The 144,179-nt window shown below is 39.2% G+C and overlaps 2 protein-coding genes across 9 annotated transcripts; both read left to right on the top strand.

Annotated features, from left to right (window-relative positions):
- The first annotated feature begins 34,981 nt into the window (after window positions 1–34,981).
- Window positions 34,982–103,795, top strand: LOC131366434 (BAH and coiled-coil domain-containing protein 1). 8 transcript variants are annotated; one of them, XM_058410969.1, is made up of 29 exons: window positions 34,983–35,264; window positions 37,763–38,095; window positions 71,881–72,063; window positions 80,657–80,779; window positions 80,977–83,130; window positions 83,433–83,559; window positions 83,670–83,875; window positions 84,091–84,249; window positions 85,459–85,703; window positions 86,298–86,646; window positions 87,447–88,316; window positions 88,894–89,063; window positions 89,148–89,284; window positions 89,379–89,489; window positions 91,614–91,740; window positions 91,851–92,049; window positions 92,129–92,302; window positions 93,273–93,446; window positions 93,525–93,772; window positions 94,783–94,857; window positions 95,061–95,190; window positions 95,693–95,810; window positions 96,115–96,190; window positions 98,209–98,317; window positions 98,655–98,771; window positions 98,970–99,122; window positions 99,220–100,421; window positions 100,547–100,783; window positions 100,905–103,795. In XM_058410969.1, the coding sequence occupies exons 2-29, from the start codon at window positions 37,924–37,926 to the stop codon at window positions 101,112–101,114; spliced, it is 8,355 nt and encodes a 2,784-aa protein (XP_058266952.1). In that variant the 5' UTR covers window positions 34,983–35,264; window positions 37,763–37,923; the 3' UTR covers window positions 101,115–103,795. The 8 variants fall into 8 exon arrangements, with proteins under 8 accessions (XP_058266951.1, XP_058266952.1, XP_058266926.1 ...); XM_058410943.1 differs by having other exon boundaries at window positions 86,292–86,646; XM_058410966.1 differs by having other exon boundaries at window positions 80,654–80,779; window positions 83,460–83,559; window positions 86,292–86,646.
- Window positions 103,796–137,417: 33,622 nt separating this feature from the next.
- Window positions 137,418–142,609, top strand: fscn2a (fascin actin-bundling protein 2a, retinal). Its single transcript, XM_058405833.1, has 5 exons — window positions 137,418–138,533; window positions 140,724–140,880; window positions 141,235–141,356; window positions 141,488–141,655; window positions 141,812–142,609. The coding sequence occupies exons 1-5, from the start codon at window positions 137,711–137,713 to the stop codon at window positions 142,015–142,017; spliced, it is 1,476 nt and encodes a 491-aa protein (XP_058261816.1). The 5' UTR covers window positions 137,418–137,710; the 3' UTR covers window positions 142,018–142,609.
- The last annotated feature ends 1,570 nt before the right edge of the window (window positions 142,610–144,179 follow it).

The raw sequence follows: 144,179 nt of genomic DNA, 5'->3' as shown, positions 1-144,179 counted from the left end.
GAGGAGTCCTGGGGTGAGCACAGGTGAAGTGTTGTCTTCATGATTACAGCAGAAATTCTTAGATGATACAAATCTGTAGTATTCAGGTGAGTTATCTATCCATTCATCCTTCCATTTTCTGTACCGCTTGTCCTACACCGTGAAGCCTGGAGCCTAATACTCGGGGCACAAGGCAGAGGACACCCTGAGCTGGGTGCCAACCCATCACAGGGGACAATTACAATACAAACAATTTAGAGATGACAATCAGCCTAAAATGCATGTCTTTGGACTGAGGGAGAAAACCAGAGTACCCAGTGGAAACCATCAAGCACAGGGAGAACATACTCCACACACACAGGACAGAGTCAAGCCACCAACCTTGGAGGTGTAAGACAAACATACCAACCCCAAAACCTCTTTAATAATACTATAGAAAGCTACAACAGTGAATACAGATACAAGATTTTCTTTTTTTTAAAATGACAGTCAAATGAAGTATGAGCACATGTTTGTTATTTCCAATCTATCTAAAATGTCATTAATTCAATTTCTTTCCACTTTTTCAGCCGAAAAAGTCAGTCTTTTCTACAGATTACAGCTACACTGGGGTGATCCCCCGACATCTCCAATCCATCTGTAAGATATAATCTCTCAGAATCAGCAGCTCCTGGGTCCTACCCTGAGTTCTCCATCCAGTGGAACAGTCCTGATACAGCTCCAGCAGGATTTGACCCGGTGGTATCCTTGTAAGTTACCTGAACCACATCACCTGGTTCCTCTTGATTCGGTGCAGCGGCACCTCTCTCAGACTGTTGAGCACCTCAGAGGTCCATTAATATACAGACGCTTGGTTCAATCTATAACACTGACCATATTACTTGCTACACACTATTATCTGCCTTGATGTACTGAGAGTTCAGTTTTAAACAATGCATGAATGTTTGAAGTTCACTATAGTAGAACAGTATCCGTAGCCACTCAGGCCTGTAACTGCCAAAATAACTTTTTATGAGCTTTATCAAGCATGTCAAAGTTGCTGAGGTGAGAAATTATGTTAATTCAACTTGCACAAATAACCACTTACAAGACATCAAAATCTGAAGGTTGTAACATACAAAATTCCTATTCTGGACAATCTCCTCAACTGAATTCATCAAGTGACGTTAAATCAACATGGCTGCTCAGAGCTTGAACAATAAACAATATAGCACTTACTTTGAAATGAGTTATGCTGTAAGTATTTGTAATCTGCATTCAGACATGTACTTATATGGTCAAAAGTCCTGGGACACAGCTCTTAATTTAGATGTTTCAATCAGACCCATTACCACAGGCATACAAGTACCTAGCCATGCAGTCTGAAGAGCACAATGAATTCAAGCATGGTATTGTGATAGGATGCCTTCTTTGCAGTATCATGAAATTTTTATCCCTGCTAGATATTCCACGTTCAACTGTCAGTGGTATTATTGGAACGTGGAAATGTTTAGGAACAGCAGCTACTTAGCCACAAAACTGAAGACCACGTAAGGTAATAGAGTGGGGTCACTGAGTGCTGAGGTGCATGGTGCGTAAAAGTCGGTAACACTCTGCTGGTTCCACAGCTGAAGAGTTCCAAACTTCCACTGGCATTTATATCAGCATGAACTGTGTTGCGGATACTTCATGGAATGGGTTTCCATGGCCAAGCAGCTGCATGCAAGCCTCGCATCACCAAGCTTCACATCGCCACCACTGGACACTAGAGCAGTGGAAACATGTTCTGTTGAGTGATAAATTATGCTTCTATTGGGCGAGTCTGGGTTTGGCAGATGCCAGGAGAACATTACCTGCCTTGCTGCATTGTGCCAACTATAGTTTGTTGGAAGAGTGATAATGGAGTTTAGGTTTGTTTTTCAGGGGTTGGGCTTGGCCCCTTACTTCCAGTGAAGGGAAATGTTAATGCCTTAGCTCACCCAGACATTTTGGACAGTGCTATGCTTCCAACTTTGAATAGTTTGGGGAAGGCAAGGGCAAGGTCCATAAAGACATGGTTGGATGAATTTGGTGTGAATTAATTTCATTGGCCCGTATAGAACCTTGACCTCAACCCCATCAAACACCTTTGGGATAAACTAGAACAGAGAATGCATGCCAGGCATCAGTACCTACCCTCACAAATGCTGGACAAATATTCCCACAGAAAAACTCCAAAATCTTGTGGAAAGCCTGCCCAGAAGAGTGAAGATTTATACCTGCAAAGGGGGGAACTCAACTTTCTCTGTTGGTATAATGGTCAAGTTCTCTAAATTCTCTGTTGGTGTAATAGTCAAGTGTCCCAATACTTTCGTCCATATAATATATAGCTTGTTAAAGATATAACACTGACTGTACATATACAGTAGTTTTCTGTTTTGAAGATAAATATTAAATATACACTACTCATCACTGTTAGCTGGCAAGCTTGTTGCCAAAAAAAAAAACATTAAAGTTCATGCTGGGAATTTCTACCACTTTGTAGCTCGAATGCATGGAGATTGAAAATGACATTGCTACGAGGTCTGACTTCCAACTTCTGAGGTAACTTGCATGCAGTATAAGCTCCTGCCTCCCCAGGCAAAACCATGACACCGCTGCTAACGCTGACCCGATCTGTGTATCTCATACTTTATTCATCACTCACGAAATAAGATCTACAAAAAGATCTACAACAGGGTTTCTAAGCCAAAACATTGTTTACGTTGCTTATTGTATTCGATTAAAAATTCTATTTTTAGTAAGTGAAATAAAAATTAAAGTAAAACTATTTACTAGTAGGGCTTAGGCTAATGTTGACTCTTGCATCTAACTAGCTAAAAATATGTAAGGACTTGGAAAATCATGTTGGATGTAGGAGAACTACTGTAATACTGTAGATGTGTTAGTTTTACTCAATTAAATCATTTGGAACCGATGTATGCATTCGAATTCATTAAAATAAGTGTTTTTTTTAGTGTAACCTCCTTGATTGGTAGCTGTTGTATTATGGAGAGAGCTGGCTCGTTCATGCTCATTAGGGATAAATGTACATTTAAAATTTTTATATTTCGTTAAAGCTACTTTGAGACAATGTCTATTGTTAAAAGTTGAATTTAATTCAATTCAAAGAAAATTTAATTGGCTGTTCACCAATTTGTGGAGAAAAATTGGAGAAGTTTTATACATTGTTATCAAAAGAAAACTAAAACAGTTCCTCAAAAAACTTGATTTGTACAAATGTCCAGTTACATTTATATTGTTGTTTATCCCAATATTCATCTGACTGGAGAGAACAGATTTTCACACTATATTGAGTTACAAGGTTATATTTAGGGGGTAGGGTTTCCGCAGATTAGGGGGTCAAATGAATTTAGACGAGTTAATATTAATTATTATACAAAACAAATGTATCTCGTGATCCCGAGGTGCTCTGCTACCGTATAGCATGATTAACTGGATCAGGCCTGGTTTTAAATTCATCTAGTCGGTAGATCTTTAGCTCCCATGTTAGAAACCATCTGTGTAGTCTGTGTGTCTACACGTTCCCTAAGGTTTCATAAACTTTTTCTTCTAACGCGGCCTACAACATTTGTCTTTTCAGTCAGCTGCGTGGAATCCTGTATAGCTTACACACGTATGAGTTATGCCGGTTGCTCATGCAGTTGAGCCTCTCTAGGGGAAAATACAAATACATTAAAGGCACTGTTGATACGAGATTTGACATTCATTGGCTGAGACAGCACCCTTAGGATTCTAAATGGTTCTTTCGAGTATACTGTCTTTATGGTATTGCGAACCCCCCCACCTCTTGCTTTGAACCTTGTGCAAATAACTTGCTCCCTCTGTTCAGTTGAAAGATGGAACAATCTGCCAGAAAACCTTCTTTAGATTATAGGGAAAACACTTAAGCAGGGATGGAAAGAGGGGTTACAATAACCTGAAAAATAAAATCAAACAGTTCTTCTTTTGAATAACATGCAATGTCTATGGTTGTTATCCATCAAACACAGGAAGAAGAAACAAGACATGCTAATGTTTTATATCCTAGTAGATGTACTCTTTACCCTCAGGGAGATGAAGAATAGCCTAGACAGGAGTTTTTGCAGCCGGGGACCCCCTTTGACCACACTTTTCATAGACCTCCCTAGCCTAGACCTCCCTATTAATATAATAATAATAATAATAATAATAATAATAATAATAATAATAATAATAATAATAATAATAATTATTATTATTATTATTATTATTATTATTATTATACATTATTTATTTTTGTTTACAAGTTATTGAGGTTTGGATTAAATCCATGTAAACCCATGTAAGTAACCAAGTTAATGACAATGCTATAGAAATCATATCATGGAAGGTTAAAATATTTTGAATAAAGGAACATCCAACTAACATTTTCTATATTTTATTGTATTCAAGCAGATTTAAGATTTCTAAACCTATTTGGAGATATTTTTATTCATTTCAAACATCTAGAAAGGTGAAACATTATTTGACAACTTTAGCTTGAAATGAATATATGTATACACACAGTGGATATAAAAAGTCTACATGGCTCTGTTAAACTGGCAGGTTTTTGTGCTGTAAAAAAATTCAACCAAGATAAATCATGTCAGGACTTTTTCACCCTTAATATGAAATTACAACAATCAGAAAAGAAAATAATAAAATGCTTCCATTAATTTGGGTGCATAAATATGCACTGAGGGTGGAAAAAGTTGTAAATTTAATTTAATTTAATTTAATTTAATTTAATTTAATTTAATTTAATTTAATTTAATTTAATTTAATTTAATTTAATTTAATTTAATTTAATTTAATTCATATTTTTTATAATACAAAAACCTGTCATTATAAACAGGGTTGTGTAGACTTTTTTATACTCCTGTGTGTATGTGTGTGTGTGTTATAATAATAATCCTATAATGAGAAATATTGAAAAAATGCCGTTTACTTTATTCAAGATAAATTTGATTTCTAATATGATTTATTTTTAAGTATAAAGACCTCATTACATACAAAAATGTGTACAGTAGATGTTCTGAGATTTCCTCCTGAGTAACAAAAAATAATAAATTACTGACTACTTGACAGGTTCACAGACCCCTGACATTCCCCAGACTCCACTTTAAGAATCAGCAGCTTAGACAAGCTTCAAGCTACAGCCTTTCTCATAGCTCTGACCTCATTCCACCTAAAGCATCTCAGCACCCACACACCCCAGAGCGTATACTCACCACACCTTACAAGATATCACGTTTCATTGTCATCTATCATATCATACAATCTGCATTCCCAGTGGTTCCTTTTGTCATAACCTCCTTTGCCTCTGTCCAGCCGGTATCTCCTCCTGATTTACCCCACTCACCCTTCTCAAGTAGTCTTCCTCTCTTTAGGCAATTTTCCATAGTTAAAATAACCCTATGTAGTTTTCGTTTTTACATTAGATCTTGTATTTTATTTTCACGTATTTTCTTTTAGCTTTTTAATGTATAATAAAAGCTGTTTTCTTGTATGAAAGCAATGAAACAACAGTGAAATAAATATGGTATAACATTGCTATAATACAAATGAACACAAAATAATTAATTAAAAAATCTTATTAGTGGAGTTTTTTTTACTCAACTTCTTTTCATTGTATTATGAATTTTTATTTTCGTTTTCTTTTTGTATCTAAAATTAAAATGTTTTAAACATACTGAACTAGGATTTAACAGTTTTTTCTACTAAAAAAACATTTGTGAAATTATGCTAAATTTGTGAATGCATTTTAACTTTTTTATATGAAAAAAAAAGCAAATTTTACTTAGAAACATGTACATGTTATGGGCATTTACATGTGCAGTATTTTATTTATTTATTTATTTATTTATAAAATTATTAACATTTTGTGTATTAAAAATACCGGAAAAGTCTATAAAATTAGCAGTAAAAATTCTGTAAAAGTATAGATTTTTTTAGTGTGTAGCTAAATAAAAAGAGTGGCCTAACAGTTTAATTTAAGATATTAATTGGGTTTACTACTTTATCGCATTCATTTCTGAATGTAAGATTCATATCTATCCTATATGATAGCTGCAGGGTCTCCGTTTTAATCCTAAGCTCTGGTTAATGTCTGTGTGAGTTTCTCATGTGCCTGGTTCCCAGTGATGGCCTGGCGTCCCAATCAGTATTTATTACCATCTCGTGCTTTGTATTCCTCTGGAGCCACAGTGACTCTATACAAGTTATGGAGGTGGTTATGGAAAATACCCATCCTTTACCTTTATTAGCAGCTTCAACCGCTGTCATATTCCAACATCTCTGCTCTGACTCTGGCTGCTTACTCCTTCTTCCTGACACCTGACATCTAACATAACTGATGGATGTCATGCACTGACTTTTTCACATCAGAATTGATGCTGATCTATAAAGAGTCATTCATTAGGGCCAGGTGGCATGGAATACACTGTTATAAGCTGCACATTTTCTCAAGACTTTCAAGAACTGTCTTTTGTCATGTGAAATGCTTCTATGCATACGTCATAGACTCATGTTTGATTGTAAGATCTGTTATTTACAGATTTTAGTGAATCTGTATGATCATTCTCATGTCTGGTATAAGTATAGCAAGTGAGACCCGGGTAAAAATAAAAGGTTTTAAAAATATGTTTTCAATAATAGTGATTAAGGTGGTTAAGGTGTTTGACTGTGACTGATTGGGAGGTTGTGAGTTCAAGCCATGACTGATTGGGAGGTTGTGAGTTCAAGCCACCTCTGCTGGGTCCCTGAGCAAGGCCCTTAACCCTCACTTGCTCAGTTGCACAGTATAGCTCAAATGTTATAAATGTGTTGGCATTTCTTGTAAAAATTTTATGAGGAATGTGAATAATTGTACAACAGGAAAGATCAGTAGTTTCTCCATTTGTTTTGTATAACGCTTGCGTAACCACACTATATTGCCAAATGTTTTGGGACACCCCTCCAAATCGTTCAATTCGGGTGTTGTTTTTCAGGGGTTGGGGGAAGTTCCTCCACATCAAACCTCACTCATCCATGTCTTTATGGACCTTGCTTTGTACACTGGTGCGCAGTCATGTTGGAACAGGAAGGGGTCATCCCCAAACTGTTCCCACAAAGTTGGGAGCATGAAATTGTCCAAATTGTCTTGATATGCTGAAGCATTAAGAGTTCCTTTCACTGGAACTAAGGGGTCAAGCCCAACCCCTGAAAAACAACACCTGAATTCAATAATGTTTAGGGGTGTCCCAAAACCTTTGGCAATATAGTGTTATTATCATTTCTTTATGAGTAATATTTTCTAAATGTTTACAGCAGATACTGAATAACATTTGTTACCATTTCCTTTTCTCAGTGCAGAGGAGCACTGTTTGTGTATTGCTTTAATATCCCTTCATGTGCTTTTGTTGTTATTCTACTTTTGTCTCCGCCCCCGTCTGGTTATTGGTGTATTTCCCAATTTTACTCACCTGCTCTCTTTTTAGCTCTTGATTAGTTTTTCTATATATACCCTCCTGTGTGTTTGTCTCGTTGCCTAGTCTCATCACTGTTAATGTGTGCTGCTGAGCTCTAGGGTGCATCTCAATCAGCTCCTTAGCTCCCTTGATGGTGAAACAGTATATCACATACACGAGTTTGGGCAAAGGTAAGGACTCTGTCTCACTACACAATGGGACACCGATGACTCAATTTCCTCATCAGTCACTGTAAAAACCCAAACATATCAAATATTAAAGTTTTAAATGTTGTATTTTTCAAGCAGGATCATAGGCTAGCTAAAAGTCATTAGGCTAAGAATTCGTCTGCCTTTTTTTTTTTTTTTTTGAGCTGAGAGGCTTCAAAAAATATTTCCAGTATGTGAACATAGTCAGCATTAATGCTCCCTGATGTTTGTGGTGCATTGTGGGAATTTTTAGGTCGCTGGTAGGATTTTGCTAATAAAGTGGCCGACTTCCTGATCAGTGCACTGACTACTGAATTAGAGAGCTAATTGAGACGCACCCTTAGCCTCCCATGTTCCTGGTTTTGACCTCTGCTCGATCATTTGATTTATGAGTATGGATTACTGTCTGATTAAGTTGGTTCTCTGACCCCTGTCTGGGATATGGATAATAATTCATAGATGTGCGCAATTAAAAGACACACTGACTTCTTGTCCTGTGCAAAAACCCTTATGCTTGAAAGATCTGTTTCTTTCTTATTATTGGAAAACAATTCCAATAACCCGCAACAATTGTCCATTTTTTTTTTGGATTTCTGAGCATTTGGTCAACATGGCATTTTTTTTTAGGATTATAGGATACAATAAACAGGTTTGTTTCTATACCAATAAATCAGATCATATGAAAAGATGTATGGCCATTGTCATGCTGATTAGTGAAATTAGATTCATTTGTTCATCTTGTCTACATTGCCAGTGCAGCATGATTGTAGCCAGGAACCAACAGTTCATTTATCTTTGTATGTGTGTTTATATGTGTGTGCCTGGCCTCTGTCTAGTGTAAAGACCTTTAGAAAGGAAACAGAACAGGCGCTTGATCTGGGTCTGATCTGCTACCCTGGCATCTCAATATACAGTATGGAGACCTCATATGCTCTTTCTCACATCAGCAAACTCGCAGGTGCAATTTGTTGCATTTAGACTGACCATAACTGTCAGGAAGAGATATGCCCACCCCATACACACGCACTTATATGGCTGCCCATAATCTCCTCCACTCCTCATATTATACTAATTGAACCTGCGAGCTGCCAATGCTATTGATAGCTGAGCTCATTTCCAAATTAATAAAACATAGGCCTTAAATGCATGCCATCATCATGTCTTAATGCCATGTGGACTTTTATAGCAGAGTGCAGTAGAGTGGCTTTGTCTCAACAAGACGTTGAAACCTTAAGAAGGGAATCCATTTGGTGGTAGGAGCCGATTTCTAAACTTCCCCACCCCTTTCCCCCTGATTCTCTTTAAAATGAAGAATTGCTCTAAAGGGGTGCAGCAAATATTACCACCAAGGATAAAAACCTATTTTATGTCCTTGGAGAAGATTTCCAAAGACTAGGCATGTTGGACATTCATGTATCATTAAACATAACCATTAACAGTGTGTGTACTATTTGCCATTTTTGGAGTGTGAGCATCTTTGGCTTTGTGTAGGAGGCCATGAGTGTGTGAGTGAGTGTGTGGGGTGGGCATCATAATAAAAGCATGTATTTAATGAAAACATCTTTTAATGGAGGCAAAAGCAAAGCGGTGTGAAGCCTTTTTTTAATAGAGCTATCATGTCTGTTAATAATTACACAAGGTTTTTAATAAGCAGCCTTTGCTCTTTTGTCTTCGCTTCAGTGAAAAACCAACGATCGTGACACGGTGATGCAGATCCTCCAGCACTCTTTTGTTTTAAGGCATCAAACAGGAGAAACAAAAGCTCTCAACTTTAAAGCAAAGGAGGGGCAGCTTCATTGCATGGATTGCACATGGTAAACCCAGGCAACCTTCCACACCGATAATGCAGCCCAAAATAGACGGATCTTATATTCTTTTTATTCAGGATCCCACTTGTTTTGTGCCTCATGCGCTGTTAAAGGCCAGAAAAGAAAAGGCCAGCAGAGAAAACAGAGAATGCTGTCTATACAGTGCTGAATGTATAGGTACTCAAACAGGCCCCAGCTCCTGAGAATATACAGTCACCATCCACTATATTAACACATCTGCAGGACACAGGCTTACAGAAACTGGGCAGGTCAAAATTGAAAAAAGACCAAGCGATTCCAATCTTCAGCTGTCCACATTCATTGTGTCTGTGCCCACGGTAGCCCCAGCTTCCTGTTCCTGGCTGACAGGAGTCAGATCCTATGTGTTCTTCTGCTACTATCTGTCTCTATATTTAACATGTTGTGCATTCTGCCATTCTTTTCTGCTTGTAAAGATTGGTCATTTGATTTACCTTAACCTTCCTGTCAGCACAAACCAGTCTGGCCATTTCTCCCCTGACTTCTGTGTGTAAAAAAAAATCCCAGGAAATCAGCAATTTCTGAAAACCAGTGCATCTGATACCAATAGCCAAAGCAAGGTTACAGAAATCTCATTTTTTTCTATTCTATAGTTTGACCTGCACATTAACACATCTGTATTTGCATGATTTTAATTGCTGGATAATTGTTTGTCATGCAGCTGTTCCTCTTAAAAATGGAGAGCCATTATTTTTTTTAAATCTAAATCTCAGGGCTCGGTCAATTCGTATAATCTTCGGCACCAGTAGTAGCTATGTGTGTGTATATGCTGTGTAATTCAGTGGAGTTTCATAAAGCTGTGTCTGAAGAGATAAACCAAAAAAATCGACATAATATATAGACAATGCTACGTTCCCTCGCAATCCATTTCGAGTTTTAGGAGGGCAATGTGGTGCAGATTAAAATGAGTCACCCATAAAGCGATGAACTATATTACCAAATTACCAATTACCTTCTTACCAAAATAACTTCCATAAAGGCAGAAGGTCTGAATCTAAAGATCTCAAATGACAGGGATGTGGACTAAAAGTAGCTCCAGGCACAAATCCCTTTAGCTAATGTACTGTGCTTTATTGTGTTTGAAGCTATCATATTCTGAATCATCCCAGTAGCTTATAAATACTGTAGCACTGCTTGGAGAGAGATGTTGTATATCCACAGCCTCTCCCACAATGAGAGCCTTTGGCTTTACTGTTTCTAAACAAGCGTTTCCAAAAGCTGATCCTCAGGGACGTCTATATTCCACATTTGTTCTCTCTCCCACTTCTCAACATGCCTAAACCCAGAAATCAAGAACACTTGTACAGTTATATTGATAGCATGGGGAGAGCAAAAAAAAAAAAATATATATATATATATATATATATATGTGGACCGTCTAAGGCTGTCTTCATTTTCCCACTATTGTAGAAGCTCTTTCACTGTGAATCAACTGATTTCCACTCTCAAATAAATGTAATTTCAAGAGGGAAATAATAATCAAATCCTTTTTTTGTGGCTGACATTGCATTTACACCTCGGTTGTAGCCATCAGTGCAATGCTGACACTTGAGTTATGTTGGAAATTGGGCGGCTTTGTGCACTTACAACCTTGATCTTTCAGTAAAATTCCCTTCCTCTCTTACAGCATGGCGTTAAACCATGCGACCCAGACAGCCGTAAATGGAGAATTTACAACCGCCATATATTAAAGAGGAAGGCCTGCTAAACCCAGCGTAGTCCTTCTAAGCTGTGTTAGTTTCGCTCCGTTGGCTTTCTCTGCAGCTTCACAGTGTCTACAATTCACCTCTCTGCATTTCCATTGCCAGTTAAAGAGTCAGTGCTGCCTGAAATGTTTTCAGTCGATGCACAGCTTTTCAGACAGCGCACAAACAGTGAGCATGAGCTAAACAGATAAAGCATCCCTGAATGTTAGCAGGCCCACAGAGTTTAGACCTGAACTTATCTGAAACCTCGCAGCTCCACGATTAAAGGTACAATTCTGAACTGTGGTTACTGTCTTTCCAGAACTATATGTTCTCCCTGTGTCCACGTGGGTTTATTCTGGGTTTCTGGTTTAGCTTCTAAAATAAATAAAGGTCAGAATGTGTGTGTGTGTGTGTGTGTGTGTGTGCCTTATGGTGCATTGATGTAGATGGATGGATGGATAGATAGATAGATAGATAGATAGATAGATAGATAGATAGATAGATAGATAGATAGATAGATCCCTAAGGAGAAAACTGGGAAAACATAAGTGAATAAAAAATGTAGAGCACATAAGGAAGTGATTCTTGGGATGTCATTATTATGTATTAATACTCAGCGACCCGAAATAGAAGTTTAAATGTTAAATGGGTGAAAACACTAAACTCTACATTTCTGCGAGTCTGTGAGTGGGTGCCTCAGTTGAAGAGGGATGGCTTTCAAGTGTCTACTTTATCCTAAGTGCTTCTCTACACTCTAATCTCAGTGTGAGATACGTTGTTCTCTCATCTTCTTCCTTGTCTGATAATAAAATATAGTGGTAGGATACCGTGCACGATTCTATTTAATTGACTTACATTGATGTATCATAATTGAATCTCAACCCGCTTCCTTGTGTTTGAAATGCCACGATGATACAGTAATGCCAAATTACTCAGACTCTTGCTTTACAATTAGTGATTAATGAATGTGTGATTTATACTATTTTTTTTTGGCTTGCACCTAATTTGTAGCATAAATGATGTTACCTGATTTTAAATTCCTACCTAGAGTGATAGAAAAAAAAAAGCAGTGCTGTATTATTCTACACTTGGATGAACTAAAATAGATTTAAAGACATTCCAATTATAAACAAATCTGATAAAACAATTGTTTTAATGTTTTACTTAAATGTCATTTAAAATTGAACAGTAATGAGGCTAAAACATCCACTATGTTATTCTGAAAGTCCAACGTGTTGCTTTCCTCAATGCAAGTACAATGAATTTAATGAATTTAAACATTAAAAAAACAAGAAAAGCAAGCAAGCTGCAAGACAAGGTCAATTTTATAATATCAGGCTAGCTTGCAAAGGTTAGTTCCCAACAGTTTAAACACTTAGACTATTTCAGCAAAATAAGTATGGCTTTATGGTTTAAAAAAAACAAAAACCTTAGTATGATAAATGCACACATGTATACACACATGCGCATGCATACATGCACAAATGCACACACTAAATAACTGAACAGATGGCTGTGGACACATCTGGCACAGCTGTAGCCAGATCCACATCTGTGCAGTCCCAGGTGTGGCAGGATGCAGAAACCACCTCTGCGGTATTGACCTCTGTGGTAATTCCTGCATTACCACAGAATCACAAGTCCCACATGACCACACACATGACCTTCCCATCACAACAATACAGAAATACAAATATACATAGACAGATAATTGTCTAACTTATCGTCCATATATCTACACTACCGCTCAAAAGTTTGGGATCACTTGCATGTTTCAGCTTGATTTCAGCTACGGAGGAAGACTCCATCAGCCAATCCATCTTGTGGGAGATGCTCCAGGAAGCATGGGGTGAAATCTCATCAGATTATCTTGATAAATTGACAGCTAGAATGCCCAGGCTGTAATTGCTGCAAAAGGTGTTTTTTTGATGAAGGCAAAGCTTGAAGAAAACATTTCCATCAAAATCATTATTTCTAACTGTTCTAACTGTCTATTTCTGTTCTTTTGCTATATTTTCTATTCAGACTAATTTTGTCTGTGTTTCCTTGGAAAACAATAACATTTTTGAGTCATCCCAAACTTTTGAGCGGTAGTGTACATATAGAACATTTAGACGAAAGTGAACAGGAAGCCAGAGAAAAGACAGACAGACAGACAGACAGACAGACAGACAGACAGACAGACAGACAGACAGACAGTTGCACCGTTTCACTCGGCTGAAATAAAAAGATGAATGATAGCCTTCATCCTTTCAAAGTCAAGCACTCCACTCGCTTTGGAATTTCTACCATGTTATTAGGACATGCCTGGAAATTCAACTGAAAACATTTGCCTTTATCCTGCCCAGTGAACATGAAGGAGAGTTGTTATTCTTGGGCTGTTTCCTGGAAGTCTTTAATCTTAACAGCTATGCATTTAACAACCTGAGTAGCTGTAACAGTCCCATACTCCTTCATCTCACCCTCTTTTTCAATTCCGTCACCAGGAACGGCGGGACACAGCACGCTGTTTGGCTCACAATCTCACACAATGTAAACGCCACTTAACTGTATCTTTACTGGAGCTCCACTCATGTCAGAGGTCATGAACTGCCTTTAGTGTGCAGGGCTGTTTTTTTTAACCCAGTCCCGCCCACTCCTGCAGACAGTTTGACCAGTCCCACCTTTTCCTGGAGCTATGTACCTTTGTTTATCCTCAGTAACCAGTCTATACTCTTCAGGGTTGCTTGCAGTGGATCCAGAGTGAGGCAGGAAGACACCGCGAATGAGACACCAGTCTACCATAATATATTGTACATGTATTCACATGTAGAGCTGACTTAACATAAACATAAATAATCCATCCACCAGCATGCTTTTGGGAGGTGGAAGGAAACTGAAGGACCCGGAGGAAACCCAAACAGACAAAAACAGACAGTAAACTGAGCTCAGGATGAAACCTTGCTGTGAGCGTGAGACGTTTTCTGACAAGCTTAGTTGGTCCTACTTATCAAAATATAAACAAATCACTCATTTAAAGTACTGTGACCCTGAACAGGACAAACAGTTACTTGAGATAAATGAATAAATATTATACACTCTCATGTTAATGAACGTGGTTTTTGTTTGCCCCATAAGCTTTATGTCTGACTGCCTGCTCCTGCCTTCATGGAAGTAAAAAATGTGCACTCTTGCAAGTTTTTTCTTCGTCCTGTGTAGCGTCTCTACGTTAAAGTTAGCACATTATAAGGAATGAAAAAAAAAAGTTGTCCTGTAAAGCATGTGATTTCTTAGCCTTGGGTGGAGGGATTTTTTTCCCCTCACAGCACGAGAAGCTTCTTTGACGAAGCGCACCAATTCACCCGGCTGACAGTTAGTGCATTTGGTTTTAATTGAGCCCCATTTTCAGGCTGTACAAATGAAAAGCATATGCAAAAACTCGCCACCTGGTTGTGATCAGCTACCGAGTTTGTAAAGCCACACATTCGTGCCCAGTGCCAGAGAGTGAGCGAAAGATCCTCAGTCATTTTGACAAGCTAAGACCCCTTTTTTTTATTACTAATCATTCAAACAACTTCAACTAATGTGCTGTTTAGATCTTGAAGATTATTTGACGAACATTACAGTTTAATGCCTGAACTCTCTTAAGGGTTGCGTTCTTCCTTTTTTCACTAGAGGGAGCCCTGCACTTTGTCCTCTTCATTCATGTCTCATTTTCGACTGCTAATTCAGTTTTAGGACACTTCTGACATGAGTTATGTATCTCTTAATTGAATTTAATCTGCTCCTAATTGCAGCAAATGCATCTTCCTTTGATTGAAACACAAGGGACCGATGTGCAAAGTAATTAAGAAATATTTAAGTAAGTTCTCTGCTGAGTGCTTATCTGTGGGAGTGTTTAGAAGTGTGTTAGAATAATCCATATTTTATGGATGCATCCTTTGCTCAATAAATCAGCAACGTTCGATCGGTTGCCGCATACAATGGCCATGTCAGGCAGAACAGTTCCGAAGCATGTTTCCAAATCAGTTTCTTTCTTTCTTTCTTTTTCTGTTTTTCCCCTCTTTTACTCCATCATGGGACCATATGAGCTGAGTGGGTTCATATCACGCTGACCTTCAGGGGGTCAGTCTTCTTCAACCACACCAACATGCACACTCCGCATCTGGTTTGACCATCCACACACCCCACCAGTCCCCCCTGCCTAAACCCCATCAATCCTTGTGTCGTCGTTACCACAGTCTCCCTCATTCCCAAAGTGAGTCGTGACACGGAGACGCGAAGATGATGAATGGATTTTTCCGCACAGGAAATGACAGCTGAAGAGACACCCTACCCTCTCTCATCTCCAAGCTCATTTTTCACTCTCCTTCCTCCTGCCATGGTCACCGAGCCTTACCTTGGCCTAACAGCCCGTTCTTGCCAGATCTCGTTCAAGATGTTGGACCTTTTTCTTCTTCTATCTTCTCAGTTTCTGGCTGTGATGGTGGATGGCCTGCTTTACGGATGAGCCGATTACAAGGTTCACATTCCTCCACGGGGAGGATCATCAGGTGGTTGATGCAAATAATAGTGAAATGACCTATACAGTCTGCTCATTTGGCTGTATCTATATTTGAATTGGGAATGGCTAAGCGAGAGATACTCCAGCCAGCTACCCAGACATCATGTTTTAGGATCCAGTGCAACGCCGCTGGAGATAACTATAATGATTGATGTCCACATTTTTTTCAACCCCACAATGCCTCCTATGGTTACACCTCCTTCTCCAAAACAATATCATGTTCTAACTCTCTCCAGAGTTTCCATTCTTCTCTGTGGCTTGGTGAAGCAATGGTGTTCATAACTGAGCCGCCTGCTGAGGGACACCATGTGTGTGTGTGTGTGTGTGTGTGTGAGAGAGAGAGAGAGAGAGAGAGAGAGAGAAAGAAAGAGCGTTTGAGATACAATACATGAAATAATAGCTAGAGAACTGATGTATTTTCCACATGCTGTACAGTGCATGCTGATAATTAGTCTAAAACATTTGTAAGAGCTCATCTCTGAAAATTAATAAAAATTACAATTCAGTATTTGGAGAGGTGACAAATTAGACATTAATTCATTACTAATAAGTAATAGTAAACTGTAAATAATGCAATTATTTGGCAAAATGCTCAGCTTATTAGTGCTTTATTCAGTGTCCTCACAGTACTACCCTGTATTGTGAACTTTCCCTTATTCTCCTTTCTCTTTCATAGTTACTCTTTCTAGATATGTGCAAGCAAATTAATGCTCAAATCAATCAATGACACAAACATCTGAAAAGATAAATAAAAGAGAGTTTTTTAAAGGGCATTAAAGGACACACACACACACACACACACATATATATATATACTAATTAACGTGTGATCAACATAATATCCACTCTTTTCTGTGGTGCTTATCCTACACTGGTTCAGGGGGAACTGGGAGCCGTTCCCTTGGGACTCGTAGCATAAGGCAGGGGACATCCTAGCTAGGGTGCCAATCCATTGCAGAGTCACAGCCACCCACCCACACAAAGAGACACACACACACACACACAAATTAGTGACAATTTCGGGACGCTGATCAGCCTCCAACACACAACTTTGGACTCGTATAGGGAACACCAGAGTGAACCCAAATTCCGGATATGCAGTGTCAAACATGTTAAGCACTAATCCATGCCCCACACGGTTGTTATTATTATTATTTAATAATAATAATAAATAATAATAATAATAATAATAATAATAATAATAACAATAACTTGCTGTTTTATTAAGCAGCATGTCAAAGTACTGCTACAGTGAATTTTATTGGAATACTTTTATTGGAATTTTATTGGCACAGGAATGTGTGATTAAGTCTACAGTCCACTACCTGTATTTTGTATAGCTGTAATAATGACTCCTATAAATAAAGAATAAAAGACATGTGTGTGTGAAGTGTGTAATCAGTTATTAGTGCTGTGATGCTGTGATGTTTCCACCCCGAAGTTGTTTATTTTCTAACAGCATGCCCTGAAGTGTTTTATTGTCCTTATACCCCAGCAATTTGCTAATCGATTACGTTTTAGATATTTATAGTTATGTGTAATGTAGTGGAACATCTATAAACAGTCATTCCCTCACCAGCTTCCCTGTAAAGTGATAATATCAACGTTTATGCATACTAAATACATTTGTTTTAGAGTATAAAGCGTCTACATGTGAAAGAGCTGTTACTGTAAATCCGATAACGTATTAAAACCACACATTAATATAAACCAGTGCTTTGATTTATAGCCGTAATGACAGTCAGAGTTGCTGCTTTAGAAGAAGAATCAACACCTTCTGACCAATCAGATTCAACATTCAGCATTCAACAGCTTTGTCGTACAGTAATATAAACAGAAGACAAACATCATTAATTGTTTAATCAATTTAATATTTACTATCTCATATGAAATGGTTGTGTATAAATGGGTTGAAAAAAAAAATTTTTATTCCCCTGAAGGTTAATATTGGATGTGTCCTTGAGTCGGTTGTGGAGTAGCAAAACAGCAAGATTTCTATGCAAGAGTGAAGCTCTGTGTCTTTCACACTGTGTCCTTGTTCCTCACTTGGAGAATCCAGTAATTCTTGTTCTGGTGAAAGCAAGGCTTTGTTGTGTGTCTATTTTACCTCAAACAATGTATTGTATTGACTTGCTGTGGATTGTTGTGGTTTTCTGGATGGATCCGAATGAGCGGGTGTTTAAGACTATATTCACATGCAACATGTATCAATAATTACATATCTATACCTATATCTAGATCCAGATCAATCTCCCATCCACTTTAATAGGAGCATCATACACCTGCTCATTTTTTACAGTTATCTAGTCAGCCAATCATGTGGCAGCAGACAATGCACAAAATCAGGTGAAGAGCTTCAGTTAATATTCACATCAAACATCAGAATAAGGAAAAAGTGTGATCTGTGTAATTTTGATCATCGCACAAATGTCAGTACTAGAAGGGCTGCTTTGAGTATTTCAGAAATTGCTGATATCCTTGGAATGACAAGATAAAGACAGAGGAGAATGGCCAGACTGGTTTGAGCTGCCAGGAAGGATATAGTAACTCATATAATCACTCTTTACAACCATGGTGAGCTGAAATGCATCTCAGCATGCACTAAATGTCAAACCTTGAGGTGGATGAGCTACAACAGCAGAAGGGCACATCGGCTTCCACTCCTGTCAGCCAAGAACAAGAATCCGAGGCTATCATGGGTACAGAATCACCCAAACTGGACAGTTCAAAGATCACCTGGTCTTCAAAAAAAGAAAAAACAAAAACAAACAAAGCAAATAAATAAATCCATAAACAAACAAACAAACAAACAAATAAATAAGTAAATAAATAAGTCTAATAAATCTGAGCATAAATAACTAAATGTGACAATACTTATTTATTCGTTGATTTATTTACAAACCCAGAAGGTTTAGTAATTGATTGAATATTTAGGACAGTCCTACTTCGTGTGCAGTCTGCAGCCATTGTACAGCGAGCAACTGGGTAGCCAAGGCAAGTCACTAGTCACCGTGGCAACACTCAGAGCGTCTAATCATACAGGCGGATGGGTAGGAAGTGGCTCAGAGAATGTGTAGGAAATCTCAGCTTCATTTTCATTCAGTTCCTTATTTATTAGTGCCAAAATGAAGTAATCTGATCACCTGGTCTTTCAGTTCGATATATACGTGTCTGATTTTGTCTGCATTCCTGTCTCTGGCAGCTACACCTCCTTAATGGGGAAGACCAGGAGACAAGAGAAGGGAAAAATTAATGAGCTGAACATTGCCCTCCCGGGATAGTGAGAGGTCACACTAGTGGGAACACAACTGAGTTATGTGTAAAGCTCTATCATTTTGTTTTGTTTGTTTATAAACATGCTTTCATAAAATTCCAATTTTAAGAACAAAGTAAAGCAAGCAAAAATAAAAAATAAAAAATTCAGACCCAGACACAAATGAACTAAAATGACTCCCTTTGCACCAAAAGCAAGTAACATCTGTTATCAGACTCTTTATTTAAGGAATACAAGGCAACATTTTTGCACTAACCTTGTTCAGTGAGCTAAACTAGCTGCTACTGATGTTGAATTCCTTTCATGTTTAGCCTCTAAGAGCATGTTGCTTTGCAGGAATTGCTTTCGATATGTAATATTGTAATAGTCATTTTCCTCATAGCTTCCCTCTTTCTTGAAACTTCTCCTTTTCTATTAGCAGCTAGTTGGTATTGTTTTACTGAAATTATTGCTTATTGGACTTGGAGAGCAGCACAAATAATCTCCGTGCACTGTCACATTCTTTCCGATTTCTTGTTTTTATTTTCTGCACGATAAATTTATCAAATAATATCATGCTTTCTATTTTGTCCCCAAAGCAGACATCATTTTTTTATGCATTGCCCTACATCTAAAAATACTGTCTATCTGCATCTAGCTGTAGTGCTTCAGTTACTGATCATTTTTGGAGTCAAAAAGAATTACTTATTCATTGCATTTATGTTTGTTAAGGCTGTTGGGAAACATTGTTATGTAATGTAGGTTGAATTGGGGTAACATGTAGCTCTGGTGTTACTATATCCTAGCAGAGGTGTTATGTGATTCATTTCACGTTGTTTTGTGAATGTTCATGGGACAATGAGGGAATATCTTAAACACAAAGCACCCCAGGAAATGCATATGAACTATGTGAAAACAATATTCTTTAATTAATTGTCTTTGGTTAATTATATACAAAGCAATGCAGGTACTTGTTTTTGGGGTTACGTATGTGATATTCATGCAACTAAAAAACATAAAACAATTTAACTATTTAATTATATATTTAATGAAACAATTATGTGTTAAAGTATTTTTACTTCTCCACTTCATCAAAACAACAACAACAACAACAATAATAATGTCTTGTGTAAAATAGCCTAAAGACTGCAACTATAAAGAAGAGTTTAAACTCAAGTCTCAATCACTGAACAGATAATGACTTCAGTTTAATACAAAATACATAAAGTTGCTCACGCTCAAGTTCCTGTTTACACATTTAGCACTTTCTGACCATACACTGCACAGTTATAGATGAGAAATCATTTATAATCGCATTATCCGGTGTCACCCAGATGAGGGTTCCCTTTTGTCTCTGGTTCCTCTCAGTGTTTCTTCCTCATGTCATCATAGGGACTTTTTCGCTTTCCTCCATTGCCTGTGGCTTGCTCATTAGGGATACATTTCAATTTCAATTTATATCCGGATTTCTGTAATGCTGCATTGTGACAATTGACAATATATTAATAAAATCCTATATAAATAAAAAATCTAAATATAAATAAAATATATTTTATTTTTTTGTTTATTTTTCATTTATATAATTAACATTTATTTAATAATAATAATAATAATAATAATCATAATAATAATAATAATAATAATGTACTTGTATTAATCCATAATAAATATTTTAAGACATTTAAAAAACGTATTAAACAAAATTCCTACCAAATAGTCTATGTCTGAATGAGTGTGTGAAAGTGTGTGTGTGCGTGTGTGTGCACAATGTCCTGTCGTGTACTGGCATCCTGTCCCTTGTCTGTTCCTGTGTGATGACCAGTGTTTCAGGGATAGGCTCAGTGCTACCACAACCCTGGGCAGAGGAAGCCTTCATTATTTTTGTCATTATAGCACAGTGAAATTTTTTCTCCACATATCCCAGCTTTGGAGTTTGAGGTCGGAACACAGGGTCAGCCATGGTACAGCCATGATACATGCTCTTCCTAGAGCGGAGAGGGTTAAGGGACTTGCTCAAGGGCCCAACAGTGTCAGCTTTACAGTAAGGTAAGGGCTCACTAAATATTTCTGAAACAGTCTTCAAATGAGAGGCAAAACCCAAAAGTTCCATACATAATCAGTTAGACCTGTCTTGTAACCTAAAACTGATATTTTTATTATTATTTAAAATATCCATCCATCCATTTTCAGTACTTTTTATCCTAAACACGGTTGCAGGGAACCTGGAGCCTATCCCAGTCAACTCAGAGTAACTGGAAACCACCAAAAACACAGGGAAAAAATACAGGATAAAAATATTTTCTGTCTCGCTCTGAAGCAGTGATTCTTACTCTCGGGATGCAATACCCTTTTTATATACCTGTGTGCTTAATCTGTTATACTAGCAGTTTCTGCTAAAAAAAAAAAAAAAAAAAAAAAGACACAATCTGTAATTAATTTACTTAAATACACTGCAGAGCACAATGACACCACGGGGTGACAGAGAAACCAGAGGAAGCAAGTAGCTGAAAAAAAAAACCCCAGAGAATTAATAAGCTAACCAAAGGAGCAGGGAATGGTTTTATGAAACATGTGCAGAATTAATGGTGTGATCGATGACGATGGGGCTTTAACATGCGAGGAATGTATGTGTCTGAGTAGCCGTTAGGACGGTGTGCTGTGCTGTGCAATATTCTCACATCGCATTTGACACTGGATAGTAAGCAAGGATTTTTAGTTGCTAAGGATACATAAGGATAATTAGAAGATAATTGGAGTACTGTATATAATTTTATAATTATTCAGATTCTTAAACAATTCCGAAATGAGATTAGCAATCACAATGCCTTAATGAACACCTATATGTCTATATGTATTTTCAACAAGAAAGGCAGGAGACACAGAAACTGTTGTGGAGATAATGTCCTTCTTTTTTTTTCCAAATAGCTTTCTTCAACAGCATCCTTTTCATCTGCAAGGAATCATTTGTACCAAAACGTCATTGCATATGTGAATTATGTTTAAATAACCAAATCAGATTGATGCTCCAATCAAAACACAGAATGCTTTAGATCCCGCCCTCTAGGCCTTGATGGATGGAAGTGACAGTTTGCTTTCCACATGAGACTTATTTCAGGTCTCATGTGGAACGAAAAAAAGAAGGAAGGAAGATAGGAAAGATAGAAAGAAAGAAAGAAAGAAAGAAAGAAAGAAAGAAAGAAAGAAAGATTTCATTATTTCTAGAAACAGAATTCTTTCTTTCTTTCTTTCTTTCTTTCTTTCTTTCTTTCTTTCTTTCTTTCTTTCTTTCAAAACAGAGATCCACAGATCTAGACAAGATATTTTTTTTAAAACAGCTTTCAGTGTGCCATATGACAAACAGGCAAGCTTCATTCAATATTCATTGTTTGTTCTGGTTCAGATTACATTCTGGTCCCTTAAATCCTTTCATGCTTCACCACAGAAAATCATGTTTTAGCTAAAAATTTAGGTGTTGTATTGTAAGTGTTAAGGCTTTTCACTCATTATGAGTGCTAATTTCAAGATCAGCTTAATGTTTGCTCGATTAATCTAAATATAGTGATTATGATCCATATCACACACCAACCTTGGATCCATTATCTAGACCTTCAACTAATTTTCCCATCTGACTATCTTTTTTTATTGTGCCAATAAAGTGCATTCTTGTCTGTCTGTGCCTGCAGGGGTGAACGAGGGACATTAAGAGACGTAAACCTCCTTTGTTTGAGAGCCAGAGTCTGCGAATAGAATACCCAACACCTCCTTTCTACAGGGAGCTAATAACACAGATCATGTTTCACTGCAAATTGCTTTGCATCGATTTGCCTGTGTGAAATAAGCATCTGACTGATTTTCCGATGATGATACAACTGTAAGTATGTTTTGGAATCAAGATATCAAGACACGGTGTCTCTCTTTCTTACACACACGCGCGCACACACACACACACACACACACACACACACACAGGCATACTGCAGTGTAATGCACTTTGGAATTGTTAATGATTTTAATTAGGAAGGTGCGGCAGGAGAGCGCATCACTGCCATGCTGACACTCCAGGGTCCTAAGAGCCAATTAAAATGTAGAGCTGATCAAACAGCCTGGCCTGGTTCTGCATGGAGCTAGTTCCTGTGCACAAGCGCCGGAGCTGCAGAACAGCTCGACACACAGAACAGGTTTGTGAGGCCACCCAAGCTGCAAGTCCGTTTAGGATTCTCTCCTTTCATTACACTCTTGAAAAAAAAAAAATGGTTTCATACAGAACCTTAAATGGTTCTAACCCTTGCTTCATATATGGAAGCCCAATCTGGTTCTTTGTGTAGAACTATTTTGAATGATTCATTAAAAAAAAAAAAACAGTGAAGTTCTCTGAATCCATGATAATCTGGGTTCTTTTAGGGGAATTTCTTCTTCTTCTTCTTCTTCTTTGTCTTCTTCAAATTTAGACTGGAAAACACAGCAAAGTCAAACACAACACACACACACAAAAACAGTAAGATTGTAATAAAATTGATTGTATAAAAAAAATGTATATAGTATTGATAACAGCAGAACTCTTCCCTCTATCATTTCTATCATATCTATCATTATTTTTCTCTGTGTCTGTACACTTCTGTAAAGCTGCTTTGAGACTTTGAGACTGTCCATTGTTAAAAGTGCTTTACAAATAACATGCATAAAAAAAAAAAAAATTCACAAATTTAATAAACTATTTACTATCTCTAAAAAGATGTCATTCATAAACATGTCATTTCAGAACATCTCACAGCGTTATCTATAGAGAGACAAAATTCCAAAAAGTCATAGAAGGCATCAATTTCTCCTTACACATTCAAAACAGTTTTCATATAAAAGGTTCATTGCTCTCTGTTGTACACAATGCCAGGGTTCTGTAGAGAACCCCAAGGAACTTCTTTTTAAGACTGTAGGCTGGAACAGGAACGATTAGCCATAGGTGCAAGCAGAGAAGACAGGAGAATTAGCTGAAATATTTATTAATCCTTGAATTATGCAAAAAAAAAGTAGTACACACGTGAATACACATGATAGGGCGCTATAGCTAAATCATTAGAGACACTATCACTCAAAAAAAAACCCTGTTCTTCTGAAGCACTCGAAGTGAAATTTTAAATGCTGCATTTGTGTGCAGGTCTGTAAGAAGCTTTCTAATGCTTAAGCACACTGGGATAGATAATCAGGTCAGTTTTAAGTTCTACAGGTCAGTTTTTATTCCCAGCTTGATCACTGCAAAATTTTAAGATTTTCAGTTACATTTTTTTCAGATCCTCTAAAAATATATATAATACGATCTTAACCTGTCTAATTAAAAATGTAAATAACAAACATGTTCAACATTTCTGACTCATGCTGTAGTGTGGTGTCGTGTGGGGGGAGGATGCAGCCTGACTCATGTGAAAACGTGTCAAATCTTGACATCATGGCGTGCGAGACCGAGCTAGGCTGAAATCTCGTCTGCCATATTCGTCTGATTTAAAGAGGCATTCGTTTATGAGAAATTCCGCAAGATCCTAGAATAACCTGATGTTATTATTATTATGTTATGTTATTTTTTCCTTTCCATCAAAAGCATGTATGAAAACACATAAAGCTGTGATTTACCTTGAAATCTCCTCACTTCCTGTATGACATGAAAATTGCAGGAGTTGGACATGCTAACGCCACATGCTGGGGATTTTTTTATTTTGCCTATAGACATTCACTTTAAGTGACTAAAATATATTAAATAGAATTTTTTTTTCACAGAGAACACAGCATTATATTATTATTCTTATTGGCTGATTACATCTCAAATAATTAATGGAATATAATTACACTTAACATTGTTGTGTAGTGCTAGTGGTTCAAATTCTACCAGTTCATTTAGTTTTGTTGGTAGATTTTCCAGAGCAGCACCAGTCATTACTCTGAAATCAGGTATTTTTCATAACATCCAGTGAAAAGCAAAAAATGCTGATGTGTCAGCAGAGATCTCAAACTTCCTGGAGCCAGAGCAGAAACGTATTTAACTGTAAAAACATTTCACAGACCCCCCCTGAACAGATTGATTTTTATGAATATAATCCAAATATTTAAATGTTAGAGTCATTATTCAAAAGTGTACAGCATTATTCTGCTTATTGGCATTCTGCATAGCTTCACTCTTGCACTTTCTAACACAAGAATGCATTCTCAGGCCAGGCATAAGATTGACTGGATCATTTGACTGCCATGAGGTAATCAACTTTTAACAAATACTCTTTAAAAGTTTAAGTTTACCTTTTCTGAAATACTTACACCAGCACTTATATTAAAAAAAAAGTTTTTGTGTGCATTTTTGCTGCATCTCCCAGAGTGTTAGGCTGACTACACACTAGGCAACTTTCAAACCTTCACCGTTTCAACTGATTTTTAACTTTATAATCCTCCGAACACACGCACTAGATGATTCGTCCAGACCGGAAACGATTCGACCACACCTACTGTTTCTAGTAACGATTTCACATTAGGGATTCCACAGACATGAGATTTCACTGAAACATCTGGTATGTAACGTGTCCCAGGCTGCTCGCTCTCACTGGCTGTTGCGGCAGAGTCTCCCGGATCGGGAATTGTAAATATCAAACATATTTGATATTTAAGATTTAAGATCTGGAAGGCTTCAAGTAAAATAATCATACTGACACCACACACTTTAGGATTATTTAGACCAGGGGTGTCCAATCTTATCCGCAAAGGGCCGGTGTGGGTGCTGGTTTTCATTCCAACCAAGCAGAAGCCACACCTGAGTCTACTGAAAGCCAAGATCAGTTGATTAGCCAGTTGGAATCAGGTGTAGCTTCTGCTTGGTTGGAATGAAAGCCTGCACCCACACCGGCCCTTTCTGGATAAGATTGGACACCCCTGATTTAGACAAATAATTGGTTGCGACAAGCCTTGAATCGAGCCACGCCCCCACGATCACCTGAGCGGGCAAATAGGGTCCAGAATCAGGCAGAAAATCGTCTAGTGTGTAGCCAGCCTTAGACTGATTGTGTTCTTGGTCAGTGACCTAGTGAACCAGTATCGATCTGTTCATTGATAGAGACTTCAAAAGCTCTCCTGTAATTCGCTCTGGAGAAGGGTGTCTACCAAATGCAGTAAATGTAAATGTAAACATTGGCAATTATCAAAATGAAATGAAATGTCTATTTATTATCAATAGTCTAATATCTACATCTTGTCAGATTGGCTTGCAAATGACTACGCAATGTTTTGGTAATTTGTTGTTCTGTATTTGGCAATTGGTTGACCAAAGCACTTTTCTAACTTGCCCTAGGATTTTAATCTGAATTTCTTAAAATCAACCTTTAAATATTCTGGAAACTACTATATAAAGAAATATTAAAATAGTGAGTTTTAGAAATGTGTCATTGTGGAACGCTTGTATATCTCAAAAGTTTACAAGTATGAATTGTCAGTTGTCTCTATTGACCTATCTACAACATGACCAGGACAACCACTGACCTGGTATTGTTTGGGTGGTTGACAGGATACAGGCGTGAGACAAATTATGCCTAGCAACAGAGAAACTACGGCCAGTCTAGAGTAAACAACTATATTAGCTAATAAATTAATGCTAATTAATACAGGTTAGGATGTACAAAACAAAATTAATTTGGCAATTTGATGTCATTACCAAAAATCTAAACCTCTGTATGTTTGTGGCCAAATATAATAGAACTGTTCCATCCTCAGTGACCACAGAGTCTGGTGCTTGGACCCCGATAATCGCTGCTTGTGGCTATATTGACCAAAAAGTATTGCATTAATATAACTGCACCAAAACTAGACCTATGCTGTAATATTATTTCCCATTTTCTCAGATGAAAATAATTACATCGTGTAATGTTCAGGTCATTTTGTTCTTTGTAAAGTTTTTGTAAGGTGTATATAGTAAAAAACTGGTCAAAACCCCTTGCTCTTGCACTTCCTCTTGCACTAACATGAGAATCCCCATGTACACAAGGGGAATTTTCTGAAATTGTGTTTAAATTACTAATAGCTGATATGAAAATTAAATACATTTACTAATTTTACCAATGTGTATCTATTGTTGAATAATGAACAAAAAATGAGGATTAAACATACTTCCCTTTGCAGATTTTATCAACTGTTTAAATCGCTCTTGATAATAGTCAGGATTGCTCATGTCCTGGATTTCTTTCTCTCAGTCTCTCTCTCTCTCTCTCTCTCTCTCTCTCTCTCTCTCTCTGTGGAAAGGTTATTTTGGCATTTGAATGCTTTGTTCCCCAAACTGCACATCATTGTGTGGCTGTGTATGCATGAGCAAGAATGTTCCACTAAGATACTTATTGTTTTTCTGTATTTGTCAGCTTTTCTAAAGCTAGTCTTAGGCTTTGAGCCATGATTTTTTAAATGATCATTGTCATATTCCCAGAAGTAGTAAACACACAGATTGTATTGTTTAAAAACAAATTCCACAGAATCCAACCCCTCCAATATTTTGCATCGATTTTTTTTCAAATCCTCCTGCAACACTGTACATTTAATACTGACCCTGACTAGACCTAAAATAGAAAAAAGGAATAAAAACATTTTCTAAACAATTTCCAGCCAATGACATGATTAGAATAATCAAAAATAGGTTTCTCATGAGGAAACATTACTGGCAGGGATGTATTATTCTTGCATCATGTGTGCTATTTCTATAACAGTGATTAGGTGTAGTGAAACATGGGGGTTGAATATGTGACACAAATAGCATTTTTTTTTTTTAATGATTAAAAACTAAGCATTGAATTGTTGTACCACTGAATGCACTGGTTTATTTTAATCCAACTTTTATATCTACCTGATACATTTTTAGGATTTTTATAATACAATTTATAATATATATATATATATATATATATATATATATATATATATATATATATATATATATATATATATATATATATATATATATATATATATATATGTGTGTGGGTGTGTGTGTGTGTGTGTGTGTGTGTGTGTGTTGTTTTTCAATATAAAAAAAATACTCTTGGCTACTTTAATTTCTTGCAAATTGAATGACGAACGTGTAATTTCACTGGATAAAGTTGTGTTATTTAACAATTAATAAAATTGCACTGGTTGGGTGCTTAATAGGGCCGTTTTTTATTAAGGCTTCTTTTTTCTTTCTTTTTTTCAAATTCGCTGAGAGGATTAAAACCTTAAGATGGAGGTAATGAAATTGATTTAAGATGAGATGCTTTCATCATTTTTTGCTTGAACTGAGATTCTGAGAACGACTTTCACTTTTACTGACTAAATTCTCCAATTAAATTACAGGCAGAGGCTTTTAACCCGAGACGAGGACTTGGTACTTTATTTCCATATGCTATTTGATTTTTTTTTTAAGGGGGTGGTGGTGGTGGTGGTGGTAGTTAAATGGAAAATCTATCAAGAACTGAAAAAGAACATGTATGTAAATAAAACACAAATCAAACAATATTCCACTTTTTAAAAGAAAATAGACAAAGGAATAACAGTGGAAGCGTTTTCACTGTGAGAGAGAGGGAAAACATATGGATGTCCATACTGGCTGTCTGTCCTATAGGAGAACCTCGGGCGTTCTCTAGGCATTCCACGTTGTTTTTTCTTCATTTATTTCTCCTTCAATCTGCCTGTCACTGGCGTGCGTTTGGAATGTTTTAAGGGATCCAGAGTTTCTTCAGTGCTGAATGAAGGTTATTGATGAAGAAGTCCAGATGTTTCTACCTGTGACAGTCAGGATATTGTGTTTGCCATAAATGCAGCCTGCACACAGACTTTGCTGGGCTATCATCACTTAAATATATATATATATATATATACATATATATATATATAAAAAAAAGATGATCCATCAAATGACAATTTTTTTTTTTATAAAACCTTGGCATAGTTAAAAACCTTTGGGAATATTCTGATTGATTGAATATCAGTATTGTATTATTTTAAGATCATTTTGGCCAATGCTTATCATCTTCTAGTCCCTTTCCCATAAAAGCAAATAGTATGAAATAAGACATTTAACGCTCATTTATCCAAATAGTGACTCTCACTTTAAACTCTCCCCAACACACACACTACTGTTTGCCAGCTTCACACACACACACACACACAGACTCAGAGTGTTCTACAACAGCACAAAGCATCAGTGTTCCATGAGCATCGTAACACCGACACAACGAATTGCTCCTTCTTTCTCCTTTACACCATCTATCAGAGTATTGTTTGCTCTCCCAGATCCCCCTATATTTCTGTCGCTCCGCTCTCTCTTTCAGTCCCTGGCTGATGAAGGAGGCTAATGAGCATGAGGCTCTGCTGGTTCCTCCGCGTATTGTTCTCTTTCCTCCGGACTGCCTTTGGCTTCGTGTCACATCCTGTGGGTGTTTGACACACACACACACACACACACACACTTATATCATTTGTAACTAGTCTACCCATGGTGCAAAACGTATGACATTTTCTACATTTACCATAAGATAGCATGTTTTTTTTGTTTTTTTAATCCTAGCCACAGGACTTTTTCACTTGGGACATGTTTTCTGCTTCCCTTAATTATTTGAACAAGTCTACTATGATGGACTTATAGGTGGCCTGTTATAGCTACCTGTATAGCTATGAAGATGCACAGATGACATAGCTGTTAGGACTGATTTAGATTTCTATCCCATGTCTAGTTTATAATTTGCCTGTTATGTGAACTCTGTTATTAATCATAATACATTATAGGGCATGATATGGAGGTCGACAGCAGATTTGCCTTCCCTTTATTAACACAGTTTGGATTGTATTGGAATAAAATCATGGAGCATCTGAAGAAGTAGTGTAGTGATGTTGATCAAAAATTTTAATTTCAAGACCATGTGGTTCTGTGATCTTGAGAATATTTCACATAAAATATTTGACCCCTTAAATTTGCCAGCAGATTGGACCCTTAAAATTGTTAATACTTGGTCACAGGGGCTGCAGCTTGTAAATAACTCATTTATTACATGACCTCAGTGTTGATAAAAGTTACACAGAACCTGATAAGGTCTTGATCAAAATGAGAGGCAGGTGAAATTTAAGTAGAGTTTGTGATTATTCATCAATCTTCAGAAAAAAAACTTTATCCTGTTCAGGGTTGTGGTGAAGGAACCTGGACTTCTGGACTCTAGTGTCATTCTATCGCAGTGCACTCTGCTTTCCCAATTTCATGACTGACTTTACTTAATTCCAAGACATATCTCTCTGTTTAAAAATTTGGATCTGTGTACAGCCAGTTAATCTCCATGCAGCTCTGCTGGCAACACATGATCCAAACATCCCTCTGTATTCTGCATGAGGAGGATTTATGAAGGGCATATGTAACCTCCTTGCGAGATTGCTTAAGATGGATTTTGGCCTATGTGTTTAAAAATATTGTGCTGTACTTCCGGTTGCACAAGACACCCTGGCTTCTGCTCACTCTGTGGTCATATACACTACTAAGCATAATATTACAGTCTTATGGCTTTAGTTGTATAATGCATAGAGGATGTCTTTAAACTGCGGCTTATACTTTAAATATAAGATCCTATGTGTTACATGTACTACATAATTATAAAAAATAGACAAATATTTGATGTTAAAAAAAAAACATTTTCTGTGCAGTAATATCAAAATAATGCATAAATATCATATTGATTTATAACTTAGATACACCTGCTACAGTATATGGCATCTAAGCTCCGTATAACTCACGGGTACAGTAGACTGCAGTGGCCTATTATTTGTCCCAGAAACTTCATGCAATTTCAACTACCATAAGTGATAAAGTTTATCTTAGTGAATTTAAAGAGTATGCCTTCTTAAAGAAGTCAGTTCCCCTCCAGCAGAGTAGCAGAAATCACAAGCCACCATTATCCAAAGATATTATTATTATTATTTATTATTGAGTCCTTATCTCCTGTTTGACCCCTTGAACCAAATCCTCAATAACTCAAAAACGTCAGTCCATAAGTCATGTCAACTTGGACCTCGTGCATCCCGTCAGTGGAAAGTTCAGGAATAACAAGCTCTGCGGCTTTAATACGGCAAATATGCAGAATATTACAGTACACGCTGGAATAAAGAGCTTAACAGTTGAGTAGTTGGATTATGTTCATGAATTAAATCTATACTGATGGGGTGTCTGGAATTCATTTTGAAATTAAAGGGGTTCCTGCATGCAACGGGTTGGAGAAACCCAGGCTTAAAGGATGATGAACATCATTTATTAGGATTGGGATATACCAATACACTGTGATTAGAAAATGTGCAGTGGTTGTTGTGTTGTATGAATATAGACAACGGAATGCTTTAGAGCTGAGTATTCTCTAAGAATTGACAAGCCATGAGAGAGAAGATAGAACTGTATATTACAGTGATCCTGCTGTTGGTGGGCATGCAAGACTATCTTTATAAAATAAAACATTTGCACAAAAGAAACCACATAAAGCTATTTTAAAACTACTCGGCAGAGCTAAGCTATATAATCTACTAAAAAAAAACAGCTACATAATTTACTATTCTTTTAACTAAACATTAAGAAGAAACGACCTCAAAAGTTCAGCTAATCTCCTGTCTTTCAGCGTTTTCAATTATGGCAGCTCAAAATGGCTTCCGATCTAAACCTGTCAAGGCACGGTCATTTTAAATTATTCATACAGATTATATGGATTTTTTCCAAAAGGATAATATGAGTCAGCTGAGGTTGAGGCTTGGTTTGCTGTTCTGAGCTTGTAGAGTTATTAGGAAAATTTATGATTAAACAATTAAGTATACACAGTCACGAGTGAGAGCCCAAATTGTAGAGTCGACTTTTTTCCCCCCGTCAACATTTTACACATGTGCAAATACGAATGTTATGAAACGCTTATTTATTCACTAATGATTACAAATATCAGCCATTTATCCATACAAGTGCACAGGTTACATAAATATGCAGGAACTAAACTGTTTATTCTGTAATTGTGTATACCATATATGAACATTTTTTATTTTTCATTTTTATTTCAATGCATTAATCTCAACAAACAAAAAACAAAAAAAACACAGCCTGCACCATTCCTTGTCGTTGAGGTCTTCTTCTCAAGCATACACCTTTCCTACACTTAGCATGTATCTTTTATCTGGAAATGAATTTGCTTATAGTGATATAGTGTACCTTTAAATGTTTACTCTTACAGTACAAATGTGAACATTAAATCCTGTTTTAAAGGTACACAATATTAAATGTACACAAATGAAAGGTAAACGTGAAAGTGTATAGTAGGGAATAGATAGCAACAATCACACAATGGATCTTTGTATCAAATATGAATGAAATTGAAGCAACAATCGTAAATCGATGATGGATGGATTATTTTTGATTGAAAAAAAAAAACAGACGGACAACTGGTCTGTAAATCTATCTATTATAATAAATATATATAATATAATAAATTATATAATTTAATAATATAAGTAAATAAGCATGGTGATTTCCCTGTATCACATATCAAATTGTTCCATATATATATATATATATATATATATATATATATATATATATATATATATATATATATATATATATGAAGCGCATAATAATAATAATAATAATAATAATAATAATAATAATAATAATAATATTTATCTATAGTTATAATACATGATCCACTTTGCCATGACTCTACTGACTGGTCTTTGGAAACAATGATAGAAAAGCAGAAAAAAAATCCAATTTTGGCTGTTGGTTGTGGATGACAGCCGGAAGCATGTGTGTCAATCAGACATGCTTCGCTGGCCAAGGACAAACCCTCATTGTAGGACCTGGTGTGTTTCTAAAGAAACGACCCATCTCTCTGCAGCAGTTATCACTGTGTAGGGAAGAGCACTGAGTTACACAATCACTATGATGGGAAAGGAAAAAAAAACATGGCCTGTGTATATTTACTGTGTGTTTTCTTCCTGTATATATGTATATATGTATATATATATATATATATATATATATATATATATAAAATGATGAAAGTGTTACATGTCGTCTATGTTACGTTACATATATACACTGATGCGCGTGCGCGTTCCCTCACTGATTATTGTACACTTCTGCCAACAAGAACAATGGTGGTGAACTTTACTAAATAAATCTTATGGTAAACATGTCAGTATGTTAACGCAATCCATTATTATCGCATAAAACATTTTTAGCACTGAATGCACGTATTTTTAAATGACTCCTGAACTAAGCACAATCAACTCATTCAGTGCTCCTAAGCGTTAGCGTTTCAGCCACTATATTAATGGTCATGTTTTTTTTTTTTTTTAATTATTATTATTTAAAGATGCTAGTAATTACCATTAAAATAATTAATTAAATTAATAATTACATAAACAAAAAAATTCGCAGCACATAAAAGCTGGAAGAATTGATAAGGATCAGAAATGTACAGTAAACTACAGCGGAATATTGTAAGCACAGCTTTTGTCTTTTTAAGGCACAGACCTTCCTAGTTGATCCAATTCTTCCATATTCTCCCACTTTTTCCCTTAAGCATTAATGCTCGCGTTAATCCGCCTAGTGATTCGTGGAGTTGGCGCCCCACCGTCCTGGTTTTCCCTAGAGTCGGTGACATGCTATTACATTAACGAGAATCCTACCATGTGCAGTTTTTTTTAATAATATAAATAGGACTATTTCTCCCCGCTTGCCGAGGTGCCTTCACTTCACGCCTGACACAAATGACTCCTGGGCCATAAGGGTCCGCCTTTCGGAGCGCCTTGAAACGGTCTCCCTCTTATCTTTCATCATCTAACCCCGGGACGCCTTGAAACCGCAAAGCCAGTTATTGCTTTTTTTTCTTTCAGACAGCCCAATGCGGACTGGACAGCAGCCAATCAGAGCCTTGTTTACACTCTGTGAGTGACAATGCCTTGGCGCCGTGCCAGCCAATCAAATCCTGCTCTGAATGGTGCACATTTTTAAAAACCTGCTCACCTAGCCTAGGGCGAGCTGTCTCCTGATTAAAATCCGACTAAAACCAGACTATTTTACAGTCCAGACTGGAAAATATCCATCCATCCACCCGTCTATCTATCTATCTATCTATCTATCTATCTATCTATCTATCTATCTATCTATCTATCTATCTGTCTGTCTGTCTGTCTGTCTATCTTTCAGTCAGTCTATCTGTCTATCTATCTGCCTGTCTTTTATCTATCTATCTATCTATCTATCTATCTATCTATCTATCTATCTATCTATCTATCTATCTATCTATATTTGAATATGTGTTTATTTATTTAAATGATTTACTTTTATTTTAAAGTACATATAAAATTTTCTTCTGAACAAAAAGACATGTTTGGAGTACGAAAACATTTAGTTTGAAATAAAAAAAAGTGTCCACAGAAACACCCATCTGATTGATTGATTGATTGATTTATTAATTATTTACTATTTACTGATAATATGAAACACTTTCAAAAAGGTTTAAAATGATAATCTATCGTTGATTTGATCATTCAGCCCAGGTTTATAATCTGTATTAGATGTAACTCTAATTCTAATAAATACTTTTAGTCTAAGTAACGTGATGTTAACTAATGGCAAAAGTTGTATAAAAAAAAGGCAAGCAATAGAAGAAAACCAATAATCCATACAGGAGAACGTCAATCCCAAGAAAGTGTTATTCAGTTACTCTGCGTTTATCTGTATGACAGTCACTGTGTTCTTGTGCAAACTTTGAATTAGTGTTTGAGTTAAAAACAGACTATTACTATAAAAGTGTGTGCAACATATCTACTGCTCGGGGTATAACTTGAATTTGCCGCTGCGTCAGTGTACCTTCTACATCCTACTTATCCATTGGAGAAAGATTTCGACCAATCAGCGCTTCAAGTGTGTCTCGGAGAGCTGCACGAGCTCGTTGACACACACGGATCTGACCAATGGGAGAGTGTGTTTACTCTCGGTGGGTTGCGAGGCACGAGCTGCGCTTGGGAAGAGGATCGCCGTTTGGAGACTCGGGTCTGAACTCAGCGGCCTGCACCGGCGCTTTGGCAGATCGAGACGCTACAACACACACTCTCACTCACACACACACACACACACACACGCGTGCGCGCGGAATACGAGGATTATCTTTGAAGTCTGATTTTTTGAAATATGATCAGCAACATTCTTGATCTACGTTTTATTGTCTACTTCTAATTAATTGTATTTATTGTCATGCAAGGATTTAACATACCAGTAAGTAACCGATTTATTCATTTTCATCTAACAGCTGTAATGCAAATGCTTTTTTTTTTAAAGAAAATAAAATAAATACCCTGTGTAGACTAGTATTTGGAAAAATAATAATAATCATTATAATTATAAATAATCTCAGAGTGTAGGTATTAAAAGACTCGGCATATGAAAGAGAATTTAAAATGTGTTAGCGCAAAAAAGGTTAATATTCATGTAACGTCTCATTACAAATAACCTGAATTATTATTATTATTTATTTCTCTAAAGCTCAATTCCTATTTTAATGAACAGAATGTTTGAAATCTTTTAAAATATATTGCAAATCTAGCCTAATATTTTCGAGGCTCTGTCAAGGCTTACATTTAAAAATAAAAAATAAAAAATATTTTACATTGTTTAAATTAGAAAACGATTTGCACATTTTGCACGCTTTGGAGGGGAGAAAAAAACAAAATATATAGAGAATTAAAAAAATTTTCTTGTATTATTTTCGCCGTAATCGATTTATCCTTTACAGATATTCACATAAACCGGGATTAAATTCGGCCTACGTTCATGTGTGACGTCAGTTATTTTCAGATAAAATATTTTTGTCGTTCTTAAACAATAAGAGATGTTTATATCTGTGCTTCTGCTGGGTGTTGTGTTTTTATCTCAAACCTATACTCCTATGGGCGAGGCCGCGCTACAGACCGGAACCTTGTTCGTTCGGTGTCCGGACTGCGCGCGCTTCCACCCGGACGGGGTTTCCACGGACGCTCGGTTCTCTCGCACTGCTTGATTAAACATACACACGGTGTATCATTTTTGTTTTAAACCCGTGTGTCTTAATGCACCCTAAAATCTAGACAATCGCTAATATATATATATTTTTACGCAGGCTTATTCTTCGTTTTTATGTATAAAATATGCTGCATTTCGCACGAGCCATTGTTAGACGAGACAAAACGGCTTCCTTCGTTGCCTTGTCATTATAAAGAAACCGGGTTCGACTTCGGTGCTCATTGTTCCGTCTATAAAATTGATATGGAGTCACTGGATTGTGGTGTGTTTGTTGTAGGGAGTGAAAACGAAGGCTTGTGTGTTTGTTGGGTTATTTGTGTTCGGGGTAGTGAGCGGTAATGTTAATGGCTGACAGACTGCAGCGAGACAAAGGCAGCTCCTTCCCAAGCCCCTCAGCCTGGGATATACATGCTCCTGAAATTATATCCAGCACGCGCACAAATGCATCTCTTTTCCAACATTGTATTCTCCAAAGATTGATTTAAATTTCGCCGAAAACTGCATGTTGGGATTATGGCAATAAAAATGGATAAAAAAAATCTTGAATTCTGTCTTGTCTTGACTGGTATGTTGTCTCTCCTCGTGTAGGTTGGACATCTGTCTATTTAGTTAAAGCAAATAGAAATAACTCTTAAAAACCCACGAGCTTGATCTATCACTGTAGATTATTTGTACACGTAAGATTTCAGGAATAAGGACAGAAAAAAATTTCAGATCTCTCTTCCCCTCTCTCCCTCTCTTACTCACTCACTCAAACACACACACACACACTTTCCTGCCTAGTTCACAGGCCTTGTAGACTGTCGCGTGGCGATTGAGGCAGTTTTGCATGCATCGATCACGGCGATTTCGGTAAATCCTTTCAGTGTGCTGATGGTCTATTTAATTTGAGACCAATTATAGCCCAATTAATCATAATTTTATGTCCGAGTAGACAGAGTTTTATGAGAAGCTCAACATTGATTTATGACAAATGACACGTTTTTTTTTGTCATTTAAACAATACGAACATGGACAAAAACCCAAATCCCGTCATGCACCACGTTAAGGTTCGGGCTCTGGCTGCGACTCCTCATCCCATGCAAATGCCACAAATGTGTGTGTGTGTGTGTGTGTGTGTGTGTTGAGTGGACTGTGGAATTAATTGTATTGCTATGAAAAGTTCTAACGCGTCATTTTTTGGTGTATTTTAAATAACAATGGACATTCAAATACAGTGTTCACAGTACAGACAGAATGCGTTAAACTGCCTTTGCATATTGCCCTGTGTATTGTATGTTTGCAAAATCATCATTGCTTTATGTCTTGTCCCATTTTGCACCCAATAATTCCTGCGTTGTTATTGGGGCCCTTTGTATTGCAGATCAACATCTGCCCTAGGCCATTTTATCATATATATATATATATAGTATGTATATATATGTGTGTGTGTGTGTGTACAACATACAACACACAACACAGAGGACAAAAAGCAGTTCTGTATTGTGAGCTCTGTATTTCAATGTCTATTGTTTCATCAGCTCTATTGTACTAGTTTTCTACGTATATATATGTATGCATAAGAAATATCTCCATACAATATGAATGCATTCGTCTTGCCCAGTACATCAGGTCATTCCCAGTGAATATTGCTGCACGTGTGTCAATTTCTCCTTTATTTGTTTATTTATTTATTTATTTATTTATTTGTTTGTTTGTTTGTTTGTTTATTGCAGAAAACATGATCGGGAGCCGCGCCGCCAAACGGAGAGGCGAGACTTCCTCTGAAAGCGACACCGACGCCCAGAGAGAGGGATTATAAATATATGGCTTTGGTTTGATCGCTGTGGTCTACACCGCCGGAATATTTGGGATTATAACGCGCTACGCAGCGGTTATGGAGAGCCGGGATTTCGGCGCTCCGGCGCACCTCCTGTCCGAGCGGGGCGCTTTGGTTCACCGCGCCGCCTCGCGAATCACGTCGAGCGGCCACGGCTCCGTGCAGCACGCCGCTGCCTTCCCGCCTGGGAAATATTACCCTTCTCATCTGCCCATGGCCACACACTCAGGTCTGTTCTCCTTTCTGCTCGTCAACCTACAGCATGCATTACAAACATGAGCTGTTTCCAGTCACGAGCCTGGTGCTTTCACCGGTTCATGCGAGCACGAGCAAAATCGATGTATTATAATCCAGGAGCTGGGGGCATCATTTATACACTTTTTTGTTGTTGTTGTACAAGTGTGTACAAGTGTTTACAAGCTGGAAAGTCACGCCAGGTCAGGAAAATGCTTTTTGTTTAGTATTGTACTAGCCAATACGAATCAGATAAAAAAAAAATAATAATAATAATTAAAGGGTAGACAATTCAGAGAGCAAGTAATAAAATACTACAAAATAATTCAATTAAATGTTAATGTAAACGTTTATGAATTATTTTTATTCATTAAATTGATCTATTAAATCAAATAGATGTGTCCTTAAATAAATTGCGTTAAAACTTTTAATAATTATGAAAGATAGATAGATAGATAGATAGATAGATAGATAGATAGATAGACAATTTGATGATATAATTTATATAATATTTATAGGTCGTACTAGATATCTTCAGATTGATTATTATTGAAATTATTTACATTTATTTTTATTATTATTATTATTATTTATTTATTTATTATTTATTTATTTTTTAATTTTCAGTTGGCACAGTACCTGACAGGCCAAGACATAAAATCCATAGTGCACACTAGTGTCATATCATTTTGCATCGGCATTTTTTGTGTTAGTCATTGAGAAAGGTGCGCATGTCCAGAAGGAAAGCATCAGGGTCATCACTTGAGGCCTTCCATAACCGACAAGCTCTTTTGCATGTTGCATATTGTATTGAAGGACTTATAAAATTACTAATGTGTAGGCATGTTGGAAAAAATGTTTTGACGCTGCTGTGGAGTCCATGAGATGTTCAGTCTTGGCTCATGCTTCAAGTACAATTTGCAATCATCTGACACTCAAGGAGGAATTATTGCTTCAGAGTAAAGTAGGGTAAACTGATTATTAGCTGCTTGTCCTTTAGTCAGGAATATAGCAGGCCACTGAAATTTAGCATTCTAAATATTTAACAGCTTATGCCAGGGCGAATTTAAAGAGAACTGTTTTTATATTGCAATACAAATGCGGCTCATGAGTTGTGTTAACGTGTCATATTCCAGTCAGGAAATGAAAATTGTTTTTATGGTTATATGACCCTTTATCAAGAGAGCAGGTAGTCTATTATATCTTATTTATTCCTTTGAAATGTATTCATGAATGTTGTTTATATTATCAAAGTAGTTTAATTTTAGATCAGTAAAAGACTCACACTACATAAGAAAATAGTAGCAATGTTAAAATAGCATGTAATGTTTATTATTATAGTCTGCAGTCTTGAATATAGTCATGCAGAATATCCAGTTTTGGCGAAGAGTTCAACTTGGTCCAATTGAGTTTAATAAATATGTGTAAATAAAAATAGCTTAAATAGCTGTCAGATATTCGTTAATTAACCTGGAAGCATCATTGCATTATCAACGTGACACGCCAAGCATATCGAGCACATCAATGATTAATGCAGACTCATTTTGCACTTGAATAAAAATTGCATTACATTTTAAATGTTATTTGCAGATTTCTGTCATTATGATGATGATGATGATGATGATTATTATTATTATTATTATTATTATTATTATTATTATCCATACACACATTTAGAAGCATACGTTTTGTGTAAAAAAAATAGTAACACACACACACGGGGATATTTATAGATTTAGCTGCTTGTCTTTGTTCTTGCAGATGTTGCGACAGAAAGCATTTAAGCTAATGCTAGCTAAAGGGTACAGGTGCGTCACTAACAGGATGTGTTGTGTCTTTTGTACGTCTCCCATGGACTATGCCACCCCACACACACACACCTTTCTTCACATGTCCTCCTTGTTCATAGAGTGGAATAGATGGGGTATTGTTCTTGAGGATGAAAAAATGGCTCTGGCTGTATAGTACAGGCCGTAAGTAATTGGTCAGTGTAGCAGATTTTGCTGATACAGTTGTGTTCTCCGGCATATTGGATCTGAAATAAGGGAAAAAGATGATGGTGTGCTTGAATTATGGAACGTCAGCATTATTTTAAGGGAAATTTCATCTCTATTGGTGAATCTTTTATTTATTTATTTTTTCAAATAAATATATTAGGGATCAAAATATGTTAGACATACAACCATAAGCATAAATGAACATTTTTTTTTTTGAATCAGAGATTTGTGACCAGTAGACATCAGCAGATCACTGGTATCTCTCCTGGAATGGTGCTGGTTTTCACTCAGTTCCTACTTGATTGAACGATTTTTCTTTCTTCTTTTGCTACGCACCAGTGTTATATAGTTTCATTTCATCTTTTGCCCTTGAACTCTCGGAAGACACGCTGGAGGCTTCTTCTCCTGTTCGTTCATTCTGTTGCTGGTCCTTCTGATCTATTTAAGAGTTTTTATTCATGACTTGATGATTTGCACTGACACTGTCTTTGATCCTCATGTCGCGACAGCAGACTCCAGCGGAAAAACACAGCATCTAGAATCCAGGCTAGATTTTTAAGCCCTTGCGTACGAATCAGCTATGCCAAATAAAACCAGAGTAGCCAATTTTCCAATTTTGGTGAGCGAAAATGAATAATAATAATAATTTAAAAAACAAGCTGTGATTCCTCCATGGTTTACCCACTACACATGTCAAATTGAAGCTCAGAATTTCCACATTGGCCTTTTATTTTATTTTTTTTGCAAACGCAATGTTGCTGGAGTCTGGAGATAAAATGGGCCGATGATTTTAAATTATGTGCACCATGCCCTGTAGCTTCTATATAATTGAACGGCAAATGCAGAATTTAAACCAAAGCTGACATTTGAACACTGGATTTACAGACATCCAAATCATCATCACGTCATGCAAGCCGTGTGATCACTTCAAGCAGCTCATTTCCAAATATCAGCCGTTGGTGGTACTTGTGGTAGTGACGCTTGTGGTTTTCCCCCTTCTTTAGCTTGTTTGCTGATTAAAGTGCTGAAGTGTATCTGTCCCAATCTATCCCATTCCAGAAGGTTAACACCACACATTCTCTGGTTTAGAGGGGAAAAAATAGATACAAACATGTTTCAGGATTGGATGTTGGATCTAGAAATCCCAATTCCCTAAATATCCAAGTTGCAAAGACAGAGGTATCTCTGGCAGCAGCATGCTCGTGTCTTTACCACACCGGCGTCGCCTCACAGAATTATGAAATAGCAGCTTGTTTCTGGGGGGAAGCGGATAGCTTTCACTTCTCCCAGCTGCGGCATTTCTGTCGTTCCTCTTGGTGAAACATGCCTCGCCCAGCAGGCTGCACCGCTTGCAGATGGAACGACGGCTTGCTGAGATTCCCTGACAGTTCCTCATAAATATCAGGCTGCATATAATAGCCATTATCTACCTGCAGCAGCATGCCATCTGACATTTCATCCATGTGAGGGATGCCGCCTAGGGGGGTAGGTGGGCGGTGCATGTGTCTGTGCACTCGTATATAGTATATATGTTTATGAGCAGTTTTTAACAGAGGAATCTTCACTTTAATAAGCAGAGCAAACTTCTTTTATGATTTTTTTAAATGATGCTTCCGCCTGAACACCTTCTCACGCATGTTTTGAGCAAAAAAAAAAAAAAAGTCATGAGTGTGGTGCTCTTTGTTATAGCAAGCTTCAGTTATAGATTATATCCTACTTAGCAGGTAAAAGTTATGGTTATTGATCAGAGGTTTTCCTTGAAATGATGTGCAGTGTTACGCTGCACATAATCGCGGTACATGGCGGCTAATAGGTTTGCGTCGTTACAGGACCTGTGTATGCGATCTTGTTCCTCCTGATCTAACAGACATGCATGCACACACCTTTCATCAGGGAAGTCAGCATCATTATTAGCAAAGCCAGGGCCATTTCCTGCCATCTTCCCCTACCTCAGGGCCATTGTTGCAGCTTTGTGCGTGTGTGTTTTTACGGCGTGTTGTTTAAAGATAAAACACACACACATGCCCTCCGTTCTCTGTTTTATTGTGTCTGAGGTAAGATGTCCCCATCACTTCCCTCATTCTGTATCCTGCCTGGATATCCCGAGCTGCCTTGTGACCTGCCCGCTTTCCTCAAAATGATTATGTACGTTTTGTTGTCAGTGGAATAAATACTATTTGATTGAATGCCTCATTGCTACAAGGTCTCTAGAGGAAAGCGGTATGCACTTCAAAGACCAACACAGGTGTTTGGTGGCGTTGAGAAAGTGTGTGTCCTGTTTACGACCTGCCGCGTCTCCGGCTCAGTTTGTGAAGGTGTTTGTTGGCTGTCGTAGCATTGAAGTGCTGTAAAATGTGCAGCGTGACACCTGTCACCTTTAAACCATATATTGCCTCAGTTATTAAGGTAGCTAATAACAGGACAGATCAGCTAGCGAGTATAACGCTACCTCCTGTTTTATTTTCTTTGGTTGTTAGCAACGTTATTTTTTTAGCACACTGAGGTAAGAGATTCTCTTTTCAAAAAACCTTTTGGACAAATTGTCTGCTATTTGGTGTCACTCATATGAGGATGAGTTCCGTTTTGAGTCTGGTTTCTCTCAAGGCTTCTTCCTCATATCTTCTCAGGGAGTTTCTCCCTTGCTTATTAGGGATAAATTAAACACTTATAATGTAACAGCGTTTAACGTCATCCTTTGAAAAGTACACTCCTATCCAGAGCGACTTACAATTTATCTTAAGCTCAGGGGTCCAGCAGTGGCAGCTTGGTGGACCTGGGAACTGACAAACTTCCGATAGTAGTCCAACACCTTAACCACAAAGCGTCAACATCCCCCAGATCCGTTTATTACGGACGCCAATCATCCTTCTTTCTTAGTGTTTTTCAAGGATGTGTCCACAGAGAAAATTTTTGTCACCAGCTCACTGTCTACACATAGCCTGTCCTCTGACCTCCTGATTTTATGAGACTTTCCTGGTGTTTTTTTCTCAGACTTTGTTAAAGGAACCCACAATTAAACAGTAATTTACCACAGAACTGTTGAATTCTTGAATCTGATTGGTCAGAAGATTTTCTGTAAGACTCGTTGTACTGCATTATCATTTCTACTGTTACTCTAACTCTAAGGGGATGTTTGTTTTTGGACTCTTTGGAAGGAGTCTCCAGTGTTAAATGTCAGTGCTTTGTAACAGTCAGAGGTAAAGCTATAACTTCAAGGTTTCAGACATGCGAAAGTTGCAAACCTGTTATCTTATAAAAGAGGCTGTTGAGTGAATGACTGGTTCATTGGAGTGGTTCGAATCTGTTATACTCTAATCAACTAAGTTAACTGGCAGAGGTTCTGAAACATTAAACGTAATTAAAAACGGATTATGTTTGAAAAAGTATGACGTGTAATTATTCAATAAACAAAAAAAGGTTAGCGTTGACAGGTTACATTGTTGTAAGAGGGATTAAACCTCCACGTGATGTGCTGTTATTAGAAGCTTTCAACTGATAAGTTGGAGACTGTTTTCCTTTGCCAAGCGTGCCACACTTTTTTTTTCACTTCATAAATGTTTTTGGTTTTGTGTTACATCCTTCAAATGACAATGCTGTGAGTCTTTTGATTGACATTTCGAGCAGTGTAATGCTCATTCCTACCCATTTGTTCTGCACATTTGTGCCATGTGGGGGGGGGCAAAAAAAACATGCTCACACTTGGCGTGTATGGCGTGAGGTCTGCGCTGGCAGGGACATTTGAAGAGCAGACAAACAAATAATCTGATGAGTAGTTTTGACAGTTGGATAATGATGTTAGTGGCCATGTTTGCAAATGGTCAGTGAAGACCCTCTTGAAGAGCTTAGTGTAGCATCTAAGTAACTGTGCAGCTTGTTTCTCTAAAGCTCTGGACATCCAAAATTATTCAAAAACTTATTTTCTGCTACCACATCAGTGAGGTTCTGTGTGATTGTTCACAGGAATCTGCTGTAGATGTCTGTGTCTGTCTTCCTGCTATGTTGGTAGAACCTATTATAGTCACAGGTTTATTTGTTGATGGTGTCAGCGGTGCATGGCATCATGGGGGGTGAGGGTCTGTCTGAGGTCTGTGAGAGCCGTTGATGCATATGTGTATGCAATAGACTGCCAAATGCCCTACAGTGTAGCAGCATGCCTCACCCTTCCCACACTGTGGCCCAGGCAGGTCAAACACAAAGGAGACGAGCAGGCTGGGCAACACCTTCCTGTATCGCATTACCAGTCTTTCATTTCAAAACGCCACTGTCTATTTTTACACATCAGCTGAGTAAGCGCCGTTCCACAGAGAGAGAGACAGAGAGAGAGACAGAGAGAGAGATGTCAAGGCAACCAAAGAGATGTTTAGAGAACTTGGAAGCAGGTGAAGTGGATTCTAGCTTTCTCTCACACTCCTTCTTCTTTCCTTCCTTCCTTTCTTCCTTCTTTCTTTCCTTCTATTCATTCATTCATTCATTCATTCATCTCAGTCACAGAGACTGTAACTGCTAAAAGAATTATATTTATAATTCTGCCACGATATAAAACCATGCCAAAAAATAGATTCCCATTTATTACAGATCCAAGATCCACGCTTATCTAGAAGACTTTATCCAGAATGTTTACTCTCTTGCAAAGACACTATAACAAAAGATGTGAATGATCCAATCAAAAAGAAAATAATACACTGATTATAAGACATTATATAAGTGGCAGTTTAGTAGAAAGAACAAAAAAACAAACGTCTTGATAAAATGAATGATTTAAATTGACACAGTTATTACTATTACATACGTTCATTTTTTCCCTTATGACATATATTTCACACTTAGTTTGAATCTAAGCAAGTGGAATATTGTCAGACATAAAAGAGGAATCGTTGCCCTCTGGGTGAGTCGAGGCTGATACCGAGTCATTGTAAAAATATGTTTCATTTAAACTACGTTTCCTGGGACAAAGCACATGTGAGGTGATGTACTGTTCTTCATCCCCCTTAAAACACACACACACACACGGGCAATATAAAGTGTTATCTTACCAGCAAGCCAGCAAACATTCACAAATGGAAAAAAAGGTTTTTTTTGGGTATTGTTCATCAGAAAGCGAAATTAATAATTGATTGAGTTAAAATGCTTCTTACTGACAAAAGAAAATGCATTCTCTAATGTCCTTAGTTGCATTGTAAAAGCTACCGATTGCGTGCATATATGTGGGTATGTATGTATGTATGTATATAGAAAGAGCAACTGTGTGTGTGCGTGCACATACATATTTAATATATCTTACCATTCACATTGTTACATTTTATATGGAAAAACTGACTAACAGAACCTTAGTGGATGTTGAACCAGTGTGCAGCTGCCAAAAATAATAATCTTCATATATTTATAATGTAAAAATCAGAAGACCATATGAGACGGGCAGAAACATTTTATTTAAGGATTTTTGGAGAAATGACAATTTTGTGTAATCGATGCTGAAGAATCATGAAATTATTATTTTTCATTCATGAATTAAACAGAACAAGTTTCACCAGCATGTCCATTCTGCCATGAATGCTATCAAATACAAGTTTCCCACTTTTGTGTGAGTCAGTTCATAAACTCACTTGTTTAAGTCTTAATAATGGCTTGTTGTAAATATTTGTTCATTATATCACAGAATTCTTGAATCTGCATGCTCAGAAGGTGTGGATGAATTTTCTGAACCTGCACGGCTTGAACTGTATTTCAGACTTTTTACCTTGTATTATTGTGTTGCTGTTTCCTATAGCGACAGTTTACACAGAGAAGCATGTTCATTGATATGGTCACGTTTTCTGTGAGAAGGTGTTTAATTATCATTTTTTGAAGAAAGTCGCCTGTGTCAGCACTTTGTAACAGAGGTACAACTTTGACCTTTCCGGTTTTTCAGTAACCTGACAAGTGGCATTTTTTTTTGTTTCATTGACACAGAGAGAGAGAGAGAGAGAGAGAGAGAAGGCTTTTGACAGAGTGACTGTTTATAGCTGCTATAACGTGTTCAATAACAGGAATTGCCTTGCCTTGAGGACAGTCCATAACATTGCCCAATTGCTGTAGTGTAAGAAGAATAAAACACATCAGGAGGTGCTGGAAAATCATTGACATTGCTTTGTATCATGTTGTGTTGCACTTTCCTGTCATTGATTATTTCCCTATAACAGCAAGTGTATTTTTTCTATACGCAATTTATACTGAGCTGTAGATACAAACGAGCATAAAAAAAGTGTATACATTTTTCAGGACAGGGCAAACTAGCCAATTGCATAAAATGTAAAAACGGGTGCAGTATGATGCTTTGTTAAATCTCTGGTGGAATCATGGGTAGTTTTAGTTACAGCTCTACATGTTTCACCAGCAGACTGTGGAGATTTTTCAAATGGAATGAGTTTCAGAGAGACTCTTGGGTCAGTGAGGGATTCTGGGAATTGAGTTTTCAATTGGCGATCTTCAGGCGTGCACAGATCCGCTCGTTTCCTTTTGTGTGATGCATTATATAAAAAGCCATCCTGCCTTAACACCCTTGAGTTTTGATTCGTAATGGTTTTAAAATAAAAGACTCTTCCTGTCTGTCTTCCTGTCCTGTCTCACGGTTTCCCATCAGGCTACCTGTCTGCCTCCGGCTACGTCGCACGTGACATCTGTTAGTCGTTTTTAGCGTCAGATGCACACAAGCCAGATTGTGTTTTTTTTTTTAAATTTCAGTTTTATTATTGGATTCTTGGAAAAGGCCGTTATGGAGTTGTGGACTGATTGTGAGAGCGGATGGAGAGGCGTGCAGACACACACCCGTATGTCTCTCTGGGGATCTTGTGGAGAATGTGTGAGGATGATGGGGAGCATTAACACTGGAAACCTCTTCACCTTCTCACCCCCTCTGTGGCTACAGCCTCTGGGGCCTAACAGGTGCAACACTGATTCCTTTCATCTGTCGGACTGACTGCCCTGCTGCCCCTGGGGGCTCACTCAGGTCTCAGCACACCCCAGCAAATTTAAAGATTATAACAACAACAACAGCAGCAATAATTATATCAGTAATATTAATAACTTAATATAGACAGCACAGTGGTGCAGTAGGTAGTATTGCCTCCTCACAGCTCCCAGTTTTATTCCTGAGCTTCTGTGTAGAGTTTCACATATTCTCTCTGTTTCTCTATGGGTTTCCTCTGGGTTCATCTAGTTTCCTTCCTGTCGGTACGTGCATTAAGGATGCTAGATTTCCACTAGGTATGAATGTGTGTTTGATGTGTCAGCGTCCCATCTGGGGGTGAATTTCCCCGCCTTGTGCTCAGTGTTCCTGGGATGGGCTCCAGATCCGTCGCAGCTCTAATCAGGATAAAGCGCTTGCTGAAAATGAATGAATAAATCACTTTATGCTTTAGTGCTTTGGATAGAACAAAAAAAATGGAAAGCTTATTGTTTTCCACATCCATATCTCTCTCTCTCTCTCTCTCTCATCCAACATTTAAGTATCTCGTTGCTCTGCTGTCCGAGTCATCAGAGCGGCATTGCCCAATGCTACTAAACACACGCTGAGCGCCTACCATTAAATATACATGCTGCGTGCCTCTCGAGAACATGCTGAGATTTTTTTGGTACAAAAACAAAGATTAGCATCAGAAATTCCATTTTAATCAGTCTCCAGGGATGTGGCACACAGTCAGCTCGTGTCTCAAATGCACAGGGACTTGTTGCGCTTGAAGTGTACATGCATGCGTGTGTGTGTGTGTGTGTGTGTGTGTGGGTTGTGTGTGTGTAGTGCATTGTACAGATTCGGCTCCTGACGCTGATTAAAACAAATGGCTTTTCCTTGCTCTTGCTTTATCTTGTTTTGTGAGAATTGCTCTGCTATTATTGCATTATCATTGCACATGTATGAGTTTAGCTCAAACTTGTCCTCAAGAATCTGCCTTCTTTCCCTGCTTTGACCACATGGCTACACTGCTTCCTTCTCTCTCTCTCTCTCTCTCTCTCTCTCTCTCTCTTTCTCTTTCTGCTGTTTGTGTGTGTGAATGAGCATGCTCTCTCATAGTTACGGCTCTCTCACTGTCACAACTAAAGGAACAGAGCATCTTTTCTAAGCAGTAAGGAACATTACTCTCACACACTGCCACAGTCACACAATCTTTGTGTCCGTCAAGTGTTTATTTCTTATGGTACATCCACACCGAAAACTCGAAATGTGAGCAGCTGGTTTCTGCCCTAAAGATTTTCAGTGCAAATGCAAGTGGTTTACCATGAGAAATCGTGCCCATGCTCAGCACATCGCTTAGGGAGCAGGCAGTGGGGTGAGGGTGGCGGAGAGGGATTAGTGTTGTATAAAATCTATCCAGTATTAAAGAGACAGCAGAGGCCCAGGAGTTAATCCCCTGCTGCGGGGCAGGAGTGATGGAGGGAGGAGGCTAACGGCTGGAGAAAGGGAGGAGGGCTGGATTTATGGTTCTCAGGTACCAATTTTCCACCGACACAGTGCTGATGCCAGAGCCGGAGCCAAAGCCATTATCGTCTGTAAACAGAACTGAGACATTGTAGTAGACAATTACATGCCTGATGACAGAAACGTGTTTTTATTTATTTTTGTGTGTGTGTGTGTGCGTTTTGTTCACGTGTTTACTTGCAAAGATTATGCAGATGAAAGTCACTGTGATCATTGCAGATTCCTGAACTGTTTACATACAAATCATAAATTTGTCAATTTGCTATATCTTTATTTACTTGTATGTCATATTCATTCATTCATTCATTCATTCATTCATTCCTTAGTAGCCATTTTTCTTGCTGATTATTACCCAAATTAACTGCCTCTTTAACTGAACTGATTATCCACATCCAATTTTGAACCATTAGAATGTTTCACACACACACACACACACACACAAACAAGAAAAAGAATGAGAGAATTTAATTCATTTTTATTTGTATATTGCTATTAACAGTTGACATTGTCGCAAAGCAGCTTTATAGGAATAAAAGATTTGAATAAAATTCAAAGTTTACAAATTTTTATTTATATTTATCCCTAATGAGCAACCCAGAGGCAACGATAGCAAGGAAAGAACCTGAGGAAGAAACCTTGAGAGGAACCAGATTCTCTCTCTCTCTGTGGGATGTAAAAAGAGTCAAAATACCGTTTCTTCTGTAGTTCCGCAAAACTACTAAGGCAAAAAATAGCTGTTTAAAAGGTTGGCTTGGAGTGAATTATATGGACCTTTTAATTGGATGTTAAGAACATTTAGCTGTTTTTTTGCAGTGCTGCCAGCAGTTCTTAATTGTTCACTATAAAATTGTTTTTTTTCCTTCTGGTATGTCTTATTGCAACATGGATGACTATTCAATAAAAAAAAAACCTCATGCAAAAGACTTCATGAGCTGGTTTGATTTTAGTAAATTGGGAATTTCTGTATTCATATTGAAACACATTTCCATGCCGATGTCAATTTCTCATCTGTCTTTAAAAAAACCCGTGTTGCTTAATTAGGTCAAATGAAACCGATTTTACTGTCGAACTCGTGGAAATGAACAAAATGCCGTCAGATCTGTCATTAGAACTGACATTGTGGAAATACTGAGACATGAGGGTGAGACATGGCAGGGAGAAAAAACAAACTGTGGGCTTCAGGTCTGTATAACACCAATCAGACTGTTGTTTTAGGAAGTGTGTGTGTGTGCGCGTGTGTGTGTTTGCTCTTGCATGCGTGCCAAACCAAATGAATAAAGTCAGCTGTGTTTAAGGTGTGTGTACATGTAAAGGTGTTTCATCTGTAGTATAAGGTGGGTGGAGCAGGGCGGGATTAGTTGTAGATGTTATCGTGTTTTGTGGTTAGTGGAGATTAGATGAAAATGGAAAAGGGGGAGGTTTAATGTAGCGTCTCACTAATAGCTTTGAATGCTTTGAAGTGATACCCAAATACTGAGATGCTCAGGGAAAAAAAAATGCCAACACACAGAGGCTCAAATTCTCTCTTCCTTTCTGTGTTTTGTTCTCTCCTCTCTCTCTCTCTCTCTCTCTCTCTCTGTACAGTGACAGAGCCGCTGTTCTGCCTTTAATAATTTAGTGTTTTCTTCTTTTTTCCCCCCTCAAGCATGCTTGGCAGTGCAGTTGATTCTGTCCACATGTGTTGTGTGTGTTGTGACTTATTAATAAAAAGGTCGGAGAAAAGTTAGAGCATACGGTTCCTAGACTGTGTGTGTGTGAGAGTGTGAGTGAGAGAGAGAGAGAGAGAAAGAGAGGGAGAGCGTGAGAGAATATGTCTCTGTCACTGTAGATATAGTTAGTCTTTGTGCAAGTGTGTGTGTGTATTAGCTTCTAGACAGTGTGATGCTTCCTCTGAGATGCATCTAATTACAGTGAGGTCAGGCTATGATTACATACACACAAGCGACGCTCTCTCTTTCTCTTTAACCATGTTTCAGAGACGTACTTGTGTAACTGAGAACCTTTGGCTGTTCTGGCAGACAGAGGGCTTTGTGTAACTTAATCTGTGCATATTTCTGTCTGTGTGTTGCGTGTCTGTTTTAGAAAGAAAGGGGGACAAAGATAAGAGCGTCAGGTCTGTGATTGTCTCACCAGCTCATGTGGTTTCCTGTCAAATGGAAAACCCTAAACATGTTAATGTTCCTTTCACAAGGCAGCTCTCTCCGGGAAACTTTATGATGTTCCATCAAATTTAGTGATCCCTCGTTACGCCGGGTCCCTCTTGCCAGCGTTGAAGAATTTTCCTCCACTTTTACACCACTACCTGGAACTCTGATTTATATCATGATCAAATGCTTCAATAACCAACAGCAAAAACGCAGCAGAAGAACTTTTATTCTTGAAGAGGGTTACAAATCTGAAGGAAGAAAAGGATAGAGAGTTTTGTATGTTAGCATGATATTAACAAACCATTCTGAAGTTCTGCTCAGATAAAGTAGTGATGAAAGCATAGAGCTCTTATAGGTTAGTTAAACAGATTCCAGCCCAGTGGTGGAATTGATATCCTCTGCTTTTTCTGGGTGATCTGGCCAGAGTAATGAAATTCAAAGCGCGACGTTTTTGCTTCATAGACTTAAAGATCCAACACACACACACATACACACACACACACACACACACACAGTCTTCTGCAGTGTGAACATCACTAAACATACTGCAGCATGTTTTAAGTTCCGTGTCAGCTCCATACAAAGCGTAATGGCTCATGCTTTTCCATTAACTGGCTCATCTGTGCATGGACTAGAGTCTTTTAGGAAATCCATACATTTACGTTTAAGGCATTTAGCAGTCGCCCTAATCTAAAGCTACTTATCTCATTTATACATCTGAGCACTGGCCCACATTTTGGAGACAAAAGGTTAGCCAATTGTAGAAGTAAAGGTCCTACAAATAAGAGTTCCACCTCTTGCACCCTGATTGGCTGTTGGTTAACTATCATCACTGAACAATCAGCTATTATTTATTAATAAATACTACAGACACACATTGAGTTAGCTAAAATTGCTTCATGTAGATAGATGTGCTTTCTTGTGTTATTATTGTAGTCTTCTATGAAAGCCTCCTGTTGGTTTAGTGGCAGGATCACGCACGCTCATTGCCGCGGCCCAGGTTTGATACCCGGACAGGAAGCTAACCCAGCCACTGAAGTGTTAACACTCAGTGCCGGTCCCAAGCCTGGATAAAATGGGAGCGTTGCATCAGGAAGGGCATCCGGGCGAAAAACCTGTGCCAAATCGAAACCAAATGATCCGCTGTGGCAACCCCGAACATGGAGCAGCCAAAACAAACATTCTAGTCTCCTTGAAGCAGTCCATCTCTGCTTTTACAATTTTGCAATCTCAGAAATTAACGAACAATCAAGCAAACTAATCAAATATTCACAAGAATTTGGAATTTTTCAAAATGACCACAGGTTTCGGGCCAAGAAGTGTCATGTGACATCATAACACACATCCAGTCAAAGCCTTCTTTGATTTTTCTCTTTTCTTTGATTTGTGTCGAACATGAGTACAGCTCATATAGAAAGTCATTATATATGTGTCTTCACTGGGAGGAGATTAAAAGAAGAATCCTGTGCTTTTGCACGGTTTCCTGCAAAAAAAAAAAGCTCCACAAGTTGCATCAAAAATTTTGAGAAAAAAAAAATGGCACAACAAAATCAAGCATTTTTGTCTGGAATAATCACAAAAAAAAAAAAATCCTCACAAGCGCGAATGGATTCATAGACGTTTTTTTTTTACCATGAAGTGTCTTGCAGACAAGACTCTAGAGTTATATGACTATTATGAATTTTTTTCTTAGTGGCTATAAATTGCCTCTTTTCACAAGACATGGACATTGAAAACCTCTAACAAAGACTTGTGCTTTCATGTGACGTGTAGGAGTCTTTAGTTTAGTGTCCTAGTGACATAGTTTACTTTCGTTTGGCAAGACAGAAGTGTGTACACAGAGCTAAGCGGACAGCATGTATCAGACACTCAGCACACTTTTCTGCTCACAAGCTTCAGAATCTTGGAGACTGTAATCTGTGTGTTGGTTTATGACTCGGGTTATGTCGATTGGCATAAAATCTCATAATACACTATTCTGATTTATCAGTTTAAAACTCTGGAGTCAAAGAGAATTTATATTAATAAATTAATCTATTTTAATAGATTAAAATATGTATTAATTCATTAATTAATTAATTCATTCATTCATATAAGCATTGGCAAACCTATTCTATGATGAATAAAATGTATAGTCCGGTGTCTTTATATTTCTTTTGTCTTATTGTCCACTACTACATGATACAGTGAGATTTTGGAACAAGATGTATTCCCCCATATGACAAGATATCTATAAACCCGGAGGGTGAGGGCGACCACGTGATTGTTCTGAGACATGTAAATCCAGCCATAACATTTTTTCAAACTGCTGCTCTTATTCTGTCCCAGGGCAACTCGACATACTCGGAGGAGTCAGTACCGCAGTAACTGCCCTCTGAGCATGACCCGTTTTGCTTTCTTGGACTAAGATGGTTGTGACATTGACTGGATCATCTCCTGGTGATAAAGCTTTTTCTGTTGCGCCGTTTGGGAACCCATCTGTTAAAGTTATTCAAGAATCTTGTTCACAGCAGTTTGCCAAGAGTAAATGCTATAATCTTGCATGTTTGCTGATGGGCTCCATGGTTGGTTATCTATCTTGTCAGTCAAATTGCCTCTTTCTGTGAAAAGTGTGCTGTTTTTAGCCATGAAATATAGTTGATTTTTAGTGAATTCTGGCAGTCTGGCTTGTGAGAGCAGGCTGTGAATGACTAGCCCGCTTGTTTTCTGCAGTAAAATATAGCAAGTCAAACATCCTGTCACAGATTTCCTTATACAGGAGAAGTGTCTTGAATCTCATACTGTTGACACTTCCATAAAAAATGCTGTGCAGTCGCCGGCGGTCTTGCAGAAACTAAGGCCTGCCCGGTCCTGTTTGATGATGTGTCTGTAAACTGTATGAGCATTTGTTCTTGTGTGCGCTCAGACACGTAAGTGTATCAGTATGTGACAGCTGTCCCTCTCACACATGTGGCTGTTAGTTCTTGCTGGATGCGTGTGTTTTATATGATAGCATGTGCGAGTGTGTGTGTGGAGTCATTAAAAGAGGCCAGTTTGAAGATGCGCTGCTTTGAAGCGTGGCGTCGCTTTAATTCTTGACTGATTTTTATGGGCTTTGCCTCCGTGCCAGCTCACTGCTGCCCGGTGCGTCTGGACGCCATTCCTGTACACGCCATCTGCACAGGGTGTGTGTGTGTGAGCCTGTGTGTGTTTACATAAGGGTGAGGGTGTGAATGGTTCTGTCAGTGGTTGTATGTATATGATCATGTCTATTAATGCGGTTGGTTGGTATGTATGCTTTGAGAGACAGAAATGTGGTTTGGGTGCCTTTTGAGTGAGTGAGTGAGTAAGAGAGAGAGAGAGATAGCGAGAGGAGGGAGACCTTGTCCTGCTCTCGGGTCTCTTGATTTATGAGCCTGGGAAGGAAATCTTTCATTTGTTGCCTTTCATCTCTTTCATCCATCCTCTCCCCCCTCCCTTTTACTGCCTCAATAGAATCCAGCCTGCACTCTGTGTCCCACACACTGCCATAATACAGTGACAATGGAACAGGAGAAAGAGAGAGAGAGAGACAGCAAGAGTGTGATAGAGAGAAATATAGTGAGCAAAGAAAAGAGAGGCCGACAGAAGCATGGACGAATGAATGAAGATGAACCGCTGTTTTCAGTGCTTTATTAAATTCTTCTACAACAGGCTTGGTAGAGGTACATTTGGTTAAGTGTGTGTGTGTGTGTGTGTGTGTGTGAATTTGTGTGTGTGGACATGAGTCATTAAGCAGGCTATACCCTAATCTGTGAATAATTCACTGAACCCGTTGTTATGGCGCCTGCATGGTGTTGCTGTTCTCCGGATCGTTGCTTCTCTAAGAATGAGAATAGCAAAAAAAAAAATCAGAGCCGAGAGGAAGAGAACGAAAGAGAAGTGCTCCCTTTCTTTCTCCTTTTGCTGACTCTCAGTTCACACAGAGGTCAGGCCTTCTCTGTCAGAGTGCACTTAGGTGCTAACTGTAAATATACCTTAGCCTTCACCACATGTAAACACTGCAGCGTTCACACCAGCAGGTCTGTAGGTGTACGCTTACACACATATGATTCCTTTTGTTTGCCTACGCTCCTGAATACGTCCAGAAGGAATTTGGACCCCGTTTAAGAAGCGACAATGGGAAAGTGTCGACTCGTTCGGCTTGTCGCACACACTCCACCTGCGTTCTCACCGAGTCAGTGCTACATTCTTCACCCCTGTGTGAACCTCTGTGTCAGTCAAGTGAATCAAAAACCTCACACTGAATCAAAACCAAAGATCTGATCTCAGGCCAGTTTTGATGGACTTGTATGCACTCATGTGTAAAACTGAATGGAACAACCCTGGCTGTGTAGAGGGCACGCTCTGATTTAGATCCTTAGAGACACAGGATTTTGATCCCGCACTAGAGGAAATTCTTGTGACAGAAGCTCAAGCTGATGTTTCAGCAACGTTAAGGAATGAGTTTAGTTGCGAAGAGGTGAGTAGTCAGATACACTAGCCTCAATTCCACCTTGATGTTTCATGTATCTGGCTTGTATTCTGATAAGATATTAACCATATGAATTTACACTTTAACTGAAAGGTGAATACAAGTCAGACGGAAATGTGTTTGCTTAGGTGAAGCAATTTCTTGCGACTTGATATTTGAAAGGCTTTGTATTGCTAATGTAGCTTTTTAGAGAATGCATACACACTTTTATAGCATATACCTAACTGCATTGTACACTAAGAGGTGCCAAGAAATGTGGTTTCACTGTGATTCTTAGTGATTTGGTGGGAAAACTTTCTCTCTCTCTTTTGAAAATTATTTTAACTTTTTTATTTATTTATTTAATTTTATTTAATTAATTAATTATTTTATCTATTTATTTATGTATTTATGATTTAGTTTTATTTTATTTTATAAATTTAATTATAAATTTATTTATAATTTTTATTCTTTTATAAATTTAAAGAGCCTAACATATGCCTCTGAGTTCAGGAAACCAGTGAGCCAGTAGAACCCAAGTGGGTGGGACTGTGGGGTCTACATTTGATGTATAAATATATAAGAGGGTTTCCATCTCGTACAATCTCCGGAGCACCGTGCTTACACAGATGATGAAGGACTTTTGTCCGACACATTTCATCCATATTAACTAGCAGTTACACTAGGTTTTTGCCTTGTGGTCATTATACTGCTTGGCGGTTTGAGTCAGTGCAATTACATCTCTGTTATATGCCTTTGTTTCCTTTTCTGTATAGAAAATTCTGGACCTTGGTTCATTTTTGGTTGCTTTTTCTAGATCTTTGTCCAGATTACCTTTGTTGTTGTTGCTAGATAGAAAGAAATAAAATACTATGAATATATACACATAATCTGTTCCATATATTACATTTTCTTTCGAACGACTGACCAGTTTTCTAGTTAACTATCAAAAAATGAACAAATGTGTCTGTTGATTCTATAACTGGTCTTACATATAGGCAATCATTTCTAACACACAAGTATCTAAGTAGATCTTGCACTGTGTCAAAGATGGCTGAGAAATCCCTCATTCGTGCTGTAATGTGTGTTTGTTGGCCATTTGACTTCAGCGTAGCTATTGGCACTTGACATTAGTGTTTTTTTTGCTGGTTATGTTCTGATGTGTGACTTTGATTAACATAGTCAGCTTTTCCCAGAGCAGCTCTCGATTTGGAGCCGGAAGCTTTAATCTGGTGTGGGCTGATGTTGACTGACATGAGGAGGTGTTGAAGTATTGAAGTCATTTTTGGAAGGCATCTTTTTCCTCAGTGTTTCAGAGGTGACTGTCTCGAGTTTTTAGTGTCAGAACTTGACAGGACTCCTCTGAGCTGACCATTTCAGGACTATTTTATTTATTAATATTTTCTTAGGATTCATTTTATTTTATTTTATTTTATTTTATTTTGTGTCCTTTTTTGCCATCTGCTGCCTTCCCTGGAGTGTTGCCTTGGTTTGCCTCTTTACACACATACATACAAACAAACACACAAACAAACACAATTAATTCTCTGTATTCTAACTGGGTGATGTACGACTTCTCAAGTTCAAGGTACAAAATTGTATTCATATTCACAGTATGAATTCATATATAAGTGGGAACAGTGAATAACAAAGATGAGAAAATTATTAATATAATAATAATAATAATAATAATAATAATAATAATAATAATAATAATATCATCTCTCTGACTCACTCACATACACATAGACACCCACACACACTCTGGCACTCTCCCCCCAGTAATCCATAAAGAATCCCCAAATCCACACTAGCACTCACCCCTACCTCCCACACATTACCCACCACAGCTGTGCTGACATGGTTTATGGCAACTCAAGCCCCATATATACAGTTAAAAGGAAAAAAGACGGTAATCTACGAGTTTCGCCAGACCACGCCATCACAAGTCAGTGGTTAATGGCTGTGGAGGGATAAAGAGTTTCCATTTTAGATAAAATGGTGCCAGTGACGTGAGAACTCATCTGGAAAAGCTTTATTGGCGTTAGTGTTGGTCTGTGTGTGTAATATTTTATGCCCAGGGTGAGCGAATTAAAGAAATGGTTTCCGGTCCAAGCTAGCGTCTCTCAGTGTGACGGGTAAAAATGGGAGACAGGCTGAGTGGATGTGTGCTAGTCACATTGAGGCGCATTCACATTATGACTATACCAACCAGCTATGTAGCCACCGCTTCGGCCAACCGTTTTATCCCAAGACTGCCATACTGCCATGAGCCTCCCTTTTTCACCCCTGTAATCAGATACCACAGGGCTTTTGTGAGTATGTGTGTGCTCAGTTCTCAGTGCCTTACAGCATTTGCTGCCCTGATTGCAGTCTTAGCTGTTGGCCTAGTACGTAGATCCCAGCTGTAGTGCATCTGTGTACATGTTGACATCTCCCTGACTCTCTCTTTCTTTTTTCCCCTCTATTTCACTGTATCTCTCTTCCCCCATCCTCTTCCTGTATTGGCTCACTATATATAACACAGAAGCTCGGGAATAAATGCCTTACAAACACTGATAAATGTGCTGAAAAGAAGAACAAGGTGTAAAACCAAACAGTCCAGGTAAGTGTGAGAGCCGTACACAGGAAAAGAGAGACAGAAAGAGAGAGACTGACAATCCTGAGGCAATCTTTCCTGTCTGTGTATGACCTTGGGACTGTTCTGTTATTTCTTTTGGCTTTTAAATTAGCCTAACTGAGAGGAGAGAAGCCCTTGTATCTAATGAGATGAGCCAACCCACTTCATGTCTCACCTCATATACACTTTTGCCCGTAAATCCGATCTTCCATGCCAGGGCCGGGTCATCGGAAATGCTCACAATTTTACTCATCCAATCCCCCAGATGTTGAGCAGACCGTGTCCTGGCATTCCTCGGATGACCAGCATTGGCGGATGGAAAGCATAACTCATGTTTAAGGTCCTGGATTTGTCGGACATGAAAATGGCAAGCTTGGGAGCCATGGAGACGAGGAGGAGAGCAAAGAAACAGAGTAGACAATATTTTCATTTGGCTCACCAATAATTGCATGCACATTCAAGCCTTATGCATCCTGTTTTGTCTTGTGAAATATAAACCTATGCTTACTCTGTAACCTTGATTTGACTTTTAAGGATCTGAGGATTTCTTTACCACCGTTTTGCCTACTTTCCTCATGGAGATCATTACACTTGGTCATCTCTCATCCTATCATACAGTATGTGTGCATTCATCTGTGTATGTGGGTTTGCAAAGGACACAGTGGGTTCTTGTAGAGGACGTGGAGGACACATTAAAGCAGGACATTCCAGCTTTGTGCCAGTTGCATGCTGGGATGCTGATTTATGTGGCGTTTGGACAGAGGGAGGGGTGGGACTGTGACTGGCTGTGAAAACTCGGCCTTTATTGGCCTCTCTAGCCAAACTGATGTACAGAAAGGGAGCCAAAAAGTGCGGCAGAGTAAAAGAGAGGGGCAGCTTTGTATCTCGGAAGGGAGGTTAGGGGGAGGACAAGAATATGGGAATGACTGAGAGATAGAAGGCAGATATGGGATGAAGAGTCGGGACCGAGCTGGGAAATTGAGAAGAAGAATGAGTGATTGAGACAGTGAAGCGAAGTGGCAGAATGGGTGGAGGGAGAAAGCAGACAGACTTTGTAGAGTAAATCAACCCTGAAGACTCGAAAGGCACACTATATAGTAGCTCGCGGTGGATTTATGCACTGTTGCCCTGTGGATCATCCATTTTTCATAGAAAAGCTTCTCTGGAGATACTTTGTCTAGCTACTAAGTCTTGTGGCTGTAAAGTTGCTTATGTAAATGCTTCAATCCTGGCAGTGTGTTTGTGTAGTGTAGCCTGTCGAGCCACATAAGCTGAGCTCAGTCATCTGGTTACCTGCTCGTTCACCATTATTAGCCTGGAAAAGACCACCCAGCTCTTGATTGCAGGGGGTTTACTTTGATGTGGAATGGCCGCATGTGGGGATCATGGATACAAACCCCTCTTAAAACACACTTGTACACTTTTACAGGCTTCCGTGTGGCGTCGGCGTGCGTAGTCAGAGACTTGTGTAACATACACCCACCCATGCACACCCAGGCTCTCAGTGTTCCTCACCCACGCTAGGCTCTTGTGGCCAGCCCAAAGCTAGTAGAATCTACAGATCATACCACTCTCTAATTCCTAAGTTGAGTTTCAAACCTGTAAAAAACACAGCTAATATGATTTCCATAGGCTGACCATGATGCCTTCGTACTTTAGGATCACATAACCATTTGACCAAGCCTTCCTGCCTAGTTGGCTTTGACACATAACATGTTTAATACTGTTGTTCAACTCTGTCTTCACTGGGAAACCACGTGGATTGGGCAACAGCAATTCTGAAACAAACCAGAGCTGTAAAATTCCCCGACTCCCAGCCAGTGGAACAAGCAAGCCATGCGAAATTGTGTTGGGGAGATATCAGAGCTGTGGGAGCCGCTTTGTACGGTGCACTATGACTCAAACCCAGCTCAGCTCAAACAGATGGCGGCTCTTAAAGACGAAGCCGAGCGAGAGCTTGGTGTTCTGGGAACAGCGGAGAACTGCCCACTCCACCTACACTGGAGCTGAACTGCATGCTGCTTGATGAGTACCAGTTGGATTAGGTTTATGAAGGAGCAGTTTGCAAATCCGGTACAATGTCCATCAACACCACAGGACATTAGGGGGGTCTGTTTCATCTGTTTTGTCAATGGCAGACACTATGGCTTTCATCACAGTGTCACAGGCTTCACTGTCTCATTTGCCAGCATGAAAACCAAGGTCTAGCAGCTAGGAACAGTCTCAGTCTGTGTTGGATTAAAGTATTATGTACTAATAAACTTGTTACATTATTATCTCCTAATAAACTTGTTACAGTCTGCATTTTTGCAGATTGTCTTGGTGGTTTTGTTTGAAGTTCAATTTCTGAGAAAACTTTCAGATACAGATACACATTCAGGTCTAGATCCTGATTTGCCTCAGTTATAAGAAACACTAATTTTCAGAATTGCCTATAACATAGAAGATCTTTTATCTTGTTAGCATGCTGATGAGGATATCTAGGTCTGGGACTGGGCCTAGTCTAGCCCACTCTATCCTCCCCAGTGGGCTTTATGATGGTGGGAAAAGGAGTGTGTCATTATCAAATGGGACCAAAACAACGTTTCTGGGTCTGAGCAGCTCATATCAGCTATGCTGTATGGGCCCCGTGGGTGGCTAGATTTTTTCCTTTAATGTACTAGTGGGAACAGCATGAGAAAGCAAGCTTGGATTGTAGGGAGACAGGGCTGGGAAACTCTTTGCGTGGGTTTGTATACGCAGGTGTTTTTGTGTCAGTGACGGGGTGGAACTGATTGACCATATCTGTCTCAGCTATAGTTCCAGCTAGTTAGTGGCTGTGGTACAAGCTACCAAATCAGAAGGTGGAAGGATTGGAAAGATTGACTAACTGTAGTATCGAGATGATTGACTATAGTACTGGGAATTGCTGATGGTCCATTTGGCTATCAAATTTTTAAATGTCTTTCGGAAAACATGATGTTGAGATTGTGTTGTACCTCGTAATATGTCATAATATATGCTTCGGGTTCAGAGCAGAGCACCTCCAGCATCTTAGTATCTTAGCATCCCTTGTTCTTGCTAGTTTTCCTTGCATGGAATATCTTTGCTTGCAAAACAAGAATGGTGTGCCTTTGGAAAGGGGTGGGGCAAGAAAAGAGCTGGCCAAACATATGTAATGTGTTTCATATACACGTCATATTATTACAGCAGGAAAAATACCGAAAGCTCATTATGAGTCAACTCTAACTTCATTTTTTGTCCTTTTTTAAAATAATTACTTGTTAACAAGGTCATCTATGCTTACTGAACTGTAAACAAACGTAATGAGTTAGTAGCTGTAACTAATCTTCCCTGAACAGCACTGAAGATAATTATTGCATTTCTTTTTTTAAAGTGAAATAGTAAAAGCAACAAAACATTGTTTTATTTTCTTGATTTAAATCTCCATTCATATTTTGAAGGCAGAGACATTCGTGGCTTTATCTGTATACTGACAAGGGAAGTTGAGTCACTTCAAAGGAATCTGTTTTGTTGTTCTGCTTCGATTAAAGGTTTATTTAGGATTGAAAATATTTGAAACAAAATACAACAGACCTTTCTTAAAGCTGGAGGCATCGCATTTTCCAATGTTGCGTTAGTTGGAAATTATCGCAGGTTCCTGATACTATCGTCAATCGTCCCTATCCTAGCACCTCCGATTTTGTGTCTGTTTAAATCACATTTCTGTTCATTCTAAATAATGGGTTTGTATTCAGTTACATCCACAACTTCTCTGGTGGTAGAGAAAGTTTAAGAACCATGTCTGTTTGAACCACCAAAATATACTTAACCAAAATAATAGTACTTGACAAAATATAGCTGCATGGGAAAGTTTAACTCTGTGTGTGCTATCATGCTGATCAATATACACTACTCACAAAAAGTTAAGGATATTTGGCTTTTGGGTGAAATTTATGGAAAGTTCACACTACAGTGATATTATATCATGAAAGTAGGGCATTTAAGTAGAAGCATGCAATGGTGATTTCCTCATCTCAAACAATTTATTGAAACAAAAGCCAACAACAGTGGTGGGTATACCACAACAAAAAATGTCAATGTCTCAATAATTTGTCATGTGCCCTTGACCATCAATTACAGCCTGACAATGATGTCTCATGCAGTCGACTTATTGTCTGCTGAGGCATGGCATTCCACTCTTCTTGAAGGACGGCCCTCAGGTCATCGAGGTTCTGGGGTGCAGGGTTAAGAGCCTCTACACGGCGACTCGGCTGATCCCATAGGTTTTCTATGGGATTCAGGTCTGGAGAAAGTGCAGGCCACTCCATTTGAGGTACCCCAGCCTCCAGCAGCCGTTCCCTAATGATGCGACCTCGATGAGCTGGAGCATTGTCATCCATGAAGATGAAATTAGTCCTGTGTTGTTCATGCAGGGGCACAATGACTGGATTAATGATGTACCATTCACAAGATGTAGGGCAGTTCTGTATTGAGTAGACACACCCGCCCAGACTGTAACACCACCACCACCGAAGGCTCGTCTGGTGACAATAGTGGCTGATGCATAGCGCACTCCTTGACGTCTCCAACATCGTTGGCGGCCATCATTTCTGCTCAACCTGAATCGACTTTCATCAGAGAACAGCACTGAGGCCAACTGGTCTTTCATCCAGCGTAAATGCTCCCTGGCCCGACGCCTGTGCCTGGTGGTGTGGTCAGGTACCCTTGCAGGTCATCTAGCACACAGACCACGCTGATGTATACAAACGGTTTCGAATGGTCTGACGTGACACTTGGGTGCCTCTCGCCTCCCATAAATGTGCCTGGAGTTGAGTGGCATTCATCATCCGGTTCCGCAGGGCATTGTTCACAATGAAGCGGTCATCAACGTGGGATGTGGCCAAAAGATGTCTACTTCTGTGCCTTTCTGTGACTCTTCCAGTCTCTCTGTATCTCTGTTGCAACCTGCTGATGACACTCTGTGACACTGTAAGCTCAGTGGGCACTTCCCTCTGAGAACATCCTGTTTGATCAGTTGTTAGGTGTTGTCTTGGTCTCATGATTTCAAAATGTGAACAGCATGATGAAGAAGACTGTTTAAATATCAATTCTAATAGAACCAGGAAATGTATTGGTCAAATCATGGATCAAACACCAGTAGTGAATTTTGCCGTTAAGCACCTTGTTAGAGAACAGCAAGTTATGCAAAAAGTACTGAAACACTGAACATTTGAACATGTGCATTCAAAAGTGTAGAGAAGGTCAAATTAAGTTCACCTGTAAAGGTTATAGTGCATTTTAGGTGCATCCTGAAATTTCACCCGAAAGCCGAATATCCTTAACTTTTTGTGAGTAGTGTATCTAAATAGGACAGTCTCAGCCTGTTGCTTTAGTTGGACAAATATAGACATACATTCATAACTGAAAAGCTGTGCTTTAAGTTATGTCATTGTTTTATTTTAAGTGTTCCATAATAAGTGTCCTGCAGCTAACTATTGTCATTATTATTTGCCACAGTTTATTACTTTAACATTGCTTAAAATGAGTGGTTAATACTGTCATGTGTGTATTTTTGTTTTTTGTTTTTTTGAGTGGCTTAATCAGTGTTGGAGTCCATTAAGTGTGCGTGGGTATGCTTGTGTATATTGTGATGTGTGTGTTAGCAAGAGCAGGACCAGTGAGATATTCTGCAATAATTGTATCCAGCACACTCACCCATGTGAGATGAGTACAGATAAAGCAGATGGATGAATCAAATGTATTCTCTTATCTCTCTATCAGCCAATCGCTTATCTGCACTCAGTAAAATCCTTTCATGTGAGCAGCAAAAGGTGGAAAAAAAGAGGCAGAACGGGAAAGAAAAAGCCGAATTTAACAAAGTGAGTGTGGGATGGAAGAACAACACGGGGTGTTTTTAGAGAAAACAGAGCCGGCGGAGCCAGGTCCAAGCCAAACGGCAGTAGTCTGGAGTGTTATGGTCTTCCTGTGATGTGAGGTATGAAGTAGTGGTGGGAGCGCAAGAGCATGCTGTGATGACTTTCACTCACCATCTCGGAACATGTTTCCAGAAACTGGCCACTGTAGAAGCTTTACAGTCCAATCCTGACTCACTATGGCATGTGTGTGTGGGGGTGTGTGTATAACAGGACTAGAATTACACCTCTGCTGTCCAGACTTTCTCCTGTCATTCTTTCCACCATGAACCTCTATTCCCTGACAACAGGCCATGACTCAGCACTTGCTGCCTTTTGTTTTCTACCCTGTCTCATGTTCTTGCTTGTTCTTATTCTACGTCTTTCTCCCCCCTGTCTGTGTCCCTCACACCATCTCTCAGACCCCCTTCAGGCAGTGTGTCCATGTGAAAGCTTTCATTGTCCTTGAGACGCCATACTTCCTGCCTCTATCCTCCTCTGCAAATGTCTTTCCCCATCTGATTCTGATATTTACCGTCTCCATAAAACCTGTGTTCGGCAGCTCTCTGCCTCCAGACAGCGGTCCGTTTGCCCACATCTGCCCCCGACTGCTGGCACAGGGAGCAACGTTTGAGCCTCTGTCAATGAGAGAGCTGTTTCTAGAGACAGGCCCCTATAAATGATTAATCGTCAAAAAGCTCTGCTCAGTGTCCCTGGGGAACGAGGCTGGCGCAGTAGGTAGAAGCCTGCTGCATGTGTTCCCTCTGCCCTGCTCTTCAGTGCTACAGATGTGTCCCTCCTCCTTCGCTTGCATTTCACACACAGGCGCTAACTCTTGCACATTCGCATCCGTGTGTTCGCACACAGCCTGTGTGAGCCTGTCTGGCTTGGCCGGCTCCATGGTTATTGGCATGATTAAGTTTTGAAGACCAAACTGTCTGGCTGGCTGTAGCCATTTCACAGGCACCTTAACTGCCTCCCATAAAGCTTTAATTTGATCCACTTGTTTTTAAAGAGGTCCCTGAATAGTTTTTTCTTCTTGGTTTGTTGAGGTTGAAGAGGCTTATCTCCATAATGTCAACCTGCATAATGTAAACAGTACACGTGGGGGGAAAGAAAAAGCCACATTTGACCTTCTGCTCCTGTTTTATTTACATTAGACTACAAAGTCACAGAATGCTCCTCACCCCACCCTCTTTGATTTGAGCTTGAGTGGCTAACCACCAAGCCACTGCACAAACACTGGCTGCCAACCCTGGAGCGAATGGCCACAATTCTCCCTTTCTCTTTCTCTTCCACACACTCTTTTACTTTCTCGCTCTCTCCACTTAGCCCTACCTACAGTTTCTAACACACCCTTCTTCCCACACATCTCTTCACCACCCCCGGATCGACCACATCCACCAAAACTCACTCCACAAGCATGCACAGAGGCGAGTGTTGGAGGCGTGCGCTGCCCTCCTTTGGTCTCTTCCTACTCAAGCCTTGGAAAAACTCCAGCTCTGCGTACTCTGGTTCTGATCAGACCAAACCCACCAGCCCCCACTATACACACACCCACACAGAACCTCGAGGGGGTCCACCTACTCTTAACTGTCCTCCCACAGCGTCCCGAAAACAGCGTCCGTCCCCAGTTGCCTCCAGACCGGCAGGAATGTTTGGCTACCAATCCGTCTAATGTTTTCAAGATGATTTTGACCGTTATAAGGAAATCCCCCCATTTGAGTAGCCATTTGAAATTCCTTCTGCTTTTTTATAGCACGGAAGTGTGCTCTGAGTCACTGGGTGAAAAGCGTAAGCTGGCTGCTCTGTTTCGTCTACAGAGCCTTAACTGGCGTTCCAGCGAGTACCGTAGTGTTTGAGCTGCTCGTCTTCAGGCCAGGCTTTCGCTCTCTCAGACACAGGAGTGTGAGGTGCCGTGATTTACTGCTTCATTTTTCGAACCATACATTTAGCACCTGTTTTGTGGAGAAGGGGTTCTGTGACCCATACGACGCTACCACGATGTTTTTGCTGGGTGAGTCTGTCAGCCTTGCTGTCATTTTGCTCTTCATTTTCACCACCTCCTGAGTCGATTTCTTCCTTCGCTTCATTTCAGCGGGAGCCTGTGTGGCTGGATTTGTGTGGTGAGATTGTGGAACCAAGACAATTGTTTCTCTTGGATCGTGCCAGCATGATGAGAGCTTCCCAAAGCCTCCACCACATGTTAGTGACTGAGAGCTGACGAGGCCATATGTACACATTTTCCACTGTACTCACTATTTGAAAATCTTAAATTGCATGTCTTCTATGTCTGGGAGAGTGAGGGAGAGAAAATGTGCCTGTGTGCTTAGAGTAGAGAGGAATTAGCTGGCGGGTCCAACTGTCACATCTGTCGTTTATCTGCGTAGCTGTTTGTGTGGCATTCTCATTGGCTCCTTCTGTTGCTCAACAGTGCCAACGTGGGTTTCCACTGGAGCATTCAAGGCTGATATTTCGTTCCCTGTATTAGAGTAGGTGCCTTTCTGAGAAGCAGAAACTAGGAAGGAGCCAGGTACAGTGAACACTGTTGATGGGTGGAACGCAACGTCACGTGACAGCAAACCCACTTACCCACCTGCATTTAGTTAACAAGCAATTACCGAAGCTTGTATGTTATGTAATGTTAGAGTCGTGGCATGAGCAACAAAACGGAATTGTTCTGTCTCCTATTGTAGCAGGAGGGTATGTTATACATGCTTTTATGCTGTGTAACAGCTACTTGCATCTGGCAGTTGTTTAGATAGGTACATCGATGTTAACCTTGTATTTGTGCAACAAACCAAAACAATCAGTTGTATTAGTTGTATCAGTTGTTCTCTTGAATTCTTGGTAGGAAATTCACAGAATTTGACTCCCATCTAGCTCTTGAATTACCTTACGTTTTCTCAGATTTAGACCACAAAACATGCTGACAATTCTAGCCATAAAACCTTTCTCTGTCTCTGTCTTCTACTACTAAGCGAAGGCAGCGAATACTATGCTGTTTTCAGATTTTTGGAAACTCAAACATGGTGCGTTTTATGTGGGTCCTGTGTAAAAAAAAAATTAAACCAAGATAAATATCGGTAACATAAAACCATTGCAAAGAGTAAGTAAAAATATACACCAGAAATTACTGTTGAAAAGAGAGAAACTTCGTAGAAATTCTTCTAATTACACTACTTCTAAAGTTGCAAAGTGATGATCAGGCAGATTCTGTGACTGTTCCGTATAATCACGCATGAGTTCTGGCTCCTCCTTGAAGTCCCTTGATGTTATACTCTGTTCCCATGCAAGGAGAGTAACCAAATTCAGCAAAGGTATTTAATATCATTATGGGTCACTAAGGCATGAAAATAACAACAGCATACCTTGTGGATTTGTTACAGTACTATGTTGTCCAGTGGAGAGGTGTTATTTGAATCCATGTGCAGTTGTTGTTTATTTTTCCTTCAGTGTGTAGTATGAATATAGAGTTCTTCACCATTGATGTGAACAGATGTATGATTGCATACACACATCGCTTTGTTTATTACTGTTTCTTAAATTGAACCGGTTAATGCTTACCAGATTCTCTTCACCCAAATCAAAGCAAAACCACTTTAATTCTGGTCTCAGATCAGAATGAATTTGTGCTTTTAACAATATTGTGCACTAGACAAGTCATATCTACTTTGTTTTCATGTGCCTGTGGATCTGTTTATTCATTTTTGTCCTTCCTGTCCTCAGGTCAACTGCACAGTCATAGACTTTTCAGCACAAAAACACACGTGAGCCCAGCTGTGTGCAGTGGTTGTAAACAGGAACATTTTAATCATACATTTAATCAACACTTAATCAATTAATATTGCATAGTAATTGTAAGTGTATACATTTGTGTATGAAGGTAAGCAAAGGCAGCCCCTAAACCCTTAATTCTATAAAGTGATCTTCTGTTGCAGGCTATGATCAAGATGCACGTGAGTCACATTTCCGAAGTGTCCACAGAAATGCTCTCTGGCACCGATTAGGGCCATATGCCAAAGCTGAAAATAAATGCAGTCTGAAGGAGAGAACAGAGTGGAGGGAAAAACAGGCAGTTATGAGCACTGGCTTAGCTGTTGCAAGCTTGCTGAAGCCCATGTCATCCTTTTAATAAGCTGCTAAGCAAACAGTGGCGCGGGCCCCATTCGTGTTCTCGCACCCTAGACCTCCGCTTCATTTGGCTGCCTGCTTTCCTTGGCAGCATCCCCTAACCTGTTACTTTTGCTTCACTTTGGTCTGTGTGGGTGTGATCAAATTATTAGAGTCGGTGAGCTAGCACAGGCAGGAAGAGGGAGTATGCGATGATGTGGCTGCTTACAACACCTGTTCACTGCAGGACATGCTCTAGGTTAAGTACAGTAAGTGTGTGTGTGTGTGAGACAGAGAGAGAGAGAGATACAGAAAGGAAGTGTAAAAGAGAGGGCAAGGAAGACAAACGGAAAGGTTGAAGGTGGTATAAAATATGGTGTGAGAGGGGTGGAGATGGAGAGGAAAGAGCTCATGCTGGACTGATTATCACACTGCTCAGTAAATGTGTTGGTGTGTGTTGATGCCTGTGGAGTCAGTGTCCTTAGAAAGAGGTCTACTGAAAGTGGATGATGGTATAGTGAGTTTCTTTTCTTTCAGCCACGTTCGGCACTGATCCATCATTCCAGTTACATGTATATAACAGAAAGTGCTCTCAGTCCTTCAGCCACAATAACTGCTCTGTGCAATTATACTTAAATTGCAGCAACAACACAGTGAAATTTAATTACTTTTTAGAAACAAAGACGTCCAAATATTACAGAATATAGAACAAGCCTATGACACTGTATGTCCTTTGGATAGTTCAACATGCAGCTAATAAAGAAAATGTGTTATGAAAGAATGTGTTGATGTATGTAAAGGCAAAACAACCAAATTAGAACAATCAAGCATCAACTGAAAATATGCCAGTTTTTGTTGTCCAGAAATATCTATATATATATATATATATATATATATATATATATATATATATATATATATATATATATATATATATATATATATATACATGGTCCTTTTATAATTATTCTGAAAGTTGAATTTAGCTTCATGAAAATAAGAGAAAAATCAGAGGGTGTTTAAGGGTGCACATCATCTTTCTATCAAACCTTGATAGCAGCAGTCTTTGCAAAATACATCATCGTCTATTTCTTCCTTCAGTCAGTTTGAACAAGGTGTTGTAGAAGTGTTAAGATGTAATGAGGAATACAGGTACAATAAGCTACAGAAAAGGAGACCAGGCAGAAAACTGAGTGAAACAGCTGCGTGCCTGTGGAACGCATTGTTGAACGTATCTAGTTAGCAGGTTTAGCTTATTCTCTGCACATAGATGTTGTGAAATAGCAAATAATCAGGGATTCTGAATATTTAAAAAAAAAATGCATGTTCCTAATTCTCATGTCAATTGGAATAACCCTAACTGCTTGTGGGTGTCTTCTGTATGTAAGAGAGCAGTTAACACTTTCGGCAAAAAAAAAACGTTAAACTGTCCGATGACATCGAACGAGCAGCTGTTTGAAAGATGCAGAGCGTGATTCACAACACATTCGCATACTTTGGCTTTCGGCCTCTCTGTTCGCTAGCTGTCAGGCAATACAGAAGAACTAGCTAGTGGGCTGGGAATATAGAATTCCCTAATTGGAAGAAAATGAGCTAAAAATGCAAGAGAAATAAAATGTGTAAACCTCTTTAAGATTCTACAGAAAACAAATATTACTTGCTGTATTTTAAAAATCAGAGCATTTTGATTAATAACTCAGTCTACCACTAATTGACTGAATACAGTGTGCTTGGAATAAGTTAATACATCTCAGGGGTTGTAATTTATGTGTTTATAGTTTAAAAACAGCACCTGTATGTTCATACATATTCAGCACCTTGTGAGTTCTTGACGTTGGGGAATTTATCTTGGGTGTCTTTGTCAAAAGAATGTACCAGAGTAATGGGAGCAGTGTTTAAGCCTTGCTTAATCAGTATGTTTTTTTTTTCTTTTTCTTAGTTATACCCATAACACATAATGGACAATCAGTGGGCAGTTTACAGAGGTGCTGTTCTGAATGGTCAATTACTCATCATTGTCTACTTAAACACATACTGGAGTGGGTGCAGAACAGATTGCAGCACTGCTACATTTATTACAGGGCTAAGGCAAACAGAAACCCTTTGAGAGCACAGTGAATGCTCTCTGGGCCTCTGGGTAATGTAGTCTATACATCTTAGTGTCATTCTCTAAAATTAAGACAAAGTGTTTACCTGCCTGAAATTGAGGCCACATGATTATGTTTGTCTGACTGGAGCAATGCAGCTCGAAAAGTAAGGTCAAAGAGTGACAAGATCGTACCTACCGAGTGTCAGTCAGTTGCTATGAATACTTCTTGAATACTTTTGTTCATTAAATGTGCGAGGATGAGAAAGTGAAAAAGTGAGTGCCGGGGAGAAAGAGGAGTTGGATGGAAAATTCCAGAAGGACGATGAATGGTATGGCGGAGGAAAAGATAAGAAATGGAGAAATGGAGCAGGGTTCAGGGAGAGATTGAGGGCGTGAGAATGAGAGATTGAAAAAAACAGATAATAGACGGAGTGCGAGGGAGAGAGAGAGAGAGAGAGAGAGAGAGAGAAATTGGGGATTAGAAAAGGAACACAAGGGAGTATGTGAGAGGGAAGGAGACCGAGAGTGTGCATTCAGCTGTGAGATGAGATGTCTGTCCAGTCGGGTGTGAGGAAATCAGGCTTGGTCCATATGTCTCATGGGCTGCTATAGCTCCATGTATGTACTGTATTTTGTAATTTATGATTTTTTTTTTGATGTATGTAGAAATCGCATATAAGAATACCTAAATGAATACTGTATGTCACAATATTTTATTTATGCTGATTAAGTGATGGAGTAATTTATTCATTGCAGTGGATCTGGAGCCAATCTGGAGCCAATGAGATCACTGAGAATGATGTCTGTGAATATTCTCGCTCATCTAGGTGTGGTTATCTGGAAGTTGAGTCACGTCAACTGGACTTCTTTCTAGTTAGATCGAAATGTTTCAGTACTCATTCGAGCAGCTTCTTCAGACTGATGAGTAATGAAACGTTTCGATCTAACTAGGTAGAAGTCCAGGTGACGTGACACAGTTCCAGATAACTGAGCATGGTGTGGGAAGACACAGGACACCAAGTGTGGACATTTTCATAGTCTCATGCACACCTAGGCACAATTTAGTGTAGCCAAATAACCTGTTAACATGTTCAGGGAGGTGCAAGGACACTGGGGAACTCGGAGGAAACCCACAGGTAAAAAATGCAAAATTCTGCACAGGTAGTAACCAGAGCTCAGGTTCGAACCAGGGACCCTGATGCAGCACTGGGCTACCTGTAATGGAAACAGATTGTTGTTAAATAATGGATTCCCTAGCATGTATGTGTCCCAGTCACGCCATGACCATTTTAGTGGTGCTATTTTGACCCTATTCTGTTCTTTTGAGAATATTGCTATAACAGCAGTTAATGGAAGCATTTCTTATTCATTTATTCGTTCGTCTTCAGTAAGTGCTTTATCCTGGTCATGGTTTTTCTGGATAAAGGTCTTTTCCAATGGGAACACAGGGTTTAAGGAAGGAATACATCCTGATTGGTATGCTAGTCTGTTGCAGGACTCCACACAGCACACACCAGTTCATACTTTGGGGCAGTTTGATATAGACAGTCCACCTGCTGGCATGTTTGTGAGAAGTGGGAGGCAACCTGGTGGGAGAGCCAGGCATTCATGGGGAAAAACATGTGAAACTCCAAACAGAGCCCATGATTGATCCCCAGACCCTGACCTTGGCAATAACACTACCTGCTGTGTCACTATGTTGCCCAACCCTTTTAGCAAAATTCCCCTAAAATTTGCTAAATTCGTGGATGGTTGGATCAATGTTAAAGATCAGTTATCCAGATGTTACTGTGAGGTCTGTAGTCAGCAAGAGTATCAGAGCAGTATGCCAGGTGTTGTTGCAGATGGCAAACCAATCAGAAAATGAATCCATATGCCCAGACTTGTCCACCATTGCCATAGTTGCCCAGAGCTCATAGTCCTAATCCTTGTTTTTTTTTCTCTTCCTCTCTTCCCCTCCCCTTGGCTTCATTTCCTATTTCCCTGTGCGGATGCAGGCAGCGGACTGATGGGTAACTCCTCGGCCTCATTTATGGGGACATTTCTTGCCAGCAGCCTGGGTTCCTCTCCCTCACACCCACCTCATCCCTCCAGACCTCCGTCCTCCCCCTCTTCTCCTCCATGTCGTGGAGGGCCACACTCCACCGCCTCCCAGATCTGGTTCCCACACTCTCACGAAGGTAAGCCAATCCCTACCCCAATTGTCCTCTATGGCTGTGCATGCCCATATACCTGAGTGTGTGTGTGTGTGTGTTTGTGTGTGTGTGTGAGAGAGAGAGAAAGAGTGTGAAAGAGAGTTTATGCATTTGGAAAGTCTTTATGCCTGCTGCTTTTCTCATTGAGTTTACAGTCCAAGTAGGTCTTTCTGGTTCCCACTGTCTTCAAGGCCCCACCCTAGTGGTTTTCCAGATTGTGACAAGAGGGCAAAAGTTCAGCCAAAGAATCTTGCGGTCGTTTGTACACGTCAGCAAGAATGTCATTTCTACCCAAACACACAGACACACATGCAAACACACATACCCCTCAGGCAATAAAATGCTGCACAGTCCACAGTGGTTGCAGCTGTCATCTAAAAGACAGTGTGGCTTTTCCCATCCTGCTATTCCTCTCACTCTCGACCCCAAGCTCTTCCCGGCCAGTGGTGTGCTAAACTTCTGATCACTTTTCCCTCCCTTTCGTTCTGATTCTGTCCACCATCACAGCATCACATGCTAGATGACAAAACTGCTAGAAGCATAGTAATACAGATAAAAGAACAGTGGTCTAGACTAAGGTGCCGGTCAGACTCAGTTGAGAGACAGGCGGGTTGGAGTAGGCTACATTTAAATGTACAAAATACTCATAAACCATAAGGCTCTCATCTCTTTGTCATTTGTATAATTTGGGACCAGACTGTTGTCATGCCCTGGAGTTATGTTACCAACCTAGCCTTTTTATTGGTTTCCAGGCACACTGGTCTCACAGTATCACAGTGTATTTCCTATGACCATTATTTTATAAGCTTTTAATGCAGAGCTTTATGGGACAGCAGTGACTGGATATGTTTTTTCTAACTACATTTAGCAACTTACATTCTTTGGGGTGCAAAAACCTACAGCATACTACCTCTCCATCAAGCAGAACTCCTTTTAGGAAGCTTAAATCCATATCTATCCACAGAACCATTGAGGAAACCGTTTAGCTGACAGAATGGTCATATCCCCCTGCTTCCCCTTAAAGTGCACACAATGAAAAGAGTTTGCCCGTAGATGGGATTAGGGACATTTGCTCTAGAGGTGTGATTGGTTACTGAGCCAGCTAAAGTGTTGCTAGCATTAGAGACATCCTCTCTAAGATCTCTGCTAAAAAATGACAACATACTATATGTGCTTGGTAGAAAATATACAACGGTCAACCTCAGGCTTGCGAATACTCTTTAACTTGCTAGAATGACTTGGGCAGAAAAACATTTGCGCTATCAGTGTCAGTCATTTTCTCTGAAGAAATGGAACGATGATAGTAGGGACGTTACTAAAAGTAATAAGGATGATTATGAGCTGGATTATTATGATGGGCTATTATCTCTATTGCAGTTTAATTGTGTAGAACACCGAGGGAGCATGATTGAATCCCAGCCCTTCATCAGCTGTGTTCGGCTCACTCCCTCTTTAAGTTAATTGCATATTGTCTTTTCTCCGGTTTCCATCGAAAGCGAGTCATCAAAACGAGGGGCACAATTACCCAGCCTGTCCTCTGCTCCATGGGTGCCTACAGTCTCCTGCCAGCAGCATTGGTGTGCGAGTGTGTGTAATTGTCTTTGCCTATTGCCTTTGAAAGGTTTTTTTTTTTTTTTTTTTTTTTTTTTTTGAGATATGAAAGTTCCTTTAAATAGTTCTTCTCTTGCATCAGACTTTTGCTTTTGTCACTTACGCTAAAACGGATAATCCTATTCTAAATATAGTAAATCTAATCTAAATTACACTAATGCTTCTATCATATATACAGTGCAAATCAGTCCATAAATATGTCTAGATGAAGTATGGATGGTGTCTGTGTGTTCCTGGTCTATGTACCTGTTTGAGTTGTGCAGAAATACTATTAGTGGAGTGCATGCTAAGAAGGAAATGGGGAGAGGTTAGGTTTGGGATACTGCTGTATCTAAATTGCCTTTTGATTAAAAAAAAGGCAACTTAGAAGATCAACTTGGAAAACAATCTGGTAGGTAGTTTAGCTTTTTCCCCTAGGTGTGAATCTGCATGTTATGATCTTTTTAGGATTTGTGGACTGGTGTGTATTTCTGCTCTGTGGCCACTGTTTCCAACATAGGCTCCAGAACCTCCATGATCCTGATCAGGATAAACCGGTTACTAAAGATTAAGCTTGAGTTTTATTTTTAATCACTGACATCTTCTCTCTACTTACACCCCATTCTCTGAAGCATGAATGATACACTATTACATCTGTTCATTTATTGAGAATTTCATTCATTGATGAAGAATTTTGTCCTTGGTTCAAATAACCTCCAGCATCATAATTACTGAATCGTAATTGCTACATTTCCAGTTATTTCTTCTGAACGAACCTCTTGGCTAGCTTTCACAACCTTCCTGATAATATCCCAGGAATTATATCAAGTCAAATTTGAAACCAACGCTGGCTTCCATTTCCACCCACACAAATTATTACTGATAAAATACTGTGGAATTTCCCAATAAAAATGTATGCATAAAGGGTTTTTCCCCCAAACTTGTAAAGCAACACTGCTCTGTTCTTGTTTTTTTCCAAAGCTGCCTTTTCCAAGTTGGCAGATTATGGCTGTATTAACTTTACAGTAACACATGAATAGAATGCTATAAATAGACTTATGACATCGTCAGCATGAGCCCTGGCAAATGGAGTCTATAAACACACACTATATTTGATTTCTTGAAAAGGGAGAAATCAAACTCTGAAAAACACAAGGAAAAACCTCAGGGCTGGAAGCCTGCTGGCTAGTGTCCAAATTATGACTTTAACTATGCCAAACGCAGGGCCTGCTATTTCCTCCGACTTGCACCCCCCCGGCTCACTCGGTTTTCACACGCATCTCTTGTCAGCTCCCTGTACACAGGCATATCTTCAGTGCCTCTTCCCTCTGATTTGTCCCCACCCTTTTCTCGATGTCTCCCTTCCTTTCAATTAACAATCACAGGGAACAGTCTTTCACGTTTTTCTCCTCTGCCTTGTAAGTGTCTCTCTGTCACGTTTTCTCAATTAGTAGTCTTGACAAGCAGTTCTACATGTCCCTCCTCTCTCTTTTTTTTTTTTTGCTGTCACTCCCTTTGCTATCTCTCTCCTTCGTTTCTAATGCAATTTACTCTAGCCTGTTTACAGTTGAAAGCTTGTATTTGGTGGCATGTGTGGAGATTGGAAGCGGCATAAGCTGTCCACTGGGAAAAGGTGAATTAAATAGAAAAAATATCAGGCATAGCACTAGTGCCTGACCAATATATCATTTGACAGGTAAAATTGGCTAATATTAAAGCCCTACATACCTATCAGCATCAATGGAAATCTCACTGGTAAAGCACTAATAACATCTCTTAGTCAAGCTGTAGTGAAACTGCAATAATGAATGTGATGCAGTTTTTCAGGAACTGGAGTTTAGGATAACCTATTTTTTCATTTATTTTTTGTTAAAAGATTATTTTATAATATGGATTATTGCCTGTTTTTTTTTTTTGTACAGAAAATATTTAGCAGTTATAAAAGTATACATTTTAGACATAAATAAAAAAAAGAGTAAAAAGAGTATATGCTGCCAGTGATATTTAAATAACCTAATCAATCTTTGATTTCTGTTGAACATTATATTAAAGAATACAATACAACATAAAAAGTGATGATGTAAAAGCACTGCATTCTTTAAATCTGTTCTATTCTTGCCTGCTGAGATTCTCTACATCCCTGAAGCCTGATGATGTTAATGGTTTGAGCAGCCAGTGTATGATACCAGTGTATTAAATGTTTCTATTAGGTAGATATTTTCATTATGGTAGATTTTTAAACCTGGACAAATATTTTGGCATTTTGCCATCATTCATATTGCTATATTGAATTTTTTGGAGTTCATTTTATTTATGTATTAGAAGTGAAGTTATTTAGATGTTTATTTATACAGTGCTCATTATGAGTGATATTGATTTAAAGCTTTTGAACCTTTCTGTTATGTACTGCAGATTGATAGAAGGACCATATCAATTTAACCAAAGCTATAAATATTAGGTAGTGTTTTTTTAACTGATGTGAAAGGTTTAGATATGAAAAATATCAAGTTACTTGAACTCTATTTGACGTTAGCATCCACTGCCATATTAAAACCTCTTATTATCAACATACAGAACTGCTGTCAACAGTCTTTAATTCCATTCAATTCTTCTTTGTCTCCAGCTGCAGCAAAGTCTACTTTGCCTGTCAGATTCTTTTTCTTGCTGACTGCCATTTGGTAAAAACCTCCCATGAATCCCCCTCCACAGGTGCTGGAAGGTCTGAATAGGACAGCAGAACTGCTGGTCGCTGTCACTCTCTAGAAAACCTGCTCATCTTTAATCAAGCATGCCAGCTGGCATTGCATTAACATAGTTAGCGTCAGCACACAGCAGTAAAGATATCCAACATCAGGTGGACTGCAGCTAGCTTCTCTTCTCCTAGCCCGATTAACAATTGAATAAGCCTCTGTGCCACCCCAAGGCTGCCCATACTCCCCATCCAGTGATGCCCCTGCCCAGTGCTGAGCAGCTTCCTACTATCAGTTACAGCCAGATTGTACTGTGAAATGGGGATTACTATCCCATTTGAGGGGGAAAAACACATTCACACAGTCAGCAAGGCTTGCTATATTCTATAATGCTGTTTTTGCTCCTATTGCAGTAAAATAGTAGAAAAGCCGTGTTTAAACAAAGAACAATTTTTTCCATATCCTTTAAGTCCTAAACAAATTGCCATTAATGAGAGTGCTCATTAATGCTGACAAGTGGTGGGGGAGAAAAATGTATCTAATTATCATCTGTGGCAGGTCAGGAAAATCAGTCTTCAAACCAGGACTGTCTGAATGTGCTGCCAACCTCCTCTGCGATTAGCCTATAGTGACGTATGAAGCTGGTGACAAATGGCAAGAGCAGCTGCTGTGATGAATCGTGTCATGGGAGAGAATGTCCATACCTGTGTTAAGGGGTAGTGTCTTTACTTTTACCAGTATCAGGGTGGTAGTAAGGTAGTTTTTAAATCAACAATTTTAGCAAATTGTTTGATGCCTTTTGACAAATTGACAAATTGACAAATTTTCACAAGTTGACAGATGACAAATAGTTTGTGCCATTTGATTTTCTTAAGTGGAGATAAAAGAAAATGTTAAAATTGCAGGATTTTGTGAGGTAAAACATGAAACCAAAGTAAATCACATCATATCTTACCAGTAAAGTGATTCTGATTAACCCCAAGTAAAGGTATTTCTTTTGAATTTTCTTGACAACTTCTTGATTTCACCTGACTTTGAAAATCATGTTCAGCAAGGAGTTGTACAGGATGTCATTGTCTTATTATTGATAATCAGCTTGCTGAGTTCACAAGGATATGTATTATGGCTGAAACAGAAATAACAGCAGACAGAAGTGGTCAGGAACAGTGTGTCTGAGAGTTATTGTACAAAGCTGTAGAACGTGTTTAATACTGAAGTGTACTGTATGTATGAGTTATAATGCTTACAGTATGTGCAAATTTAAAACCCAGCATTCGTATGATTAAACATTTTTGGGTCGTACCATAGGATTTAACTGACTGCAAATGGTCAGTGAAAGGTTTAGAGGCATCCAAAGACAAAATGTAAATCCTTCAAGAGTCTTCACTTGATGAGCTATTGATCGTTTTTATTGTGAACATATATGGCTTCTTTAAAAGTATTAAAAATCTAAGTTCAGTAATTTGGAGAATATCCAATAATATTCAGTAGATTTTCATCATTTAATGGAATATAATGACACATTTAATTGTCAACGTTATGTTGAAGGATAAAGGTATAATGAATATTCTTTCAGTTCTTTTTCTGTCCTTTTGCTATACTTCATGCAATAACAGTGAATATGAAGTATTGCAGTCTTGGCCAAAGCTATTTTTGGACCTAATGGGTGATGGAGATTTATGGAGGAACGGATTAACTGGGTTAATTATCTGGCTTTGTCACGCATCTGGTGAATTGGAAATCATCTGCATTTTAAAATTCTGCCTCAGTTTGCAATATAATTGATCTAACATAAGATCCGATTCCGCAGCCTTCAAAAATGTCTTCTTAAATGATCACATTTAACATTAACTGACAAAAGGTTTGTGTCCCCAGAATAACATTATTAGTATTTGTGAAAGATTATATAGGAGAAGCCTTGTTTCTTTTTTCTTATGTTTCACTAGGCTTCTAAGGTATGCACGAGAGCTCTGTTTGATTTTGTTCAAAAGGCAATACACATGGGCTTCTTGTGGCTTAGTCAGAGACTTTCCTTGTTGAGCGCCAGTCTGAAGTACAATGGATGATATATTAAAAGTCAACACACCCCTGTTTAAATGCAAGGTTTTTATGATGTAAAGAATATAAAACCAAGATGAATTGTTAGGGTTTTTTTTTCCCCACTCTTAGTGTGAAATTACAGAGTAGAAAATGTTTAAAAACACAAAAATATAGGGGGGAACGGTACAATAATCTAGTTGCATAAGTGTTCATGTCCTTGTATATTTTTAGTGTGGCTGTGTTCAGAATGAACCAATGATTGGACAGTTATTATTTAAAAGTAATGGTCATACATCTGTTATCAATGAAATCAATCTGATTAACCCTAAATAAGTATAAACTGCCTCTGTAGGATCTTCTTAGTTCCATCTGCCTGCTGAAGCCACAGTCCAGAAAGAGCTAATGAAGCATGCGTGGTATCTTACTTCAGCAAGCATGTAACAGTATTGATCAGGAGGAGGATATAAAAGAATTTACAAAATATTAGATAGAACACCAAATAGGCTGTCACCAACAAATAGAGAACCACACTGACATCATCAAGAACAGGACGTTCCTCCAAAATTTATTTTTTTTAAAATGTACCAGAGCGACTGCTAAGAGACCTAAGGCAATATTATAAAGGAGCTGCAAGAATATCTGACAAGAATTGATTGATAACTCTGTGTGTGTGACATCTTCTCTCACAGTCTTCGCATGTCTGGGCTATAAGGTTGGGTGGCTAACCACCCCCAAACCATGTGGCAAAATGTGTTATGGTCTGATGAAACCAATTCCAAAAGGTATGTTTAGTGCAAAAACAAAGAAAAAGCACATCACCAAAAAAAACACATACCCCCGGCACAGCATGGTGGTGGCAGCATCATGCTTTAGGACAGAACTGGGGCTTTTATCAAGGTGGTAAGAATCATGAATAGCTACAAATACCACTTCATTTTAATGTCAAACTGCCAGGTGTATGCTAGTAAGCTGACAATAAAAAGAATTTCCAATGACCCAAAGCATACATCCAAAACAATACAGGAATTACTTAACTAAAAGAATATCAGTGTTTCAGAATGACCTGGCCAGACCCTAGACCCGTATCCAATTAAAAATCTGTTGGGTGACCTGAAATGGGTTGTGCACAGAAGATGCACTTACAATTTGATAGATCTAGAAGGTTTTTGCAGGATAGAATGGGCAAATATTGCCAAATCTAGATAGACTTGTGTCATGCTGATTCATTCTTACCCAAAAAATATGTGGTGTAATAAACACAAAAGATGCTTCAACAAAGTATTAGTTTAGAGGTGTGCATACTTATATTACTTATATAACAAGGCCTCCGCCTATTTTTTTCCTGAGAAAGATTTCTGACTGCTTTTAACTTAATTTGTATACACTGTAAATTCACCCTGAGGGTAGAAAATGTTCTGACATGATTTATCTTGGTTTCACTTTTTTTACATCACAAAAATCTGCCATTTATCAAAGATGTATGCTTATATGTCCAATGTACTTACAGAAGTAGTTTCCAAACTTGAGCTTTCCTAGTTTTCCTAGTTTGCATGTTAGCATCGCACAAAACTGAATCAACCGAGGTTCGGCATCAAACAAGCACTCCATTGTCTCACATTTTAAACACATGCAGAGCGAAAACAAATACATGAGAGACACACAACCTTTGTTTTGAAATTATCAATGACTATCTGCCCTTGAGTTTGGTTAGGGGTACAAACATCACAGGCTTTGCAAAGTTGTGATCAGATTTGTCTGTAGAATACCTGTGCAAAAAAAAGTTTTTGGTACAAATGTATTTGAATATGGAGATGGAGAAAAAAGGCTGTTGCAGTGGGTCATTAGAGTTCAACAGGTGCTTCTGTTGCTTGTATTCATTTCTTTCTTTTTTTTTTTTTTTTAAACATTATTATCCGCTCCATCAGCAGTGAGTCAGAGACATTAGCTCAGTGAAAACTCAGTGTGTTTAAGACATAATTTCAGCAAGATATTGTCTTGTATTTTGCATTGCGAGAACAAGGAATGGCAAATATGACATCCGATAGTTCTAGTTAATGGTGTATGGAGTGCACTTGCTGTAATGAGCTAATGAAAGTATTAAATTATGACCAGAATTTTAACAGCTAAAGGAAAGCATACTCCTTTGTTTTTTTATGTCCAGTTAACTTTGTTTACATTTCCTTCTTTATTCTGGCTGATTTTCTTTCTCTTCTTTTTCCTCTTGGTTCTCATCACTCTTCTTCCTTTTCGCTCAGCAGCCCCAGGGTACCCACGCTTCTCAGGAAGTCTAGCCCACACATTCCTTCCTATAAGTCATTTGGATCACCATGCCAACAGTGGGGTTCTCTATGGTCAACATCATTTCTATGACACCCAAAAAGGTGGGTAAATCATCTAACATATTTTTGTATGTGTATGTGTTTTGTATTGTAAGTGTATTTTGTTTCTATTTATATATCTTGTTGTTTTACCTCTAAATATATCCTTCAATTCTAAAGCTTTAACTGTTTAACTGAAAACTGTTTTTAGCACTGTGGCATTCTGGATTATTAACTATCCTGTTTTATCATTCTCCCAGAAAACTTCTACTTAAGAAGCCTTCCTTCCCAACCTCCACTCATTTCAGCCAATCACAGCATTCCACCCATGTCAAGGACAGAGCCAGGGAACACCCAGGTTTCTTGCAGTAGAGACGCAGGAAGTGCTGTGAACTTGCACAAGAGTCTTAAGGAAGCCAGTATAGACAAAGGCATGGTCTCAGGTACAAAGGACAAAGAAAGGCCCAGCAGTAAGCATGAGTCTAAAGACCGCCACCCCCATAACCAACATCCGCAGCCTCAGCACCTCCACTCACACCAGCCTCAACACCATTCTCAGCACCCTTCCACTATGGACAACATGAATGGCATGGAGAGGCACAAGGCTTCCTTACTTATGGAGTACAAGGACCATTCACAGAGCATGAGTAAGCCTCTTAGTGCCTGTCTACTTAATGGAAAGATGCAGAATGGAGACTCTCGGGCTGAGGTTGGGTCCAAAGGATCCATGCCCAGCTGTGGAGGAGAGAGCATGGGTAGGGGTCCTGGAGACTCAACAAATGCCCAAGCCAGACACATGGGTAACAGCAGTACTGGGCGCTGTACAAAAGAAGCTGTGAGTGGAGAGATGAGAATCAGCGAGCAGCCTCCTCCTGACTGCATAGAAAGGGGTCAAGTGCTACATCAGTCTTTGTCCTACTCTGTGCCTCCTCCTTTGCCTGTGGGTTCAGCAACTGGTGGGGGGCATCCAGGCAGCTTTCACTGTTTACAGCTCCATGCTAGTCATCCACATCACACCCAACACCCACACCACAGCCACCACTCCCACCATCACCCTGATTTTTTCTGTCCCCCTCCTCCTGCCCCTATAACTAATTCTTCCTTACATGAAAAAGGGGTTGGTAGCGGTGGAGCAAGAGAACCCAAAGCAACCAGACCCACATTTGTACCATCTGTAGGCCACCTTGCGGAGAAAGCTGGAGGTCCCTTTCAACTGGGAAACCCTGAATGCCAGGGAGTGGCTGGTGGGGGAAGCAGTACCAAAGAAAAGGCAATGGAAAAGACAAGTGGGGGTGTGGGGCATTCTGGGAACTGGCACAGAAAACAACAGGAGCATCAACAGCAGCAGCCTGCACCACAAAAGCAGCATCCCTACCGAAAAGCAGAAAAAGCCCCTGATTGGATGCACAACAATGATCATCACTTACAGCAACAGCAGCAGAACCATCCTCAGCAGCATCAGGCTGTGCGCTCTCATAGTGCAGACTGCATCAATGGCATGGACACCGAGGTATATAGATCTGCTCTGACACAGGAGCCCAAATCTGGCCATCTGTTAACTCATCTTAGTAATGTTAACCCACAATCTTATAGGGATTGCTCACATTCTGGGTCAACTCCTAACTCCTCACCCCTCACTAAGACCATATCTCAGCAAGGGTCTGTCTCTGGAGGTGGAAGCTGCTCCATGCAGAGAGAAGGCCAAAAGGTAGCCCGCATCCGCCACCAGCAGCATGGCAGAACAGGTTCAGGTGCTCCTTCAGCAGAGCTGGTGCAGACCAGTAGCAGTCAAGAGATGAAGCGAAAAATGGACATGTCTCCATATGGTTATAATAACAGTTCACAGCATCATTCACATCAGCAATCACCTGTGCCACCATGGGCAATGCACCCCCATCATATCCACTTGGAGGAGGATCAGCGCAGGGTTTACATGGAGTCCGTCAGCGGACCTACCAGTGTTAGGCAGCAGCCCCATCAACACCAGTCAGCTGGAATGGGTCCGCCACCTGCTCCTGTGCAGAACCAGCAGGAGGTTTTGGGTCCACAGGGAGAGGGTAGTGCCATGAAAAACCTTCTTAAGTATAGCAACCAGCAGCAGCCTCTCCTCCTGTCCCAGAAAACCCCATTTGGAGGACTGGGAAGCATAAAAACGGGACCTAACAACACCAACTGCACCTTGCAGACTGCCAAAACAACCCTGCCTTCCAGGAAAGTCATAACTAATGAGAGTGAACGCCATGACTGTGGAGGGCGAAGCAGGGAGATGGGGGAAGTGGCTCATGGGGAGGGGGAAGTGCGGCAACCTCCTGTGGGTATCGCAGTTGCTGTGGCACGGCAGAAAGAACCAACTTGCAGACCTCCTGACAACCATCCAAGCAGCTGCCAGGGGCGGATCCACTCTGGCATGAAAGGTAAGCACAAATTTTAACATCTTAGACACTGAATAAACAAACAGAAAATCAAGCATTCTTGCTTGTTTGTGAGTGACCTCTGGAAGACCTTTCTGGTGAAAAATAAACAGCGTGCCTTTCAAGACCTAAAGTGGAAACAGTTTTTCCTGCTGCTTGTTTAAATACTTGAACAGGGAAAGAGAACACTTACAGAGGCTGCTGTACAGCTGTTACTTTACAGATGGTTTTGATTATTGAAAAGATAGCATCTCAGATATCACAGTAAGAGACCATGTGTTGAAATAAAATGTAAATTTTTTTAGGTGCTTCACGGCCCATGTATCCCACAGACTCATCCAGAGAGGAGGACAGAAAGAGAATGCATGGGGAACACATGGGTGTCACTGGTGGTCATCCATGCTTGGACAGAGAGCAAGAATCATTTATCAGGCAAATAATCCATTTATGACACAGGATCTCTTGCAAACATGCAAATAAAAACACTTTTCTAAGACTTGCAAAACTTCTGCCCTTTAACCTTTGTTTATGTACATTTTTAGGGACAACAAGGAAAGGGTAGAATTTGCAAGGATTCATCCCTCCAGTAGTTGCAGAGGTGACATTCCGTCTCATTTGATGGTGCCTGGTGGCACGTCCCTGCAGTCAGGCCAGTTGGGAGACCCTGCTGCACATGCCCACTCTGCACACCACCACTGGATGCCCCGCACAGCAAGTCCTTCCCTCTGGATGACAGGCCATTCCTACGGTGTGTAATTAGCTGCTGTTGTGGGAACAGTGATAATAATAATAATCATTATAAATAATAATAATAATGATTATTATTATTATTATAATGAGAAATATATTTTGTGCTGTATCATATGGAATATTGTTTACTGTGCCATGTCTGTATATGACAATTGCAAACAATGATGGAATTTGCCATTCTGCTTCTTTCTATTCAATCTTTCTATTCCTTAGGAATAAGCCACACCAGTCTCCACCAGAATCTTCCCCCTGGTTTCTCTGCAACTATGCCTGCTCCCCTCCAGCCTGTACTTCCCCTGCCCCAGGACCCTTCTGCCCAGCTAGTGGTGCTACCCACTGAGCCTGCTTCCCATCCAGCCACACATCACTTGGGTATGCTGAAGTCCTTCTACATCTTCTTATACTCAATTTGTCAATTTTATTTTGTTGACCAAACTACAGATTTTCTGGGCTTGTCCCTATGAATCTTTCAACAATGACTAATTTGTTTAAAGACATGTATAGAACTTTGCTTTAGAGAATTCCACTACAGAAACTGAAGTTAGTTGTACGGTGTTTGTGATTAGCTAATGGACAAAACCTCTGTGCATGATTCCCTGAAAGCCAGCGATTTCCTATGGACCCCACCACCCCCATCTCCATAGGGGTTGGCCGTCCACATTGCAATGATGCTCTTTCCATTCCCAGGTCTATACATAGAGGCTACTTCTGTGATAGCAAACATGACGTTTCTCTAGACCCTCTAGTCCACACGTGCCTCTTTGCTGCAAACAGGCTGTGAAATTTAATTAGCTCTTCATCCTTGACGGAGCTTGCTTCCTTCCGCTCTCTGTTGGAGTCTAAGCTAAGTCGGGAAGCGCATCCACAAAAGTCTTCCCTTGGGTAGCATTAGCCGAGCCGGGTTAACATTTCAGAACAAGGTCCATGGTGCATCAGGGAGGGTGAGGATTGGGGGTGGAGGTATTGAGCAGGAAGGGTTAGACTGAATGTGTAAGAGTTTAGAAAAGCTGTGTGAAATATGGGAAAAGAACACTGGGCCTAGCTAAGCTCCTCAGCAGAGACCTAACAATGGTACAGACATGGGAACTTATCTTCCACAGACCTATGGTGTCTTTTGGAGATTTTTTAAGGAATATGCCTATTTTCTTAACTCAGACTGGCCAAATCACCCTTAAATCTCAGGATATATTCTCTGGCGAAGATAAATCTCCGGGCTGGTCTGAAACAAACGTCTCCATTCTGTGTCTCATCATCATCATCACCACTATTAACACCATTACATTCATGTAATGACATGTTTCTCAAAGATTTCAGAGAATTTCAAATATGGAACAAAGCATGTTATATATTTTTCAGCATGTATGTGAGAGAGAGGATGTGGGTGTATTCTGTTTGGTTTAACAGTCTTGCTGCAGTGCCCTGAGTGTAGGCTGTAGTAAGAGAGAACTGTATTTGTGCTTGTGTCTCTATGAGCAGATACTTGTGTAAGTGAATTTGACATTGTTGATTGATTTCTGTATATATTCTGAAATAAAATTATTGCAAAAAAAATTTACTCCCCCTTTCTCTTGCTTCTATTAGATGTGATGGAGCAGCCGGGTCTATGGCCTCCAGTGTACAGGGCCCGGGGGCCTCCCTCCCACATGCAGCATCCCGCTGTGTACTCTCGCTCCCAGTTTCTACGGCAACAAGAACTGTATGCACTCCAGCAACATCAGCAGCTGCAGCATCAGCAACATCCTGGCCATCAGCAACTGCCTCAACCACCACAGCAACACAGAGGAGCACACAGCATAGAGCCTCAACACAGAAATACTCACAACCAGGCATGTCTTTATACATATGATGCTAGAGTTGTATAGCAGATGAACAAAAGTGACATGAAATGGCCATGTATGATTATATAGAAGACATTTTCCCCACACCCTTCATGAGAAATGTAACATATTGAAGATTCTTCCAGATATCACTTAACTTCTACTTATTACTTGCCAGACATAACCAAGTCACAACACAGTCTATATGATACAACATATGAGCTGGAGTAATTTAACTGAATTTTACATGAGCACCTTTTATAAAAGAATACCAACACAACATATAATAAGAATTTAAAAAATAATAATATACAAAATAATAACAAAATTACCATATAATGTAGATTATAGTTACATTCTGTAAAAAATGCTAATATGCCTGCAAATTGCTTGAAATATAGTGCATATCAGTTAAGTGTTGTTGTACAAAGGGTAGTACACAGTATTTAAGATCAATGAGTTGTCATCTGAAAAATCCCCTTCTGTTGCCTTTGCTTTTTTTGTTACCCAAATTTGTTTGACATTTGGATGGAAAGGTATATCAAATAGCTGTCTATGGATTCGCTTTGCCTTCATTTACAACTCTATTTATTTCAGATGCAGAAGAAACCTGAGGACCATGGTGCATGTGGCGTGGACTTGCAGGACATCCTCTCTGAGCCCAGGAACTCCAAAGCTACCAAGTCTTATACCTTTGGCTCTTCAAACCGTGCTTCATCACCTCCCAGGGCCTCTGCTGCGCACATGTCGCCATGTTGTCAGTCACCATGTATGCATCCACATCCAAAAAGCACCCCCTCCACCCCCTGCCCTGTCCCGAGTCCTGCTGCTACTGTGCCCTGCTCCCCTGCTATCAGCCCTGCGCCATCACAGTTACCCAATATAACAGAAACTCAGGACAAGAGAGCAAAGGGCCAGCCTCCACAGGACTACCCACAGTCTATGGAACCAGGTAAGACTGTCTCAGATTCATGTGTTTCGTATAGATTTACAACTTCCAACTACTGTACATGACATGCAATGTTGACATGACCTGCTTTCAGAACCTTGTGTGTCTGTATCTACTTGGCCTGTGTAGAGATTATGCTGACAAATAGTTTTGCCTGGCTTAATGTCAGCCTTAGAGGCTCTTTGGAATTTGTGTTGTTGAGTTTCAAAGAAAACACATCAAACCATCACACCAGTCTTTGTACGCCCACCTTCATGTCTTTTTTTCTGAAGCATAAGTGACTCCAGTCATTCACTCTACAAATCAAGAACACCATATGTAGATCGTTATCCACACTGAGCTACTCAACACTCATGCCGGAACAATCTGGCTGCTTTTAGAATCTGTGGCTCTGTGTGGGTGGCTGCATTGGCAAGCGCTCGATTGATTAAGCTGCGGAAAATGGCCGGCAGCTCGTCTTCCAAGCCTGCCACCTCAGTAATGACGAGAATCACTTTGTCCAGAGACCCTGCCTCCACTAGCCTCTCTTTGTCCACAACTTTTTCATTATCATTAACACCTCACTAAGTGCTTTACTGTGTCAGATGATATTAATGTTCCAGAGAAGTTGAAATGCAGCACTACTTCAGAGCTCCTACTCAACAGCTCTTCAGATGCCTAGTATGGCAACGATCAGCTCAGCAAATCTAAGCAGATGTCTTCCTACACAGGCTTTTCTCCGAAAGTTTAGCATGTATAATAAGCAATGCACTCTGTTTGAGATGTTGATTTGTTGCACTCTCAAAATAATTTTCTTTCCTCAGACCTTCCACCGGGATACAGCTATCCTGCAATCTCCATGGGATACAGAAGTGGGCCCTCACCACAGGATGTACAACTGGCTGAACCAGCTGAACTGGAAGCCATTCCAGTTGAGCCAGTTGAGCATGCTCCAGCCCCTCTGTCCAGTATGGCGGAAGCACCTGAGTGCCATGCAATAGTGAGACCCATCACAGAGTCTCAGTTGCCAGAGGATGAAAAGAATGAGGAAGATATGGCACAAGAGCAGGCACGAGGTGCACTGGAACAGAATGGAGAGCCCGATACAGTGGTCTGCTGTATGCCTGTGGAGCATGAACAAGTACAGGGAGAGGCAGCAATGCTCATTTGCCACCCTGAAGAATCATCAGCCTGTGAAGCAGCACCCTGTCCTGGTGGTTGGTTAGAGGAACCAGTGCATAAGGACTCTACCATAGTCTGTCAGGAGGATGGTGACCTTCTTGAGAAGGAAGATGTTGTTTCTGAGCTGAAACCACAGACAGCACCAGCTCCCGAGCATCCATGTGTTCCACTTAATCCAGCTGACCTCCAACCCAGCACAGGCACTGAGGCAGTGGCAGAAGGGACAGAAAAGGAAGCTCAGGAGGAAGACTGTGTACAGATTCTCTCTGCTCCTTCATCTCCTATCAGTGCCACTCCCTTTCCACAGCCAATTGTGCCAAGTTATTGGAGCCTGGAGCTCCTGATTGCCGCTGCCTTCTGCGGAGACTGCCCTCCCCCCTCCCCACCTGCTTCCACCACTTCTCAGGGCTGTGCTGGCCCCTTCTATGCCAGTACATATGGCATGGAGCTCCTTAGTGAGCTGGCTGATCTGGAGCGCCAACAGGAGCACCACATTACAGACAAAAGTGAAGGTGAGCTATAGTGAGCAGAATTCATGCTAGAAACCAAGCTAGCAATGTCCCTTATAAAAATTCCAAAAATAACATGCCTGCAGAAAATTGAGAGAAGTGGGTTGTTTTGGGGGCAGGGTTAGATTAAGAAAGATTTTTGTTCTAAAGAGCTTGCAGTCTCAGGGGAGAGGGGAAACAGGCTGGGCTGCTGCTACCCTTTGTCCTGAGGGACACACTTCTATGCCTTTTGTTTCTGCAAACTCGTTTGATCCACACACTTTTCACCAAACGAAACAAAGCCTCTGCTTTGTTTTCCATATCTGAGTAAAAACTAAACATTGCTAAAACTTGTTAACATTTTAAGGCTAATTATACCATTAGCATATTGCTCTAAAATGCTTTAAAATCTATTGAAGTACTTATTTAATCACTTGATTTAGAACATGCAATGACCCAAAAATTTAAATATATTACTAAAAATAATTTTAAATCTTGCTGCTTCACAAAACAATAAAATAAACCCAACTCCTGAATCGCATTTCAAACCCCAGTGGCCTTAGAAATCAGTAGTTAGTATTCTTATCTTTTCTTGACACAGGACAAGAGCAACTAATATTCGACCTCCAGAGTCTCGCTACCTTGGCAGTGGCTCGTGCCCTGGAGTTGGACTCCAAGGCAAGCAGTATCGCAGATGCTGAAAAGCATTGTCCAGCCAAAAGAACCCTTAACCTGCGGCGGAAATGCAATTGGACCCCTCGCCATGAGCCAGTAATGAACCTTTATGCCTTTATTCATTTATTTTTATAATTTTTTGCTTTCTTTCTGAATGACCTGGTTACTTCTGCTCTCAAGGTGTGTCCTGTGAAGAGTGCTATGGAAGCTATAGACAGTCAGGAACTTGCTATACGAGTGAGGCTAGCAGATTTGCAACGGCGCTACAAAGAGAAGCAGAAGGAATTAGTCAAGCTTCAGAGGAAGCATGACCACCAGTAAGGACTGCTACTTCTTCTCAAATAAAACCAGAAATTAATTTCCAATTCTCTTTAAAGAAATTACAAAGCCATCATTTTGTTTTTTCTTCAGGAAAGAGGAGACTCCTCGAAGTCCTGCGCGTCGGGGCCCTGGTCGACCACGAAAGCGGAAATCAACCGGTCTAGGGCCTGTGGCTCCACCTGAACCACAGAAGAAAGTCAAGTAAGTAATCTATCCTTCTTCATCCACAACATATGCACACTTTTAGATAAGCCCCTCATCTTGCGGACCACACCTCATACTATAAACAGGAAACGGAGGAACTCATCTGACCTCAGTGAGGAAGTCCATTTGAGTCTTATCATAGACAGTAAAGAGTCTGAAATGCATCACACCACAAGCAGGCTGCCTGGAGCAGTGGGGGTTTAAAGTAAAGAAACACATTTTCATTTTTTATATATAAGAAAGCCGGAAAATGTGCAGCTCAGGAGCTGACTATGAAGTATTTCATCATTTATCATAATCTAATAGTTAAAGAAAATAATATATAAAACTGACATTTTTACATAACTCACTAAGATGAGTAAAAAATGTTTTCTTTTTTTTTCTAAATTCTTTAGAATAATTAAATATTGTGATTGATAGTCAGCTATTAAGTTAATAATGAATCAACTTTTTGCAATAATTCGTTTTATTGATCTGGCTTCTTTTAGTTAACTTTTTTTTTAACTCATGATAATATTATGAAAGGACTCTGGCCTTCAAATGCCAGCAATGCGGTGGAAGCCTGATACTGAGTGAATGAAGGGTTATTGATTATTATATATATTACAAACATCTGTTTTATGTCTACAGTATATGCTTTTTAAAGCAGACCTTTAATTTGAAGCAGATATTGCTAATTTCTCACAGTGACACGTGCAAAAAGTCATACTCCACATTATTTACATGTGTGAATTGGAGGTCAGACTAGGCCTTAGGTCAGACTGGTTCTTGTTCTCAGGTAAGTGGCTTCTTGGTTTACAAGTTGAGTGAGCCTGTTACTTTTCAATTAACGCCATCATCGGGACCCACAGGCTCTCTCACTCTCTCTATGTCACTCTGTCTCTCTTGTTCTGTCTGTCTTGCTCTGTCTCGGGACCTCTGGGCAGTCTTCCATTGTGTTCCCAGCTGTCCCGCTGCTGTGTCACCTCCGTTCTGTTTCCGCCCGTGTAGTCATGTCCCCACGCTGGCCGCGACATGATACTGCATGACAGTGACACTTGGACGCATGGGCAGTTAGCCAGAATCCCTTTAGCACATGCTAGAAAAGTGTGTGTGTGCGTGTGCGTGTGTGTGTATTGATGTCTGGGATGTCTTGCTGCAGTCACCAGGCAAGCAGCCAGATTCTTCATTTTCGCATTAAAATGCATTTTGTCTTATTGTTCATAACACACGATTTCCCTTCATATTATCACTATTTCTCACAATTCCTAATGAGACATTTTCTTTTCTTCTTGTGTTTTTGAGAAACATATATTTATTTTATAAACATAACACATTTTATTTAGTGTATTATCGTAAAGGGAAGTATAGCATCAGCTGTAATATCTGTAATAGGCTACATCTTGTGTGTTTGCATTATGCGATTTCTTTAACCAACATACACCTTATCTGCAATGAGCTGTGTATGTGTGTGTGTGTGTGTGTGTGTGTGTGAGAATGAGTGCAACTCCCAGATAATCAGTTCTGTTTAATTAGATGCTGGGAGATCTCCCAATAGGGAGGGGCTGTGTCACATCATGTTTGTCATTGCGTGGTGCAGCAGAACTTGCCTCATGGGGACAGCACACACCATCGCAGCCCCTATCCCTAGCTTGTCAATCATGCTGCCCCAGGGCACAGTATCACATACGTAAACACACAGAGCCACACATACACAGACGTTTAGCACAAATACAAATGGACACACCAACAGTAGGCTACAAAAAACACACTTGCTCTAATTCTGTTATGTAACAAGCAGGACATGGGGGAGAAAAAAAGTCAATGAGGTTTCCCTCTTTTGCACCAAGGGCTCTGCTTGTGATTCACATTAAGCTCCCAGTAACAAATGGCACAGAAATGGGAGGAGGGAGGTTAATCTCTTTGTTTGAGTGCAGCCTGCCACACGTTTGTGTGCTTCTTTGGGCATGTTGCCAGGGAAATGCAAGGGCATTCTCTAAGAAAGACGCGCCATGGCATTGATGTGGAAATGCAGCCCAAATGCTGTAACGCTCAGCGACAGTAATATACAATTTCTGTATTTTTTCAATGAGCATGCAAGTCTTGTGTTATTAAAAACCTGTGGCATTGCTTGAATGACAGGTCTGTGGGCATGGTGCTGCTGACGGAGGAGTCAGGAAGAGGAGGTGGGGATTTGATGAAGAAGAGGAGGCTGTCCAACCGGAGCTTTGGTCGTCTTGGAGCTGTACAGGTTACTGTCTCTTCCTCAGTGCGTTGCTCATGTCGTTTTCTATCACTGATGTTTATTCCTACGTGCCTCATGCACTTCCATTATAGTTCACTAAATATTATGTCCACGCTATTCTATTTACCTCTCAGGTGAAGATGCAGTCCTCTCAAAAGAGCCTCCACGAGCACCACATGGCACAGCTGAAATCCAAACCCGCTGTCAGTAAAACCATCCGGGAGCGTGAAACCTTGGGGTCTGCTCACTTGTACACTTCTCAGCGCAGTCCAAAAGCAGACTCCAGACTCTCTAACATGACAGCCAATGAGTCTGAAGGCCAAAGTGATACAGGTCAAATACAATCACTGGCTAAATGTTGCTCATATGTGTGAATCTGGCGTGTTTTTCCTCACTCCGTCTCTGTGTACAGGCAGTGGAGACAGTGGCACTCAGGAGAGCTGGAAGGGTCTGAGGAATAGTAAGAAGAAGAGTGAGGCAGCTTTAAATCGAGTATCAGCCTGTGTGCAGCAGCCTCGGGCCAGAGGACAGGATGCAACAGAGGACGGGGAAACCTTCGCAGAGGATACAGAGTCCTCTGAGCAAGGTGAGTCTGACCTATTTAATCATGAGCCTTTGAGAAAACCCAACTTATTGTACAGGCTGTCAGCAAAGTTTCATATTTTAATAATATATGGATCTAAAATCATTGTGATCCAAATTGTTTTAAAAAAAAGTCTCAGTAATATGCAGACAATTAAGAAATTCTCTGCCTTAGTGTGCCCCCAGTGGTCATGTGAGGAGATGTTAATTTGTTAATGCTGACAAGTGAAAGACAAGAGTGTGTGAGATTGTGTGTGCGGAGGTGAGTGAGAGGGTGTTGATGAATGGCTTGTAAATGACAAGAGTGTCTGGGGGTGTGTGGACACCTGACACCTCTCACTCCAGCCTCTCGCTGGCAGACACACAACCACAGCTGCAGCCTGCTGTCTCATACGACAGCTCAACAGCTGACTGGGCATTAACACCTACTGCTACACACACACTCACTCACTTAGACACACACACACATGCACAGATACTGCACAGACTACACATCATTAACAAGGAGAGGTTGATGATACCTACGTCAGAAAATGTCATTAACACTGTAAAAATACAGTCCTATTGTGTTTCACTTTCTGTTGCTATGAAGTTTGCCCTTCTCAAAAACATTTTGTACTTACATTAAAAACAAAACAAACTTACATTTGCGTCAGTGGATAATCTTACCATGATACTGTACGGATTCTAAGGCATTCTAAGGGCTGCTGCTGTAATCTTAAAGACATTCCTGTGCTCATCTGTGAGCACTTTTTCCCCGTCGCCTCTGGCTTGCTCATAAGGTTCCGAAAACTTCATCCAGAAGTCTGCTTCTTGAAAATACCTATTGTTAAATGATCTATACAAATCTTTCATTGAATTGAACTGCATATGTCTGGATTAGATTTGGTGTCATGTGAAGAATATGATGTATATTTTATTTGACAACTCAAACTGCATGCACAATCACCCTGTCATTGCTGTTTATCCCACAGAAGAGGAGGAAGCAGAGGGCAGTTACAACATCGATGCAGGCCATATCATCAAAGTCCCACCCTCCAGGGAGCTCCCATCCAGCTCCATCCTAAAAGACCCCTCCCCTTCCTCTGTTGTGAAACTGGAAGTCAATCAGAAGGCAAAGAATAAAAGAGAACGGCAGGAGCTGTACGGTGAGTAAAAAAAACCCCACAAACCTTATTTACTTTTTCTTTGTATTTTGCATTCGTTTAATTAGTGAGCTCCTGCAGGTTCCCAGATTCGGTCAAACACAGAAGGTGAGGTGAAAGTAAAGAAAAGGCCCCACTGCAGGTCAGCACCAGACAATGCAACTAAGACCTTGGGGGTGAGGAGGAGACCAGGTCGCCCCAGACTACAGGAAAAGCTGTGGGCTGGACATTATCGGAAACCTGCAGGCCTCTTGTCTTTCTCCAGCACCAGCGAGAGGCTGAGGAGAGCCACACGGAAGAGCTCCATGCTCCGTGGAGTGCTTAGCAAGGTGAGCCTAGAACAGGAAGTTCATTCATGATGAAGTTACATAATAATGAACCATGTCTTCTATCCACTCTTTTAAAAACAACAAGGGATTCTCTTTCTCACTTGAGAAAGGTTCCAAGTACAGTCTTTTTTTTTCTTTTTTTTTTTTAAAGAGTCCTTGTAGAAAACCAAGTCCATTAACTATCTAAAGAACTCCTGAGCAACCTGAGTGCAGAGTAAGATTAATATAGCAAAGTGAACTGACATTTTATTCACCTCATGATCTGCGCAAGCTGTTCAATGATTATGTACATGTACAAAAAAGTAATCTCCTAGTTTATACAAGGCAGTCAATAATCAGATTTCCTTCTAAATACATGATGTATGCACCATGGCTTTTCAACAGGTCAATATACCCAGTTCAAAAAAAAAAAATACATGGAATAAAATTTAAACCATTTCTCTAAAGCATTTTTTAAACCATTGAGTCATTTTACTGGCTGGTAATACTGTGCTTCTTCAGACTGTCTCGGTTTTGTGTCAAAGGAGTAGACAAGCTTTTTTAGAGCAAACATCTGCTCCTGGACATCATACAACATTTTCTGTCTCTACCAACAAACAATGATACTATCTGTTTATTGCTCTGTAGCTGTGTTCAGATTTAAATTCAGAGTGGCTGTGGCCTTTTTTATATATATTTAACATCCACAAGCTACATATGTGACTGCTCACTCCCATGAAAGTACAAACCTCCCACTTGCATGACTTTTTTTTTTTTGTTGTTTCTTGAACGATTCCAGGCCTGATACATACCTCTATTTTTAACCTTGAGCTTTCTTTAAAAAGTAAAGTCTAGAAAAGTCTGCTCTTGATATCGGTGCCTTTTTAAAGAATATGTAGTATTCTTATACAGTTTCATTCTTAGTACACATTCACTTTACTTATTCATGTACTTTAGAAGTGCAACAAACATTTTGCTTAGCTTCCGTGACTCAGGGCCCTGATTTCTGTCTCTGTTTCTGATTGCGACAGAAAAGTTGTTGGTCAGCTGTGGTCCAGTCTCCTCAGAGTGATGACACCTGTAAACGGAGGACCAGATTTCGACAGGTACATACAACACAAGTCAACATATTTCCAAGACCAAATGCTTCTTTATTTTATTATAATGAACATAATTTCAGTAATACAATTAAAACCCTAGGATGTCTCATGTAAATAAAACACGTGGGCCACTGCTGTAATTTTAATGTATTGATCTGAGAGATGTGCATGTGACTTATTGTGTGTGTGTGTGTGTGTGTGTGGTGTAGTCTAAAGGGCGCGCAGTCAGTCGTCTATTGGAGAGCTTTGCAGCAGACGATGGCTTCCAGCTGGGTGGAGACAGCAGTTTCTCCGATGAGGATGAGGAGAACTCTTCGTCAAGCACCAGACATTCTCCAGGTAACTTTCAGCTTGGAAAAGTAATTTCCGGCTAAACGATTGACAGACTGACTGACAGAATTCTGTTGATTATACGGGATTGCTCAGGGCATATACACCAGGTGGTGGTGCACACCTGCAACATGAGCAGAAATCCCTCACAAAACAAAGAAAAGAAAAGTTGCAAAGAGCTGCCTTACTGCATTTTTTTTTCACCGTTTGTATACTGACAAATTCCCCCACCTCTGCTGGGATTGGGTTAGTCTTACTCAAAAGCAGCCTGCTTAGACAGTTAAAGACTGATAAAGTATTTGTTAGAAAAAATAATATTCTCAAATTTCAGCTTTTTTCATAGTTGCTGGTATAATATATATAACTTCTCAAATATTTGATCACTGGATTGCTGGCTTCACTGAGATGCTGTAACAGTAGCACAATGTCTTTGGTACCAATGGATTGAGTCAAGAATATACATCATATCCTTAGACCGTTTTGATTCTGTGTATTTTTCTTCTGTCCTCAGCTCCTCCAAATTGTGTACTGACCAAAGACCTGCTGACTGAAGGGCTCAAAATCCTGATCAGTAAAGAAGACGAGCTTCTGTACGCCGCCCGTGTGAGAACTCTAGATCTGCCTGACATGTGAGCACAATGAAAACGCTCTGCACGTGAAACTATTTATCATCCAACACTATGTCTAAGAAAGCACCAAATGTCAACCATTATGTATGTATAGGCATGCTCTATATAGAGACTTGTGGGTATTTTGGATGCACTTGAGCATATTGGTTTTAGACTGCTTTAAATGAGCAGCATTAGCAGAGAGGGTCAGTCACAGAAAGCGAGTGAGAGAAGTGGAGCCGGACACGGGAAGTCAAGCATTACACACACAGCTGAAAATAACTCCTTTGTACTCTCTCCTCCTCCCTCTCTCTGTTTCTCTCAGCTACAGCATTGTTATCGATGGAGAGAGAGGAAACCGCCCCAGAATCTACTCCCTGGAGCAGCTCTTGCAGGAAGCAGTGAGTTCTTGTTCAAATTGCAGCGCAAGCCTGTCTGTTCTCTGGGCTTTAGCCTCTCAGGACTATCCTCTTACACACACACACACACACACGCTCACATGCTCACACCCTTTTCCTCCATAGCTACCACTTACACCACCCCCCACTACTTTCACCACATCCTACTAAATATCCCCTTCCATCAGAGCCCCACACTCAGCCATATCCTCTTCCACAAAGGTCTCTCATCAGAAACCATTTCTCTTGTGTCACCCACTTCACCCAACACCAGATCCCAGGAAAGCCTTCTCTCAGCTCACACCTCCTCATTAAATGTAATATCCATTAGCCTAATGAACGCCTTCCTGCTTCTCTTCCTGTAATGACCATTATGAAACTGCCCCAGTCCAGTCTCCTTAGAGCCTCCTCCTCATTATAAAACATGCTGCCCTTCCATTAGAACCACATCCCTAAGAACCAGCACTTTCAGCCCACAGATCACAGCTCAGCTGTATTTGAGGAGCCCCACCCTTTTACCCCACCCCCACCCCCTGCTTACATTCTTCATATTAGTGTACCTAGCAGCTTCTGTCCTGTTTGTCTTTCAAATAAGCAATTTAGTGTATTTCAGTAAGCTTCCCCTGGCCTGAAGTGTTAGACAGAGGAATGTGTCAAGTTCCTCTTCTTCTTTGTGTGTTCAGTGCTGAACTCATGGGGTTATGCTAACATTACTGTTTATCTAAGCCATCAATGAAATGGCCTCTAATGATACACTGTAAACCGCAGCGCGTTCTTGGCTAGCATTCATTTTTACCTCCCACTTTGCGTTTCCTTCTTCCTGTGGGGGTGGGGTGTTTCTCACTATTGTTTTGCATACTTATCAAATTCTGGTCACACATCCCTGGCAAACGAGTTATCGAAATCTCAGCATAATGGAAATTAATTTCTTAACAGTAAAGAATGTGTCAATGGATAAACCTTAATTGACTCTTCAGAATGGTTATGTAAACACTCTGTACAGGAAACAGTTAAATACAAGCATCATTCACTAAGTGGACCTTTTAGTTTACTTACATGTCCAGTACATGTAACCTAAATAGAGACCCTTCCCTTAAAAACTGTTTGGGTTTATAGATACCCCTGCCAACAGCACTGTTAAGGCATGATAAGACATGTTTAATTGTCTTTGATAGCCCATTTATTCCTCTCTCACACTCATCCTAAAAAACATATGCAAAAAACATGTGCATGTTTTAAATTATTTTTTATTTTCTAACAAACTCTTGTAGGTTGTTCATGTGGGAAAAAATCCCATAGCTCTTCATTTATAGATTTCATAACTTCTGCTTTGGGTTGGTTGTATCTAGCGCAGCTCTCACACACAAACCCACACAACACACACATGCTATGCACACACACGCACACACTCACAGTCACACATACAGTTGTTGTGCAGCTGCTCCACTGAGTAAACAGCAGTCTCCCAGCAGCTGGATCTAATTACACATGCACTTCTGCTTTCCCCTATCCTTCCATGACTCCAGTCGACTCTTACCTTTGACTTCAATCTACTACCTCCCACATACACAGTGAGGAAAAACTCAATCCCTCTCACTAGTCACAATCCAGCTTCACACCTCATCAGTGAAAAAGTACCCGTAACCATGGCAACCCTAAATTAAGGCAACTTGAAAGAGGGCCTTGGCGAATGGTAGATGCTGAGCTCTGTCTGCATTGTGGAAAAAGAGAAATGCTGGCAACCTGCAATCACAGCCCTCCCATTCACAGACTCTTTAGTATTACTCAGCAAGTCGGGGTTTACCACATCACAGCTTCCGCTGCTTTCAGGCCTGACTGGCATGCTGGCATGAGATAAGTGCTGCTTTCAGCACTGCCACAGTGACTGGTGTGTGTGCAAGTGCATGCACTTGTGTTTGTAGCTGTCTGTTTTGCTATCTGACTTTGTTCTCTGGGTCCAAACACTTCTTTGTTTTGGACTGGCACTGACTAACAGAGGTGTGTTTTTGTTTGCGTACCAGGTTTTGGATGTGCGTCCTGAAAGAGAGGCATTGCTGACCGAAGGGACGAGAGTGTGTGCTTACTGGAGTGAGCGCTCACGATGTCTATACCCAGGCTATGTGCGCAGGGGTGAGAAATCTGGAATTTGTCTTAAATGAGAACATTATTTTGAGTCCATCCATTTATTGTTATATACACACACTGTCCACTCCTTTAGCAGCCGCACAATGTATACAATCATGCATGCACCTTTAGTTGATTTTTACATCAAATATCAGAGGAATCTGTGATCTCTATGGCCCTGACATTGACATGGATGTTGGTTCCAGATGGACTGGTTTAAGTATTTGAGTATCTCCTGGGATTTCTATTACAGGTGTTTCTATTAAAGTGGACAGTGAGTGTATGTTTGTGCACACGATTTCAATGTTATGGAGTTTTGTGTTTTCATCTTGTGCTCTAATAGGTGGCTCTAATGATGAGTGTAAGCCAGGTGGAGTGATGGTAGAGTTTGATGATGGGGACAGAGGATGGATCTCTCTCCGCAACATTCGTCTCCTTCCACCTGGATACCAGATTCACTGTGGGTCCCTTATATTCTCTCATAAACCGCACAGTCACTAGGGATATACCTCATTAGAAATATATTTCTTGACCCTTCATTATTTAATCAAATATTTAATTCCAATTAAAAGTTGCATAGAAAATGATATTGATGTTTTGTTACTGATCTGAACTCACTTTTGTGCAAAGTTGTAATCCTTTTCCTCAACCCTGTTAGATGCTGAATCCAGTCCAACTCCGGTTTCCAGTGGTCGATCAGACAAGATAGTTTTATGTCATGAGGGAAGAAGCTCACAGATTGACAGATCCTCTGAGAAAACAGCTAGCACAGAGGAAGCCAAAACCAAGGAGAAGCCAATGAGAAAACCAGGTAACTGATTTTAACTCCCAAAACTCTCCTGCAAATATGTTTTTGATAAAGCATCCACTAAAAACACGGCTTGATGTATTTAAACATTATTTCTCAGGGAGACCTAAGGGTTCAGGACTGAAGAGGTTTACCTCAGATAGTGTCTCCAAAACCTCATCATCTCCACTTACCTGGCCATCATTAGCTCAGCCTAGAAAGAGAGCGCCTGTCAATTTGTTTCAACTTAATGGCTCAGCATCTAAGAAGACTATGAAGAACAGAGAGGCAGTGTTTCCTCATGCTTCAGTCTCTGTGACATCATCAGCCAAATGCATCTTCAATAGCAGGTCATTTGAGGTGGACTCTTTCAGTAGTATTGCTAATGGCTACTCATCTTTCTGCAGCCAGAACTCTGGCATGCCTGTAGAGGGCAGGAGCAGCCCCTATGGGCAGGGCAGAAAGTCTGAGGAATCAGACATTCCTCGAGGAAGGAAAAATGAATTCCTGATCAAGCTGGATCACGAGGGAGTAATGAATCCCAAGAACAAGAGCAGCAAGGCTCTGCTAATGTTAGGAGGGTCTGGATTTGGTTCCAAAGGTATCAGTGCTCCACCCAAGCCTGAAGCATATTCTCACCCAGTCCTGTTGGTAAAGGATAAAAGGAAGGGAGACAGTTCTCGGGCAGAGCTCCTTCCAATCCAGAGAAAGCCATCCCCATCGCTGCTAATGAGCAAGCATGGAGACATGGGCCTTAGTTGCCACAGGGACTGCCATAGCTCTTATTCAGACATGGATGAGGAAGATGAAGAAGAAGAGGAAAGGAGAAGAAGAACTGAATCCGTTCTGGTCCCAGCCTCTGGTGGCATGAGGATGGCTGGTCGTTTCCTCCCCCACCTATCTGTTTCATCATCTTCTTCAGGGTCATCTAGCTCTTCTAGTTCAGGTTCTATTTCCAGCTCCAGTGTCTGCTCATCTGACAATGACTCCTCCTATAGCTCTGAGGATGATGAGAACTCCACACTGCTCCTGCAGAGCTGCCTCACACCACATCACTCGCTGCTGCATCCCCATAAAGCTCCAACTGGACCCCCACAGCACTCATTTGTGGCCAAAGCTATGGCTGTCTCTAGCGCCAAAGGTGGGAATGTTGACAGTGCTGCCCGCAAGCCCCTGAAAAGGAAAGAGTGCCTCAGTTCATCCTCCAAAACATCCAAAGACCTGGTCAAGAGACAGAAGCTTCTGGCTGATCATAGCAGGCTCAAAGTGTCTTCTTGCATGCCAGCAAGGCAACTGTGGAGATGGTCCGGGAATCCCACCCAGGTAAGCATATCTAAAACATATCTTATATCTGTTTCAAGCCATATCAGTCTATTAATGCTTGTACCCTATTGTAAACAATTTTCATACAAACATTTATATCAAAAATAATATTTCTTGTTCTCAAGAGACGTGGGCTAAAAGGGAAAGCACGTAAGCTCTACTATAAGTCCATAGTCCGTGGCAGGGACACGGTGCACGTAGGAGACTGTGCAGTGTTCCTGTCAGCTGGACGTCCTCACCTACCCTACATCGGCCGCATTGAGAGCTTCTGGGAGACCTGGACCAGCAGCATGGTAGTAAAAGTCAAGTGGTTCTACCATCCTGAAGAGACCAATCTTGGAAAGAGACTTCATGATGGCAAGGTAAACATGACCGCTTACCTGACATAAAGAAAGAAGCATAGTTTTCTCCAAGAGATAGGATATTTGCAGATTTTCTACCATTTAGTTAGTAAAAAAAAATGATCTATTTCTTCCCTATCAGCATGGCCTCTATCAATCATGCCATGAGGATGAGAACGACGTGCAGACAATCTCTCATAAGTGCCAGGTTGTGAGCCGTAAGGAATATGAGCATCTGAGCCGCAACAGGAAGCCTGGAAGCAACCTTCAGGACCTCTACTACCTGGCCGGTACCTACGACCCCACCAGTGGCCAGCTTCTCACTGCAGACGGAGTGTCTGTTCTCTGCTAGCTTTGGTCTGAGGGTAATGACAATCTAGCATTTGCCTGAGCAGGAATTTGACGAGAGACCAACCAGTCAAAATGGGAAATTGCAAGAATCACAACTGTAATTATCCTATGTTCAAAAGGACCTAAGTTGTGGTGAGATGCATGGCTAAGAAAACCAGCCCACAATCTCCCAGCCTCACAACCTGTGCTTGGTCTCCCAAAGACGAACTGCCACCACGGGTAGTTTGCGCATGGTCCAGCTTCTCTGTATAGTACATCCATTTAATCTCACAAAATCTTACAAATTAACTTAAAAACAACAACATTCTATTTAAAGTCACCAAAGCAGAACCTTTTTTCGGTTTTGAAAGATGGCTATCGTGAGAATTCTACAGCGTAGGAAAAAAAAAAACAGACAAAGGCAGAGTGGTGTGCTTTCCCCCCACACCATGTGATGATTCCAGGGATATTTAAGTAAATAATAGATTTAGTATATTAAGTTTATGTATGTGTATATTTAAGGAGTTATTTACTATTCAAGCCATACACTTCAGTACCTCTTACCTGTCTTCTTATTCAGGTGTATAGTGTACAGGTGCATGTGTGATCTGTTTTGGTTTTTTTTCATTATGAATTTTTTTGTCGTTGTCTATATGTATATACAAAGTTATTTTATATGGGTGATGTACAGTACATATGAGGTTTATTGTCTGATGCTTGGACTGATTTATTTTTCTATGAGAAGAAATGAACTGAAGATGTATGCATTGCACTGCACATTGCCTGCTGAGACAGAAAGAGATGATGTTACAAGTTTCAGTCATTGTTATGGCTGCACTTTGGGCATTTCTTAGTATTTTTTGTTTTGTTTTTGTCTACTTATACCATTATTTTCATGTCCACTGTGCTTTTTACCCAAAAAAAAGGATATATCAGAAAAAAATAACTAAATGGAAAATTCAAATAAGTTCTTAACATGCAGGTATAAAATACCAGAGTGATTAATTAGTGCTGTACATCCTTCTGCAATCGACGTATTCGTAAATATTTGTTAATATATATATTTTTTTGCTTTACTGACAATGTTTCGTACCATTTTTTTCAACTTTCTCCTCACCAGAACTGGTGATGGCAAATTGAGGCAGACTGTTTGACCAAGGCCAAGGCAGTGAAACAAAGAAATGGCATTGTGCCAACCATAACAAGAGCTCTTAGAGAAGCCGATGAGTCGTTTGTCTTTAGGGACAATCATGTTCATAAAACAGCAAGCGTGGACTGTTCAACAGGCTCACACAATCACAAGATACTTTATTAAAAATTTTGTGTGTGTGTGAGTGTGACTGAGTGTTTGTGTGTGCCAAAAACATCCTGTTTTTATTATGCAACCTTCACTGTATTCTCTAAGTATTGATTATTATTTTTATTACCTATTTATTGTCAGTGTTGCTGTTTCATCACAAAAACCAAACAAAAATGTGACAGCGCTTATTTAGTTTGTGTTGAAAATAGAGTCTCTTTATATCAAAGTGCAATGGTCTGGCAGAGAGAACTTGTACAGAGAGAACACTGGACTAGTATGCTGGTTTGTGCCTTGAATTATAGTTAGACCCTCACCTTCTGGCCCCCATTAACAACTTTTGTGGCCCTGTAGGGGAAGTGACATCATTCAGTGACCTCTCCCTGACCATTTAACCTTATCCTCCGTGGTTTACAAATGGACACCAAAAATGTATTTGTCACAATATTCAGCCTATTCATTCGTCGCTTACCAATAACCTGAAAGAAAAAGGACATCTGATGATGGTTTCTCTACAAAATGTCCAGTCTTGATTTTTTTTTTGTAAAATGGGCAGTAAGGTTAGAACTTGCGTAAATAATTTTAAACTTGACTCTAACATAGGTTATTTATTAACTGTCTGTGTAGGCCATACTAATTGTATGTGAACTGTTTGCCTTTGTTATACTGTCTTGATAAAGAAGGGCACTGGACTGAGTAATTTGAATGTACTTAGTATAAGTTAAGCACGGACATCTTCTGAAGACATGTCTGAATGACACAAAATTCTAATCTTTTATCATGAAGGCAAAGTTCTATTAGTTACATTGTCCTGCTTAAAAGAAACTGATTACTGTTCCACAGTAGAGGTCAGTTTCTCTTTTTAGAAGAACGGATATTAGAGATTTTCAGATAGTCTTGTCTTAGAAGTCGGTCACCTATCATCATTTAAGAAAAGGTCATTTGCCCATTGATAAAAGTGCAATACTACTTTGACTCAACATTTGAATGATGGTCAGAATTGTGGCGCTTCTAATAAAGGCTAATGGGTAATAGGAAATGATCAGGAGGACGCGGGAACGTCTTTCCTATAAAACCGTTTTCTTTCCATTTCTATTTTGATTTGTACATGGTAAAATTATATGTACCTGTAATATTCAGCCTGTCGCAGAATTTTTATGTTTTAACTTTGATGAAAGCAAAAATTAAGTATATTCTTTATTGTTCTTTTTGTCAGTTTGTTTTTTGTTTCTTTTTTTTTCTCTGTGCTGAAAACTGTTGTAAAGATTGTAAATGTGTAAAGTAAGGTCTGGTTTGGGGAGTAAACATTTTACAGAAAAAACACTTTATGAGTATCAAGCTGTAAATGTGTTTTAGTATTAAGATTTTTTATAGAGGGACTATGAATAAATATCATGCTCAACGAACTGTGTGCTTATTGGATGATTGATTATCTTTAAGTAAGACTCCATCTGACTATCATGCAAGCGGTACATTCCCTGTGTGTGTGTGTGTGTGTGTGTGTGTGTGTGTGTGTGTGTGTGTACATACAATCAGCTTTAAGAATCCACCTTTGGATAGCAATCAGGCATGTTTGATAGCCCGGATTGTCCACTTCCTCCATGGCTGAACTTTTATAGTTGGAAGTGCAAAAGAGCATGAAGCCTGCACCACTGGTTAGCCCTAAATAGGTCACTGACCTTTCCACATGCGACTTGAGGGTCATTGTGAGGGCTTTGTGTCTATGGCTGGGTTAAAGAAAGCACATCATTCACATGAACACAGTGTGGTTTATGCTTGGCAATGGAGTTGAGCATAAACCACACTGGGTCAAAGCTAGGCCAGTTTAATGAAGAACTGATGTATCCCCTGCTTGAACATGAGTTAGGATACACCAAAAGTGCAGGACAGTTTAGTAGAATTTCTAATTAATTCCGAATTAACAATGTGGTAATCAATGAAGTAAAATTTAATTTGCCAAACCAGCCATACAGATATTGTGTTTCATAGTACAGTATAACCAGTAGTCTTCTGGAGTCTTAACATCCTGAAATATGTAACAATGTCCTCCATTACAAGCAGTCAGGCCAGTTTAATTTGCTGAAATGCTACCAACAGATCTCTGGGCTGTTTTTCTCCTCTCTCTTGGTGCCATGCTCCTAACCTTTACAATGTCTCTGCACTCCCAGCTTTCAGACTCCCGATTGTCAGGACATCTACAGAAGAAATGTTTCTCTGCATGGCCAATCCCATCTTCCCTATAAACATCTCGGTCTCATTAGAAGAATCCCTCAAAAACAAGAAGCAATGAAAAAAAAGGAAAGGAAATGGGCAAAGCCTAAGGTGGCCTAGATATGGACTTGGAGCAGTATAGCCTGATGACCTGGGCTATGATAACTGCATTAAAATATCTCAAATAGTTAGATGAACACTATATGTGGGTGTTGTGAATGAAATATTCTCCTCCTGTAATGTAATCAGTCAAATTCCACGCTCATGTTTGCTGAGTTTAATTAGGATCTTTGTGGTTTGGTATTTCCCAGTCATTACCATCATTTCAGCATCCACAGCCCTAGTGTTTGCTTAAAAGATAATGAGTGCATTTACCATGAAAGAGAGATTAAAAAAAGAGGCTGGTGAGGGAATTGGTGAGGGGAAACTCGTACAACGAACGATAACGTAATAAAATTAAATGGAAGTGTAAATGTATACAATGTGATTTTTTTTAATTCATAAAATATTGCCCATTGTAATTGGTACATTGATTTGGAATGAACAGGGTATGGTGTTATAGAAAAACACTCATCAGTCGGGGTAAAGGCACCAAAACACCATGTAGATGATTATTTTCTAATTCAGTAACTACAACAGTTTATATTTTAACTAGAAAACGCTAGAAAAAAGATGACAAGTAGTTAATGCAAAGAAATTGGTAGCATTTTAATTAACGGCACATGCGGTGCTTTATGACTGATTAATACAAAATAAACCAAGATAAACATTATAAAGGTTCATTCCAACTGGCATAAACTCGAATTTGTGAAAACTTTTAACGTGAGGTTCACATAATACCTGAACCAAGTGGCATTTTAAAGCCTGAGAAAATATACATAACTCACTGTATTTCATTATGGTGTCATGTCATTGCCATAAATATTCATAAATATCTTCAAGATTCAAAATACTTTTATTGTCACTACACTGATTACAGCAAAATTAAAGATTATATAGCAAAATTATAAATAGTCAACTGATCTCAAAGTCTAGTCAAAATCCTGAGAGAATATATGTAAGTACTTATTCAAATAATTAGTACAATTTTATAATTAACAGAAATAAGAACGATACTTCAGGGCCACTGAAAATATAAATGACTTTGTTGTTACACTGCAACAATTATCACACATCTTCACAATTTAACAGCAGTTCAGGAGACGCTGATGTATATTTTATTAAGATGTTCTCCTTAGTTTGATTTTTCTTATTCAACGATCTTTGGAGCCATAATAGTTTAATAATATAGTTTAATATATTTCCTCTGGCTTTAGAAAAGGTTTTTCTAAATTTTTGACATTCATACTGTTACGAGAAAATGTTCAGTGATGTTAGTTAGATGTTCTAATGTACTTTAGCCTGGAGAATGTCATAACACAAACCTATGGCAACAAAAATCTGTCACTTGACTCAGTCTTTTTGTCTACTCGACATCAAAATTGTCGAAATGCAGTCTTTACTAGAACTGATGCTTGTTGGACTAACCTTTACAAATAGTTATGCAGCTTTATTTCAGAATTATGCAGGTATTTCAGAGCCCTGTAAACACTACTCTTTACTCTTTCATGCATGGTATCCACACTTATTCCTTGTCAATATAAGTTCATTTTTAATATAAAATAAAAGAAAAAGATCTAAGGAATGGTAATGAATACCATGAAGAATTTATGCATGAAATTATGTTACAGAAATTAATGCTGTTTTAAATGATCAGCTTTACATTAGTGACAGTACCTGATCGTGAATACTGACAGTTGGTCTTGTTCTGTTTCTACTGGTTAATATGTTTAATTGAGGCAAAAGTATTTTAAACTGTTCTTGAGCAGTGTGTATGTCCCTGTCGTTTGTTGCTTTCTTTCAGCTGGTGTTGTAACAATGCGGTACAATGAGATGAAGCATGGAGCCTTTCAGCAAGGATGATAGCCAGCTCTAAGGAAAGGCAGAACACACACACTCACACACACACACACACACACAGTGTGTCTCCCTCTGGTCATGCTGCTGGAGATCCATTAGGGCACTGTGGGGCTGCTGTGCAGTGAAGGTGCTCCTCAGTGCTGAAAGGTTACCTTGGGAAATTAAGGTGTACGTGTGTTTTTCCTCCTTGGATTTGTCACATGGGGATGCCCTCTCAGCTAATGGGACTCAGAGATCTCCCCGAGTCTGTGCTTGTACCTGGTTTTGTGTCTGTCATACAGTTGCCATATCAGTGCTTGTCACCTGTTAGAGCCCAATCTGTAGCCTGTAGCTCCATAACAATGCCAGGACAGAGAGTGACTGGCAGTAAAACTAAGTCAATTTCCTTTCCTTTTCCTCTTGATCAGTAAGACAGCTGGGAAAGCTGCTCAGTGAAATAAATAAGCCAACTGGATCCATTTGGCTGACTTCTGTCCTGGCCATTTAGACATAAATCACTAGATATGGATTTAGAGTTAGCAGTCCCAGCAGCCCGCTGAACCTAATGTTCTGTGCACTAAAGCACAGCTAATCTGCTAATCAACTACATCATCCTCAGATTTCTGCTGTGCTCCGCTAGTCTTGGATGCATCCAAGTTGGCTGTAACCACATGTGGGAAAAGTTTTTTGGCTGAAAGTTTGTGGGTGTTTATGACACTCGGAGCGGTAAAGCCCACTAAATTCTGTCCCTGTGTACATAGCACGCAGTCCCTGTTTACTCAGGTCTCGAAGGCTGTAAACTCTGTGTGTGTGTGTGTGTGTGTGTGTATCTGGAGGGGGGCATGAACAAACTGTGGACCATGCTTTGGACTGAGGCAGTTTTCAAAGCAGGTTCTTTCATAATTAAAAAAAATAAAATAAAATTCAAACAGCAATCCTGGTGTATTCTGTCCACCCTGGAAAAGTATAGATTTTTTTTTTGTTTGTTTGTTTTGTTGGGTTTTTTTTGCAGGGCATTTGACCACTTTGCTAAAGCACAGAGAACATGTTTAAAGGTTTTTCACAGCCTTCCTTAATGGCCCACCTGTTGTTCTAAAATACACTGCACTGAGTTCTGCACAGTATTGAGCATGAACTAATTAGCTGAATAGGTTTAATAAGCAAGGACTTCTTGCTGTGTACCCTTTGTGCCAGGTTTTACTGCCTATAGAGTGTGTGTGTGTATGTGTGTGTGTGTGCTGGCAGCTGTTGCTGAGTCAGGAGGAAGGAGAACCTGAGCGAGAAGGTCACCAAGCCTCCCTAGAGACTCGAAAACAGGGGACCAGCTATTAATCTCCAAACAATACACACTGCCTCCCTCAGGCTCCTATGTGTGTAGAGAAAGAACAGCAGCACGACAAACATCTCTTCATGTTCAGCTTTTTATCATTAAGGAAAGCACATCAGATGTCTGTGTGTCAGGAAAAAAAAAGGCGGCCTTGTTTAGAGCAGTCAAGTGACTTCTCTTGTCAGAGGTAAGCAATGATGTCACAGGCTTCATGGAGACTGGGATCAAGTGTCTATACACAAGGGCCCTTTTACCATGCAGTCTTGAGGGCTAATCGCATTTTAGGATTTATACAATGCGTCGAAATATGTTCCACCCCCCTCCATCCGTTCTATATGAATTCCATATCCTGATTCAGTGATGGGAGATTGGGCAGCTCTGTCACGCTGGGTCGCTCCACCCACACACATCTGCTGCTGAATGGAGGCAGTTATACACACTGAATAGCTCATTGTGAAGAGATTCATCGATCCCACCCCTTCCCCTTTCCCCTTGCTTTTTTTCTTTCTCACTCTCATTCACTCACTCCATCCCTTTTCATAGTCTGTATCTGACTTTCTTCTTTTCCTGTTAAGATTCTGGACTAGTGACCGGAAGCTTTGGAGTTCAAATCACATGACTGCAGAAGAGCCACTATTGCGCCCTTGAGCAGCTCGGTGCTGTGCAGTTGAGGTCAGTATACAGCTGCTTCACATGTAAGCTGTTTTGGTAATAAGCTGTGCTCGTCATCTGGCTTTGAGGAACAGCTAGCTCCAGAATTATTGGCATGCTTCAAGACAAAAGGCAAAAACATATCAACATTTCAACACAGTTTTATTTTTCCCAAAGATTTGTTTCCTGGGTGTGTTTTCTTAAAACAGCTGACTTGAAAATTATTGCTCCACAATACATATTGAGTGTATTTGTATAACTAAAAGTATTCAATAATGTTCAAATCTGGAGAATGAGATGGGAAATATATCAGTGTTTTGCAACAACCACTAACCAGGGGTCATGTTTTTATGCTAGAACTTATTCATACTTCATATTCATGCTTCTATCAGTTTTCACAAGACCTGGAACAACAAAAAAAAACCCAAATAACAATGACCCAATGATTATAGTGTGGATAGACTTATTTGCTTGTATGCGGTCCCCATGTTTGCCAAACATCACAATAGTGTGCATGGACTAAAACTTTAGTGTCACCGTTACTGATTGCATGTGTTATATTAATTTAATTCTTCTGTATTCATTTGAATTATTAATTATTCTATAGCCAGTGATTACTATACAGCATTAAAAAGGGATCTAAACACACCTTTACTCAGATGTGGAAAAGCAGATTTCCAAGCTTTTGTGTTCACCCAGTACACATACACACTTTTTTACATTCTACCAGTTATATAATATATGAAATTGCATAGGTGGAATCATTTAGAAAACTAATCAAAGCGATTTATTCATTCAGTCATCTTCAATAGGCACTTTATCCTGGTAAGGGTGGAGACAATTGTGGGAACAGTGTGAGCAAAGTGAGAGAATTCAGCCTGGATGGTACGCTAGTCCATTGCAGAGCACCAAGTCAAGTCAAGATGCTTTTATTGTCATTTCAACCATATATAGCTGATGCAGTACACACTGAAATGAGACAACGTTTCTCCAGGACCCTGGTGCTACAAAAAACAATATAGCGCTACATAACAACACAGAACTAAGGACTGAAAGTAAGTTGTCCTAGCCACATAAAGTGCAACGTGTGCAACCTAGTGCATACAGTGCAAGACAAAACAAAACAGGACAGATACTCAAAATACACAAAATAGCGCCGACCAGTATACATTCTGTACATTATGTTATACAGTGCAATGTGCAAAATAGGAGAACTGTAAACAAAGAGGGTTCTTGTAAACTTATACACTTCTGTTTAGCTGCAGTTGGTGGCAGTTTGAAATGTGTGCAAAACAGCATCAGCAGCAATTGAGTAAATGGATGAATATTGAGTTGAATTTGGTGTTTGAGTATGTGTTTGAGTTTCGAGTTCGGAACAGATCAGTTCATACATATCCGTATATATACATTCACATATACCTTCAGTGTTAATTCTCCAACATGGATAGATTAATTTTTATTTTTTTATCCATTAGTTCTGTGTTGTATTATGTAGCTCTGTGTCTTTATGTAGCACCAGGGTCCTGGAGGAACATTTCACTATGTACTTCATCAGCTATATATGGTCGCAATGTCAATGAAAGCTTCTTGACTTGACTTAACATCACCTTCCTTTTTAAGGGACCAAAAGTAATTGAACAATTGGTTGCTTTGCTGTTCCATGTCCAGGTTTGTGTTATTCCCTAATTTTTTCACTTACATGTAAGCAGATAAAAGGCCGAGAGTTGGTTTCATGTGTTGGATTTTCTGTTAACTTTCAAAATGAAAGTCCAAAGGGCTGAGAGAGAGAGAGAGAGATTAGATTAGAAAATAATTTACAATTCAGTACATTTTTAAACAGTAAGAACCAACTTGGTGAGACCATGGAAACTGTGATGGATGGATGACAAAAGAATTCTTTCCCTGGTGAAGAATAAGTCCTTTACAACAGTTGGTGAGATCAAGGACACCCTCCAGGAGGTAGGTTTAAAGTCAACAGTCAAGAGAAGGTTTTACTAGAGTAAACACAGTGGGTTTACTACAAGATCAATGTCCAAATATTGGACCTTATTGTGTTTATGCTGTGTCTCTCTCTCTATACATACCCTGGCTTTATTACGAACTCCTGTACACCTGCACACAAAAACTCATGCAGATACAGGTCAAGAGCTTCAGTTAATATTCACATCAAACAAGAGAATGAAGATTAAAAAAAGTTGCCAGGAGGAATATAGTAACTGAGATAATCACTCTTTGCAATATTGGTGAGAAGAAAAGCAGCTCAGCATTGAATACACTGGACCTTGAGATGAATGGGCTACACCATCAGAAAACCACACTTCTGTCAACCAAGTAAAATAATCTGAGGCTATATTGTGCAAAGATGTAACCAAAAAGGTTCTTTGGAAGATTTTAAATAAATAAATAAATAAATAAATAAATAAATAAATATTAAATTAAATTAAATTAAATTAAATTAAATTAAATTAAATTAAATTAAATTAAATTAAATTAAATTAAATTAAATTAAATTAAATTAAATTAAATTAAATTAAATTACCTGGAATTTTCTTCAGGTGTCCAATTTTGGATAGATAACTGCTTGAATGTACACACACACACACACACACACACTATTTAATTGTTGTGTGAGAACAAATTGAACCTTAAGCAAAATAAAGTTTAAAATAAATCTATCTTGTCTAATTTTTTCAGTACCCTAAGGTCAGAGAGCACATATAAGGGAACAACTTACATTACACCTAGGTCAGCATAGCAGAGAGTCACATAAGTTTGCATGTCATTTAAAGGACCTAGAGGCCATATAACTCTAAATTACATTTCAGAATTTCTGTCTCTGCAAACAACAAGACGTCAGAGCTGGAGAGACATGTGCAACCATGCAACTGCCGCTGTAGATCACAAAAACTGTGCCAAATTCATAGAATAGCCAACTCATCCTCTGTCATCCAGCCATTTGCACAGGCAGCATGAAGAAACCTAAAACAGGACAAGCACATCTTCTACTACTGATGTTCAGTATCAACTCACAGATGCTTCAATAAAAGGAAGCATTTTGAAATGGTTGATCTTCAAAGCATCCCCTAAAAGTTCTGTTGCTTGTGTGGCCTTTCAATGGAGGGCTTGGACAGCATGAGCACTCTGGTCTGGTCTGCATAGCAAGCTGCAATGCACTGTGTGACACCATTTTACACTTTTCAGCATGAACTTATTCTGCAATTTGTGCTACAGTAGCTCTCCTTTGGGATCAGACCAAACAGGATAGCCTTCACTACCCATGCCTCCTCCATGACCCCATCACTGGTTTGCCAGTTGTCTACTAACCACGGCATACTGGGAACACCACACTGCTGTTTTGGAGATGCTCTGACCCAGTCATCTAGCCATCACAATTTGTCTATTGGCAAAGTAATTTTTCCGGCTTCCAACACATCAACTTTTACAACTGACTGTTCTTGTGTTGCCTAATATTTCACACCCCTTGACAGGTGCCACTGTAACAAGATCAACGACGTTATGCACAACACCGGTCAGTGGTGTTAATGTTATTGCTGATCAGTGTAAAACTGCAGGAAAAAACACCTGATAAAACCTCTAAACTATTAATTGTAAGGTGCCCTACTTTTTGGTTCTTTTCTTTCAATAATTTATCCTGGTTGAACCACATTGTATAAAGAGATCATCTTGGGAACACAGTGAGAATCACATCACATGCATGTTTCTCTACAAGCTACCAAGAATATTTAATTTATTAACATTTATATAATGTCATATCTCCAGCATGTGGCAAAGTGCCAACAGTTTACTGTACACTAACAGTCTCCCCCAGCCCCCATGTCCACCCACCCACCTCCCATCCACACACACACACACACACTCACGCACATGTTGGGGAAGGTATAATTTATGAAGAGTACAGCTGTGAGGAACCCCCTCTGATTTAGTGTGTTGCTCATGGTCTTAACGATCTTAACCGTTTGAAGTTCAGAGGATAATGTAAGGTGATCTGCTGTCCCCCATTGGGTAACACACACACACACACACACACACACACACATTAGAACCTCAGCTTCCACCACCTGTACTCTGTCTCAGCCCACTTTTAGAGCAATGAGAAGCTATTATGCGTTCTCCAATTACTCTACACCAATTTTCATTTATTTATTTATTTTTTTTGCTCTCTCAGGTCACAAGGGGCACAGTGCCACCACCAGCCCATTCACACCAACTGCTCTGGGGGAAATTTTATTTCCAATATTACTTTCAAATTTTAGTAGATCTGCAGGCATGGCAGTTAGATAAAAAAAAACAATCTGTAGCATTTCATTTGCAGCATTTGTACATTCTTAGAATAAAGACTACATCAAGGGTCTGTTTTTAAAGGTGGTCCCTATTAGATTTTTTTTTTCCTGAAAGAGAAACCTTCATAAACTTCTATAGAGTTTCTCTCAAACCTTAAGATCTCCAAATTTAGTCCTTTAACACTTTTTTACCAGTACACTGGCTTTCCATTATACCAGCAGAATGGAAATGAACATTTTCAATCAGTATAAGCCAATGAATTATTTTATTGCTGCAAGTCTGATATAAAATTAGTCAGGACACAGCTTTCAGTGTGAGATGTGTTTACCTCTGTTGGGATAACCTTACACAGAATTTTAGTGGGTGAAATAACGTCTTGAAATTTTAGGCGCCTATGAACATGCATTTGTTGCAAACCTGGCGTCACCCACAGCAAAGCACTGGCTCTGATGTCACTCTCATTCAGATGCTAGCTAGGGAATAAAGGAAGAAGGAAAAGAGAAGAAGTGTGGGGTGGCTATAACAAATGTATGCTTAATGCCAGAGAAATGCCACAAATGCAATAGTTTAACATATAATGTATGTTTCAGCTTTCGATATTTCAATATTTGGAATATCAAAGAAGGCACCAAGTAGAAGTAGAGAAGTTCTCCGGAACTTTTCTTTGAATATATCACTCCCAGTAGGCAAAGCCCTGTGTGTCTGTTTTCATTTGAGCCATTAATCACAACTGTGGAGTGCGACATGACAAAGAAATTCAATGCTAAACATGGGCACCACAAAACAGAAGGAAATTCAATTTTTTGGGCTTCTGGACTTGTCTAAAAAGAATACCAGGGATACATGGAACCTCTTATAGATTCAATGTTCTTGATTAAACCTTTTTATCAAGTGAAGATTCTTCAAGAGTTTTGGATTGGTAATGGTTTTAGCTTTCTATAGCCGTTCTACAGGCTGTGGCAAGTCAAGAACATTTTGACTGGGGTGGATAAGGAATCTTGAAGATCGTGCCTATCTTGAAAAATGTGTCCGAGATTTACAGAGGCTTTTTATGTGCTCTCAATCATCAGCAAAAAAATCTGCACGAAAGACATTTGATCACTCCATAATGTGGAAAGCAAAATGTCATAATTTTCATCGACTTCAGAGTGGCTTTTAAATGTGTGCGTTGGCCAGTATTATGGAAATCACTGGAAAAATAGCATGTGCCCCAGAAAGTCATGTGCGTCCTCCAAGCAATATATAGCTTTGTGCACAGTCAAAATAATCTGTCTGAGGAGTTTTCCATCCAGACCACATTCTCCAGGATGACATTGTCTCTCCACTGTCCCTCAATATAGCGATCATTAGGAAAACATTCCGTACGATGAAAACCACTTAGTTACCCATCTGATGTTTGCAGATGACAGTGTCATATTCATCGAGCCTGTAGCAGAGGCCTTAGAACTCCTTGACAACATTGCACATGTCATGCAGTCCACTGGCTTGAAAAACAATTCAAACAAGACCAAGATCCTGGCAACTGTAAACCATTGTCCCCTCACTGGTGTCCAAACAGAACAGGTCAAGAGTTTAAATATCTGAGGTAAATAGTCCTGGAGAATTCACAGCAAACTGAAAGTCACAACATGCCACAATTGAGGAGAAAATCCAGAGACAAAGGTTCTGATGGTTTGGCCACGTGTGCAGGGTGAAATCCAGCCGGCTACCATACAGACGTTTCTGCTCTCAGTGGCCCAGACAGTGGAAAATGTAGCAATCAGCACCAAAGAAGACGTGGACCAAGCAAGTTGAAAATGACCTGAGGGATCAGAGACTTGGCCTCAGTGTAGCCAGGATTGTTGCCTTTGATCGCCAAGCAAATCCACACCAAAGCACTGGCTCTGATGTCGCCTTCATTCACATGCTAGCTAGGAAACAAAGGAGGAAGGAAAAGAGAAGAAGTGTGGGATGGCCATAACAAATTTATACATAATGCTGGAGAAATGCAGCATACAAATGCTTTATGCTTTAACATATAATGCTAGAATTTAACATATAATGTAGGTCTCGGCTATTTCAATATTTGGAATGTCAGAGAAGGCACCAGGAAGTTCTCCCTCTCTTTTTTTTTATAGAACCTCCATATCAGTTTAACTTGATTAGGACACTGTACTATATTGGGTGTGTGTGTGTGTGTGTGTGTGTGTGTGCACATATAAGTGAGTGACATAGTGCTGTTAAGGTCATTACACTCAAGAGGCTTAACACGTCAGCACCGACCACTCAGGCCACTGTATTCCGGGGTTCACACTATGCCAACCATGTTTGTGTGTCTCAGGGGGCACTGGTCAAAGGTCACAGTTTCTTGCACCCTCACTCACTCCATCCTGCGTTCCTCACAGCTGCATAAACAACGAGAAGTGACTGATTCAATCAGTGCAGGGATTAAACTTGCCCTCACTAACCTTTGACCCTATGCATGTCTACTTTTAAACCACTTAAGAAATGCACTCAATGTCTCAGATGAGAAAATAATAAACATTAAATGACCTGAAAATGATATGCATCCATATTCAGCTAACATCATTCTTACATCATAAAATATACTACAAACCTTGTATTAGTTTTGCCTCTTTTTTTTTTTTTTTGTAAAACGTTGCGATGTTAAACCGATCAAGTATATAACAGTATGAACAATAATTCATTGAGTCTGGTATAAAAATATGTCAGAACACTGCTGGCTTTTGGTGTGAGACTTTTCGTTTTGTAACCTTACACTGAATTTTTATAACCTTACACTGAATTTTAGTGGTTGAAGATAACATCTTTAATTTTTAGGTGAGCACTTGGAGCATCTGAGAGAGCAGAGATGGGTTTGATATCACCATTTACTTTGAAGATAATTGAAAAACTAACCATATTTTGGAACTTTTCTATGAAAATAATGCCTACAGTAAGCTAGATAAAAACAAAAATACTCATTTACTGAGTGTCTACTTTTACATGAGCCACTATGGTGAACCACCACTGTGGAGTGTGACATAACACAGAAGCTCAATGCTCTGAGAAACAGTGTTAAAGAATTAAAGTTATACTACACACATATCTATATAATGTCAGACATATACCATGGAAATGTGAAGCTTTTTGAATCTTTTCCCCAGAACAGTGTTAAAGTACTGTTAAAAACTCATATATATATATATATATATATATATATATATATATATATATATATATATATATATATATATATATATATATGAGTATATATATGAGTATATATATATATATATACAGGGGTTGGACAATGAAACTGAAACACTGGCCAATTTAGTGTTGGAGGTTTCATGGCTCATGGCTAAATTTGACCAGCCTGGTGGCCAATCTTCATTGATTGAGTGTGAAGGTATAATTAGCAGAGTAATAGCACAATTTTGCTTAAAATATTGCAATGCACACAACATTATGGGTGACATATCAGAGTTCAAAAGAGGACAAATTGTTGGTGCACGTCTCGCTGGCGCATCGGTGACTAAGACAGCAAGTCTTTGTGATGTATCAAGAGCCACGGTATCCAGGGTAATGTCAGCATACCACCAAGAAGGACAAACCACATCCAACAGGAGTAACTGTGGAAGCAAGAGGAAGCTGTCTGAAAGGGATGTCCGGGTGCTAACCCGGATTGTATCCAAAAAACATAAAACCACAGCTGCCCAACTCACTGCAGAATTAAATGTGCACCTCAACTCTCCTGTTTCCACCAAAACTGTCCGTCGGGAGCTCCACAGGGTCAATGTACATGGCCGGGCTTCTATAGCCAAACCTTTGGTCACTCGTGCCAATGCCAAACGTCGGTTTCAGTGGTGCCAGCAGTGGAAATCTTGGGCTGTGGACAACGTGAAACATGTATTGTTCTCTGATGAGTCCACCTTCACTGTCTTTCCCACATCCGGGAGAGTTACAGTGTGGAGAAGCCCCAAAGAAGCGTACCACCCAGACTGTTGCATGCCCAGAGTGAAGCATGGGGGTGGATCAGTGATGGTTTGGGCTGCAATATCATGGCATTCCCTAGGCCCAATACTTGTGCTAGATGGGCACGTCACTGCCAAGTACTACTGAACCATTCTGGAGGACCATGTGCACCCAATGGTTCAAACATTGTATCCTGAAGGCGGTGCCGTGTATCAGGATGATAATGCACCAATACACACAGCAAGACTGGTGACAGAGTGGTTTGATGAACATGAAAGTGAAGTTGAACATCTCCCATGGCCTGCACAGTCACCAGATCTAAATATTATTGAGCCACTTTGGGGTGTTTTGGAGGAGCGAGTCAGGAAACGTTTTCCTCCACCAGCATCACGTAGTGACCTGGCCACTATTCTACAAGAAGAATGGCTCAAAATCCCTCTGGCCACTGTGCAGGACTTGTATCTGTCATTCCCAAGATGAATTGATGCTATACTGGCCACAGAAGGAGGCCCTACACCATACTAATGGATTATTGTGGTCTAAAACCAGGCGTTCATTGTCCAACCCCTGTACATATATATATATATATATATATATATATATATATATATATATATATATATATATATATATATATAAAATCCAAGATAAGTTAAAAGAAAAAAAACCTTTTACATAGCAGCTGTTACAAGTTACAATTTTCCTTTATATTGTGTTTTTTTCCTTGCTGACACCCCCCCCACACACACAGTTTCCTGACTTCTGTTATATGTTTCTGTATTTGACGTATGGTAAGATTAGAAATCTAGATAAACAGATCATTCATTAGGTAAATAAATATAGGAATAAATGAATAAACAGGCTAGCAAACAAAACAAAAAAATTTGATCTGTTGCTTTTTGCATATTGATCCCGTCTCATCTCACTGCACTTGTACTGGTCATATACTGGGTGCCAGTTGGAATGTTTCTGAATGGGGTTTGGTTTATTGTAATCAAAGACAGCCAGAATGATCTGCTAAATGACTTTTGTTGGTCAAATGATGGATCCCAATAGGACATAAATTAGAATTATGCTGGCAAAGTGAGCATCAAGCAGGCTCTGCCTCAGACACATGCCAAAGCATCTACAAAAGGAGGGCATGCCAAGAGTGTTTTGTAACTACCAGCAGATAGAGTGCGCTACTGAGGATACATTTGTCTCTCGACTTATTTTACTATTATATAATTAAAAATGCAGTAGTGTGCGCTTTCCAAACTGCAAGAATCTGTAAATGTCTCAGGGACGGTTTAGATTTTGAAAACAAGCTGCGTATAAATCTGTTTTATAAACTGACTGTGTTGTGTTTTTCGGTAAGGAATTCGCTCATGTCAATTCCTGCATTTCTTACAGGACAATAAACATTACTAGTACAGTGTTATTGGTGCTACTGATAGCGTTTGCCTCATTATTCGTTGTTGGTTTGAGAAACACAGTTTTTATAGCCTCTATATGTAACAGTTTGTGTGAGGAAAACTGAATACATTTGAGCAGTTAGAAATCTGTGTCTATTTTTCAACTCCTGGCATTACAATGGCACAAGGTGCAGTGTATCTTGCCCGTTCACTATTTACACTGCTCTGTGTAAATCTGCCCCTCTTTTACAGACTCTGTGTGTGGGAATGCAATAAACCACATCACAAGTAGTCGCACGTCCAGCCTGGTTTAGATTGCAATACCATATATTAAAGAGTGAATGCAGAGAGGGAGATACAGTCACTACATACACACAGGCATGGAGACAAATTCTCCAGCAAGATGGTGGATTTATAAAAGACAAGATGCACTAAGAGAGAATTTATGTCAAAGAGTGGCACAGCTATGAGCCTGGAGTGAACGTTACATGAGATCACGCAAACCAGCTTTGCTTTTGTCTAGCTGTAGTTTTCTGATATATCTAATTACAAATACCTAAAAACTATAGCTTTAAGGATTAAGCTAAGACCACAAATCTGAGCAGGTAACATGCATGTGAGGAACATAGAAGAGGAACAAATGTTACTTTGTTTTTTCTGGATTTAAATAAACATTTCCTTTTTCTCATCCCACGTCACATTTCTATTCTACTGCCTCTTCCATCCAATCTTGGGTATTGGGGTCAGGTTTTCTGAGAGCTGAAATAGTTTGTAAAAGCCAAAGTGAAATTATATTTAATGGAGGAGGTTTATTTAGTATTTTAAAATATCATGTATTAATTCTTCTTCTTCAAAAAAAAAATCCATTTCATTTATGCTTAAGATGAACAAATCTGTAGAGTCAAAGTGAAGTAATAATAATACTGAAATTAAATAATTTTATTGCCTAATTATTTTTTTTTTAATAATAAAAAAATTATTTAAAAAATAATTTGAATTGAATAAAAAAGAATAAAAATAAATGGTCATTCCTTTTCAGTAAGTGGTCAGGGTCCCGGTTTATCTGAAAAAATAAAAATAAAAATCTTAGGTAATACTGGGTGCAAGGCAGTAAAATTCACACAGAGGGATGCCACTCCATCACAGGCACCAAGAATACAAATATTCACATGATACTAGCAATTTATTATAGCCAATCCTTGGGCAGTGGGAAGACAGCAGAGAACCCAGGGGAGAACCATATGAAAACCAGTAGAACAAGCACAGATACTCTACACAGACAGGGACCTGAGCTAAGGATCAAATCAATGCTACACACTGCACAACTGCGCTACCAATACATGAAGACTAAGAAAGAAAAATGTAAGAAAAATGTATAAATTTAGATATTAAATGTAAATTTATGAAGTTATCACTAATGAGCCAGCCAGAGCCAATGGTGCTAAGGAAAAACTCCCAAAGATAATCAGAAGAAAGAATTCTTTGAGAGGAACCAGACTCGAAGAGGAACCCATTCTCATCTGACACCAGTGCGATTACAAAAAGATTTCCTGTACACTATATAATAAAAAAATACAATTGTGTAATCTGCAGCTTATGAGCAACTTGAGTCATTTCTGAATTCAGTTAAATTCAATTCTATTTTGTTGATGTTGTCTGTTCAATGATGGACACTTGGTTGCAAAGCTTTTTGTAGCAACTGAAGTACTAAGACAGTCCAAGGACGAACTTTCGCAGCCGTCTTCATAGTTTTAATGTGGTACCATGCACTGTAATCTTATTGATCTGTTCATGAGAGGTCATCCTTAATAGCAGCAAGTAGTTTTCAGGTGATGAGAACGCAAAGTCCATCAGAGGTAGAGCACCAGGATGTATTAGTCGAATTCAGACAAACAGAAGTGGTCAGGATCACTGCAGAGTGAGAGAGAGAGAGCAAGAGAGAGAGAGAGAGAGAGAGAGAGTGAAGTATGTTCATTGTCAGTTAATAGTTAAAGACAGTTTACAGTGCAAGCAGGGACTCCGGGAATACTAGCATGACAGTATAACTAAAAGAGTGAGCCAGAAGATAACACAGACATGAAGGCACCCTGGGACAAAATACAGCCAGCAAATCCACTCTTAACAATGCTCAGTGAATGCGTAAAGGTTGGGGGGGGGATAAGGGTGACATCATTTAAACATCCCAGTTCATCAAAACACTCCAGACCCTAAATCTTTCAGTTCTGCTCCTTTAGCTAAAAAAAAACTATTAACAAAAGGGTTGACTAAACAAATATGTTTATAGCTTAGACTTAAACACTGACACTGTGTCACTGAGTCCCAAACATTAATGTTGAGCATTATAAGAGGAAGCTCTGCCCCCTGCTGTTAACTTGACTACGTAATGTACCAACAAAGAGCCTGCACCTTTTATCGAAGTAGGTGTGGCAGATCATAAAATTCCCTCAGATACTGAGATAGCTTCATAGGAAGATAGTAGCATGTTATAATCAATGTGAAATTTATTTAGTAGCCAAAGAAATGTGTTTAAACTAGGGGTAATGTGTTCATATCTTCAAGTACTCTGACTGCTTCATTCTCGCCTAACTGGATACTGGAACAAAGTTATATAAAAAGCTATTCAGATCAATTTTTTTTTTTTTTTTTAAAAAGTGCATTTGTATACATTTTATCCAAACGGTTTAGCTACATTTATGCATTATGCATTATTAGATAACTCTCAACAACAGTAACTCCAGAAAGTATTTCACTTTTTGCTGTGTTGCAACATCAAATGTAAATACATTAATATGGGATTTTTTTTATTATTGCATTTAAATTGACTATCTGTAGGAATAAAATTAAATAAACTATTTATGTTTACATTTCCATTAAAAAGAAGACACTGCTTAATTGATCAGCATTCACTCTTTACTATCAATACCTAGTGCACTTTTTTTTTTCTCTCGCAAGCAGTTACAGCTCTGATGGATCTCTGTGAACTTGGCACATTTGACTTTTTCTCTATTCTCAATGCAAATCTGAAAATCTTTGAGGCTGTCTTCAAACTCCCAAATTAGATGGAGAATATCAGTGGACAATTTTCAGGTCATGTCACAGATTTTCACAGGGATTTACATCTGGGCTTTGACTCTGCCATTCCAAAACAAAAGCTTCTTTTATTTCCCCAAGCCATTCATTTGCAGTATTTGCCCTTTGCTTTGTGTCATTGTCATTGAACAAATCTTCACCTGGGACACACACAGATTTCTGGCTAACTGAAACAAGATATTCTCAAAATAATTTGCTTGAATTTGGTTCCAGTTCCTCCCGCTGAAAAACAACCCCAAAGAACCATGCTACCACCACCATCCATGACAGTAGGAATGATGATACCTGGGCTGCACTTAGCATTATTCTTTGCTTTTAGAGCAGATGACTCACAAGTGTCTGGGTTGTGCCATATATATTTTTTTTTCCATTTTGTATAATGGATTTCACAGTGCTCCTAGGGAGACTCAGTGCTTTGCTTTTTATAACTCTAGCTTTTTTTCCTCTCAAGAACTTCATCTTGAAGCTTCATGGGCAGTTCCTTGTTTCTCGTGACAGCGGGATTGATTCGATCTGTCATATTAGCTGTGAGACCTCCCAAATTGAATGGCATTTATTGTGAATGCCCAAGAAAATTAAAAGGAAAAAAGAAAACTTCAAAAGGAAAAAAAATCCAGTTCTGATATACTTAAATACTACAATACAGCAAAAAGAAAATAATCATTAGGGGGGGTGAATACTTTCTGGAGCCACTGTATATTGTGTGACATTCCAAACGGCTGAATTTCTGTTAATCCCATTCAACATGGAGTTTATTTTATGGAGGAAAATACCAATGTCTAGCCATGAAATTAATAAATGTCAATTTTTTTGACTGTTTTAAAATATCCATAAATCCTTCCCAATGTAGTTAATATTACTAAAAGTCACAACACTACTCAGACTATCGCTTGATTTCTGCTTTGGATCTTCTTTTCCCAAAATAAGGTCTCAGTAGATGAAAATAAAGAACAAGTCTCCAACTGCACCATTAAACAGGTGACATTTAATGCTTATTATGATGACCACTTCAACTCTGTGTACAAAAGGTCCCCATTAGAGCACTTTAAGTGAGATTCTTGTGTGTGTGTGAATTGATATGTGGATTTACAGGGTCAGTAAGTGCAGACATGCTGATGAGAGGGAAACGCAGCCTGTGGTGCTGATGTGTGCACGCCCTCAGTAATGAGAGCTGGTCAGAAGCTCATGTTTTTCCTCCAGTGCAAGCAGAAGGGCATTTGTACCATCCTCCTCTTCTGAAAAAAAATATCACATACATTCCACATACCATGCTATCATATGTCTTCCCATGTGATTTCATGATTGTGGTTATGTGTGATCACATGTGAAAGACATGTGAAAGTGCATTTCAACATGCCATGCTGTGAAATATGTGTCATCATATGATTAATGTGTTATCCATCTATTTATTTTCTGCAGAACTTATCCTACACAGCGTCACAGGGAGTCTGGAGTCTATCCCAGGACTCGGGGCACAAGGCAGGGGACACTCTGGATGGGATTCCAACAAGGCTGAATCTCTCTCTCTCTCTCTCTCTCTCTCTCTCCCTCTCTCACACACACACACAAACTCCCATTCACACAATATGGACAATTCAGAGATGCCATTCAGCACCGCGAGGTGATGATTCATTAATTCAAAAAATAAATAAATAAACAAAAATAATGAATCACACGAAAATTCATGTGAGAATAGTGAATTGTGGGAAAAAAAACAATTCACAATTTCATGTCATTCTTTATCAGTTGTGTGAAACAAAATCAACAACCTAATACATGTTAGAAAAAAATGAAACATAACATACAATATAAAACCATGTGATTTTTCCACGAGAGATCATGAGGTACTTTTAAAGCTGATTGCATTTACCCCCATTTAACTATCAGTTTTATTATTGTGTTAGAATACAGTCTTGAAGTCATCATGTAGTTTGAATTATGACCACATATTAAATTATTATATTTGTGTCAAGCATTTTAAGTCACTAACTGGCCCTGGTGGCTTTTATTTATCACAATCATTCGGCTTTAGACAAGAAAACATAATAATCATACTTAAGTGGCTGCATGGTGATCATGTCATGTCATGAAATGTAAAAAATAAAAACGTACAAAAAGCTACTTGTAAAGTAAAAATAAATAAATAAATAAATAAATAAATATCAGGACATTTTTCAAATCATTGTCTCATTCTTGTGAATCCGAAACAAATTTCAATATAAAGTTATAAAGTTGTAAAGTTGGTTAGGGGCAATAGGTTTACTTAAATCTTTATCCAACAATTTCATTATTTTCCTTTTAATACTGTATATGAAAGGAACTAGCAGTTCCTGTGCAAAGATGATTTATGATCTTTGAGGTGTGTAAAAGGTCTAAAAGAAATAAGATTTATAGCTGTTTAATGGAAATATAGTTTAATAATAATCAAGAACACTTCTCCAAATCAGACAGGCCCAAAAAAATAATTGTTATAGCAGTATCATAAAGGGCATCAGGAGTTTGCAATATCACACTGATATCCTTCTACTTAGCAGAGTCTAATTTTCTTGGGAGGTTATGAATCAACATAAAACAAGATTACAGAGAGTCCGTGTGAGTGCTGGTGCTTTAATTTGTATAGTGCTTTTAAGAATAGGCATTATCACATAGAATATGCCCTCTTGTGAGTTTAACAAGTTAATGGATGCAGTAGTAGGTGCTAATGGATGGCAAACCTGAAAAATGGTCTTATCTGAAAAGGTTCAAGACTGATAGAGCACATTCATCTATGTCCTGGCCAAAGTGAGAATCTTATAAAAGCTGATCAGTTCTTTCTCTCTCTCTCTCTCTCTCTCTCTCTCTCTCTCTCTCTCTCTGTATAAATACACTTCTCTCTAAACCATTCCTTCAACTGGAAACCTTGAGAATCAGGCAAAAAAAGGGAGAAAGATGGAAAAGGGATGGACTATAAGAAAATAGAACCTAGCTCCAGAGATTCAATAGACTTGATGAAATGAGACGTGAGACAGTGCTTGAATTGCCCACACCTTTCTCCGAGGTTTGTGTGAGAGCTTCACTGAACATTAATGGTCACATGCTTATGACTCTTCTGCCTTCGGCAGCTCGGAAGCTTCAGCAGCTCTGAGGTCTTTGTTTGCTGCACATAAAAAAATTCTGGTATGCTAAAAAAACACACATTTTATTGCCCTCATTATAAACTTCTTATTTAAACGGGACACTAGAATTATTTAAAGACTATGTGAACATGGTGCGTGTAATAAAAGGAGACAGCAATTGACTGAAAAACATAAAACACACTCTTAAAATGTATACTGTGGAAAAAGAGCTTGGGCCATATATCAGGCTGATGGCAGTGAGATGCGCTAGGCTGCCGTCACCAAATGTGATATTCAGCGTCTGAATAAACAAGCCAAATTGTCATTTAAACAGCTGCTGTCATCTACTGACATTTACGACCATTGTTTAAGGTAGCGCCTAGCCCAGCAGCATGACCACACCTGTCACTCAAAATGAGCTTCCTGTCAGCAGGGGCTACCTCTTCCTGTCTCATCCATCAGTGGTACAGCTGAATGTGTTGATTACAGCAGTGGGGGGTTGATATAGAGCAGGATGGGCTTTAATGTGGATAATAAGGGTGTTAAAACAGTATGATTTCTGCATGGCATGAATAAAGGAAGTGTTACTTTTGCATATATGGACGTGCATGTCATTTCATCAGCAACACCGTCTTCAACCTGAGCTCATTATAAAAGAACACTGGCATATTTATCCTTACCCTCTCTGTTAGACTGAGAACAGTTGTTAATGATGGTATTAAACTCTTTGCCTTTCTAGCTATTCTGATGCTGTGTCAATGAATCTTTTTTATCAACTGCATTTTTTTTTCACATAAAAAAAGCTGGTTTTGTTTCCAGGTAACACTAAATGTTTTATTCCTTTGGTTTCTTGCCTCTTAATCAAAGCTTTGTACCTTTTTGTACCATTTATAGTCTTTGCTGCCACCAAGTGGTACCAAGACCTTATTTCTGACAGTTAAATGGCTCCATCTGCTGATCATCATGGAGAAGAGCATTTTCTCGCTCATTTTCAGTGAATCTTCGTCAGGGTTGTGGTGAATCTAGGGCAGGGATGTCCTATCTTATCCTCAAAGAGCTCATGTGGGTGCAGGTTTTCCTTCCAATCAAGCTGGAGCCACACCTGATTCCACATCTTTAGTCAGTCTGCATGGTTGAAATGAAAACTTGCACACGGCCCTTTCTGGATAAGACTCTGCTCTAGGGCCTTAGAGGGCATCAAGTGGGAATACACACTGAATTGGACACCATGAACACATGCTCATTCATACCTAGGGGCAATTTATCTAAAGCATTCCACCAGCTGCAATGATTTTGTGGAGGTGGGAGAAAATGGTAAATGAGGAAAGCCATGATAGTAGCCTGAGTGCAAAAAGATAGGTTGCAATCCACCCTGGAACCCTGGAACTGTGAGGCATTTCTGACAAATAAAAGGAAGCAAATGAGGTAACCTACTGCATGTTACACCCTTTATATGACCTTAATAAAAAAAACTGCAAAATGATGTGGAACAAAACACCTACAATGTATTACATCAAGTACAAGTTTCCTGTAAATAAAGCTTTAAGTAGCTGATTTTGCAATCTTCATCTTCTAAGCACCAGTCTTTAAACAGGCATTTGAGTTTTTAATGACACTTAAGTGTACGATACTGTGTCCCAAATGTTGCTTTGAATATTCCTCAAAGATTAGTGCACTATTAACATGCGCTTCATAAAAGTGTCAACTTCATAAAACTCAGAGGAAAGTCATAACCAGACCACTTCAAGATGTGAGGGAATTGTAATAGAATGGAGTTGGTGTAGTTACAGTTTCCTGTAAATTCACTTACCAGTAATAATACAAAAGTGAATTGACCAAACAATGTTTGGGTATTAAACATTAATAAAGTATTTTCTACTGTACTGTATTGTACTGCAATGTACTTTACTCTAGTCCACTACTGAATACCTTGCTTGCAGATTTCATAACACAATAATTCAACAATAACTAGCTGAGTTTTATTCATAATTAAGGGTCAGTAATGGTATTCAGCTAAATGTTGTGGTGTTAATCTACAATTTATGGAATTGCCAGGGGGAGCCATGTCATCTGTTGTCGAAGAGCCATATGTACAAAGAACAATAAAAAGAACAGATGCTCTGCAGGTCTACCTCTAAATGCAATTCATACTCTGCAAATGATCCAAAACACACCACCCCACTATAGCTGCACACATGATAAGAACTGGACCATGGACCAATGGAAGAAGGTGGCCTGGTCTGATGAATCACATTTTCTTTAATATCACGTGGATGTGCGTGTGTGTCGCTTACCTGGGGAACACATAGCACCAGGATACACTATGGGAAGAAGGCAAGCCGGTGGAGACAGTGTCAAGCTTTGGGCAGTGTTCTGCTGGGAAACCTTGGGTCCTGCCATCCATGTGGATGTCACTTTCACGTACCACCTACCTAAGCACTGTTACAGACCATGTACACCCTTTCATGGAAACGGTATTCCCTGATAGCTGTGGTCTCTTTCAGCAGGATCATGCGCCAGGTCACAAAGCAATAATGGTTCACGAATGGTTTGATGACCACAACAACGAGTTTGAGGTGTTCACTTGACCTCCAATTTTCCCAGATTTCAATCTAATCGAGCATCTGCGGGATGTGCTGGACAAACAAGTCCGATCCATGGAGGGCCCACCTCACAACTTACAGGACTTACAGGATCTGCTGCTAACATCTTGGTGCCAGATACCACAGAACACCTTCAGGGATCTAGTGCCTCCATGCCTCGATGGGTCAGGGCTGTTTTGGCAGCCAAAGGGGGACCAACACAATATTAGGTCATAATGTTATGCCTGATCGGTGTATGTCTGTTTAAAGAAAAACTATCTCTGCAGCAGCTCTTTAAATGGACTTTGGACCAGTAACATCAAGACAATCATGATAAGAGGACGTTGTGATTTGCCTGTTAATCATGTTGCTTGTGAATAAGGAAATATCTCTCTCTCGGATTAGTATTCAGGCTTTCTAGCCTAAGTTTCTAAGTGAACACAGGCCTTTTGCTAACTTCACCACAATCTCTGACTGCAAATATGGAAATATAACATATCCCATTATAACTGTCTTAGCTTTAATTACTTCTTTAACCTGTTCTATTAAAATAGGTAGATTTTAAGGTGGATTGGAAATCTCTCCAGTTTTTTACTTTGTTTACTTAACTTTTGTTTGATAGTTCACAGATTGACTTATTGTCTCTACCTTCATTCTTCTTATGGATTATAGTGTAAAATATCATTTCACATCGGCATCAGTACCTTATTTTGTCATGTACACAATTATATACAGTATACAAGTTACACAGAAATGAAAACCTGGCCTTCACCTTCTAGACTGTGCGTATAAATAAACTAAATTTAAGAACAAAGAAATGAATAGAAATCATAAGAAACAAGAAGAGAATGTGATATTACCAAGTGGAAAGTGATGTATTTAACGTGCAGGTGAATTACATAGTAACAGGAAAGTGGGCAGTGAGCAGAAATTATTTTTAAGTACATCCAAACTATCTCATATTCCCAGGCCAGTTTCCGTGGCAGCAGACAGACTCCACGCTCCATTATGTGATAAATCCCTGAACTCATCAGTAGCCTAATCACATTTTCAGTCCCTAGATTTCTAATAACACACACCTGATCGCTATTACAATGTCTAATGATAAATCTAAACTTAGAATGGTTCTCTGTGATTTTGCTAATCATTCTCGGTGATGCTGCTGAGCTGTTTGTTTATAGGCCTGTTTGATTTTGAGCTTAAATTTCATTTATGTTTCAGCTCTTTCTAGATTTGCCCAGCAAATTCCAGCTTGCTCAGTGCTCAACCTTATTGTTTCCTGGTTTTTGGTTCATATCTTACGCTTTTGAATAGCTCTCACTCATTCTGCAAATCATCAGAAGAACCTTAAACGTCTGATAACATCTGACATGTGACAGTGACTCCGCTACAAACATGCATTGTTTTCTAATGCACTACACCCAATACATGGAATACATATTTTTTTTGTATTTTTAACATGTGTTAGCTTAGTCTGAATCCCACCTCTAACAAGCTGCCACCACTGAGCAAGGTCCCCAAACCTCAGTTGTATAAAGATGAGATAAAACATAAGTTTCTCTGTATGACGGTGAGTGCCAAATGCCCTAATAGAGCAAACCTAAATGTACAAAGCTCTGGAAATAAAGATATTGAAATTCAATTCAATTTGATTTGAATAGCATATTTAACAGTAAACAATGTCACAAAGCAGCTGTACAGAAACCCAGATGTAGATTTAGATTTTAACGTACAAGCCAGGGGTGACAGAGACGATGAAAATAATCCATGAGATGATATGGAATAGAAATCTTCCTGGAGAAGACCCAGATTCCAGAACCCAAACTCTTCTGTGTGACAGCTGATGGTGGGATTACGATAACTCAGCTGCATTCTTTAAGGTCAAACATTACAAAATGTCTTTACCATCATAGTTTTTATGACTAGCAGGAGTTGTAAGGTACAAGAGGACAATTTCCATAGGAATTTTCCAGAGCAGAAGAAGTCACAAATGCATCAGTAGAGCATCAGGTTGCATCGGTTGCACATGACTGAACTGAATAACATTAACACAGTTCTTGTGCATTCAACATGATTTGAACATTTGTTTTCAAATCCCATAATAAAATCCTACACTGAGCTCACACTCAAACCCACAACGCTGGTGTTTGCAACAGACACATTACAACTGCACTATTCTACTATACATGCTTTAATCGCTTAAATTTAATACTACAGTTATACACCAATCAGGCATAACATTATGACTACCTGCCTAATATTGTGTTCATCCCCCTTTTGCTGCCAAATTAGCCCTGACCCATCGAGGCATGGACTCCACTAGATCCCTGAAGGTGCGCTGTGGTATCTGGCATCAAGATGTTAACAGCAGATCCTTTAAGTCCTGTAAGTAAGTTGCGAGGTGGGGTCTCCATGGATTGGACTTGTTTGCCCAGCACATGCCACAGATGTTCGATTGAACTGAGATCTGGGGAATTTGGAGGCCAGGTCAACACCTGAAACTCGTTGTTGTGCTCATCAAACTATTCCTGACCCATTTTTGCTTTATGGCCTGGCGCATTATCCTGCTGAAAGAGGCCACAGCTATCAGGGAATACCGTTTCCATGAAATGGTGTACATGGTCTCCAACAATGCTTAGGTAGGTGGTACGTGTCAAAGTAACATCCACATGGATGACAGGACACAAGGTTTCCCAGCAGAACATTGCACAAAGCTTGACACTGCCTCTGCTGGCTTGCCTTCTTCCCATAGTGCATCTTGGTGCCATGTAAAAGAAAAGGTGATTCATCAGACCAGGACCTTTTTCTATTGCTCTGTGGTGCAGTTCTGATGCTCACGTGCCCATTGTTGGTGCTTTCGGTGGTGCACAGGGGTCAGCCTGGGCACCCTGACTGGTTTGCAGCTATGCAGCCCCATACACAACAAACTGCGATGCACTGTGTATTGTGACACCTTTCTATCAGAACCAGTATTAACTTCTTCAGCAATTTGAGCAACAGTAGCTCGTTTGTTGGATCGGACCACACGGGCCAGTCTTCGCTCCCCACGTGCATCAATGAGCCTTGGCCGCCCATGACCCTGTTGCCGGTTCACCACTGTTCCTTCCTTGGACCACCTTTGATAGATACTGACCACTGCAGACCGGGAACACCCCAGGTGTTTTTTTTTCGTTTTGGAGATGCTCTGATCCAGTCAGCTATCACAATTTGGCCCTTTTGTCAAACTCACTCCTTACATTTGTCCATTTTTCACTTGCTGCCTAATATATCCCACTCACTAACAGGTGCCATGATGAAGAGATAATCAGTGTTATTTACTTCACCTCTCAGTGCTCATAATTCTTTGCCTGATGGGTGTAATTCTAATTAGTGAAGCATCCTCAAGATATTTCACAATGTAACTGTTAATGCTACATGAATTGATCACAATCACTCTATCATTCAGTCTAGTAATCTAGTAAAAACTTCAAAGTTCAAATGAAGCTTAGTATGGTATAGAAATCACGTTTTGTTGAGAAACGTAATATTTTTTATGTAAACCTCCGGACCACATATTCATTTTTTTAGTGAAGAATATCTCTCCATGTACTCCAAAAAGAGGTTAGGTAATCTGCAGAGGATATAAAGGTAAGACAAAATGAATTAAGTCAAATGTGATGGGCATGTTTTATGGACTTCTACCTCTCCTTGTCCATAGTCAAGCTGTTTCATTAAATCAAATGGAGATTGGATCAGACAGATAGGTGGAGAGGTGGAAAGAAGAAATGATTATTTCAGGCATAGAATGTGGGTGACAAGGCAGAGAGCTTGGCCTTGGTTGAAATGACAGTATTTCCACTCAGATGGTATACAGTAACAAGTATGCAAATGTAACTGAGAACAAATAAGTTTTCTGAGGATGTCCATAATCACACTTCATGATACAGTCTAGTACATTCCACCTATGTAAGAAGTGACAGCATCAATCATGGAAAAGTGTCCTGGTGTGTGATGGCAAGGTTCTAACATCATTGCAACCAGCACTGAAGGAATCTAAGCAGACTAAAACCACCAGCTGTTTCATTGGTGGTAATGAAGCGTCACAAATTGCTAATATTATCGCTGTGCTAATGTATTCAACATCGGCTTCTGCATCTTAATTGTCCATTATATTTTTATTTAAATGATTTGAATGATATATATTTAGAAGGAGGAAAAACTTTTGATCTTTTTCTATTTAAATTCATATTTACTTAAATTTTCCCTTTACTTATCTTACTCTAATTGGTCTTTAGTGCTATATAAATAGCACGATAGAAATTGATTATCAATATAATTTGATTATTAGGATTCTCTTGTGCATGTGTGTTAGAAACAATTAATGTTATACTATGAAGAGAAGTCATTTAATTCATCCAGCCAACAAGCCATCAATGTTCTTAGCTAGATAAATTGTTGTTGTTGTTGTTCTTCTTCTTCTTCATATTGTTATTATTATTATTATTATTATTATTATTATTATTATTATTATTAATTGTAGTAAGCATTTTTTTTACTTGTACTTGCACTTTTTGTATTTCTTGTATATATACAGTATTTGTTTGAACAATACAGCCTGTATTTATATTATTCTGCTTCCTCTAGCACTAAAATACTTGCTAGCTTTTCATTTTGGCTAACATAATTTCAACATTATCTAGTTTTATATACAGTCAAGTTGAACTTGTCTTAATAATGTACCTGCATCACTTTTAATTGGTTCTCACCCTGATAATGCTCTAAAATATTTCCTTATAGCAAACCAAGACCATTTAACTATTAGGCTGCTTAGCATGGTGTAAGGTGTAAAAAATTATTCCTTGTAGGTATATCAGTCAACAGCCTACTGTTTTTGTGTTACCTTTTCTTCTAGATACTAGCCAGCTAGTTAGCCACATTAATCCAATTCAATTACATCAATAAGTGGAAGCAAGAAAGGGGACAAATCGAATTTTTTAATAAGATAGATATGGAATGTCACGATTTCAGCTTTACCATAGACAGCATAAGATATTGTTCTTAAAAACCCCCCACTATTAATTCCATGTACAGCTCATTTCTACATGTGGATTCATTTAGGATGTATTGGCTGTTGATCTGATTTGCAGGGATTGGCTTATGCTGAGGAGTAGATAGTTGTAATACCTTCAATTTTATTGATTTATTTATTTTATTTTATTTTAATTTTTGGCAGAAGAAGACCAACACCGGTAAGGTTTTGCCCTGAATTTGCTGAGTACTTGGTGTGAGAATCTGTACTGTAAAAATGTACAAAAATACTGAGGTAGTCATATGTGCAGGAATAGACAGATATGCTAGATGGACTGATGTGCAATATAGACAAATGGCAAAAAGACAACGTGCAAAATAGACATATGTGTAAGAAATGTGATAATAAACTACTGGCATAATAAATAAGGCTATTGAAGAACAAGAGAGTTGTCAGGGTGTGTCCAGTAGAGGTAGCTCAGCCCAATTTGGTGGACAAAGATCTGACCTGGACTGATGCGTAATAAACAGGATGGGACTAAAAGATTACATGATTGTGTATAAGTCTATATCGACCTCCTTTATTCCCCTAATGTTTTTCTCAGGCATATGGGACACCTTATTGTCTATGCACAGTAATAATAAAATTACCATTTTTTTTTTACATCACATTTCTTGTAATAGTAAGACAAACAATGTATGAACTCTTTCCAACTTAAGTATATAGAACAGATATCTACAGTTTTAATGTTTAAACTTGAACCTTGAGTAGATTTCTCATTGCTATGGGTATTGAGACTTTCTCTAAAAAGATGTCTTTACCTGAATATTGTGTTGTACAGACTGTTGCTGGATGAGGATAATGTAAGCAGAATATATAAAGCCTTGTTTTCAGGAATATGAAACATTTGTTTTACACTGTAATATGATTCTAATGTAATTACTCATTAAAAGTAAAGTAATTTAAGTGAGTGCTTCAAATTATCTGGGATGGCAATATTGACTGAAGTATGACTGAGTCAGAACAGTGTCAGTAGTCAGGATTATGCCTAGGCAAAGTTTTAGCTTAAGGAAAATAGGTGAGACCCTTGAGCAGTGCCGCTACTTTGCAATTCAAGTAGCTCCATCTGCATTGATTATCCACTTCTTTTCACACTTCTGTGTCCTTCACAAACATACACATACAGTACACACATGCAAACACACACACACACAGTACTCTGCCTCCACATATACACAGCAACACACACACACACACTACTCTGCCTCCACACACACACACACACACTCACTCACACGTACACACTCACATGTACACATACACACAAATACATACATACCCCCCCACACACATACAGGCACACACACAAACACACATACACATTTACATATACACATTGGTATGTATGCACACACAAACACGCAGACACAACACACATATACACACACAAACACATGCACACATACACCGATCAGCCATGACATTATGACTACCTGCCTAATATTGTGTTGGTCCCCCTTTTGCTGCCAAAACAGCCCTGACCCATTGAGGCATGGACTCCACTAGATCCCTGAAGGTGTTCTGTGGTATCTGGCACCAAGATGTTACCAGCAGATCCTTTAAGTCCTGTAAGTTGTGAGGTGGGCCCTCCATGGATCGGACTTGTTTGTCCAGCACATCCCACAGATGCTCAATTGGACTGAGATCTGGGGAACTTGGAGGCCAGGTCAACACCTCAAACTCACTGTTTTGCTCATCAAACCATTCCTGACCCATTTTTGCTTTGTGGCACAGTGTATTATCCTGCTGAAAGAGGATGCACATTTTTGCCACTTTCGATGGTGCACAGGGGTCAGCATGGGCACCCTGACTGGTCTGCAGCTATGCAGCCCGATACGCAGCAAACTGACACCTTTCTATCAGAACCAGCATTAACCTCTTCAGCAATTTGAGCAACAGTAGCTCGTCTGTTGGATCGGATCACATGGGCAAGCCTTCACTTCCTACGTGCATCAGTGAGCCTTGGCCGCCCATGACCCTGTCGCCGGTTCACCACTGTTCCTTCCTCACTTACTCAAAATCAGCTCCTTAAGCCTTTAGAGCTGCTGTGAAATGCCAAATGTTTTTTTACACTAACTGTAATATGATTCTAATGTAATTACTCATTAAAAGTAAAGTAATTTGAGAGAGCACTTCAAATTATCTGGGATGGCAATATTGACTGAAGTATGACTGAGTCAGAACATACAGTGTCAGTAGTCAGGATTATGCCTAGGCAAAGTTTTAGCTTAAGGAAAATAGGTGAGACCCTTGAGCAGTGCTACTACTTTGCAATTCAAGTAGCTCCATCTGCATTAATTATCCACTTCTTTTCACACTTCTGTGTCCTTCACAAACATACACACATGCGCACACACACACACACACATACACACATACTCAAACACAAACACACCCATACAAGCACCCATAAACACATGTACATGCCTATCCACAAACATGTGTACACATCCAAACAAATGCACACAAACACACACACTCATAAGCACACACACATAAGCAAACACATACATCCATACACACACACAAACACACCCATACATGCATGCGCACACACGTATATGCACATACACAAACACCTGTACACATACAAACACAGGCACACAAACACACACTCTCATACGCACACACACCTACACATACACACATGAGCACACACGCACATGTACTCATGCACATGAACATACACACACACACACACACACACACACCACAGTGTCAAGAAACATAACATGCCCTTTTTTGTTGCAGTAATTATGAAAAGGTATTGTGAAGCACTTACTCAAAATCAACTATAGCGGTCATTAAGCTATCATTAGAGCTGCTGGGAAATGACCAACTTCTTTCCATATGTTAAGCATGCAGTTACAAACTACAAACACAAAACAGTTACAGGACAAGCCATGGAAGACATCGAAAGAACTGAAACTGCAACAAATATGCCAAAGCTTTTCATTTTTATCTGAAGTAATTTCGGCTGAAGTCATTCAGAAAGCAGTGAATCATTTCCAGTACTCAAGATAAATGTAATGAACTATTGTTAAGGTAATACAGTAATTACAACACGAAAACAAACCCCAAAGCAAACCTACATGCTTAAAAGAAACCAAGCCTCTGTGGTTGTAATTTACATTCCACCTTTTGAGTCTTTTTTTTTTAAGACTTAATATTACCAAAAAGAGTTTCTTACAATAAGAAAGAAAGAGTCGATTCTGAGTCAGTTCTGCTAGCCTTTAGCTATCACTTTATACACAAAGTTAGCTTCATGGCTACATTGTTAGAGTATTTCTTAGAACAAAATTTGAAGTTCTAGTCATAGAACATATTATTGTCATCTTTTCTATAAAATAGTGTGAAAATATTTGATATGAAAAAGCCAACCCAGTACTAACTGGTATTAAATAACCCTAAATAATGAATGGGTGTTCATTTATTAACTGGCACAACCAAAATTGACAAAAACAAAAACAGTGAATCATTAAACATCATTTGTAGCAAAATAAAAAACCATGCTGGAGTCTAAAACTGCAATAGATCTATGAAAGTGGTTTTGTTTTAGCCCTGGTTTCCCTTCAAGATGCAAACTCAGTAGCAGCTTTGTAAATAAGAATGTAAATTTTTCTCTGTTTTTGAATTCCAGCATTGGGACACACTCAGCATCCACAGCAGATTAGCCTAAATTTGTTTGCCACCAGTCCTTTGAAAGTCCAATAATATTAACTTAAGCCCTTAAAAGGATTTATTGACCTTATAGACTCTGTCCATTAGTGCTGTGGGAGGATTAGGGATAGATTCGGAGTACAGGGTTGGTTAGGGTTAGGTGTAGGCTAACATGACGCCTTTGGCAATTGTTCAGGTGAGGATGTGTAAGGTTTTGTTTCACTTTAGTGCAACAAAATGGACAAAGTTGAAAACTAAAGAGCAATGTGACCTAAGGCGGTGTGATCTAACACAACTCTAGATTTACACACTTGCAAAATAAAGTTTTCTGCTGTTGCCACGGCCGGTTTTGTCACCATCATTGAACGTTTCATGGCTTCGGCAAGAAGGAATTATATTTAAATATGTTAAATATATAATGATTTCAGAAATTACGCTGATTCTCATACTTATAAGTTGCTCAAAAGCTCATGGCTACTAAATTCCTCTGACTATATACAGGTGTAGAATGGACATTATTTACAATCACAGTCTCTGATGTCTCCCAAATGAGGATGAGTTCCCTTCAGTAGTTCCATAGAGGCTCCTGGCAGTCCTGGGAATTTACTGACAACCTTTTCTCATTACACCCCTCCTAACCACCAGGGGCCGTAAGAACCACCCAGATACCTGCTTGTGTACTTGTGCACACATGCCTATATCTCTAAAGTCAGAGAGAGACTGCAGCAGGTAAAGGAATATGTTCAGCATGAGGGAATGATTTGGAAGATGAGCCAAAGCGGTGTTGGTTGATGAGGCACCTAAGTATTTTATATTTTATGTTTCTCTCTTTCTCTTCAAAACAAAGTGTGTGCTAATGGTGCAGAGCAGCAGAAAGAGAGAGTGTTTTATTCATTTATGCCATGCTATAAATGCAAGTCAGGTAAATAAAAATTCAAGTTCAAAAGTTTATTCTGGGTTTGTTGTGTTATCTAGGTGGAATGTTTTCTTGAGTGGAATAAAAAGAGTGTGATGGCCCTTTAAATGAATATATGGAAGATCATGAAGAAAGTATATTCAGCTTGAAGTACTTATGTATGTCAGCCAAGAAAACTAGAAGCAAAGCATTTTCAGTACTTTTTAATGTGACCCTACTGACTTGCTGGCACTCAGTCGGGTCAGTATTGCTCTTAGACAAGCAGAGTCAATGGCTGAGGTAGTTTGTAATATTGTTATTTGTGTCTTAGATACTTGACTGGTAAATTAGGAGGAGAAAACGATATCGGTTTTCAGGTAGGATGCTGACATATATGGAAGAAAAAGTTGATCTCGACTGAGAAATACAGCCAGTCAAATATAAATGTAAATAGATGTAAATAGCAAAAATTTACCTAGGAACAAACATCAGGCAGAAAGGCATGACGCTTCCTTGATATGTAAAGAAACTCACAAGAAACTCACTCACAAATTTTCACAAACACATGTTCATGTTTAAAAATTCCAAATAAAATAATGAGATTGGGTAAAAATGAGAGAGAGAGAGAGAGAGAGAGAGAGAGAATATGAAATGGTTATAAAAATGTTTCTTCTAAGAAAGTACGCATCTTGATACACTTATTTGAAATATACTACAAATCTAATATTGGTCAGCAGACACAGAAATCTAAAAATTATATCAAGTTTTTCAAAAGGAAAATGAAAAGTGGCATAGGTTTGTGGAGTAAGAGTTTGCGCAGAAAGGGTGGAGTCAGAGCCTTGATATGTGTGTGGTGAAAGAGGCGTGAGGAGTGTCGTCCTGCTGAGACTAATCCAGGCTGAGTAGGGAAAAGAAAGCAGGCACCTGTACAACTGCAGTAGGGATAGAGAGACATTAGCTAGTGAAGTGTGGAGTCAAAAAAACCAACCATTAGTAGTCAATAGTACTGAATGACAAGAAGGAACAAGAAAGACAGACAGTAAATCTCGAACCAGAGGATTGGAGGAATTTCAAAAGGATTCTTTTAAAGGACCAATTTCCCTTTAATCCTAAGCTTCTAATACCAAACAAACTGTTGTTATCCAGTCAAAATGGCTATCAATGGAATAAGCAAATCTTTAAAGCTTAATTTTGGCCTCATCAACTACGAGAACCGTTACCTCACAGCTGAGACTTTTGGCTTCAAGGTGAATGCATCTGGTATAAGCATGAAGAAAAAACAGCTCTGGACCCTGGAGCAGGATGACCAGGATGGTCAGGTGGTTTTCCTTCGCAGTCACCTTGGCCGTTACCTTTCCACTGATAAAGATGGCAAAGTAAATTGCGAATCAGATGTTCCAGACTCAGATTGTCGCTTTCTGATCGTAGCTCAGTCTGACGGCCGCTGGGCCTTGCAGTCCGAGCCTCATCAGCGATACTTTGGAGGCACGGAAGATTTCCTGACCTGCTTTAGCCAGACCATTGGAGAACCTGAGCTGTGGTCTGTCCATTTGGCCCTTCACCCCCAGGTTAGCGTTTTGAGCGTGGCCCGCAAACGCTATGCACACCTGTCAGATTCAATGAACGACATTTCTTTTGACAGTGATATCCCATGGGGTGTGGATTCTCTGATCACCCTGGTCTACAAGGATGGAAAATACAGTGTGAAAACCTGTGACAACCGCTTTCTCACTAGCAGTGGAAAGCTGGTAAATGATTATGGTCCTGATACAGCTTTCACACTGGATCTCAGGGCAGATAAGCTGGCTTTCAAAGATAACGATGGAAAATATCTAACCCCAACGGGTCCTTCAGGCACCTTGAAATCTGGGAAAGCTACAAAGCCGGGTAAAGATGAGCTTTTTGATCTGGAGGACAGTCATCCACAAGTGGTTTTCCAGGCAGCCAACAAAAGATACCTATCTATCCGTCAAGGTAACTGCTATTCTTTTTCACTTTGAGCAGATGTTTATTATTTATTGATGGCCCATGAAAAATAGCTAGTAAGTCAATGTAATGTAAAAAGAACCTTTTTCACTATAAAGACTCTTTTGTGCAATACAAACATTCCATGGATGTTAATGGTTCTTCACGTACCCTTCCACTTTGACAAAGAAGCATTGAAGACCAATGTATATTGCTGCATATTTTTTAAAACTTTGTAAACACTAACCCACCAGACAGTACACCTTGAGAGAATTATGTTTACTAAGAGCACAGGTAGACATTTGGTACAATCTAGTTGCTTTTTTTAGACACATCTATCTGTAGACCTAGTTCACAAAGGTCTGCACTTTTATATTGACCTCAAACAAATTATCAGCCAGCAGCACTCATATTACTTTAATAACAGTAATGGGATAATGGGCTAGTAGTGTAACCCTGTAGGGCAAAATAAGCTTCTGAATGGCGTTTTTGTGGAATAACAGTGATTGAGAATAGAAAAGAAAGAGCTCAGTGTGAGGTTTGATGAGTAAACAGAGAGGAGAAATCAAGATGCTTCCCAACAGATATTTCATTTCTAATATATGATCAAGGTTGAGCTTAACCTGTGGAATTACTAGATGATCAAAACATGATTTGTGCAGGACACTGCAGCCACAGTGATGAATCTGCAGCACACAGCAAATCATCAGCTATCTAGTCTTGGGCAAGACATTTATGGACTTTGTAGGAAGAATTAATCAGCTCTGGTATCCTTACTGTACATCCACTTCAGATTTCTGCTGTATTAGATTCTTGTTAGAACAAACCCTAATAGGTTCAGTAGAAAGGTTAAAAAGCTTTGCTTGATTGGTGATCAAGAGCGTGGCATGACAGAAGAAGTAGATCTAAGATGCAAGACTTAATTCAGGCATGCTTTCATCTGAATTTTTAGAGGAAATACAAAGGAAGCGGCAGATTGATTGCTTTTAATCATAGTGATACGGCTGGAGTGGCTCCAGCAGTATGTAATATCAATAAAATTGCATTCATAAATTTGATGCTATTCATTAGTATTTAATTGGACAGTGTTCAGAAATGACATTAAACCAAGGGCCTGCACATGAGGACGTCTTAGGTTAAACGACTGGTTCATGATCTGCCAGACCTTAACTAACCGAATAAAAAGTAATGTACGGTTTGTTGTATTTTAAGAGATTTTTTTATTTTTTGACTGCAAGAAAAGAAATATATATGTTTAAAATGTAAAGAACTGTAGGGTAAGACAGTTCTATAGTTATTTTTCTTTAAGGGTTCTTTATCTTCTTTATCTTGACACTGGTTTCCATTTGTTTTTCTTGACTTTCTTTAAGCTCCCCCCCCTTTTTTTGTTGGTTTTTTTTTGTTGGTTGGAGTAAGGCACATAGAGTAAAGCTGCTTAGATGGCCCTTCTCTGCACATTTGCATTGCACCATGGATGGATATACTGCAGCAAGCAAATGAACAGGCTGGGAGGAGGGTATAGCTGCAGGATTATTCTAGGGACAGGCTTACAATAAGAGTTAGCAGGGAATTCTTAGACATGCCATGATGTGTGTTTTTATTTCTTATCTGAATTCATTTAATGATTGCTAGGGCTTTTGCGAGATATCTACATTTTCTGTCTTTTACCTTCACTTCTTAAGTAACATTAAGTGGCATCAGCATTTGGCATATTGTTAATAAATAAATAATGATTCGTATTAGGTTTAGGATTATTTAGTAAGTGATGAAGTAGTTTGGCTCACATTTCGCCGCTAGACACCATGGTAAAAGGCACAGGACACTTACTTATCACATTCCCTTGAGAAGAGAGAAGAAATATTCTCCCATTGCTATGCTTGCTGATAATGAATAAAAGCCAGCAATGGGCACAAATCCACAATAAGATCATGTTAACTAGTCCGTGATGTGCATCCACAATTAGGTCTGTACATCTGACATTAACAATAATCAATTGCTTAGTATACCATTAAATTCCCAGAAAACCTTAAAAGAAACTTTATAATATATGGTGCTCTAATACAATTGCTCTAATTGCTTTTTTAACCTCCTGGGGCTTATAAAAATTAGAGGGACCCTATGGCAGAAATCAAGCTTCTTTTTTTTTTTTATCAGTCATTTAAACCACTGAGCACTCTCACATATACATCTTTTTTTCAGGTGTCAGCATCTCAGCCAATCAGGATGAGGAGACAGATCTGGAGACATTTCAGATGGAAATTGACCAAAACACTAAGAAATGCATGTTCAGAACTAATTCAGGGAATTATTGGACACTCGTCGTTCATGCAGGGATCCATACTACAGGCACAGAAATGTAAGGCAATGTCTGTATGCTTTTTTTATTATTTCTAGAATTTGGCTTACTCTATTTATGAGACATTAGGGAATTGAATTTGTAATAGAAAAAGAATATATATAATATATATGAACCACAGTTAACTTCTTATGAATAATGCTATTAATTTAAAATGCTAATATTAGGACATGCTGGATTAAGTGCTATAATGTGATAATAACTTGGTCTATTCATGTAGCCACATAGTGGCAATATATCAGATGCCGTAAATAAATGTATTTGAATGAACTTATTTGAATCTATTTTTATCTGAATAAATTGATTTGAATATATATAGGCTTAAAATTAATATAAGTGTCTATTCACCAACAGTGAGCCCAACGCAATGTTCGACATTGAATGGCTTGGGACAAGAGTGGCTCTAAAAGCTAATAATGGAAAATACGTCTGCAACAGGAAAAACGGACAGCTTGCTGCAGTCAGTGATACAGTGGGTGAGTGTGTTTAGGTAATAAGATAATGGGGAAGATATCCGGCTTTATTAACTTGTTTAAATGCTATTGCAGCTATAACACCTGCAAAAAGGAACAAAGGATAAGCTTTCTCTCTTCTCGCCTGCCTTTAGGCACTGATGAGCAGTTCTCGATGAAGCTGATCAACCGTCCAATCCTAATCCTGCGAGGGGTGAACGGTTTTGTTTGCCACCACAAGACTGCGAATACACTGGATGTCAACCGCTCTGTTTATGACATCTTCTCACTGATCTACAGCGATGGTGCATATCACATTAAATGTAAGTCTATACATTAAACTGAGCAATTTTTTGCAGATATTCTTTTATATGGATTTTAAGTGATATAAGTACCTCAAGTTAAGTGTATAGCTTTCGGGTATTAAACCCACACACAGACATACACAGACACAAAAAACTGTTTGGGTTTCTTTATAGGTGGAAGTGGAAAGTTCTGGTATGTCACTAGCAGTGACGTGGTGTGTGCAGATGGTGAAGAGCCAGAGAACTTCTTTCTAGAATTTCTGGAGCATGGACAAATGGCCATCAAGAGCAAAAATAACAAATATCTGCATGCCGACCCGGGAGGCACGCTCAAATGTGACATCACTACAATGAACAGCTGCTGTCTCTGGGAGTACTGAGCCGTTTAATAATACTTCACTAATGCACCCAGGAGTAGCAGCTACAGACTGATGAATAACTAATAGTCGGATTAGATGTTATTGGATGACTCATTTTATGAATTTCTTTTAGTTGTCAAACATTAGCAATACTTGGGGTCAAGTCTTTGTATTTTCAAATATTAAATATTATTATTATTTAGCTTAACTACCACCATTAGCAGTTTATGATATTGTTATTTTATTTTCGGTACTTCCAGCTCAAATTAACCTGCCTTTGATATTTATATATAAAATACTTAAAATGTAATATGAGATGCTTGGAGTAGTGTTAGTGTGTCCTTTCAATAAGGCTTTAAAAAGCTATCTTTATTGTCTGACACTTCACTGCTTCGATCATCAATGGGTTTTTGTTTTGCATTACTATGAGTGTTTAATGCACTTGTAGGCCATGGGGTAACAGGTTTGGACTTATTATGAATGTAACCTTTTTGCCTCTGTTTCATTAAAACACAAATTTCATTCAATTCAATTTCCACTGTTTCTTTTTTTATGATAAAGGCCATGGCTTGTCACCATCACCCATAAGTGAGGTTAATTTCAGCTGAGATTAAAAGAACAATTGAAATTCTTCACATTTAGTAGGCCATCTAAAAGGAAAAAACATTTTGATTGCTCTAAAACGCAATGTCACCATTTGTGATATATCACAGTTTAACAAGTAAAATAAACGAACATGTAATAATATATATGAATATATAAATACACTATATTGCCAAAAATTTGGGACACCCCTCCAAATCATTGAATTCAGCCCCTTAGTTCCAGTGAAAGGAACTCTTAATGCTTCAGCATACCAAGACAATTTCATGCTCCCAACTTTTTGTGGATGACCCCTTCCTGTTCCAACATGACTGCACACCAGTGAACAAAGCAAGGTCCATAAAGACATGGATGAGTGAGTTTCGTGTGGAGGAACTTGACTGGCCTGCACAGAGTCCTGACCTCAACCTGATAGAACACCTTTGGGATGAATTAGAGCGGAGACTGTGAGCCAGACCCTTCTCATCCGACATCAGTGCCTGACCCCACAAATGCACTTCTAGAGGAATTTCCATAAACACACTCCTAAACCTTGTGGAAAGCCTTCCCAGAAGAGTTGAAGCTGTTATAGCTTCAAAGGGTGGGTCAATTCCATATTACATTTATGTACATGTAAAGGCAGGCATCCCAAAACTCTTGGCGATATAGTGTATATACCCACAGAAACAAATGATAGATGTTTTACCTCAACTTTGCCAATGCTGCTGAGAATAAACTTGAAAGATGTGTCCAAAACTGCAGTCAAACACTCATTAATGCAGGATTAGGTAAGTTAGGACAAGTAAGTAGATAACTTTACCTGATGTTAGCACTGATGATGAGCATCAAGATAGTATGAAGATAATCCATATTGTGTGTGTGTGACTTATTTACCATTTATCACTTCCATTGTCAATTCCATTCATTGATTTACAATCTGATCAAATGATGGATAGATTAATAAACAGCTGTAGCTCAAGAAGCTCAGCAGACTCAGGTTGAAGGTCCAGGATATACTGAACTTAATTTTTACTGGCCGTTGGCCTGTTCTCTGAGATTTCTTTAATCACGTTTTTAATCACAAGGGGAAAACTCAGTAAAGGCCTTGGGTGAATAAGAGGTTTATCCCAGTTCTATTCAGTTCTTCTCTTGTGCAAACTTCTGAATCATGTTTTTTAATGAGGCACTCCACTGACCTGTCCATTTGAGGTTTGGATTGCTTCACTTCTCAATAAATCATCACATTTTAATTTTGTTTCGTGATATAAATAAAGTGCACTAATCCCAAGTCAGAAGATTAGTCAAAACGGTGGCACAGTCATGCTTTTTGTGAAGATCATTTCCAGAGCCACTGCATGACATCGTTCAATATGAAGCAATATTTTCATGCTGACCGGTCTAATTGCCCGATGAGATTTATTTATTTTTGTGTATATGACTGTGAATTTCTAGCCAGTACTAGATCCTACATAAACCAAACTGCCACCAATCAGTTTGGTTCCCTGAGTTATCAGGTCAAATCACTTTATTGTCACATCACCATCGACACATGTAAAAGTGAGTGAAATTAAAAGTGCAGCTCTAGACCCAGACAGGGCAGT

Source organism: Hemibagrus wyckioides, linkage group LG02 (assembly GCF_019097595.1).
Source record: "Hemibagrus wyckioides isolate EC202008001 linkage group LG02, SWU_Hwy_1.0, whole genome shotgun sequence".
Classification (NCBI taxonomy): domain Eukaryota; kingdom Metazoa; phylum Chordata; class Actinopteri; order Siluriformes; family Bagridae; genus Hemibagrus; species Hemibagrus wyckioides.
Note: the sequence above shows the minus strand (reverse complement) of the source record. Positions and strands in the feature narration are given on the sequence as shown.

Excerpts from the sequence above, each read along its gene's own strand:
- fscn2a (XM_058405833.1), top strand. The coding sequence starts at position 137,711 with ATGGCTATCAATGGAATAAGCAAATCTTTAAAGCTTAATTTTGGCCTC. Across the intron at positions 138,534-140,723 it reads ATACCTATCTATCCGTCAAG|GTGTCAGCATCTCAGCCAAT; the intron begins GTAACTGCTATT and ends TCTTTTTTTCAG. Across the intron at positions 140,881-141,234 it reads CATACTACAGGCACAGAAAT|TGAGCCCAACGCAATGTTCG; the intron begins GTAAGGCAATGT and ends ATTCACCAACAG.
- LOC131366434 (XM_058410935.1), top strand. The coding sequence starts at position 37,924 with ATGGAGAGCCGGGATTTCGGCGCTCCGGCGCACCTCCTGTCCGAGCGG. Across the intron at positions 89,064-89,147 it reads GGACCCCTCGCCATGAGCCA|GTGTGTCCTGTGAAGAGTGC; the intron begins GTAATGAACCTT and ends TCTGCTCTCAAG. Across the intron at positions 94,858-95,060 it reads GGAGGACCAGATTTCGACAG|TCTAAAGGGCGCGCAGTCAG; the intron begins GTACATACAACA and ends TGTGTGGTGTAG.